General features: G+C 35.4%; 3 protein-coding genes and 2 pseudogenes across 7 annotated transcripts; 4 read left to right on the top strand and 1 right to left on the bottom strand.

Moving 5' to 3' along the window:
- Nucleotides 1–9,078: 9,078 nt before the first annotated feature.
- Nucleotides 9,079–102,119, top strand: LOC126732719 (patatin-like protein 2). Of its 4 annotated transcripts, none has more exons than XM_050435708.1 (6): nt 9,079–9,301; nt 9,918–10,099; nt 10,381–10,573; nt 10,685–10,846; nt 10,997–11,293; nt 11,383–11,670. In XM_050435708.1, the coding sequence occupies exons 1-6, from the start codon at nt 9,188–9,190 to the stop codon at nt 11,605–11,607; spliced, it is 1,173 nt and encodes a 390-aa protein (XP_050291665.1). In that variant the 5' UTR covers nt 9,079–9,187; the 3' UTR covers nt 11,608–11,670. The 4 variants fall into 4 exon arrangements, with proteins under 4 accessions (XP_050291665.1, XP_050291668.1, XP_050291667.1 ...); XM_050435711.1 differs by having other exon boundaries at nt 11,414–11,590; XM_050435710.1 differs by lacking the exons at nt 9,918–10,099; nt 10,381–10,573; nt 10,685–10,846; nt 10,997–11,293; nt 11,383–11,670 and adding exons at nt 100,310–100,491; nt 100,776–100,968; nt 101,079–101,240; nt 101,386–101,682; nt 101,772–102,119 and having other exon boundaries at nt 9,084–9,301.
- Nucleotides 38,720–43,501, bottom strand: LOC126732724 (phosphoglycerate mutase-like protein 4; annotated as a pseudogene).
- On the top strand, nt 50,436–53,077 carry LOC126732721 (uncharacterized). 2 transcript variants are annotated; one of them, XM_050435715.1, is made up of 4 exons: nt 50,440–50,670; nt 51,761–51,940; nt 52,017–52,408; nt 52,502–53,071. In XM_050435715.1, the coding sequence occupies exons 3-4, from the start codon at nt 52,019–52,021 to the stop codon at nt 53,012–53,014; spliced, it is 903 nt and encodes a 300-aa protein (XP_050291672.1). In that variant the 5' UTR covers nt 50,440–50,670; nt 51,761–51,940; nt 52,017–52,018; the 3' UTR covers nt 53,015–53,071. The 2 variants fall into 2 exon arrangements, with proteins under 2 accessions (XP_050291673.1, XP_050291672.1); XM_050435716.1 differs by having other exon boundaries at nt 50,436–50,670; nt 51,761–52,408; nt 52,502–53,077.
- On the top strand, nt 93,217–95,663 carry LOC126732714 (patatin-like protein 1). The gene is made up of 6 exons (XM_050435704.1): nt 93,217–93,386; nt 93,462–93,643; nt 93,768–93,960; nt 94,620–94,781; nt 94,918–95,223; nt 95,318–95,663. Exons 1-6 carry the CDS (start codon nt 93,273–93,275, stop codon nt 95,570–95,572), a joined length of 1,212 nt encoding a protein of 403 aa, XP_050291661.1. The 5' UTR covers nt 93,217–93,272; the 3' UTR covers nt 95,573–95,663.
- A 17,488-nt stretch (nt 102,120–119,607) lies between the features above and the next one.
- LOC126732715 (patatin-like protein 2) lies at nt 119,608–122,284 on the top strand (annotated as a pseudogene).
- The last annotated feature ends 1,771 nt before the right edge of the window (nt 122,285–124,055 follow it).

Below are 124,055 nucleotides of genomic sequence, written 5' to 3'. Positions count from 1 at the left end.
GATAATTGTTATTTAGTAGTTACATTATAAGGAGAGTTGTGCTAACATTATTGTAGCATCTCCAGTACCACTTATTAATGTGTCAGTTTACATATTGCAATGAATTGGTACTGATGTTTTGGTTTTTGTAGGGTATAGGGTAGAATGGTTTCCCTCAATAATCTTTTTTGGCAATTTGATTTTGACGATGCTTACTTCCACTCTAACGATGATGACATGGACATTTCGGGATGTGGTGATGATATGGATGTCAGTGACTGTGATGATGACATGGATATTGGTGCAGACACAGATTTAGACTATGACAGTGAGGAAAAAGAGTTTTGGTTTGTATTTCCACTTGTTGGCGAGATGGTGGCTTATTTCCAGCGGCATTACGACAAGCACCCAATGCGTACTAGCATTTTGAGTGGGAAAGATTACATGGCTGAAGTGAGGGATGGCAATCCTACTAATTGTCATGACATGTTCCGCATGACATTGGATTTGTTCTATCACTTGGTTGATGAGCTGAAACAACATGGGTACTTGAAGGAAGGGAAGGGGCGTGTGGACATGCAAGAATCCGTTGCCATATTCTTGTACTTTGTCGGCCATAATACTCAGATGCGACCTGTGGCAGACAGATTCCAACCTTCCATTGAAACTGTTGACCGCTAGTTTCGTAAGGTGTTGCAGGCTGTCCACACCTATGGCCAACATTTAATCAAGTCTGATCCGGATGTGGTAGGCCTTCCAGAGCATATGCAGTTGAACAACAAATACTACCTTTGGTTTAAGGTAAATAGTGGATGCAGTTAACATCAAATATCTTAGCATAGATTTTGTTCTAGAGAAGATTTTATTCTATTGTGGATGTTTTAACTGGATTAGGTCTCATGGTTTTTCCCTCATTAGTTTTCCATGTAGGTGTTTTTGATTATGGGTTGTTGCTGAATTTTCTCTTCCTATTTAATATTGGAATATATATTCAGTAATTTATCTGGAATATCCATTCAATTTGCACAAATAGGGAAAAGAAAATAATTTTGTTGTGTGTTGTATTAATTGGTTATTTTCCCCAACAAGCACAACATCAACCCAACTTCATTGGGTCTCCATTGAGAGTCCATTGAAAAGCCACCTAGCTGGACCAATTTCCTTGCGAAGACCTACAACCAATTTGACCTCTCTTTTCTAACTTCTGGTGTTAAACTTTAGGTAGCACCTTTGGATGCAAACCTTGTAACCCCACATAAGCGCATGGTTAATGCAAGCGTTAGTATGGATTGTCTCTATGATGGTGAGAATCTAAAACAAATTGCATGGTGTTTGATGTCATAATAGCATGTTGCCCAACTGTCTTAACTAATTTAGATTGGGTTTGTGCATCCAAAAATGTAGTGACTGTATTGTGTTCCTATTGTCCTGGGAACTTGGACCGTCAATAGATTTAATATATACTCTGAAACTTTATTTTTTCATTTTTTTTAGGGGAAAAATTTTACAGGAATAAACTACTTGATTTCTCTGATGACAAGCTTACCAATGTTTAGCATATTAATGGGATGCAGAGCTTCAATTTTTCCAAACATACTACTTAATCAACTCTTAAGTTGATTCTAAATCAGATCCAAACAAAGCAAGGGAGACAGAGAGACGGAGCAAAGGCCCTAATTTGAGAAAAATACCTTAAACGGTCCCTGACCACGAGCGTTTCAACAGGTGTCAACGACGAGGTGAGTGAACTCTTGATTTGTGCTCACTGGCCCTTGACCATGATCCGAGTTCAGCGGAGAGAAAGGTAGAACATGGGTTTCCTAGAAAGAGAAGTGTAAAATGGGTATTGCAAATGAAAGAAGATGAAAAAGAAGAAGAGAACCTGGTTATGGAGTCGAGATGTGGGCTGCGTCGATGTGGGAAGCGAGAGGCGAGATGTGAGTGAATATTTGACAGGGTAACTCAGTGGGAGAAATAAAGAAGATGATGGGAAGATTTTTTGTTATGGAGACGCAGATAGCAACAGTAGACACATTGGGTATTGTTAATGGCTGGGGTCCACAATTTTAGAAAAAATTTGAGTTATTTCAATGAGATATGTGACTGAGTTTTTAAACCAAACAAATGTTTTGCAGTTTTTGATTGAAGGTGAGGTTTGAGTTATGAGTTTTGAAAACTGAGTTATGAAAACTAAGGCCTTGTTTGGATTTTTTTTTCATCACTCATCACTCCTAACTCAATTTCTGTCATTCATCACTCATCACTTAAAATACCCAACTCCTTACACCCCACCCTGTTTGGCACCATCACTCACTTGTCATCACTCAATATTTTTCAATTGTTTGTGGGCTCCATACCTGTCACTTGGTCAGACCAAAGCTGTTTTGTTACCCGCCTGATCTTGTTCATCCCCATCTGTTCTCTCTTCTCATTCCTTTTCCCCCTTTAGCCCTGTCACTCTCCTAAAGCACAAACACGAACCCATAAAAATTTCTCAAGCTCCCTCGTCTCGTCAAGACTGTCACTAGTGAACACCCATCTCTCCGATGTGTATAGTGGCGTGATCTCCTCCGTCGTGACCCAGCGGCGTCGACGAGCATAAAGAAACGTGACCCATTTCCCCATTTTGTCATGGATGATCTCCTCCGACCCAAAACGGTGCTACCTCATCCCTTTCTGTACTCTCTCACCTTGTTTATTTATCTAATTTGTGTGTTTCGCATTTGGGTTTTGAGAAAACTATTAGGTTTTAGCTTGAATTCTATTTGCCTTTGTTTTTCCCTGTTGTTTGTTTGGTGAGAAAATAATAAAGTAGAAGTTCTTTTGGTTTTTTTTTTTTTGTTTATATGATATTATTGTGCTTACCCATTGCTGGTTTGCTTCAATGGTTTGAAGTATATTATACATGCAGAATAAGACCCTTCTTGTGCTCTTGTTTATGATGGAAGCTTGTCCTGGTTTTTTTTTTTTTTTTTTTTTTTTTTTTCATTTAGTTCATTTTAATGACCTCAATGAACAAAATTCTGACAAAAACATCATTTAAACCACCACAATATAAAGGATAGCATACAAAATTGAAATTAGCCATACAACAAATGCAAATTGGTTGCAGTCTCCATTTTAGTTTCCTCGTTGCATTCTGGTTTCCCGTTTATACTTCCTCCATTAAGATTTTTTTCCCTTTAGTGCCAAATTGATAAAACCATTAAAGATTGTGCTAAACAATATGATAAATTGTAAACTTTATATGCAAAAAAAGGAAAGAGCTTTTCATACCACCTAAACACTACAAAAGATTTTACTCAATTGAGATATATCAATATTGAACTAAGTGGAGTAGAGGCAGGTTTCAATTATTCCAAAAAAGTCTTGGCATTTATCACACATTTCTTACACTGTGAAGACCTTAGTTCAGTAAATTATTAAAAAAAAAAAAAACCCATAACCACAGGAATCCAGTAGATTAAATCAAATGCTTACCCAAACATCAAACAAAGAAAAAAAAGAAAAAACAAAAACAAAGAAGCACAGGTTCACCACGGGTTGAAAACCCATAACCACGGGTTTCAATAGATCAAATCAAATGCTTACCCAAACATCAAACAAAGAAAAAAAAGCAGAGAAGCAAACTTTCATAACCACGGGTTGATAGAGTTAAATCAGATGCGAAAACCCAAACATCAAACAAAGAAAAAAAAGGAAAAAACATAGAAGCAAACTTCTCATCACCAATCCTTGTTTCAAAGTAAAAGATGTGAAATACCTTGCTATTACCAACAAATCAGATATATAAACAGCTTAAATGTAAAGAATACCTTCGGATTTTTGTGAAAAAAGTTGAGAAAGAGGTCGGTGGTTGGCGCATGAAACATTGCGTTATCGTGACACGGCGGCGCGGGTTGGCTGAGCTCGGATCAGTGAAATAGTGCGTGAGGAGGTGAGGGCAGTGAGAGCTTCTTTTAGCTTGTGGTGGTACTGGAATGGAGATGAGAGAAATCTAAGATGAAAGAGCTCTGCTTTACTGAAGAGAGAAGTTTGAGATGAGAGAGTTGAAGAGAGCCATTGAAGAGAGCATTAAAAGGCGCGCCTCACGTGTATTACTCTGACTGTTGGACCAGGTATGTAGTGTTATTTACGGAAATACCATTGAAAACAGAGTTATGGAAACTGAAAACACCTAAAATGTGTTTTCAGTTTCCATAACTCATTACTCAAAAATCAGAGAATTAAGCGATGGAAATAGAAACTAGAAACAGAGTTATGAAAATCCAAACGGACTTCTCAGTCATGGATTCCACCATTTTTGATTTATGAGTTATGGAAACAGTAAATCCAAACAACCCCTAAACTATTTCTAAACCAAACGAGCCCTAACCTAACTCATTACAATAGTAACTTCTAAGATGGATAAATCCAACTGGCGTAGCTGCTACACGCTTCAAGCTGCAATCGTCTTGTACTTATAGCTGCTGCTTACTTATACTGCCTTGTTCCAAGACTATACTGCCCTTGCTAGCAGCTACTTGAATCCATGCTACACATGTTATTAGCTAATTAAAGAGGCTGCTGCATCACAATCAAACAAAGCAAGTGGTATTTCAAACTTTTTAGAAATTTTAATAATGGAATTTTGGTCGGAGAAAATTAAAGCCTCCTTTCATTTAAAAAGTTCAAAAAATTTTGAATTAATAGAATCTGAAAGAATACAATGATAAAAAGATGGGATGTAAATGCTAATGCATATGTTGAATATCTTGTTGCATAAGTACAATATACCTATAGGCTATAGCCTATATGGCTATATCGCACAACTACATGGGATGTTGCCATGTTGGACACTTAATTTTTTAAGTTTTTTTTTTTTAGAAACCTTAATTTTTTAAGTTGATTGGCATATGGAGTTTATCTTGAAAAAATATTGAAACATTATTAGGGGCCTTCGGTGTTTGGGCCTAGATGAGCAAAACATGCAAATCACTTATTTAATGAAAAGAGCAAATAACTAATCCAAAATCATTGAAACTTCATTAAAAATAAATGGTCCATATGAGCTTCACATTCAAGCTCAAACCAACAACCCAATTTGATCACTGATAAAAAAAACTAATCATCACTTGCAGATTGATTTGGTTTGGTTGTTTTCATAGTTTGATAATGCATGCAAAATCGTTATTAAAAACTTCAATTGAGGCGATCTTTGTTGTTCTGAAAATTTGAATGGTTTGCCTTGCAATTATTTTAGTGGAAAAAAAAAAAGTTTTAAGCCTTTTTTTATTTTCTGAGAGAGAAAACTGTTTTAACTCTTATGCCTTAACTAAGGAGAGAGACCATTTTTTATATATTTAAATTCCTATATGCTTATAAGATCTACTTTGATTATCAGTCGATAATGGTTTGTGTCGAGAATTTCAAACCCCGCTGTTACAAATTAACCAATTTTATCCAATCCAATTACTTAGCAAATTATGCTTTCACATTCAGTATATTGTTAATCACAACACACAAATACTATTATCAAAATAAATAAAATGTGAAAAGTAAAAGAGACAACAGTATATTTACGAAGTGAAAATCCTAGCTAACAAGACAAACGCTTTGAGAGTTTACCACCAACCTTTAGGAAACATATTCACTAATAAAATTGAAGTTTTTACCATTGTAAAATTTGACGAACAAACTACAATCTTACTTGAACAATGGTAAAATACTCAATTTTTTCAAAGTCCTCACTCTTGATTCAATATCTTGTTTTGCTCTTAACCCAACATTAGGTAATTTGATAGAAATCTTTCCTTCCAAGACTTTCAAATATCTGGGCTTAAACTTATTCTCAGGGTTACCTTCCCTTTCATGGTGATATTCTACCAAAGCTTCCACTGGTTTCAAATCTTCAATAGGAGTCCACTTTCGTTTAGAAGGACCTTGAGAATTAAGAGTATTTGATTCCATATCTAAAAAAACAAGACAAATCATAATGCAGCTAAAATACTAACAAAGAAAATTGGAAGTTGATAAATAAAATGTAAAAAATATGCAAAAGCTCAGACACAATTTTAATAATTGAACAAAAAGATAATTTAAAGAAAGAATAAATATTAACAATAAGAATTGGGATGATTTTATTTTTTCTCAATCTCAATTTTTCCCCAATATGGACGATAAGAATCTCAAATTTTCCCCAAAGAGAGAAGAATGAAAAGCAGCGCATAAACAAGCTATATGAAAATATTTGAGAAACTTTAGTTTGTCAATCGTACTAGAGTGATTTTCATTTAATGTATAAATAGCACTTTACAATTTACAATAAGTCTATAATTTAAATAAATTTACAAGTGATAAATAGGCATATTTAAATACGAGTTTGAATCTTATACATATCGTCTATAATCTTTTTTTTTTTTTTTTTTTTTTTGAGGAACATATCGTCTATCATCTATCTTCTAATGTTTATCTTCTTAGCAGACTTTGAATTATTTCCAACTCTATCCGCTTTATTTGCTTGTGGCTGTCTTTCAAACTCTGTCTTATCAACTCCTTTATTTTTTAATTTGCTTGTGACTGCTTGTGTAATCCATACACGACAGGTTGGTTAACACTTATAAAAATCCTATTTTATTGTTTTTGAAATCGCAAATATAAAACAAAGTTTCAGAACAAAAAAAATATAATTTCAGAACAGCCTATTGAATTGCAAATAAAGTTTCTTGTTTGTTCTGTCCTTCTAAGCTTGTTTTTGAAAGCGCATAAATGACACCAATAAGTTTTTGAAAACGCAAAAAATAGTAGAGAGAAAGAAAAAGGGGGGCAGTACCTATGGAATCGTAGAGATCTAGTAGGGGAGAAAAAAATTCTTAAGAAGAGAGAGCAGCAACTGAGAGGAAAGAAAGGCCGTACCTGTAGAAATAGGAAATATCTAGTAGTAGGAGATTAAAAGTTTTGAGAGAAGGGACATAAAATATTTCAAAAGGGAGGGAGATAGAAAATTTTTGAGAGGGAGATGAAAATTTTGGAGAAGCGGGAAAGAGAGGATATTTTAGGAATTTTTTTAATTGAGCATGTTATTAAGTGAAGGAATAGGAATTCAGACCTTTTAAAAAAGAATGACCATTCCTCATTTTAAGGAATAACTATTCATAAGGAATAATTATTTCTTGTAAAAAAAAACTTTACCAAACAACTGTACAGCTAAACCATAAGATTAGCTATTACATTACCGTGTCTATTACAATCTACCAAACGTGCCCTTATTAATATGATCACACGTAGCTCCAATCCTGTTGGACTCTACTACAGCAAAACCAATCAATCAATCACAACTTTCATTATGAAGTAGAAGTCTGCTATGAAATTAGGAACCCTAGAAAGAGAGAAAATAGAATTAGGGAATGGAGAAGATACCTGCGAGAGAGCTCTAAACAAAGAGTAATGATGAGTGAGAGAGAGAAAGAGCTTACCAATTTGTGAGAGAGAGAGAGAGAGAGAGAGAGAGATTAAAATTATCTCATCACCAACGATACTTAAATCTTAATATTGGGTGACGAGATTAAAATTTTGTCATCTTTAGTAAATATTTGGTGACACGAATATTTTGTCTCCCTAGATCTTTTATTTTTTATTTTTTGGGCGACTCTATTATGTAAATCTCTTTAACTTAGGGGAATTGTATTGTCAATTAAATCTCAATGGATTTGCCCATTGAAATTCGTCACCATAAAGTAATGGTGGGAGATTTCATCCTCAAACCAATTTAAAAGCTATTGCTTTTTGCGTAGCGGCTCTCATTGGCCTTTTACATGTATTGCTCTCTTTGGTAAAATATAACTAGGAAATATAATTTTGTACTCATGCTCTCTTAGATCTTATCTTGAATTAAAGGCCTGTAATTTATTTTATTTGAGCATTCCATGTACTTTGGATCATTCATCACTTAATTTAATTTTATTAGGTTTTCTTAATTTTCTTTGTAATAATTTAGTTTTGTACTCATGCTCTCTTAGATCTTATCTTGAATTAAAGGCCTGTAATTTATTTTATTTGAGCATTCCATGTACTTTGGATCATTCATCACTTAATTTAATTTTGTTAGGTTTTCTTAATTTTCTTTGTAATAATTTATTAATTTTAGTGACATCTCTATTATTGTAAGTACTTTTAAATTAATGGAAACCTTGAAATTCGTAATTGGGGAACTCATTCTCTTTATCTATTAATGAAGAGATTTTTTTTTGATAAACATATCAATCATGAACCTAACTATCAAACGCTCAAAGTAACCTATCAAAGACGCAAACGACATGTCTTTTTTGTCGCTGTTGGCTGCCAAATTTGAAACTGCTAGAAGTAACTCTGTCCAGTACTAAACAGCCTAAATAAAACCTTTCAAAAAAAAAAAAATAAATAAATAAAGAAATACGAACTTCTACAAATATATAAAGAAGATCATGGTTGCCATACCATTATCAAGTCATCAAGACCTGGTACTTTATTAATAATTATCCAATTAAATTATAAGTACTACAGTCCAAAACGGATATGGTTGAAGATTTAAACCTAATAAAATACACAGATCTTTATGGCATGTGCTCGATATGATTATGATACCATAAACTAAGACCTAACTATAGATAAGGTCTTTTCCTATTCTTAATGCTCTAGCTCTAGGGGAAGCATATTTAATATTCTTCAACAAATGGCACCAAAGCAGCTTTGCAATTTACATAGTAATTTTTTTTTTAGAAGACATAGTAACTTTTTTTTTTTTTTTTTTTTGATTAACAGCTTTGGATAGTGACAAACTAAACAAAAGTATGAACCATTATGGTTTATCGAGTTTCACGTGGCATGGGAGACTGAATCTTCGCTGAAGACTTGATGCATGAGATAGCAATTTGAAACAGTGAAGGTGGTCCTAACTTTAAATTCTAATTAATTAAACCACGCTCCTCGCGCTGAGCAAAAATTAATAATACAGTTCCATAATACAACAAAGATATAATTAAACTAATTAAAAAAAAGTCGCATGTTTACAGTTTTCACATGCGTGGGCCATAAATTGATGCTGTCAACTCTTCCATAAATTCTTGTCATAAATATCAAAAGTTGAAGTACGTTGGTTTATTTTGGTGTATGCTTGATTATACACAACATATAGTAATTTGCTAGCCTAGTGAACAGTACGTACAATATCAAGAAGCTCATTTGATTCAAAATGTGTCCTGCTTTTGCAAAGGCAAAGATGGTGACTGTGTTGACCCTTGACGGAGGTGGCATTAGAGGGATAATTCCCAGTGTCATCCTTGGATTTCTTGAATCTAAGCTTCAGGTACGTATTTTACCGTCCACAGCCACCTCCTTTTTGTTTTGTTTCGTAAATATAAGGATAATTATTAACTATTGTTTCATATTCTCATGTGAAATGTTTCACAAAATATTCTAATATTTCCATTAAAGGTGTGTTTGGATACCACTTATTTTGCTGACATTGAAAAATTATTGCTGAAAATACTGTAAATAAAGGCAAAAGTTAGTTGAAATAATACAGTGAGATTCATGAATAGTGCTAAAAAGTGCAGTAGAGCCCATAAATAGTAGCAAAAATAAGCTGAATAGTGAAATAACTTTCATTTTTCATCCTAACTCAAACGCATACTAAATATCCACATTTTATACATATATGAAAGATTGTGAACATAATATGAAAGAGTGTAAATATTGTTAGAGTAGAATAATCAAAGCTCTAAATATATTTTTTTTAGAGAGTTTCAAAGTTCCTAATAATAGTTTTTTATCATCAAATCAAGACACCGATTGGTTTTTGGTGTAGGTAAGGATTAAACCCTAGATATCTTATTCAATCATCAGAAACTTTACTAGTTGAGCTACCTAGAATCCTCAAAACTCTAAATATAATTAAGTCTATGCGTCTATGGTTTGTGTAGGAACTGGATGGACCCAATGCGAGAATTGCAGATTATTTTGACATAATTGCAGGAACAAGTACAGGTGGGCTAGTCACAACCATGCTTACAGCCCCCAATCGAGACAACAGACCCCTGTATGCTGCAAAGGACATCACCAACTTCTACTTAGAGGAATCTCCCAAGATTTTTCCCCAGAGCAGGTAAATTTAAATGAAACCATATCAAGTTGAAATGCCTTCATTAAACTTCAGAAAATTATCAGAAAATCATCCTACATTTCCAATGGATGAAATAATTTATATTAAATATTATCAATTTAAAAGTTTATCTAATACTACGCGCGTTATTAAATAATGTAACACTCAAAATGAAGAAAATAAAATTCAAACCTTGAATGAACTGTTTAAGTTTTACCTATTTTTAGAGAACTTAACAAATGATAAATAAGTGCCATCTACTAAAGATGATTCTATGGAAGCAGGCACACCAAATTTGTTAGTGCAATGACAAGCTTGTTCGGTTCCGTGATGGGGCCCAAGTACGACGGGAAGTATTTGCACTCAAGGATAAACAATCTGCTTGGTGATCTAACACTGAAACAGACCCTAACTCATGTGATCATACCAACCTTTGATATCAAGCTCCTTCAACCAGTGATCTTTATGACCAACGATGTATGAGTAATGATAATAACAAGTAGACTGAAAATTTCAGCGATTTGTTGGAATATCTGTGGCAATTACATGGTCTCAACTGGTCTAATTTTTTTTTTTTTTTTTGTGCAGGGAAAAAAGAATGAATTGAAAAACGCTAGGCTTGCAGATATTTGCCTCGGCACCTCTGCAGCACCCACTTATCTTCCAGCACACTACTTTGAGACAACAGATTCAAAAGGAAACACTAGAAGTTATGATCTCATTGATGGCGGAGTTGCTGCTAATAATCCTGTGAGTACCAAATAATCATTGAGGCACATTTGGCGTTGAAACTTTGGAAAATTGGTCATTCTTTGTATCATTTTCTTGAATCCTTGATATATATTTTGGACCATATATATGTTAGCAAATTCTCTTATTTATTTTTGACTGCATCCACAGACAATGTTAGCCATAAGCCAGATTAGGAAAGAACTATTGATGGCAGAAATAGAGTTTGGTAATTCTAGTGAAAACAAGAAAATGCTAGTTCTGTCATTGGGCACAGGTGGGGCAAAGTATGCACAGAGGTATACAGCACCCGCGGCCTCAAAGTGGGGTGTGCTTAATTGGCTATATACCAATGGTGGAACTCCATTGCTCGACTCATATGACCACGCCAGTGCTGATGTGGTTGACTTTCATGTGTCCACCCTCTTCCAAGCCCTTCGTTGCAAGGACAATTACCTTCGTATTCAGGTATCAAATGACCTATATATATCATCTATTTGTGACATAATTTAAGACCATATGCTATTGACATTTTCTTGGTAACATATGAACCATAGTATGACTCATTAACTGGAGATGCCTCGTCAGTTGATGTTGCCACCACGGAGAACTTGCAAAGCCTTGTGGAGATTGGGAAGGAGCTATTGAAGAAGCCAGTGTCAAGAGTCAATTTGGATACTGGCAAGTTTGAGGAAATTGAGGGCGAGGGTACTAATGAAGAAGTTCTTGCCAACTTTGCCAAACTGCTTGTGGAGGAAAGGAGGTTCCGGCTAAACCAATGAAAATTGTAAAGGAATGCTCCTTCTATCTCAATTATTGTTGGTATTGTTTAAAATATTTAACCTTTTAAGGAATCATCATTTGATGTATTATATTTTAAATAAAAAGATATATGTTTCCAAAAATACCATTTTTTTTATTGGAAGATGAATATTCTTTTTTCAATAAAGTTAAAGGGTAAGTTATTAATATTTTTTTCATTAACTTTTCAAAGAGAACTATGTCTTGGGACGATCAAAAATAAAGTAGAGAATTAATAATATGAGACAAACGAAGCATTCTTTTAGCATGAGAACTTTGTGAAGAGTCATGCATTCAAAGGTGTGGACTTTGATATGAATTTATGTACTAATTATATGTCTCCACTTAATCTTAAATTTTTGGATTGGATGCTTTGATATATTATTAAAATCTGGATTGTTTGTATATTAATCTATCTACTTGCCAAGTCCATTTAAATACTCGAGGGTTGAACATGCATGAGAGAAAGATTTGAAAAGAAATGGATAAATTTCATAATTCAGGTGAAATATTACAAATTTAAAAGTGTATCTTAAGTGATCATTTTATTTAAAATTTTAAATTTCGTGGATTGTTATTAAAATCTGGATTGTTTGTATATTAATCTATCTACTTGCCAAGTCTATTTAAATACTTGAGGGTTGAACGTGCATGAGAGAAAGATTTGAAAAGAAATGGATAAATTTCATAATTTAGTTGAAATATTACAAATTTAAAAATGTATCTTAAATCATGTTATTTTAAATTTTAAATTTCGTGGCATCATGTACATTGTTAAATGAAAACAATATAATCTTAAATGGAGAAGATCTTATTCTCATATGTTATGCCATGGGTTTTGATATGGGATAATGTTCTAGTTGAATCTCTGCCCCTAATAATTTAGGGTTTGGACTTTGGAGTATGATGTTTTAACAAAATTATCTCTCATATGGACTTGCATTTGGGACTTTGATAATAAGAGGGGGAAAATGAGAGATAAATGGACCGGTCATGGTTTTTATTTTTATTTTTAAAGCTTATTAAATGCTTTTGTGCTTCTTAAATCATGGAGGGACTTCCCATTGTCATTTAATAACTTATAAAATATTATATGATTAATAGAAAATTTATGTTCCTATCTCAAGCATTTAAAGATTCTCTTCATTTTAAATGTATTCATGCTGTATCCAATACCATGTTATTTAAAATTTAAATAACATGATACTTTGTACTCAATTAAAAATTTAAATAACGTGGTACTTTGTACTCAATTAAAAATTTAAATAACGTGGTACTTTGTACCCAATTAAATCCATAAGGTATAATTTAACCTTAAAATAAACTCTTTCCATTTCAAGCAAAATGAAGAGATCCCATTGTTCAACAGAATAGTGAGAGTATAATAAAACTACTACAAGAAGATTTCATCACTAACAACCAAGTTGCAAAACTCTAGCAAGAAATTGTAGAAGCCATCTAAAAACCTACCTCTTTTTGTGTTGAAGTACAACATTTTGAGAGCCTTGAAAATAATTTACCATATTTTTGTGGCATTGAGAATAGCTACTTTAAAACTCACAAAGAGTTTCAGTAGGCAATCTAATTGTGGTTGTGGTGGCGCGATGATGGGGCCAAGAGGAGTTACGGGGAAGGGAAGTGTGGTGACAATATCGGAGAGAAATAAGGGGGGAGTTAGTGTAGCAGTGGCTTATTATTTTAAGTTATTTTATTTCAGTTTGTAGGTATGTGTTTTTTTTGGTGGATCATTCTAACTATAGTGTTGTTCTGATTTTTGTAAAGTGTCTGTTTGATGTTTTTATGAGCAATGCTGCTGTTTGTTGTACTTGGTTTGTATAAGCTAGCCTTTTCCAATGAAAATGGCTACCTCTTATGCAAAGGCAAAGATGGTGACAGAGCTGGCTCTATAATATAGACAAATGAGGTGGTTGCTTAAGGTCTCCAAATAGAAAAAGACTCCAAATTTTAACCATTTATTTCATTGTAATAGTATTAAGTAAGCCCAAATATTAGCCTATAAATAAAATAAAAATTTTATCAAATGAAAAACAATAAAAAAAAAAGTTATGTCCACAATATTTTTCACAACAGATCCTAAGTGATAGGTTGTTACTGATTATTATTGGTGAGTAAAAAATTAATTTCAGTAGCGAGTTTAAATTAGAATTAGTAAGAAAATATTGTGAATGTAGTATTTCTTAAAAAAAAAAAAAGAGTAATACACAAAAAATTTCACAACATTTTTCGCAATAGTGGAATTGACAAACTTTTACTAGTTTTCATTTAAATCCACCATTAACATCACCTTTTTATTTATTACTATCAAGTTGCTACATTAACAGGTGTTAAAATTTTTGTCAAATTTTTTATGTATATAGACTTCCTAAAAAAAAAAAAATTACATAATTCATGTTAATTAGTAATTTTACATTTAAAACAAAAGAATAGAGTTTAAGTAGTTTTTAAATTAGTTTTTTTTTTTTTTTTTTTAATTTTAAAAAATCATATTAAAACATATAAAATGTTTCAATTTAGTTTTTGCCTTAGGCCTCCAAATGCATCAAATCACCCTTAAATGATGACTGTGCTAAGCATTGACGGAGGTGGCCTTGGGGGGATAATTCCCAACACTCTCCTCCATTTTCTTGAATAAAAGCTTTAGGTGCTTTACCTATCATTGCCTGATAAATTGTTAAATATGTCAAAAGTTAAAGTGGTTAGGAAATGATAAAGGGAATTATCATATTTATAGGCATCAGTTGAGTTATTTGAGTTATATATGGATTGCATTATTAACGGAGCAATGCTACAACCATAAATTTTTTATAATATTTTACAAACTGTTGAGGTGATAAATTCCACTACAACAAACTTGGCCTATGGTGATGAAATCTAGTGAGGAAAAAAAATTTCATCACCAAATAGCAATATTTAGGGTTCGTTTGGAATCAGTTTATTTTGCTGAAACTAAAATTTTTTTGCTGAAAATACTATAGATAAAGGTAAAAGTTAACTGAAATAATACAGTGAAACCCCATGAATAGTAGTAAAAATAAGCTAAATAGTAAAATAAGTTGGCAAAAATCATTTTTGCCAAATAGACACTTAATGAGGAAATAAAAAATTTGTCACCAAATATTAAAAAATACATAAAAATAGTGGCAAAATCATATTTTCGTCACTGAAAATATTACAATTGGTGACGAAACTTCCTTTCATCACTGTAGGCCATGGAAAAAACTAGCACCAATGAATAAACTAGCACCAATGAAAAAACTTCCTTTTGTTACTGGTTCTTAATAGGGCTTACTATTATTATTATTTTTTTACTTACTAATAACCACTCACCAAATCAATAATTTGTAGTGTTAGCATTTCTTTATTAGCATTAGTAGTGTACGAGTTTCTAGGAATATAGTTACCGAGGCCGTAAATGGACAAAATTTGCTACAAATTGGTCATTGACCACAACTTTCATTAAAAAAATTAACATGATTATATATTTTGAAAATCTAATAATTAGATTACATGTTTTTTATATTCTTAATATTTATATCAAATTTCATGTCAACAGGATGTCATTTACTATTCAATCGATAAACTTATATTTATGCATAATTTTGGACTACGAAAACTTGAAATTTAAATGATGAATTTGTTAAAATTCACAATCAATAAAAATATATTGAGTAGAGTTATAGTCATTGACTACAATTAAGTTTGTAGTCAAATTTTGTCTGGCATAAATTTAGGACAAGAAGTGGGACAATATTCTACATTGCATTATGTGTATATAAATTCTAGAGAAATAGTAAAAAATCTAGAGAATTATCAATAAAATATTATTTTCACATGTAGAATGTCGGACTCTCTTGAAAATGTCTATTTTATTGAATTTTGAAACATTAGTTCCTGATTCTTGAAGCAACCAAAATTCTATTTCTCTATGTTCTAACTTCTAAGTGTTTATTTTTCTCTAAAAATATTTCATTCAGCCACCTCTTCTTCCTTCTTATTTTGTTTCATAACTTTTTTGTGTCTATGATTTGTGTAGGAACTGGATAGACACAATGCAAGAAAGCTACGTAAAAAAAAAAATGTTCATAAGGGATGTGTTACGCTACCTTTTAATTTTTGCATAAAATTCAGAAGTCCTGCAAATTAAGGAAGCCACGAATAAAATATTCATGCAGTGGACATTGAAGTCTCCTTCATGCATCACAATCAAACATGAAGCCAAATCTTAAAATGGGGCATTTGTAAACATCAAATTTTTTTATGATTTATTTACAGCCATTTGATTCAGTTTGATTAGCATTTTTAAGCATGTAAATTTTCAAGCGGTGATGTTTCGACATTAGCTAGTCAACAAGCTTTGACCCAATGGGATTGAGTCGTGTCAAGTGTTCAGATGAAGATGCTTATATGGAAAATTTTAATTAAATTCAAATTCAAAAAAATGTCATAATTAAAATTCATTAAATGTGAGGGGAAATTCCAAACCAAGCACCCTTTAATGGTCTACAAGACTACAAATAGACTTCTCATAGGATCGAGAAGCAAACAAATATCTAGAGACTACAGCTGACACTCTAGTAAAAAAAGTCCAAAAGAACTTTCTTGCTCATTTAAAATTGAGACCTATTCCTACTTTTCCAACTCAAAAGTAAGAATTATCCTCCAACTTCCTTTTGATTTAGTTAAAGATCAAGCAGGGGCGTAGTCAGGAATGAATACTTGGGGGGTCGGGTTGTAACAGAAATATACTAAACATAATTCTTAAGTCTATTGGATACAAAATTATCAACTTTCATATATTATCATATACTTGAACATGTTGGGAATTCAACCGAAATTCACATATTTGTTGATAGGAAATTCACATATTTGTTTACGTGATCCTGGATCACGATCTATCTCTTCAAATTGAAGTTTTGGACATTTGGAGGGATGTTCATCAGGCATTGAAGTATTAACATTTGTTTCTACAGCCATAGGTGTCCTAATTTCTGAATTGCTAACATCTTTTTTCTTAAAGAATGTATCAATTGTTTTTCGTTTGCTCATAATTCTTTTAGCTTTAAGAATATGACTAAAAAATTAACCTGAAAAAAATTTTAAAAAATAAAATTTTAATTAGAAATTTTTACTTAATTATATGAATGTTATTCATACTCAAGAAAAAAACAAAATTTCCACTATAATTTAAACAGTCAACCCATTTTTAATACAACTTTAATTAATAATAACCCCTCAAACAAAAACAAAAATAATTTAATTAATTTGTCTTTTATAATGTATTGGTTAATTTAATTATATAGCTTTAATTATTCTTGTTTAGTGTAACAATAAACTATATTGCTTTAATTTATTTGTCATTAATTATACAATTAACTAATTATAGTATAATAGTGATACTGTAACTAATTAGCTATCTATTGTATCCATTAGCTAATGGACCGCAACTAAAATAATATTAATCAATAAAAGTTGGATGGTGAAGTCCTTTAAAAAAAAAAAAAAAAAAAAAAAACCAATATTATTTATATTATATGATTTTCAAAATTTTTTTAAATTGTTTTTTTCCAAGTTTCAATTCCAAAATTGAAACTTGGGTAATATGTGAAGCTCAAGCCCAAGTACTGCAGTGAATAACTTCAAAATCCATTCAAAGTTTCTGAGCCTTAAAGAAGTCCAAACCAAATAGGATACAACAAGCCCAACCAAACACACAAACACACCAACCAAAAACAAAAACACTTATAACACACAAACACACAACACACAACACACAAACATTGTTGTGGTTGTACAACAGGACCTAAAAAAAAAAAATTGTTATGAGTGCAGGCGTGTAAGACGCAAGGGAGCACAGTGTGTGGATAGCCAAATTAAAAAAAAAAAAAAAAAAAAAAAAAAAAAAAAAAAAAAAAAAAGTGAAAGTCAGCCAAATTGGCCAATCAGATTCTCACAGTTCCACATCAAAAAAAAAAAAAGATGCTGAGTTTCATTTATAAGTTTCATTTCATTCTTTATTCAGCCATTCAGTGAGATAAAGAGAGAGAGACTGAGAGTCTGAGAGAGAGTCTGAGAGAAAAACCTTGAGGGAGGGCCGGACTACCGGAGGAAGCAACGAGCACCGCTCACCGGAGCAGAGGTAGAGGCGCAAAGCGATGAGCCGATGACCTATCTACCGTCTACGATGTCGATCTGCAATTCATTTCCTTTTTAATTTTAGTGAGATAAAGAGCGAGAGACTGAGAGAGAGAGTCAGAGAGAAAAAAGAGCGAAATACCTTGAGGGAGGGCCGGAGGGAGCACCAAGCGGCGAGCACCGTGCACCGGAGTAGAGGCAGAGTGATCTGCGTTCTCCGATCTCCGATTTGCGATGACGGGCGACCAGGCGAGCGACGACGACGACGATGAGCTCGCTGTGGCGACAACGATGGCGACGTGACCGTCCGTAGGTTACTGGGTTTGGTTTTGGTTTGTGTATTGGGGATTTTTTTTTTTTTGATAAACACCTCTGTGCTTTGTGTTTGGTTTGCTTTTGTATTGGAGTTTGATCTCTCTGCCAGTGACGACACGACGTGATGGGATTCTGCCAGGCGCCAGCGACGTGATGGGTTCAATTTCTGATTCTCTGTATTTTTTTTTTTTTTTGGTTGAGAATCCGTGGGCTTGCCGTGAGCGAGCTACCTGTAATGGGCTCACTGTGGGCTTGGCTTGCCGTGGGCTTGGTTTTGTTATATATATATATATATATTTTTTTTTTTTTTTTTTTTCAGATTTTAGTTCAAATTTTTTTTGGGTTTTTTTTTTTTTTTTTTGCTTGAAAATAGAATATATAATTTTTTTTTTTTATTTTTTATAATTTGATGGTGTTCCTAATTTTTGATTGAGGACTGGGAGAATGGGTGAGAAATGGGTGGGGGGGCCGGCTGTGTAATGTTGGGGGGCCTATTTATTTTTTCTTCATAGTTTAATGGAAAAAAAAAAAAATTTGCAGGGGCCACGGCCCCTCCAAGCCACTATATGGCTCCGCCCTTGAGATCAAGCCAACTACCATCCGCATTGAATCAAACACTCACCATATTCACATCCAGTTTGAAGATATAATCTTCAAGAAACAATTTAAGATTAATTAGTTTCATAGCTCTTGGGTTGTAAAGTGTATTTGAGATCAAATTAGGGGTGGCAAAATAAGGCCAAATCCATTTGCCCACCCAAACCCGCCCATTCTAATTGAACTCAAACCCACCCAATTATTAGTTGGATTAAATGGGTATCAACCCAATCAGACCCAATAATTATTGGGTTTTAACTAAAAACCCATCGAGCCCCATTTAACCCAAATTCAACCTAGCCCTTTCCAAAAAAAAAAAAAAACTCCAAACGTTGTTTTCATTTTCTTTGATTTTCTTGGCTTCCAAACACTTCTCTCTCAAACCCATTCAAACCAGAACCCTCTCTTTCTCTCTTTGCTCCTACATTTATGTTGTCCTTTGAACCCCAGCTACCAAAACCACAACCAGAAGAAGAAGAAGAAGAAGAAGATGAATCCTCCGAACCTCAGAGCAAGAAAGACGCTGCGAAGCTTGAGAAGCTAAAGCACCGCTAGGAAGCCGCCGTGGCCTCCGGCGTTCAGTTGCTTTCGATGGAGGATCCGCTTGCCAACAATTACGGCGACGTTCCAATTTTGGACCTCCAGTCGAAGGTCGCTCCTGGTACCAGGGTCTGGACCGAGATTTGTAAGTTGGCTGAGCCGTTGAATGAACAACAGCTTCTTCGTTTTCCGATCAACGTCAAAATCAAACAACTTCTTTAATAGGGTTTGCGATTTTTTTTCTTTTTCTTTTTTTTTTTCCTCTTAAAAGCAATCTCTCTCTCTCTCTCTCTCTCTCTCTCTCTCTCTCTCTCTCTTAATTCTTTACTTTAGCTATGGATTTTGGTGTGGTTTCAAAATCGGAAGCTGAGGTTGGTGAGGTTGTGGAGAAAGATCCGATTGGACGATACGTTTGGGTATGAGATTTACAATCTCTTTTTGCTGTTTGTTTGCCAAGAAAATTAGGTGCAAAAGATTTTTTTTTTTTTTTTTTTTTTTTGAGAAACAGGTGCAAAAGATTGAACGTAGAAATTTGAGTTTTTCACTTTAGGGCATTTTGGTAATTTTGATAATTGGGTAATTAGGTGGGTTGGGGTTTACCCATAATAATTGGGTTGGGTTGAGTTTGGATTAGAAGTAATTAGATAAATGGGTTTTAATTGGGTAAATGAGTTTTAAATACCCAACCCAATTATGCCCACCCTAAGCCCACCCATTTGACACCCCTGGATCAAATCAAAGCAATTCACTGTATTTTTTATTTTTATTTATAAAGAATTATATTGAGAGTTATATTCACTTTCATATAAATCTGTTATTTGTTACACCTTTTCATGACTCTGTGATTTATTACAATGATATTTGTGTGCATGTATATGTGATATCGACAATAATCTTAGAAATATGTTCATGTGTCATTTATAGTTCACATCGAGGGTTTTTGTGGTTACATTGTCACATGCTCATGTAGGGGCAGAGCTATGTTGAAGGGTGGGGGCCATGACCCCCACAAAATTTTGAAAATTTTGAATATATATATATATATATATGTGTGTGTGTGTGTGTGTATTATTTTAATATTTTCAAAATTTTGTCTACAAAAATAAGAGCCCCCAAGTATTTGAATTAGTCCAATGATACTCTTAAAAAAAAATTGGTCTAATAGTTATAGAGATATGACTTTATTTTTTGCAATTCTATTTTTTATTGTAAAATGTGCTCTTATATCTGTTAAATATTTGATAAAGTTTGACACCAAATATGTTTGAATTTGTCTTTTTTAACCCGTTATGTGGCGATTTATAAGTCATTGACTCATTAAAAAAATCTTGTTACTAGAACTACATATGAAATATCTCTTTAATTGCCACATAATGGGTTAAAGCAAAATAGCTTCAAATATGTTTGGAGCTTAACTTGTTCCTCCAAGTTTTGGGTCATTCATATTTTTGAAAATTTCATTAGTTCAATTGAATGATTTTTTACTTACATTAATATAAAATTTGACAATTTGTATAGAAAATGAATTTTTTTTTTAAAGAATTTCACTATTTAAATGGTAAAAATGAATTTTATTAATTTTATGAAAGATCACCATCAAATATAATTTTGATTGAAATAATAAACTCTTTTTTTTGTTGGTTGTGTGTACATATATAACTTATCAAATAAAAAAAGCGTGTGTATATATGTGTATGTGTGTGAGGGGTTGTCTTGATAAATATATTAGTGTTGCAACTTGGCCTCCCAAACAAAAATTCATGGCTCCACCCCTGTGCTCATGCATTTCCACATGATTTCATGAATGACTATGTATCTTAGATTAGAGGCCATTTATAACTCACATCTAGGGTTTTTGTGGTTACATTTTCACATGCTCATGCATTTCCATATATGATTTCATGAATGACTATGCATCTTTGTGTTTGGGTTATTAAAAATTGTTTTCTAATCACATTTGTGAATCATATGCACATCAAATTATTTTTTATTATTAATTTTCAGATATTTTTTGTCATTTTAAAACAATTGTATGAAGAAGGTGAACTAGTTGATAATCTATGTAATACTCAAGAAAGTTTTAATATACTATAAATTTTTTCTCTCCCTTTTTGAAAAATAAATATAAAAATTGATAATTATAATTGTTATCAATAGGCTCTATAATGATTATGTTTGTAAATGAAACTAAATATTCTACAATTAAGTATTTATTATGATTGTGTTTGTATATAAAATAATATTTTCTATCATTAAAAGAAAATTTGATGTAATTCTAATGGAGTGTTTAAATTAGAATGAAATTTAAATTCAATTAAGAAATATATAATGTGGGTGCCCGAGGATCGAGGATGGATCTGAAGAGTTGCAGTATAACTGTGGGGATGTCACAGTCCACGGGCCCGAGGAGGAAAGCCACCCGAGGAAAGGAGGAGATGAGTCAAAGTACTTTAAGGCATTCCAAGTGGGAGGGAGAATCTGAAGAGAGAGAAAGAGAGAGACAGAGAGAGAGAAAGAGACAGAGAGTCAATGGTTATAGGGGAAGCTTCTAGTTTGGAGTAGCTTGTCACCTCCACATTAAATGGTGGGCAATAGCTTTGTCAGCTGCATTGATAAGGAAGTGACTTGAACAGTGCAAGTCACAGCCAAGCAAACTCCTTCCACCACCTTCTTCAGATGTAGAAATAGACAAGTGTCATGGGAGGAAGCTAGTTAGGTAGGGATGGATGGTTGAGATATAAAGAAAGGAGAGGTATATAAGAAAAAGGGGGGTTTACAGAAAAAGGGGGATCTAAACACAAGTATCTAAAGAAAAAGAAAGAAACAAGAAGAACATTAAGAGAAGAGAGTGAATAGTGCAACTTTTTGTATAATCATAGCCTTCTCGGGCAAGCTTGGGGAGGGATACATGCTCATCTATTCTATCAAATTATCCTTTTCTTCTCTACCTTCATCCTCGGGCAGAGCCCCTTCTTGTTGTTCGTTTCCCTCTCTTACAAATTTTATTGATTTGGGCCAAGATTGAACTGTACAACTCATTGTCCTAAGTGGGCTTGGGTTGCGAGATCTTTTGGTCTTTACAATTGGTGCTGTCTGTGGGAACAACAAGGTATGGTGGACAAATATACGTAGAAGTGCTCCTCGCTACTGGCTATCTGGGGAGTAGAAGTTATACAAGTGTTCTTACTCAGGGCCGTATTTGTTGTGCGTACACCCAGAGGCAGTGGAGCCTTTGTTGGAAGAGCTACATGAAGGCATATGTGGGAGTCATACAGAGGGCAAGTTGTTGGCGCATAGAGCCCTCACCCAGGGATACTGGTGGCCTAGCATGCAAAGAACCTCCTAGGATTATGCGAAGAAGTGTGACCAATGTCAGAGGTATGCCCCAAATATTCATCAACTAAGAGGAGTCTTGAATTCATTATCTAGCCCTTGGCTGTTCACTCAATGGGGCTTGGATGTAATGGGACCATTTTCCCAAGCTATGGGGAACTGAAGATAGCTCATTGTTGGCACGGACTAATTTACTAAGTCGGTGGAAGCTGAACCACTTGCTAATATCTAAGATGTGGATGCTAAAAAGTTCATCTAGAGGAATATTGTCACAAGGTTTGGAGTTCCTCACACACTAATCTCAAATAATGGTTTTCAATTTGATAGCAAAGCCTTCTGAAGATATTGTAGGGAGTTAGGAATTAGGAACAAGTATTCTAGGCTTGCCTATCCTTAAGGGAATGGACAGGCTGAGGCCACTAACAAGGTTATAGTGTTTGGGTTGAAGAAAATGCTGGACAACGCCAAAGGGAAATGGGTGGATGAACTTCCCCACGTGTTGTGGACCTATCGTACCACACCCTGAAGATCAACAAAGGAGACTCATTTTTCAATGACTTATGGGGCAGAGGCAGTAATCCCCCTTGAGTCCGGATTCCCAACTTTGAGAACTGATCAGTTCAATGTTGAAGAGAATAACTGTTTACTCCTAGACAGTCTAGATGTGGCCGAGGAAAAAAGAGAAGTGGCAATAGTAAAGATGGTGTATTACCAACAAAAACTCAAGCAAAGGTATGATAAAGGGGTAACTCCTAGGCCTTGTCTGACTCCTCAGGTCATGAGCCTAGGGTAAACTAACATTGCAGAAAATATTCTAAGTGTTAAACAGAACCTAAGCCTTGTCTGAATCTTCGAGTCACAAGAAAAGGGTAAATTAATATTGCAGAAAATATTCTAAGTGTTGAACAAAATCTAGGCCTTGTCTGACTCCTCAGGTCACAAGCCTAGGGTAAATTAACATTTTTGAGAAATCCTAAGTGTTGATTGGAATATAGGCCTGATGTGCCACCTCGAATCACAGATAGGGAATGAAGTGATCCTTGTAATAAATTACTTGAAGATACAGTAAAGTAAACCATCTTAAGTATCTCCTTGGGTCTTAGGATCATTGCTAATGGTTTTACTGTGAGATTCCAAGTCCAAATTAAGGTAAGTAGTGGTTGAGGTTTTTATACGTTCTGTGGATCGGTCTATTAATTATTGTTCAAATCATTCCAGATTAGATAGAGTGATAGGGAAATTCCATGAATAAGTTATAGGTTAGTATGATAAAATTGTTACAAAGAGAAGGCGGGAATGTAAGATATAAATTGACAAGTACGAACTAAATAGTTAAAAGAAGCAGTAAATAAATTCTAAGTCCTTTTCATTAATTTGTAAAAAGTTAAGTACAAAATGGGAGGTGCCAGATACACTCGGCCCTAGTTACAAAATTGGCTTTTTTCTCTTAAGTCCTAGGTGGAGCTAAGTTGAAGTCTCCTTCCCTTTCCCTCCCTTCTTCTCCTACTCTTTCTCATTCTTCTTCCTTTTTAGCTGAGCCACCTCCATTATCTTCTCTGTCTCTACATCCACCACGTCGGCTAGAAGGGGCTGTTCTGGCTCCTTGTTTTTGTTAAGGGCAGCAGAGGGAGTAGGGGCAAGTTGGTTTGAATAGGAGGGGGGAGCAGTGCTAGGATTTGTTGGAGGCTGAGGTAGGGTGGGTGCCAAACGCAACGCAGGGGGGTAGTGCACCTTATCAGGAGCTCAGAGCTTTGATTCGGTGCTAACCCCAGCAGCATTCAGGGCCTAGCCTCACACTTCCAAGCAGAAGGCCTGAATGACATCCCTGAGTTGGGTAGTAAGGCTTTCAGCTGCCTTGGTCATGCTCGCATCATAGGTTGCCTGCTCGACCTGGGATTTCTTGGCCTCCTTAGCCTCCAGCTGCTTCTTTGCTTGCTTTAACTCCACCACAGTCAAAACCATTTTATTTTTGGCCTTCTTCTAGGCCTCCAAGGTTTCAGCTGGTCATTTATTGTGACTCCCAGGTTGTCACCAACCAAGTAAACAGGGATTACGAATGTAAGGGTGAAAGGATGAAGAAGTACCTAGAGGAAGCAAAGAGAAGGGTAGACGACCTACAGGCCTAGATTGTTCAAATTCCCATAGGGGAAAATGAGCAAGCTAACCGCCTTGTCAAAGCTACTTCAGCAGAACATATGATCATCCCTGGTAATATATTCTCCTTTGTTCAGCTCTTTCCACTAATAGATTCCGTCGATGTGTAGGAGATTGGTTCTGAAAATAATTGGACCACACTATTAGTCTTCTACTTGAAAAATGGTGTGTTACTAAACGAGAAGGAAGCCACAAGAAAGCTGAAGGTTCAAGCAGCACGATTTGTTCTAATAAAGGACGTCTTGTACAAGAGGGGCTTCTCTGCCCATACCTAAGGTGTTTGGGCACTAAAAAAGCAGACTACGTCATGAGAGAAGTCCACGAAGGGATTTGCAAAAACCACTCAGGGTCACGATCGTTGGTACACAAACTGATTCGAGCAGGGTATTACTGGCCCACCATGCAGAAGGATGCCCAGACTTATGTCAAAACCTGTGACAAGCTATCTTGAGGGAAACTTCGGAGGGAACCAGCTACTAAACAGTTCGATTAGTCTTTCGCCCCTATACCCAAGTCAGACGAACAATTTGCACGTCAGTATCGCTACGGGCCTCCACCAGAGTTTCCTCTGGCTTCGCCCCACTCAGGCATAGTTCACCATATTTCGGGTCCCAACAGGTATGCTCTCACTCAAACCCTTCTTAGAAGATCAAGGTTGGTCGGCGGTGCAACCCTCAAGGGGATCCCGCCAATCAGCTTCCTTGCGCTTTACAGGTTTACTGGCTTGTTGACTCACACACATGTCAGACTCCTTGGTCTGTGTTTCAAGACGGGTCGAATGGGGAGCCCGCAGGCCAATGCCAGGAGCGCGCAGATGTCGAGGCACGCCGTGAGGCACGCACTGCCGACCACGATCGCGGCAACGACGTCTCCACGGGCATAACTACAGCCCGGGCTTGGGCCGCCGCTGCAATCCGCATCGATCCATGTCCCGAGTCGATCATCAGACAGCCATTTGAAGAGTTGACCTCGATGATAGCCCTATGGCCATTTGCTTAGTGAGGATTAGATATCATGGGACCATTCCCGATAGCGGTGCGACAATTGAAGTTCCTTATAGTAGGCATAGACTATTTCACCAAGTGGGTGAAAGCTGAAGCCCTGGCAACCATTACAGAGAAGAACATGTGAAACTTCGTCTGGAGGTACATCATCTGCAGGAATGGGATCCCTAGGGTCCTGGTCTCAGACGACGGGAAACAATTCGACAACGACTCTTTCCGGGATTTTTGCTCACAGTTGGGGATCAAAAACTACTACTTCTCTCCTACCCACCCTCAAGCCAATGGACAAGTTGAAGTCACAAACCAATCCTTACTTAAAATTATCAAGACTCAGCTCAAGGGGGTAAAGGGTATATGGCTTGAAGAACTGCCAAGCATACTATGGGCGTACAAGACAACAACAAGAACACCTACCGGAGAGGCACCATTTCAACTAACATACGGGAGCAAGGCGATCATTTTAGCTGAGGTCGGGCTCACAAGCTATAGGGTGGACAACCACGATGAAAGCAAAAATGACGAGACTATGAGTCTATAGCTCGATCTACTGGACGAAGTTAGGGCGACAACCGAACAAAGACTCACATGATACCAAGACCTCATGGCCAAGCATTACAACTCTTGGGTCAAACATAGAGACTTTCAGGTCAGAGATCTCGTTTTAAGAAAGGTAATGGGAGCCGCTAAAGAACCTACCTAAGGGAAACTCGGCCTCAACTAGGAGGGGCCTTATAGGATTACTTCATGGCAGAGGAAAGGCACCTACCACCTAGAGACACTAGACGGACGAAAATTGCATCATTCGTGGAGCACCGATCATCTACGGAAGTACTACCAGTAAAACTGATAGCGTAGAAAGCAACACTCTTCATTTTCCAGTTTACTTTAGTTAATTTTTGCTACACTCCTCAATTTTTCAGTTTACCCTTATTAATTTTTGCTACAATACTTTTTAAGCCCAAAGGGAAGGTCTATTCCTTTAGAGAACAATTTTTCTACGAATGCATGGTTTATCATAATAAGAGGAGTTTATTCAGATATGACTAATGTGTTTTTCTACAAAATATTATCAAGTTTACAAGTGGACGAGTTTATTAGTAAGTTCGTAAAGTGGACAAGTTTATTAGTAAGTCCATAAAGTGGACGAGTTAATTCCAGGAGAATGAATATTGTCCATAAAGTGGATGAGTTCATTCCAGGAGGATGAATTATTGTCCATAAAGTGGACGAGTTTATTAATAAGTCCATAGAGTGGACGAGTTCATTCTAGGAGGATGAATTATTCTTAGTCCATAAAGTGGACAAGTTTACTAGTAAGTCTATAGAGTGGATAAGTTCATCCCATAAAAGATAAGTTATTCGAGTCCACAAGTATATGAATTCATAGGTTCATAGAAAGGACGAGTTCACCCCACAAGTGGACAGGTCCATTATTTGGCCCACAAACGAACAGACCCATAATTAATGTGGACGGACTTATAAAGTCCATGAAGTAGACGAGCTCATTCCACAAAGATGACTTAATCCATGATTAAGGTGGACAGGTTCACAAGAAGAAGGGTTCATAACTTAGTCAATGAAGTTGACGAGTTCATCCCATAAAATTGACGAGTTTGTCTCGTAAATTTGACGAGTTCAATAAAGTGGACGGGTCTATGATTAAGCCCACAAAGTGGACGAGTCCATTATAAAGTTTTAAAAGTCCACAAGTGGACAAATTCATCACGTGAAGAGATTACAATCCACAAAGGAACAAGCTTCTTAGCCCACAAAGTGGACGAGTCCATCATGAAGTTTATTAGCCCATCCATGGACAAAATTATGAAGTTACAAAGATGACGGATTCACAAGAGCAATAAGCAACACACATATTGAAAATGACGAATATGAAATACCAGAAATAAAGTGAAGTTTTTACAAACAGAGCCCAAAAAACAAAGGGGCCTTAAACATTGTCCGAAAATTAAATTAAATTTACAATAAAGAGGAGAGAAAAAGGCTAAGTTTAGGAGGCTGAGGGTCTTGAGGGATCTCGTCACCCTTAGGAGGAGGGTCCTAGACATCCTGAGTTTAAGGATAATCAGCATTTGAAGGGTTGACCGACGGGGTCAGAGGAATGATGGGCTGGTCCACAACAGGTTGGGCAAGAACGACACTATTATCCTTTGGTTCCACCTCGGACTTGGTGAAGTCGTCACTCTCTTCAAGGATAGTGTCGCCTGTAGGTGTTGACGGCAAAGGGTCATCCATGGAAGCCTTTGACAAATCTAGGTGAAGGTAGATGGATTTAACCTGTTTAAGGCAATCCTCAAACCCATCACCAGAGTATTCAGCACAGGCATCAATGAATGTCTGTGACGCCCTGAATTCCTTCACGGCGTCAGCCTTGGCCGTCTCCACTTGACCTAAAAGGGCCGTCAGCTCCTTTTCCGCCACCTCCTTAGCCTCTTGCTCTTTTTTCTTCTGAAGACCTTCCTCCTCTAGTTTCTCTCTCAACTCCTTCACCTCCTAGTTAAGGGTATGAAGGGCACCCTTGTATTGCTCTTGCCCGTCGGTCAGGTTCTTAATATGCTTATGTAGACGGGTGATCACTCTTTCCTTGGCGACGCCCCTATCTTGCAAAGCTTTCATACGAACCATCACCTGCAAGACAGGATGACCGTCAGCTATTAATCATAAGAATAAATAAATGGAGAAACAATGGAAGGTACGTACCCAATCAAGTTCAAAAAGACCTAACGCCTCTAGCTCCTCCGTGGCTTGCTCAGCACAAGGGTCCACGAACTTGTCCCTAATAATGGACTCCATCATCTTCAAGGCATAGTCCTTGTGAGTGAGAAGACGATGCTCAGGATCCTGGGTGATGGGGTCGGACGTCGTCATCAGCCCTTTGCTTGCCCCATGCTTCGGCTTGGGAGGTGATGGCTTCTTAGGGGGCTTTTCTCCAAGTATGACAGACACCTTTTTGGACGGGCGGTCGTTCTTTCCGTCACCCTTCCTCTTAGTCGCCCCCTTACTGACGGCCTTGGGGGCTGACGAAGGCCCCCCCTTCTTTCCCTTGGCATTCTCCTCTTTCTTGCGCGTAGTAGTTGCCCTTACCTGTGCCCTCAGCCTAGCTGCCTCCATTTCTGCAAAAGGGTAAATAATGAATATGGGAATAAGTGACGACTTTATACAAGCCGACAGAAAAAGAAAAAAGAAGGGTTAAAGTGGATAAACTTACGAGGACAGGAATAAGTGTTAAGACGACGGGCTTCTGGTGTTAGCTCAAGACCCCCACAATACGCGTGTAAAGTGTCGAGTGTAATGAGATCCTGACACTTTTCCAATGGAATTTCTATTACCCGACGAATAAAATCTTCTTGCTCGCCTGTGATACGTGGACGAACACTAGCTAAAAAAACAAGAAAAGTAGATGATGTTAGAAATTCAAAACAAATAAACTAAAAGAAACATATGGGATTAACCTGAATCCTTGACATAAGCCCAAGTGTTGTCAAAGCCATGAGGCATTGTCTCTCACTCCTTTTCATGACACACCCAGTTCGTCCATTTGATAAAGAAATACCAGCCCTTCCAATTCCTATTGGAATTAGGCATATCAGATACCAACCGTAGCCCCTTCTTCCTTGCAGTAAAGTGGTATATTCTCTGGGACGAGACAATGTGTTGAGGACGGTGTTGAGGGCCATTTGTGAGAATCCAGGTAGAAAGAAGAAAAGCCCAATAATAAGGGCAGCAAAGAATTGGCAAGCAGATAGCAAAACCATTAGGCCTAAGCGGCAGGAATAATGGATCACAGGCCTATGAAATAAACAAATGGGCCTCAAAGAGGCAAGTGGGCTTAAAGAAGCTCGGAAAGAGAGAAATAGCATTCCATGGGCAGTGTATGATGTAGAAAAGTGAGAAAGGGCCGCCGCAGGCCCAAAGCAATGCAAATTAAGAAAGTAAGGGGTTTATGGCAAACTCATGAACCCCAAGGATGAGAATAAGGTAATTGGGCCAGGGAAGCCCAATGAAGTTAGTAAAAGCCTGTAGGAATGCAGAATTAGTAAAAGGGTCAAGGAAGCCCAAAGAAAGCAAGTGGGCCAAGGATGCCTAAGAGAAAGACAAAAGGGACATAGGAGCCTATAAGTAAGAAAAACCAGTGGCCATACCAAGCCATTGGGGGAAAAAGTAAACAGCTGGCCTAAAGAGGCTCAACAGGATTGAGTCATTACAGTAGGAATAACAAAATAATATGTCAGGAAATGAGGGAAATCAAGAAGTGGGCCAAAGAAATATAAGGTCCATCATCAAATAAGGCCCAGCTCCTAAGAGGAGTGGAAATCAAAAAGCAACCCACATAAAAGGTCAAAGAAAACGGACAGCAAGCTATACAGGCAAGCTTCCAGACCACGGCAGACGAATGGGCAGCAGGCAGATTTTGGACACATATGGAAGGAGGGCACGTGCAAGGCCCAGGCACCACTAGCCTGTACCCAGCCAATACAGAGTATGGTGAGGTCGGTGGTTGGAGATTCAGAGGGCATGGTTTGGTGGTGGGGAGAGGGGAAAAATATATTTTGGAGGTTCCAGCTCAGGCTCTTTCGGGGAGGTGTCCTGTTGGGATGACTTATTACCCAAAAGAAGCAAGCTGAGTTGGAACCATTAGGTGCATGCCATGAGGGATAGGGAGAGAAAAAGAACCCAGACCGTAGCAGGAAAGGATGCCACGACAGACAAGCAAATAAAATACCCTTCTTTGTCTAGTGATGGGGGGTGGCACACAGACGGAACAGTGATGGTCAGCCAGTACACCCAGACCAGACAAAGGAGGTTAAGGGCTAAAACAGTAAAATCCGATCACGGCAGGCACTATAAAAAGAGGATCTTGCCGTGAACAGGAAAAACAGAGTAACAACGGGAACCTTGACTAAGAAATAGGAATTTGAAAAGAGAAACCAAGAAATAGAAAAAGAAACGAGTGGGAAAGAAAGAAAGAAAGAAAAACAATCAGAAAGAAAACAAAGTGAGAATTGGAACGGTAGGCATGCACCGGTAGATTGATTCCCTTTCTCCCTCATGAAGTCTTGCTCTCTGTGAAAACCATAAGGAGCCTCTGTGCATAAACCACTCAGGTCCGTTTCCCTCAGGGCAGTTAATCTCCACAGTAGGACTTTTCTTGAGAGATTAATTGCGTTGAGAAGGAACGTTCTTTCCTTTTTGGCTTTGCTCCTGCGGATCGAACTTTAGTTGATTTCTTAACATTTTGATTAACCCATACATATTAATACTTGTTCACTTCTATTTTGTTCTTTTCCTTCAGTAAAAATGATTATTATTGCTACTGTAATTGTGTTCGAGGGTTGTTTGGTTATTTCCCACTGAGCGGCCAGATATTTTATTTATTTTATTATTATTATGTCTGTCTGCCACAACTTGTCTGAAACAGTTCTGCCTGCCGTAAGCACGTTCCTGGCAAACCTGGCCTAGTTTGCACACAAGCCGGACCAACTTGAGTTGCAGCTGGACCGGTCCCAACTCCTTTATCCAAAAAACTTGGGCCTAGTGCTGCAGGAAGCAGCCCAACGCCACTAGTACAGCCCACCACTTTATAGATGGTAGCACCAAAAGAACTCGTCAAGAGTTAGTTGATGGTTCCCTCCATTTAGATGGCCCCACAAAATCTCAGCCCCAATGAATATCCTTTAAGTGTTGGGGGCAATTTGGCTAATGGACAACCCCAAAAAATTGGTCAACTGACGGTGAAGTGCCGTCAGAGGCAGTCTTAATCCTGCTACGAACATGACATCATACATGTTGACGTCCACGGTCTTCCCTGAATAGCACCTCTCAAACTTCCCAAGGAGACGGATTGGGATGTTGTTCGGAATTTGGTAACAACCACGTAAAGTCTTGAAAACCTTGTCCGACATCGTCGGTAGAAAGTCATTAACTGTCCATTTTTTAGGAAGGATGAAAGGACGGTCGTCTCTTGGGATACCTGAAGTACTCTCTAATACCTCCTCCTCACCATCATTTTCATCCATGTCACTCCCTCTCCCACCTTCTCCCTCGTCATCCTCATCTTCGCCTTCACTTACTACCTCATCTTCTCCTCCACGACTTTCCACTTCCTCGTCAGAAGATTGGACTGACGTTTCCCTCTTTGACGACCAGGAGAAGCCCTCCTTGGGCTCATGACCTGATGGGAAGACCTCGTCATAGCTCGCTCCCTTGCGGACTAACGACTGTTCACTCGTCACTTCTCTAGACATCTAACTACCTACAAGCGATGGAGGTATTTTAAGAACCTAAGTTGACGACCTTTCTAAAAAATATATATTTTCACAATCAAAAAGGATAAAAGTAAAAGACAGGAGGTAATGAGAGCAAGGGTGACTTACCAAGTAAAACATATGGATTCTTGAATGATGACGATCTTAGCTAAAGCAAGATGACATGGGCGAAGTCCTTGAAGTGACAGGTTCGTTCTGATAATCAGTAGTAGTAAAATAGAAGAGAATGAGGACGGAGGCGAGGTATATATAAGGGAGAATATGCACGAAAGACGAAGCGACGCCCTCGTCTAGAAGCGGAGCCAATTGAGTTGTGCCACGTGTCCAAGCATTTAATAAAGGCTGCTCGAGGAATCGCCCATAAATGATTTTCCCTCTCTCCTGAGCAAAAGAAAATTAACAATAAAGTTCAACTCCATAACCCGTCAGCTTAAGCTGATGAGGTTATAGAGTAAGGGGCAGCTAATAAGGATAAAATTGTAATATGATCACTCACTAATGGAAAGGCATAAGGTGATGTTCCAAACAAACCCGTCGGTCTTACTTGTGTCCATTGACAAGTGACGACAGTAGGGAGTCTACGGCTCCATCTCGAAGCTGACGGGAGCACCTTGGGCGAAGAAGATAGAAAGCTGACGCCACTAAGCTAAAGGGAGTATGCGAGATTGAGTTCTGATGTGGCCTACACTTGGTCTCCACACATGCGTGTTTAAGGAAATATCTTGTGCCCCACGCTCAGTGCTAATCAAAAGGACTCCTATAAGGAAATGGTTCCGCAAAATATGCTCATGGGGACTCTTATAAGGAAAAAACTTCTAAACCAAGGAAGAGATGTCAACCCTCTATTACTATAAAAACCCCAAAACCCTCACAAACCAAGATACGCATAATCTACCTCAGCTCTGGCACTCTAGAGTTGTGAAAAGTTCTAACTTAACTTTCGGAGGGTATTTGGCCGACACTACACCGGTGCCCTCTATTAGGTCTTCTCTTTTTGTTGTGCAGGTACGGTTGCGAGCATGCAAGGACTGTGTGGCTCACTGGGGATTTTTTCGGCATCATCATATATAAACTTAACCAGCACAATACCCATATCTTTCAGACTTCTTCTTTATAGGTGTATCTGTGTATATATTATTCACATTAGTCATACGATCAAATTAATTCATCACTATTAATTTACTAATAAAAATTATCCTATCATCCTTAAAAATTATTGCTAAACTCCTCTAAAATTTGTTATTGTTTTAGAGTCTGTTTATATATATAATGCTTAATTATTGTCTCTATATATGTTTGGACTTTGGACTTTGGACTTTGGAATTCAAAACCCCGGGTTGTGCTTGGTACACAAGAAAAGCATAGATTTTTTTTTTTTTTTTTTTTTTTTTTTTTTTTTTTGGCGCCCTTACATATTTTTATCCACTTTGAACGGTTGATTTGGATGTTCATGACTTCTCAAAAGAAGGAAAAAGAAAAAAAGAAAAGCTTTGGAAATTCATGCAATGCCGTCCTTTTTTATTTTAATATTAGATGCTGACATTTTAACTTTGGCACACTTGAGCTATGGTTTTGACTTTTGTATTATAATGATGACAGTGATGATGCACTGACGTGCTAGCTGCTTGTTAGTTTGTCATGCCCAAAGCAAGGGAAAGGTTCGGTCTTGAGGATGCCCTTGAAAAAGTTTTTCCACATTCTCTGCATCTCTCACTCCTTTCTAAAAGGAGGAGAATAATATTCTTTTGAAATGGGCTTAAGATATATTTAATTTAATGTGAGTCTCATTCATTCATTTCTTTCTTAAATTAAATTAAATTACTTAATAAAACATAAGGAAGAAAAAGGACAAATCTCTCTTTCTCTCCCTTTTTCATTTAGACAAAAATATAAATTACACCCTTTAATTTGGTTAATTATCATTTTTTGTCTTTTAAATTTCATCTTTGTTAGTTTCTGTAAAGTTGTAATTTACAACTATTTGTTTTGTTAGCTTTAATTCCGTGCCAAATTTGATTGTAATTTTATTCAATCTTTTGTACCCTGTATTTATTGTGGGATTTAATTTTAAGGATTGTGTGTGAGAGAGAGAGAGAGTGTGAAGACTCAAGCAAATTGAAGACTGAAGAGTTTTCGCGGGTAGCTCGCGACTAAGCATTCCGCGAAATGATGCATGTGTCCTGCACATGACTGGAATGCGAATAGTTAGGATAGGATGGAGACAACTGTGTTTCGCGAGTAGCTCGCGGGTAAGGCCTTCCCGTGAGACACTAGCGAAACATTCCGTTTTGTTAGATTGTCCTATTTGATACACACTTTCTGTACCTACACTATATATACCCACATTACCGACAAATGTTAAGGAGTACTTTTGAGAGAAAACCCTAGCCACAAACCTTGAGAGTTAGAGATTGTTATACCCACATATTTCTACACAATTGCTTGTGGATATTCCTCAACTCCTACCTCTCCATTTCCATACCATTGAGAGGTTGATAGCCCAAACACTTATTACCACACCTTTTCAGAATATCAAGTGAGGATTTGATGCTACTGGGAAGTATTGGAAGAAGCCAGGCTTTGGCGAATGCAATCGGGCGTATTGCGGAATCTGGAGAGCTAGACAAGACACGATTTCGATAAACCTTATTGGAGTAGGAGTTTGGAGGGTTTAGGTACAGCGGGTAGATTAGGCTTGGAGGGTCTTTTGCTAACCCATGTATCCCAATTGATTGTTTAGTGGATCGATTACCGCTTAGAGGGCGGCAGAGAGGTTTTTTGCCGAGTTCTTCGGTTTCCTCTTCAATAACATATTGGCATGTTATCTTGTGTTTGCATCTTTCTTCCCTACTCTTTTACCTTTCATTTTACTACTGTATTATTATGAATATAGGTTAGAGTAGCTTGTTTGTTTATATGCCTGCATTTACTCTTTTCCGCACTTAGTATAAGTTAGAGTAAAATCTATCGAGCCATAATTTTAATTTGGAGGTCTAAATAGCTCTTGTGTTTTTACACATCTATAAAGTTTTAGTTTTAGTTTTTTTTTTTTTTTTTTTTTTTTTCCTATCCAAAAAATTTTACTTTCATTTTTAATGAATAAAAAAATCTATTTAAAAAAGGAAATTTCTTATTTCTTCAGAGAGAGAGATAGAGAGAGACTTTGTGTTTGTGATTGGGTGGTAATTTTTTGAAGTTGTGGCAATGAATGGAGGTTTAGATGGAGGTTGTGGGGGTCGAAGGTGGCAAAATTGTCTTGGTTTTGGGAGTTTGACGGTAGAGTGTGGTGGGGGTATGGCTCACATTGCCTTGGAGGAAGAGTTTTGTTGGTGTTTTCAGGTTGATGAGGGTTTTAGGTATTGGATTTGGTTATTAGGTGGCCTTTTGAATCATAGATTTATCATTTAAGAGGGTTTCAAATGGGTCTTTGTTTAGATTTTGAATGGTGGGGGGTTGTGTCGATGCTGTGTTGGCTTTGATTTTACATGTGCAGTGAGTATATTATTTGATTTGATTTGGTAGAGTTTGATTTTTTCAAATTCTATGTTGGCAAATATTACGCGGGCAAATATTGCGCGAGTGGTAGAGTTTGGTTGTGTTTACTATTCTTTTGGATTACCAATTCATCATGGAACATCAAGTTTGACCACCTAAAATGATCATCAAAGACATAATCAAAATGTCTGTATAATTATATCTTCTCCAAGTCAAAAGGGGCCCTTGAGCTAAAGTCAAAAAGGTCTCTATCCGAGAAAAGTTAGAAGAAAAACTGGCGCAGCTTCAACATCAATAGCACCAACTAGATGAAAAGTTGTCCACATCTCGATAATTGCCTCTGCACCATATAAAAAAAATAATCAGACCCACACATGACGCGCGTGCTTACCTTGAATTGAGAATAAATTTGAGTGCGCCTATAGCAGCATAGCAAGTACTGTAGGGATGGATGGCCATACCCAATGGGTAATGGATATCCAACCCTATCCAATCCAAATGTTCCGAGTAATACCCGGTTCTTCATGGGTAAAACTTAATCGGGTAGGGTATGGATATTATCCGAATTGTTCGAGTAGGGTATGGATATTATCCAAACCCGACCCGTATAAAATAAATAAAAATAAAAAACCTAAACCTCTCTCACTCACCTATGTTGTGCATAGTGCCGAAAATGCTGAAGAAGTAAACGGAAACCGAGCCGGCGAGCCAGAGCTTCGGATTGTGCAACAAGCCTTTCACGATCTTCTTGATCGCGAAGGAGATCCAAATCAGGGTTACGACCACGATGAAGCCCAATTGCCTGGTGGAGAGGAACAGAGGTCGATGAATTAGACCGATGATAAGCTTGGTTTTGGCCTGGACGAAATCGGCTATCGATTGGGCGAGTCGCGAGAAATCGCCTTGGTCCATCTGCTCTGATTGCTTGGGAGACTGGTACGGAGCGACGAGGCGGATGTGAAGGAGGGCATTGACGCTGAAGAGAGCGAAGCTCTACTGAGACTCTTTGAACAACTACGACTACAACTACAATACTCTCGATGTTGCAAAAGAAGAGGTTATGTAAAATTATTTTATTTTATTTTTTTAATTTTTTATCTAATAAAATTTCAATCTCTAACTCAAAAAAAAAAAAAAAAAAAAAAGAAAGAAAGAGAAAAGCACATACAAACTAATCAATAATTTTTTTTAAAAAAAAATTATTGATTAGTTTTTTTCTTTTTTAAGATAAAGCTATTGGTTAGTTTTTAAGTTAAAATGTTTTGGATTAAAAAAAAAAAAAATTAAATGGGTTTTGGGTAGGGTATGGATATCCATGGATAATAAATCCAGGTAAGATTCGGGTATGGATACTAATGGGTATTGATATTCGGGTATCCATGGGCAAACTTTTCGGGTAGGGTATGGGTATACCCAATCCATACCCTACCCATGGCCATCCCTTGCCAAGTAGCAACACGGTCCTTTGCGAATAATGAACATAGTTATGAAGAACATTTTTCATTTTTTATTTTTATGATTTAATAATTGGGGGAGAAGGGGATTTGTATCTAGGGGTTCGTTTGGTTGGAGGTGGAATAAGGAGGATAGAAAGTGTGTGTCTGTATGAGCGCTTGAAAAACTATGTTTAAAATGAGCATTTGTAAAAAAAATTATGAGGAATTATGGATGTAAAATAGAGTTTTGAGTTTTAAAAAACGATCTTTTAAATTCCTAAAACACCTAACCAAACGGACCCAAAAGGAAAGGAGGGAAAACTAAAAATGAGTGTGTTTAGTTGAAAAGGGAGAGGGGGGTGAAAATGGTGGGGCCCAGTAGTTTTCTCTTTGGGCAAAATGGAGAGAAAATGGGAGAGAGGGGGGGGGGGGGGTTGATGAAATTATCCAATAATAGAATGTGCTAATTGAGTTATAAGACTTTTGACAAAAAACTTACATTTTTATAGCTCAACGAAAATGAAAAATTCTTTTTAGCATGGACCCACCATTACATCTTAACCATTCACAACTTGCCATGTGGACGAGTTGTGGTACAAGTTTTGTTATTTTATGTGACACTAGCATTACTCTCATATATATATATATATATATATCACGCATACCTTATTTCTTGGTTTCTTTTCTTTCTAAAGTGTTTTAGGACCTTTTTAGCTCTTGGTTTGACTAATCTTTGGGTGGATCAAGTAGGGATCATAACTTGTTAAGATGTCAAGTCGTGATTTATGCAACATTAATTTTACATGGACCTGCCACTAGTACTCTTTTTAAGGTGCATCAATTACAACATGTCATTTTAGCAAGTATTTGAAGATTTGTTTCTCGGGAGTATCACAATTGAGCATGACATCATTATGAACATAAAAATGTTGCAAAAGAGTTGTATCACTCGATTTATTAAAAATGCATAGAATAAAATGAGCTAATTGAGTTATAAGATTCTTGATGAAAAACTTACATTATTATAGCGAAAATGAAAAATTCTTTTTTACGTGGACCTGCCATTACACCTTTACTACTCACAACTCATCATGTAGGCAAGTTGTAGTACAAGTTGTGTTATTTTATGTGGCACTGCATTATTCATATATATATATATATATATATATTGCACTACCTATTCATCATAGAACATCAAATTTGTTAACCTAAAATGATCCTTGAAGACATAACTAAAATGTTTGCATAATTATATCTTCCCTCTAGTTTTATTTATTTATTTTTAAATTTCATATTTCAATTCTACTAGTGGAAAGTGATTCTAAGCAACATTGGAAATTGGCCAAACAGTTTGAAGAAAGAAAAAAAGAAAAAGAAAAGGAATTTGCAAGCTTGGTAAGGGGAAATTTGTTTTCGCAATTATGATTATGACTGTTCACTCAACTTTTTATTTGGTAAATCCCGAAAGAATAAAGTTTCTCTCCAGACTAGTTTGGAGAGAAACTTTTCAAACTTCTTATATATAAATATATATATATATATATATATTTTGGTGTGAATTTTAAAAATCTAATCGTTGAATTTCATATTTCTTATGTTCTTAACATACATATCAAATTTTGTTCAAATTGGATATTATTTACTATTTGATCAATAAACTTATTTTTTATACACAATTTTAGATCATAAAAATTTGAAATTTTAACATTTGTTTGATGAGATAGCAATTGATCTTTGATCTCCTTGAAATTTTACATGCATGAAAAATATAATAAGAGCACGCAATTTAACGGTTAAATTTTCAAAATTCACACTCAATATAGAGATATATGATGAGTTTGTAGAGTTTCTCTCCAAACTAGTTTGAAGATAAACTTTGTTCATCCCGAAAATGGTGAACAATACAAGGCTCCATAGTGTGTTGTGAAACTGACCCATGATTTTATGGTCCACTCATCCCCATCTGACAAGTGAAATATGTTGATGGATGTATTCAGTACCTTCCCTCCAGCTCGTCCGTTTGGACAAGCTCGCTTGTAAAATGTTCTGATAACACCCCCATGAGTGACCACAACCACTCGCTCTCCAGCATTAGGCAAATGCAGTTTTCAACTGGTTATTCTCCAAGTGCAATGTATTATACTAGTTAAAATATTTAATAGGTCTCGCACCAACAATATTGAAACTTTAATGTTGTCCCCCAACCAAACTCAGGGTGGTTGGGAATCCAAGTCAAGCCTCTGCTGTCATATCCCCATAGAGGTAGAACTTCTGTGTACTGCAATTTACGAAGTAATAATACAAACCATAAAACAAAATGGCTAGCACACATACATTTCATGAATTGTAACACTTAGTAAAATTTCTTCACTCCCAAATTGAAAAGGTTTTTGGAGTATGTAAAATTAACTTTTTAAAATGTTCCAGATGGAAAAGTTATAAAAGAGACGAGCCAAATGACGTCATACCTTTATGCTTTCTACCAATTCAGGCAATTCTCTCCAATGAAGACGTGCAACGTTCATAAAGTTGATCAAGACTTTCTCCACCACCCTGCATGTAATGAAAGAGATTGATCCAACAATTTTTCTGCTTATTTCCAAACTAAAATTTCATGCACATTCAATATTATAGTACTTGTTGTTTTAATCATATATTTCGAACTATTTTGCTTTTTTATTTTTTTCAAAAAAAAAAAAAAAAAAAAAAAAAGGCACATAGCAGAATCAATCACATGGAACGGGTTTAACTCATCTCAATTAAATTGGGGCAGATACAAATTCTTATCAACTAGTTCAGATCAACCCTAAGTATTCTTTCCCCTTTTTATCCAATCTAGAATAATAGATTGTTATCTCCTTTTTGATAATTCGATAATTGGGGGTGGAGGGATTTTGAACAGTGGACATTTCTGTTGGAAATACCATGAGGTGCCAATTGAATTACAAGACTCTACAAGATTCATGACCGTAGACTGTCATCTCCTTATCTAACATATCCTTTATTATTCCTACCAATGTTATTCTAGACCTCTTTCTGCCTCTTTGCACTCTATCAATTAGAATTATATTACTCTTTCTTAACAGTGCATTAAGCATTAATTAGCATCCATTGCATGTTATATTTTCCTCTATAAGAGTCACTTCTAGCTTTTAACAATGATTCCATTTCTTATCTTTCTTAGTATTTTCATTCCTAGAAGCTTAAACTATTAGAAAATTATGAATTTAATCATCTAACCATTATTCTAATATTCCTCCTCATGAGTGGCCCAAAATCTCTCTTAAGAAGTGGAACCCTACATGAAGGATTTTTAATTTTTTTTAAATGAGAGGTAGAGTAGAGATAGGGTTCAAATTCAAGACCACCTAGAATGGCAGTAAAGAAGAGTTCGAGGAAAAACAAGATTAAATTAAAAAAGATTCAAGATTTGTGGTCTATTTTTTATGTGGGACTATCTTGGCACCTTTTATAGACTACTTCAGTTATTATTGAGTTTGTGTTAAGTTTTTTCGGTTAGAAAGCTGTTGGTTAAGTTTTACTAGAAAGAGAACGAAACATCTAGATTACTGGAGTGGGCTTTCCTTAGCTGTACTAAAGGCCCATGAGTCTATTTGGAGTTTAGAGTCCTTTTGTTTAGAAGTTCTTGAGTACCTTTTAATTTATTATTAGTGATCCTGGTCTTAACACAAAACCTCTAGATACTAAAGTATCCCTCTTCAAACTTCCAACTTATTTATTTATTTCCTTTTATAAGTGAGTTCTCACCCAAGGGGAGGGATAAAGAGGAACTAGTGACCTCCACTCCATCAGGCGTAGTCCCCATAATCAATCTAGTAAGCTCACCCCTAAAAAAGAGTTATCAAATATCCAGCTTGAGATCTACCAGCACCTACTCAACCAACATTACTTGGCCATACATTTATAGAACAAACTTCAAGCTTCACAGGCCATAAGATTCTCCAATAGGGTATTGCAACTCTAAAGTAAAGAGTACTTACCGGGATTTCTTGATCTGTGCTGTGGGATAAAAAAGCCTGGTAAGCCTTAGTACTAACTTTGGCTGCTTCGCGCAGTACAAGGCCTTGAAGATCCCCCAAATTTTCTTTCCCGTAGGTCAGGTTCTTTACTTACCTGATATTAAAATCCAACTACAATAATGCTCCAGATTCCAAATTACAGATGAGAAACAGAATTTTTTTTTTTTTTTGTTGGTAAGTCCAAATTACAGATGAGAAACAGATTACTTTTGGCTTCATAATATACTGGAACCCAATATTGTCAAAGACTTAATCATTATTTGTCTAAAGATGCACCATTTATGGTATCTATCTTGAGAATTTCCAAACATGTCCTTGTTATCATCCCAATTACCTAATAGGTTTCAACAATTACAAAGGGGAGAGAGACGGAGGTGTAATACCATAAAAATTATATTGTATGGATAATCATTATAAGTTCAAAGAACCAAATGTTTCCCTTGTAATCAGGAATGAGTATTAACATATAGCAATAACAAAGCCTTTTTCTTTTGGGAGCAAGAGAAAGAGGGGAGGAGGGGGGGGGGGGGGGGTGGTGGATTCCATTGGAGACTGCTCACATTATAGGATACATAACCTTTTCATGCCTTAACTCTATAAAGATGAGATTTGAATCTAGGTCATGCTTCTAATAAAAGAGACTTCATTGGCCAAGCTAGTTGGCACCTTTATCAATACAAAATTGATTGTTCAAGCTTAAAAAGATTAGTGTTCCATTTCACATAACACTCTCATGACAACTTAACCACCATTTCATCTTCAATTTGTTACATTTAGTGCTCAAGGCCAAAGGTCAGATAATGGAGTCAAGGTTGAGATGAAAAAATTCTTATAATTTAGCAAAAGACATGGCCCCACATATGGTAGAACATGAGAAAAAGATTCAAATGGTCAATGCCAAATAGTTTATGAAAGTTTCTCATATGGGTTAATAATCCAAATCCAGGACTCCATGTGTGAATAGTTCTGCTTAAGTTGATCACCAAAACACAGTCAATTAATTTCATGCTGCTTTCATTGCCAAAATAAAATCAATTACATCAAAGAAAAAAATGACTTCAATGTAAGTAATATACATGCAATTATTATTGCAATGCAAACCACCACCATCATCTCCTTATATCTATTTTAGTATTTAAATGAAATCCAACTTCAAAAATGTTGCTTCTGGATTCATACCTCTAGTCCACCACAGCTAGTTGTAATTATCTGTGCAGTTTCAAAAGCTCATTTCAAGTCAGAAGAGTATACAGCAGAGATGTTAGGTTCCTTGGATAGCCTATCAGCCACCTTACAAGAAAAGAAGAATAAGTAGAAAGGTTAAGGCAAATGACATATTTCATCGGGTTTTCACAGCCAAAGTGAAGCATGTAATATACAAGTCATAACTTACTGCAGCTGCTTGTTGTCTCCCAGCTTCATTTAATTCAACATCCAGATGTCCCTGTTTAAAGATGAATTAATTTATAAAACTAAAATCATTGACACTTCAAGGCAAAAATGATAGCCACAAAAAAGGTTTGAGCTTGGCTTTTTATATATAGAGCGATCTCAAGCAAACTTTTTATTAAGCTGACCTAAGGGTAATTTTTTTATTCAGAAGATTATCAGCTACTTATTGACTTAAAAAAAAAAAAAATGAAATCAATTCATTAAAAAGGGAAAACCACAATATAGAGGCACAACACTAGTACGCGGTAAGTATATGAGAGAAACATCCAAAAAGAAAAATCTCATGAACTCCTCAATGAAATAATTCTAGGATGAGCTTGGTAGCCTAGTTCATTTTACTGTCCAAGTGCATGAAAATGCCACATCTAATAACTACCCATATAAGCACATATGTCCCAAAGTCTTCATACAAAGATAAACTCAATAGTTGTTGTAAGATCACCTTAAACATAGTTATCAATTCTCTCTATGTTGAATTTTACAGTAAAGGTTATTAGTGACATTATTTCAATGCTAATATAAGCAAACTTCAAAAGCATAAGCATCCCACATATTACACGTTGAGAGTTGATGTTAGAGAAAAAAGGCAGTACCTGAATTCTTCCATCATGATTCCACTCCGTTTCACCGTGACGCACCACAATTATCTCAGCGTAATTTGGATTTACCAAGCTGTGTTGTTAAAAGTTCGAACCCCAAATATAAATAAAATAAAAAGTTTCCATTTTTAGACTATAAATAAATAGTTAAAAAAGAAATGAGAAACGGGGATCGAACCTAGAATCGGAGTTGGACTCGGAGTGGGACTCGGCCATGTACGATTTGATTAGGTGAGTAATTGTGTGGCGAGTGAAGTTAAGCGTTGTGCTGCGTTGGTTTTAGCTCCAGAAAATGTGAATTGTGAAGGTGGACGAAGATGATTAACTGGTTTTGAGCGATTACGCGAACACAAAGATGCTGGATTTATAGAGAGCCAGGTGCGCAGCGTGCTCATAATCTTTCACCAATTGGAATTTGGAAACCAGAATCTATTCTACCACTACTACCGCGTCTTCCGATTGGCACAAGTGGGGCTGAAAATGGGCTGTGGGCTTTTATGGCATGTTTGGGTGTTTAAAAAATGAGAAGTTTCTACCACTACTACCGCGTCTTCCGATTGGCACAAGTGGGGCTGAAAATGGGCTGTAGGCTTTTATGGCATGTTTGGGGGGAGCGAGAGTAATTTAATTACTTTGTTTGGAAGTTTTTTAAAGAAGGATGGAGAGGGATTTGAAGGGGTTTCAACTACCTCCAACCCCTCATTTTTAATTCCTCCAAATTGGAGAGATTTGGAGGGAGAGTAGAACACAAAAATTATTGAATATATAAATTGCCTAATTTACCCTTATTATATTAAAAAAATTACAAGGTTTTTTAACGTCAAAAAAAAAAAAAAATGATTATGTAAATAATATTTGTTTGTTTCCTAAGAAAATTAAGGTGAATGAAAAGAAAAATTGAATCAAACTAGCTAGGGCAAAAGCAACGGTATCAGAGCCTATGAATTCGATTGCCAACACGAAGCTCTTTGAAAAGCCTTCCAAAGCCAAAGAAGAAGCCGAGCTATCTTCCTACAATGTCGATGACGACGGCGATGACAACAACAACAACGTATTGCTCTCCAAAACCCTAGCTCATATTTAAACTTTCAGCTAGTTTTATTGTATTTTTGGTTTCATCGAGTTCAATGCTTGATTTTTGTGTTTACGGGCCATTTCTCATCATTACTTGGCCTCTGTTTCGTTGCTGAGAAAACAAAGGAAACTGCATTTTTTTTTTTTGTTCTTCTTCAGTTTTGTCGTATTGCTCTCCAAAACCCTAGCTCATATTCAAACTTTCAGCTAGTTTTATTGTATTTTTGGTTTCATCGAGTTCAATGCTTGATTTTTGTGTTTACATGCCATTTCTCATCATTACTTGGCCTCTGTTTCGTTGTTGAGAAAATAGAGGAAACTGCATTTTTTTTTTTTGTTCTTCAGTTTTGTCGTATTGCTCTCCAAAACCCTAGCTCATATTCAAACTTTCGGCTAGTTTTATTGTATTTTTGGTTTCATTGAGTTCAATGCTTGATTTTTGTGTTTACGTGCCGTTTCTCATTACTTGGCCTCTGTTTCAATGCTAAGAAAACAGAGGAAAATAGAGGAAACTGCATTTTTTTTTTGTTCTTCTTCAGTTTTGTCCACTAATAAGGAGCTTTCACTTAGAAAAAGATACATAGTTGTATTAGGTCAAGTAGTCACAAATGATAATGAATCTGAGATTTAGAAGCTCCAATTTAATTTTCTTTTTGTACAATTTTAGCTACCACAAGGCCTTTCCAAAAATTTTATTTGAATTTATTAGTTAGTTATTTTTTAGTTTATATAAGCTTTAATGGTTTGCAATTTGTTGATTTTTATATTTAGCGTGAATAATTTTTAAGGTTCTTAACATTTTGAAATTGTAATGAAAAAAATTCACTAATAACATATTCTATGATTGAAAAAAAATCTTAGAATAAATTAATCATAGACCAATATTACAAGTTCATTTTCAAATTGGAGTAAATTTGTCTATTTTAATCATTTCCTCTCCTCTCCATCCTAATTTTTAAAACATCCAAATAAGGGGAATGACTAATTACTCCCTTCCCCCTTATTAATTTTAAAAACATCCAAACATGGTGGAGGGGAATCATTCCACTCTACTCTCCTCCCCACTACACTACTCTCCTCTCCTCTCCTCTACTCCCCTCTACTATCATCCCTCTCTAAACTTCCAAACAGGCCATTAGTTCTTTCTCCAATGTATAGGGCCTCCTTAGGAAGTCAAAGAAGGACTCCATTTTTTTTTAGCTAGCTTCAGCCCTGATAACAGAAACAAAATAAGGAGGGCCACAACCTAAAATCAAAATTACAAAATATATTGTTTTTCAAGGAACACTTGGCCAGAGCATTTGCTGCACAATTCGCTTCTCTAGCAATCCAGCGAATAGAGATATTAGGATTTGAACCATAAGGACTCCGTTAGACTATATAGGCCCTTTGATTTAAACCATAAATCTCTTGGAAACATGAGGTGACCTTGATAGACATTTTGAGAGCTCTATGATTTAGTGTGCGTTTCAGCAGGCCTTTTTTTTTTTTTTTTTTTCCAGTGCTTATGAACGTTAACAAGTATTGTTCATGCACTGTGCGGAGACAGATTTTATTGTTTATGCACTGTTTACGTATTGTTCATGGGACCCACAACCACTTTATTCAGAAAAAAAAAATATTAAAAATGGGTCCCACTGTACTATTTACACATTTAAAAATTATTTTATTATAGTGTTTTTCAGTTTTCAGTTTTCAGCTGTATCCAAACGGATCATTAGAATTCATCAATGAACCAACTCTAATTTAAAAAAGAAGAAGAAAAGAATGGGTATTTGGGTGGATGCTACTTAGTGGGCCTCCAACATTGGGCCATTGATTAAAATCTAGTTGCTAAATAGTTGATACAGTTGAACTAATTAGGTAGTAATATTTGAAATAATTTTTTATATGACAAGCATGTGTCCATGGGTTCCTGAGTGTCTCATAGACTAAGAATGGAATAATCTAGTTAAAGGTTGGAACACTACTTTCTTATATATTAAAAAGAAAAAAAAAACATACACAACATCATTTTATTTAAACATTTTCAATTAAGGACTTCGTTATAAATGAGTTTATAGTTTAAATAATTTTTTTTAAAGCATATGGTTTATTTTAATAATTTTGATAAACGTGGAGTTCAATTTTAGACCACTTTTAAATTCTGAAGTCTAACATATAATTAACCCTTACTTCTATTTCATTTTACGGTCGAACACCGTGAAGGTTTCCAAGCTCCACCTCTGCCCCACTTCATTTTTGTATTTGTCCTACAAGTCCCAATCTAGAAGTTGGTTCTCTTTTGTTAAGGTTTGGATTTATGGGTACTGTATAAGTACTGGTCTAGCCACCCGATTAGTCCAGCTAAAATATGCCTACAAGCCCAATAAAATGGCTCACATTGGACTAGTAACTTTTTTTTTTGGGTGGGGGAAGGACTATTATCCTATTATATCCTACTATGATGCTATACCAAAAATACATGACAGAAATTTTTTTCACTACTAGTTAGGGCAGGACCTACAGGGAAATTGCTTGCCATGGAAAAAAAGTATATAATTTTTTTTTTTCAATTCTAGATTTTATTTGTATTACAAAACAAAGATATGAATCATTTGATTTTTAAAGTATATAAAAATTTACATTAATCAAAAGAGACATTAATTTTAAGAATTTTGATAATTATGTCGTAAAAAGTTAATCTCATTCAAGTAAAAATTTTGAACAACCACAAAGTTAGGGTAGCTATTTAACATATAAATATTTATTTAACTATAATAGTTTTTAGTACCTACTTGCTAAAGACAATATATCTATTCTCTAAAAACTTCTAAGAATGATAACGAATATTATCATCTTTCAACAATAAACAATTGAGTTTTGCTAAGAAATTAAAAAAAAAAGATAACAAAAGGCTTGTGTCATCGAATATCATCATTCTACTTTCTAAGAATTTTTATCATTTAAAACTCAAAATACGTAAAGAAAATTTTTAGGATGTTAAAATTTAGCAGGAGTAATTTAGATATTACACAATAAAATATTTTAAGAATCATAAGCTTTCATTAAGGTTTAACTGAGAGAATAACAATATGACATATTTGTTCTTTTCCAAAATATTAAGGGAAAAATTGCTTGATTTTAAAGTTTAAGGAAGAATTGTAAACTAACCCAAACATAGAGGATGGAAAATGTTTTTTTTTCTAAATTTTTGTTTTTGTGTGCAAAACTATGTGTTTTTACTTAAAATAGTGTGTAAAGAAAAAATATATACAAAAAGTCAACCCAAGAAAATTGTATGTAGAATTAATAGTGAATTTTGGCTTAACAAAGTTGATTAAACCAACAAAAAATTTCTAAAAACACAACAGAATGACGCAACATTTTCATAATACCTTTATAATTTTGTTATATTTTATTTTAACTTGTAAAGAATTGACAACTCAGCAATTTTGAAAATATTGTGACAACATCAAGATGTCTTAACATTTTTCACACAAAAAAATACTATGTCTATGACATTTTCACAACAAATCATAAGTAGTAGGTTACTACAAGTTATTATTGGTGGGCAAAAAAGTAGTTTCATTGGTAGTTTAAATTAGAACCAATAACAATTTACCATATTTGATTTGTTATGAAAGTGTTGTGAAAATTATTGTGGACTAACTAAAAATAATATAACAAATATACTACAACTTTATGCATTCACCAAAAAAAAAAAAAAAAAAAAAAAAAAAAAAAAAAAAAAAAAAAAAACGGCCAACAAAACAATGAAGGTTAAACAAACCAAAACTACTGTAGTGAAATTACTGTAACTTTTCTCATTCACTCTTTATATATATATATATATATATATATATATAGAAATATACATTGCATTTACAATGTAAATTTATATTGTAAACACATAAGAATTGGTAAATGTTGTACACATTTGCAAAATTTGTACAATTTTTTTTGCAAATGTATATAATATTTGCTACTTTTTGTGTGTATGGGTGAGTTTGGTTCAGCTTTTTGTAAAAGTGCATAATGAAAAAGTGGAATTTTCAAAAAGTGCATAATGAAAAAGTGGAGTTTTAAAAAGCTGAGTGTTTGGTAAAAGCTGTTAAAAAGTACTTTTTGAAAAAGCTGAGTGTTTGGCTAACAATTATAAAAGTTGCAGTTTGAGGGATAAATTACCAAAAAGGACAATGTATATATAAGGGAGTTTATTTCATACTTAAATCAATTACTTCATATACTTACTAAAAAAATAATAATAATAATATATTATTGGTATTATTTTAATAAAGTTTGGACAATTTTTCTTTTTTAGTGTCATAATTATTTGTTATTACCATTAATGACTTCTTATCAATATTAATTAAATCTAAATAATTTTCATCATCATGAAGCATAAAATGAAAATGTAAAAAGATGATAAAATATACACCAATAATCCAAGTTTAAATTGTACTACATAAAAATGTAAAAAGATAATAAAATACATATCTTTTTTTTTTGGTAGAAAGGAACTTCATTAACAAAAAGAACTAAGGGGAACAAGGCAGATCAGAAGAGTATCTGCTATGGTACATACCAGCTCTATCAGAGCTTAACAAATCCAACATACCCACAGGTGGGTCATGAAATAAAACAAAAGATCTATCCTGTTGAGATCCTAACTGAGCCAAAAAATCAGCACAAGTATTAGCCTCACGAAAACAATGTCTGATTCGGACTTGGCCAATCTGAGATATCAAATGTTTGCAGTCATCAAGGAGAGGCAATGCACAACGGTTAGCACTTGAAGAATTTGAGAAAAGCTGAACAACGGCCTTTGCATCAAGCTGAACATCCATGACACTCAACTGCATTTCATAACAAAGATTGAGACCATCTCTAAGCCCCCAAAGCTTTGCCATAAAGCTGTTAGAAGATCCAATACTCCTAGAAAAACCACCCAGCCATTCCCCGTGATCGTTCCTGATAAGGCCGCCACTCCCAGCCCGGCCTGGATTTCCCATAGCTGCCCCATCAGTATTCAGACAAGCCCACCCGGCTTGAGGTCTCTCCCACCTGACTTGCACCAATTTCTTGTTGCCTGTCTTCTTGGCATTGAGGCCACAATGTTGAAATTCCAAAGCACGGAAAAGAGCCTCCCTTGTGGACATAAGGTTGAGCATGAAGGTTCCTGAATATAGCTGCATTTCTGTACTTCCACAGCAGCCAAATGGTGAAAGGGAAAATGATTCTCCAAGGAGGTTGCACTCCTAACCTGCAAGAGTTATTAGTACAATTGATTTTCAGCCAATCAACCAGATTTCCCTTATAAAAATTGTTTATAAAAATTACTAAGTGCATAAAAACTACTCTTAATAACTCAACATTCAATCCCATAAAGCATAGATGGTCTTATAATGGTTTTATAAATGGTCATACAAGGTTATTAACCTTAATCCAAATCAACTGCAGTATCCAAGGTTATTAACCTTGAGAACAAATCATACAAATACCAAAATAACAATTTACGAGTCAACTAGATTCAACTTTACATTAAATTCCAATTCTAAATGAAGCAAAACACTTCCACTCCTCATTACTAAAGACCAAAAAAATCACATAAACGATAAAATTTGCAAAAAAATCTACCATTCAGTACCAAAAAAAAAAAAAAAAAAAAAAAAAAATTGTATAGCTTAAACCTCAATTCTTAAACTAAGCAATAAATTCTTACACCAAAGCATTCAAAACCCAGAAAATCACATAACTAATTGATGGAACACAAATCCGTCAGTGAATGTGCAGATGGAATCACCCGTGAGGCGTGAAGGTTTGCTCGTCGAGAGACACCGGTGTGGCGCCTGCCACAAAGTCTCCGATGCCAAAGTTAGGATCACAGTTAAACACAATAAAGAAAAGAATAGATAGTTTCAGAGTATTTTTGCATATATCCCCTTCTGTTGGTTGTGTGAGAGTTTTATACCTGAGCCCATCAGGGCTAGCCGTTGAGGCTGTTAATGCTTTCTTTTGTAACGCACCTGGCCAGTAATGAGACTTTTAATAGGCCCTCCAACGGTCTTCTTGGTTGATTTGGTAACTGCTCGGATCATTGATTGATCGTATTGAATAACTCTTTGCCTCGTCGGTGATGATAGCTTCCTTCGCTGTTTCTGCTCACTTCGTCATGGATGGTTCTCTCGTCAGTAATGTTATCTTCGTCAGCGGTATGTAGAGTTGTCATTCCCGTCAGTTGCCCCCCAGGTTCTGGGGTCGTCGGTGACCTGTCATGACGATCACAGAAGCTGAAAAGTTTTTCTTGTGACTCTTGGGGTTCTGTTTCGCCTTTAATGTTTAGTGGCGGCGTTACACGCAATCATGGCCACGTGGCGCTTGATGGTCTGTGGAATTAATGGCATGACCCTTGGGTTTCCCGCTGGTTTTTCAATCGTTTTTTGGCCCACATTTAAAACTTCTCCTTTTCAACTTTTCGTTTATTTCTCAGAGAGCAAAAGCAAACCAGTTTTTTAGAGATACTCTGAATATTGTGGCTTCCTTCTTCTCCGATCTGCCTTGTGCTGCTTCTGCCGTTCCGCCATTGGAGGTATGTTCTTCTTTCCTTTTTCTTTCTTCTTTTTCTTCTTTTACTGTATAATTTCTGATTTGCTATTCCCTTTTCGCTTCTATTCTGGTGTTGGCTTTTGCTTTTCTTTTGGGGTTTCAGTTTCGTGCTTTGTTTTCCTTTTGGTTTCTGTATTTTCCATGGTTGATAGCTTAGAGGTTAGGACAGCTTGCCCGTCGATCTCCTTCCTTTTTGCGCGTCTAGGGGGATCTTTGGGTACTTACCCTTTTTTGGAAAATTTTGTGTACGAAGGCAATAGTCTGAGTGTCGTTTTGAGTGAGTTGTTACCGTTGCTCCGTCAATCGCTAAATTGGTTTGAGGGTTTAGGAGGGAGAAGATTAATGTCTGAGGTTAGGTCTAGTGACCTCGAGACTGGGCTATCGTCCAGTGGTGGCCCGGCTGAAGGAGATACCGCCGTTTCTGGTTCTCGAGAGGTTAGGGCTTTTTATGCCCTTAGGGAGATTTGTGGTCTGGATGACGAGACCGTGAATAGATTTAAGGATAGGTTTCAATTTCCGTCTAGGGTTCGTGTTCGTCGTCCCAGGGAAGAAGACAGGGCTTGTCACTTCTTTCCAGGCGAAATATGTTTTTATGAGTCAGCCTTCACCTGTGGGCTTAGGTTCCCCGTCCACCCGTTCCTGATGGAACTTTTAAATCATTTTGGTATAGCCCCTGGACAGCTCATGCCAAACTCGTGGAGGATCGTCATTAACTGTATGCAAATATGGTTGGCCTCCAACGGGGATATGATCAGGATAGGTGAGCTCACCTACCTGTATCGTTTGAAAGAGTCTAAAGAGTGGGGATATTACGAATTAGTCCCTTGGGAGAGAAAGATTAGAATCGTCAAGGGATTGCCTTCGTCATTCAGGTATTGGAAGTCGCGCTTTTTCTTTGTGTCTGGGGACGACTTCGAGACCCAATCTAGCAGTGATTGGGGTGATATCCCGAGGTTACTCCGTCGGTGGGGAACCCCGACCTTAGGTGCGTCAGTATTTCTCCCCGTTGTTTCAATCTTGCCAATTTTCAAGTTCTGATCTTGCTGACTTCTTTGTTTCTTTGTTTGGTATAGTTAAGAGACGGCCTGGGCTGAAGAGACGATATAAGGAACGTATAGAGACCGCCATCGGGTACGCTGAGACGATTGAGAGCTGGGACGAGCTGGTTGACCCTCGATCTCTTGCGTTTTACAACCTTGGTCCTGACCCATCTCCTTTCGTTCTTCGTCAGCTTGGCATTGAAGGAAAAAAGAGTAAGTTTTAACTTCGTCAATGCTGATTCATCTTCTGTACACTTAAGCACTTCTTTGACACACTTTCTTCTTGCAGAGATGACGACCAAGTTTAACAAGGACATGTATGCAAAGATGAGGTCAAAGAAGGACGAACCCCTGTCCAATTTGGGGAAGAAGACCGTGCGAGTTACCGGGAAGGGTTCTGCCTCCATCCCGCTCAGCATTGTTCCTTCCATAGCCTCTGAAACGACGAGGACTGCCTCCCCGACCGCTTCAATAGAAGAGATTCCTACTCCTGGCTCTAAAAGGCCGCGTGTGGTTGGCAAAGGAAAGGAGAAGACTGATACTCGTCCGTCCACCATATGGGATGACGAGTCTTTGGCTGTGGAAAGAGCTCACGAGGTCGTTACTTCAGCGGACTTGAAGGCTCTATCTGACTTGTCCTTAAACGATGTGGCTTCCCGTCACGTCCACAAACTGGTCCAGGTTCGGGTTCTTCCCTCTTCATCATTTCTCTTTTTTTTTTTTTTTTTTTTTTTTTTTTTTTTTTTTTATAGACGACTTCATAATTTCCTCCAGGTGTTGGGAGAGAGTATCCATATCACTGCTGAGTACCTCACTCAAGGGGCCAAGGTGGCGTCTCTGGCGACCCGGATGGAGGCTCAGGAGAGGGAGAACTCTGACCTGAGGACGAATCTGATTACTTCTATGGACGAGGCCACGACACTGAAGGAGAAGGTCAAGGTGCTGGAGGACGACCTCAGAGTTGAGCGCGGGTTGACTCAGGAGAAGGACGAGCAACTTCAGGCAGCCAAGGAGAAGCTAGTGAACATCGCCGCTCGATCCGTGGAGGCTTTCCAGACCACTGATGAGTACAACACCGTGCTCTTCAGCTGGTATTTTAAGGGATTTGAGCTTCTCCGGAGGTACATGATCAAGCATCCTTCCGGAGTCAACCTGGAGAGCCTGGATTTGGAGGAGGTGGACAAGGAAATGGCCCTGGAGGAGGCAGCTTCGTCTTCTGCCCCCGGTGATGATGTTCCTGAACCCGTTGCTGACGTGCCGGCCAGTGAAGGCACAACTGATGCTTGACTCTACTTACTTAGAAAAATATTATTGTGGGTGCCCGTCTTGTTTTTGGGCTTTTCTTTTTTTTTTTTTTTTTTTTTTTTTTGTAAATCTAATTTCAAAACAATTTGCTTTATTTTGAAAACAATGATATCGACCCAGTGTTTATGGGCTGGAATGAAGCGTACTTACTTTTCTTCTGGCTGGTTTACATCCGTCCGTACTTTTTGTGCTTTGTTAATTAGTTGTTGATTTAATGCACTGTGCTCTTCTGTGAACTGACTCCTGCCATTCGACTTACGTCCGTCTAGACGGACTCTTGTCCCTTGTTCTTTTAACGTCAGTAATTTACATCCGTCAAGGCGGAATTTTATTACTTAGTATTTTAACCATAGTATTATGGTCTTCAGTAATTTACATCCGTCAAGGCGGAATTTTATTACTTAGTATTTTAACCATAGTATTATGGTCTTCAGTAATTTACATCCGTCAAGGCGGAATCTTATTACTTAGTCTTTTAACCATAGTATTATGGTCGTCGGTAACTTACATCCGTCAAGGCGGAATCTTGTTACTTAAGTCTTTCAACCAGTGTTATGGCCGTCGGTAACCTACATCCGTCAAGGCGGAATCTTGTTACTTAAGTCTTTTAACCATAGTATTATGGTCGTCGGTAACTTACATCCGTCAAGGCGGAATCTTGTTACTTAGTGATTTATAGGCCTCATGGTTGACCTGTACTGCCTGCGCAAAAACATTGAATGAATAATACTTTTATTAACTTCAATAACGAGTGCATTCGTGTGTTACATTTACTCATGGTATTTCTTTAAATGCTCAATGTTCCAAGGACGAGGGAGTTTTCGTCCGTCCATAGTTTCCAGATGGTAACTCCCTTGCCTAGAGTAATGAACGACGCGATATGGCCCTTCCCATGTAGGGCCCAGCTTCCCTTGAGTCTGGTCTTTAGTAGCTATAGTGACTTTGCGAAGGACGAGGTCCCCTATGGCCAGCCGCCTGAGTTTGACCCTCTTATTGTAATACTCGGCCATTTTCTTTTGATACTTTGTCATTCGACTGGACGCATTGTCTCTTATTTCATCCAAGCAATCCAGGTTGAACCGCAGTCCCTCGTCATTGAGTCCCTCTCTGAAAGCTCCTCGCCTGATGCTTGTTACTCCAACTTCTACTGGGATCACTGCTTCTGAGCCGTAGGTGAGCCTGAAGGGTGTCTCTCCTGTCGGGGTTCTGGCTGTAGTCCTGTATGCCCACAAGACATTAGGCAGTTCTTCGGGCCAGGCACCTTTTGCTTCGTCCAGCTTGGTTTTGATTATCTTGAGCAACGTCCTGTTTGTTACTTCCGTCTGTCCATTTGCCTGGGGGTGTCCCGGGGATGAGAATTGATTCTTGATCCCGAGGTTCGAGCAGAACTCTCTGAAGCCTTGGCTATCGAACTGCTTCCCATTATCGGATATGATCGTCAAAGGGATCCCGAACCTGCAGATAATGTTTTTCCATACGAAGCTCCGGATCCGAGCCTCAGTGATGGTTGCTAGAGCCTCTGCTTCAACCCATTTTGTGAAATAGTCAATAGCAACTAGAAGGAATTTTACCTGACCTTTACCTTGGGGCAGAGGACCGACGATGTCGATTCCCCATTGCACGAATGGCCATGGGGAGGATATGGTCGTCATCTTCTCTGCTGGAAGCCGTTGTACATTCCCGTACCGCTGGCATCTGTTGCATCTCCTGACGAGGTTAGCAGCATCCCCCTGCATGGTTGGCCAAAAGTACCCCGCTCTTATCACTTTGTTTACTAGGGATCTGGGGCCGGCATGGTCGCCACAGACTCCTCCGTGTACCTCTTCTAGGATGTATTTGGCCTCGTCCTCGTCGACGCACTTCAGGTAGGGCATAGAGAAGCCTCTCTTGTACAAGACGTCATTTAGGATCGTGAACCTAGCCGCTCTCTTTCTGACCTTTCTGGCTTCGTCAGTATTCTGAGGTAAGTGTCCGTCTTGGAGGTAGGATATCAAGGGCGTCATCCAGGTGTTTGTGCTCTGGGTGGTGAGCACTGCCACCTCCTCAATACTTGGGCATTTCTGAATTTCTATTGCCATGTCTGCGCTTGTCATTCCTGCTTCTGACGATGCTAGTTTCGACACTTCGTCAGCTTCAATATTCTGGTTTCTTGGTATCTGGGCGAAATCCACTGTGTCGAACTCCTGAGTTAGCTGCCTTGTCAGTTTAAGGTATTTCTGCATCCTTTCCTCCTTTGCCTCGTACTCTCCACTGATCTGTCCGATTACCAGCTTTGAATCACTCTGGATAAGCAAGTTTTTGGCACCAAGAGCTTTTCCAAGCCTCAAGCCCGTCAGTATTCCTTCATATTCGGCTTCGTTATTGGTGGCTGGGAACTCCAGTTGAACTCCATATTTCATCACTTCTCCGTCGGGGGTGGTTATGACGACCCCTACTCCCCCCCTCTTTTGGGCTGACGAACCATCTGTCTGTATTATCCATTTTCCAACTACGTCGGTAGTTCCTGCTTCGTCTGGAAGAGTGAATTCAGCGATGAAGTCAGCCAGGGCTTGTGCCTTGATGGCTGCTCTTGGATGGTACTCGATGTCAAATTGACTGAGTTCGATTGCCCATTGGACCATTCTCCCTGCTGCTTCCGGTTTGTTCATTGACTTCTTGATTGGCTGGTCCGTCATTACGAGGATAGGATTTGACTGGAAATACGGTCTGAGCTTGCGCGAAGCTACTATAAGTGCGAACGCAATCTTTTCAATTCTTGGGTACCTGAACTCAGCTCCTTGAAAGGCCTGGCTGACGTAGTACACCGGGAGTTGCTTCTTGCCTTCTTCTCTAATCAAGGCTGCGCTGACTGCCGACGCTGATACTGCCAGGTACAAATATAGGTTCTCCCCTCCTTTAGACGGGCTCAGGAGAGGTGGACTGCTCAGATATCGTTTCAACTCTTGGAACGCTGCTTCGCATTCGTCAGTCCAAGCAAAGGCCTGCTTGAGGGTTTTGAAAAAGGGCAAGCATTTGTCTGTGGCCCTGGAGACGAACCTGTTTAGAGCTGCTATCCTTCCCGTAAGTTTTTGTACATCCTTGACGGTTTTGGGTGAAGCCATGTCAATGATAGCTTGTACCTTCTCTGGATTGGCTTCTATTCCTCTCTGGGACACCATGAATCCCAGGAATTTTCCCGAGGCTACCCCAAAAACACATTTGCTAGGATTTAACTTCATCTGGTGTTTTCTCAGGGTTGCAAAAGTCTCCTCCAGGTCGTCCAGATGGGCGAGCTCTTCCTTACTCTTGACGAGCATATCGTCTACGTATACTTCCATGTTCCTGCCAATTTGTTGATTGAACATTTTGTTTACCAACCTCTGGTATGTAGCTCCAGCGTTTTTCAACCCAAAAGGCATCACCTTGTAACAATAGAGTCCCTGGCTGGTGATGAAGGCGGTCTTCTCCTGGTCTTCTTCAGCCATCTTTATCTGGTTGTACCCTGAGAAGGCATCCATGAACGTCAACAACTTGTGTCCAGCGGTAGAATCCACGAGTTGGTCTATCCTTGGTAGAGGGAAGCTGTCCTTTGGGCATGCTTTATTCAGATCAGTGAAGTCTACACACATTCTCCACTTTCCATTTGGTTTCTTTACCAGGACGATGTTGGCGAGCCATTCTGGGTAGTATACCTCTCGGATGAACCCTGCTGTCAATAGTTTTGGTTACCTCTTCTGCTACTGCCTGATCTCGCTCTGGAGCGAAAGTTCTTCGTCGTTGCTGAACGGGCTTCTTGTTGGCGTCCACATTTAGTCTATGCTGGATGATCCCTGGAGATATGCCTGGCATGTCCTCGTGACTCCATGCGAAGACATCAAGATTCCCTTTAAGGAACTTTATGAGTTTCACTCTCATCTCAGGGCTTAGCGTCGTCCCTATCCTGGTTGTCCTGTCCGCATTTCCTTCTACCAACTCTACTGTTTCCAGGATCTCCATTCTGTCTTCCTCTTTTTCTTCTATCGTCCACGTGTGGTTCTCCTTTCTTGCCAGTACGGCCTGGTAGCACTCCCTCGCCAGGACCTGATCTCCCTTTACTTCACCTACACCGTCGTCTGTTGGGAATTTCACCTTCAAACAGTATGTGGACGTTGCTGCCTTCCATTTGTTTAGGGTAGGCCTCCCAATGATGACATTGTAGGACGAGGGGCAATCTACAACCAGGAAATCTACTTGTTTGGTCAGCTGCAACGGATAGGTCCCTGCTGTTACCGTCAGAGTCACTATACCCCTGGGGTAGACCCTGTCTCCACTGAAACTGACAAGCGGAGAGTCAAAAGGACGGAGCCTTTTTGGATCTAACTTCAACTGCTGGAAGGCTGGGAGGTAGATGATGTCCGCCGAGCTTCCGTTATCAACAAGGATCCTTCTGGTATTGAACCCTTCTATATTCAGCACTATGACCAGGGGATCGTTGTGAGGCTGTTTCACTCCCCTGGCGTCTCCTTCATTAAAGGACATATCTTGGTATGTTCGTCGGTACTTGGACGGAGGAACAGCGTGGACGCTGTTTACCTGTCTGTGGTATGCCTTTCTAAGCGACCTGAATGACCCTCCTGAGACTGGTCCTCCCGTGATCGTGTTTATCTCCCCGATCACTTTGCGTGGAGGTTGGGACGTATGGTCGTCATCCCGAATGAAGGATTCATTTTGGGTCCTGTTGTCGTCTCTGAACTTGTTATGTTCTCCTTTCTTTACAAATTTCTGCAATTTTCCTTTCCGTATTAACTCCTCTATTTGTTCCTTCAGGTCTCTGCAATCTTCCGTGTTGTGGCCGTGGTCTCTGTGGAACCGGCAATACTTGTTCTTGTCACGTACGTTGGGGGACGAGTGTAATGGCCTGGGCCATTTGAGATGATGCTCGTCCTTGATCTGCGTGAAAATCTTGTCAACAGGCATAACCAATGGAGTAAATTTTACCTGACGAGGATTTCTTTCATCCCTCCTTCTATTCCCGTCATTGTTCCGACGTTCTGGTCTGTCTCTCTTTTGCCCTCTGCGGTCGTCTTCCCGCTTGGGCTTGTCTCCCAGCCTCTCGGTATCTTTTATGGCAGCTAGAGCGTCTTCCGCGTTCATGTATTTTTGGGCCTTCAGGAGCATTTCAGCCATTGTCTTCGGGGGGTTTTTGGCAAGAGAGGCTACAAGATCTCTGGATTTCAACCCTGCCTTGAAGGTCGTCAATTGCACCTTGTCATCAGCTTCGTCCACCTCCAGAGTTTCCCGGGTGAATCGCTTGACATATGACCTCAGAGTCTCCTTCTCTCCCTGTCTTATGGTGAGTAAGTAATCTACTGGTCTCCTTGGGCGTTGTCCCCCTATGAAGTGACGCAGGAAAGCGCTGCTTAGCTGGTCGAAGTTGTCTATGGACGAGTTTGGCAACTTAGTAAACCATTCTCTTGCTGCTCCTTTGAGAGTTGTAGGGAAGGAACGGCATAATATCTCGTCAGGTGGTTGTTGAAGGCCCAGAGTCGTCTTAAAGGTATTAAGATGATCCTGAGGGTCCTTGAGTCCGTCAAATGGTTCTAACTGAGGCAGGCGAAACTTTGACGGCACGGGGCAATCAAGTACTGCTGCAGTGAAGGGTGAATCTGTAGCCCTTACCATCTTGTCTACACTCCGGTCTGTCTTTTCCTTGATGGCGCTCCTTAGTTCGTCCATCTCTTTCCTCATTTCCCGAAGAAGATCTGAGTTTTGTTCGTCCGGAGTAGTTGGTCTTCGGGGGGTTTCCCTCTGTTGGCTATCCCCCTCTCCCTCCGTGTTACCCTTGGACCGGTTTTCTTCCTGTTGAGCTTGTTGAACCTGCTGGAGTCGCAGCTTCATTTCCTGGTTCTGCCTGGTGAGTTCCTCAATGGTGGCTGCCAGGGCTTGAACTTGCTGGGCCAAGGCCGTTGAATCTGGGTTGGATTCCATCTGGATATGGTGAATTGATGGAAACTACGTTTTCGACTATAAATCTGAAAACTCGTCCCCACAGACGGCGCCAAACTGATGGAACACAAATCCGTCAGTGAATGTGCAGATGGAATCACCCGTGAGGCGTGAAGGTTTGCTCGTCGAGAGACACCGGTGTGGCGCCTGCCACAAAGTCTCCGATGCCAAAGTTAGGATCACAGTTAAACACAATAAAGAAAAGAATAGATAGTTTCAGAGTATTTTTGCATATATCCCCTTCTGTTGGTTGTGTGAGAGTTTTATACCTGAGCCCATCAGGGCTAGCCGTTGAGGCTGTTAATGCTTTCTTTTGTAACGCACCTGGCCAGTAATGAGACTTTTAATAGGCCCTCCAACGGTCTTCTTGGTTGATTTGGTAACTGCTCGGATCATTGATTGATCGTATTGAATAACTCTTTGCCTCGTCGGTGATGATAGCTTCCTTCGCTGTTTCTGCTCACTTCGTCATGGATGGTTCTCTCGTCAGTAATGTTATCTTCGTCAGCGGTATGTAGAGTTGTCATTCCCGTCACTAATAATCAACAAAAACCACAAAAACCAACCCAAAAAACTCAAGCTACCACTCAGTACTAGAAAACATAAAAATAAATATAACCCCATAACATAACTACAACTTGAAAATTCATATCAAGCAAAAGACTTTCTACCACAACCTTAAAAACTCAGATAATTAAATAACTAATAATCAACATTGAAACACAAAAACTTGTGTGGGGTGTTGATGGGGTGTGCGTCTGCTGCTGATGGGGCATGCGTGTGTAGGGGTGCATCTGCTGCTAATGGGGCATGCGTGTGCTGCACACGCATGCCCCATCAGCAGCAGACGCACCCCACATCAGCAGCCCATGCACACCCTGTAGCATCTCACCATGCAGCAACACACGCACTTCTCATTTCTTAATCTCAGTAATTAAATTTCATCTGTTATAGAGCAAAATTATATCATATGTAAACTATTCAGTCACTGGTGACTATATCTGGGCTGCATTACAATCATATGGTATTTTTTTTGGTGTTTGGTACACTGGAAAATGTAATTCAACAGAAAACAAGCCCAATATTCCACAATGTCACATACTCAACAAACCACGACAAATAAATTCTGCCTATTTTCAAGGTCACAACCAAACACCCAAAAAAAATAGGCCAATTTTCTGGAAAACATTTTCTGTTGAAACAACAACAAAAGAGCATAATTGATGATTGAGAAATGAGAATGAAAACGTTATGTATGACCTGAACAAGCTCTGCCATAATCAAGTTAAAGTCAAGTAGAAAAATTCTTCTATTCTTCTGTGACAACCAGCATGAAAAATATTTATATTTCTTCTGAAAATTCTTCTTTCTTTCTCATTCTTTATATTTCTAAAATACCCAAATAATGCTAAAATACCCAAATCAGATATCGCATAACTTAAGACAGAGCATCCACAAAATAAAAAAGAAATTACGAAGCATGTACAGAACAAAATTTTTTTCAGTACCCGGCAAGAAAACAAATAGATCTTTAGCAAGAACAAAGCATGCAAGATCTGAAATTTTTTTTTGATAGGTTAAAAAAAAAAAAATTCAGATCAGTGTTGGTACCTGGTGGTTTTTGGTAGCAGATCGGTGTTGCTTGGTGTTTTGTTGATCAAAACTCTACCTTCAAAATGTATTTCTCAGATCAGATTAGACAAATAAAATAAAAAATAAAAATTACAGAGGAAGGCCTGTTGAAGAAGACGAAGAAAGAAGAAGAAGAGGAAGAAGATTTTCAACGGGTGACAAAAGAAAAGAGAGACTTACGGGCAAGGAGAGGCAGAGCTGAGAGAAGAGATGAGAGGCGTGGAGCTGTGGCTTGCACAGAGCAGAGAGATGAGATGAGAGGAATGAGTGCCTGAAGACTAAAGACACCTTGCCCTTTATTGAAGGGAAATTACGTAATTGCAAACTCAACCCTCAACGGATACATTAAATGCGCACCAGCTTTTAACAAAATGGACCGATACACCTCCATAAACTCAAACGCGCATTCCTTCACAAATATAAAACGCAACTTTTATCAAAAAGTTGCATTTTATACTTACCAAACACTGTTTTTGAGCTGGCGTTTTTGAAAAAGCTCTTTTTGGGCTTTAAATGCTGAACCAAACGGGTACTATACAATGTAAGCTTACATTACAAGTAGAAAGTAAACATCTAAAGTTCCTTTAAAAGTAAAAAACAAGCTCAAACCAAGTTGGTGAACTTGAAGGAAAAAAAAGAGGGAATAAGGCAAGTCACTAAACCAAAAATACTGTTCATAACACTATTCATGAACCTATTTGCTCTTTTTATATATAGAAAAAAAGAGCACAAATTGATAATTGAAAAAAATAATAATAAAAATAAATAATGATGAACAGTACATATTGAACAAATCAAAAGTACTATAGCTTTTACACATTCACCCAACAAGTGTCACAACATTTTCACAAAACATTTATTTTCAGTTATGGTTGGTCACAGTTTCATATTTTATTATTTTATTTTGACTTATAAGAAATTGACACCTCAATAATTGTGAAAATATTGTGAAATTTGTTATGTCAATATAAAAATATATATGCGGGTTCTTATAAATATTTAAAAGAAAAAAAAAAGTACAAACGGAAGATTGGAAAAAAAAAAATGTTGTAGCTACTATAGCTATAGTGCCACTTGAACAAACCAAAGTGGCACTATAGCAACTGTTCAAAACTTGGGAAAAATAAATGGCTCATTACACCAAAAGGGGCATTGTAGAGGCATTGCCTTTTTTTTTTTTATATAGTTAGTAGAAAAAAGAGCACAAATTGATGACTGGAAAAAAGAAGAAAAAAAAGTACATATTGAACAAACCAAAAGTACTGTAGTTTTTACACATTCACCTAATAAATGTGTAAGGTTGAATTTATTCAACCATCTAATTGGCTTTATTCTGTGCCAAATTTGCTTGTAATTCAGCATTTAGTAACCCTGTATTTAGGTGGGATTGTTGTAAGGGTAGTGAGTGAGATAGTGTGAAGATTGCTCAAGAGTGTGCAAGAAAACAGAGTGTCGCGGCTGGGACTCGCGGCTGGACTCGCGGCTTCAACCCGCCAGAAGATGCACACGTGCCAAGCATGCTGGAAGATGAACAGTCATGCTAGCTGGAGCACTACAGGACAAAACAGGACAACTGGCCATACGGTTAACTCGCGACTGGAACTCGCGACTTAGTCAAGTCGCGAGGTCAAGCCGCGAGCCACCCCTGTTTTGGAAAAACCTGACGTTTCGCATTCCACTCCACTTCAGTATAAATACCCTTTTAACCCACGATTGAAAGAGAGCTTCCAGAGAGAATTTTGAGAGAGAAACCCTAAAGAAAAACCAGATTGTTTTACCCACAATCTCTACCTTAGAGTCTCATCAAATTCCCTCACTCTCTTCCTCTCCATTGTCAAATCCTTGAGAGGCCATTATACCAAACCTGGTTCTCACCATTATCATCCCTGTGAGACAGACGTTTGGAGTTCTGGGAAGCAGTTAGGAAGGAGCCAATATTCATTGGTTGATGCTACGGTGTAGTAGCGGAATCCGGAAAGCTAGAAAAGAAAAAGGTTCGGCGCAACCTCGTTGGAGCAAGAAGCTTGGAGGGCTTAGGTGCATTGGGTAGATTAGGCTTGGAGGGTCTATTGCTGTCCTTGTATCCCAACTGTATTTTCTAGTGGATTGATTACCGCTTGGAGGGCGGCGGAGAGGTTTTTCGCCGAGGTCTTCGGTTTCCTCTTCGATAACATATCTGGTGTTATCGCCGTGTTTGCATCTTCCTTCCTCTCTATCTCTGCCTTTACATTATCTGCTGTGGTTTATTTTGTTGTGGCTTAGATAGTTGTTTAATCAATTCCATGTTATAGCATATGTTAAGTTTCCGCACACTAGTTGTTTAACATATTGCGTGTGTTGATTAAATTGGTTTTTGGGGGTCTAAACGTTCAAAAGTGTATTTGTACACGTTTTTGAACTTTCAAAATGTTACAACATTTTTACAAAATATTTATTTTTAGTTATGGTTAGTCACAGTTTCATATATATATATTTTTTGACTTATAAGAAATTGATACCTCAATAATTGTGAAAATATTATGAAATTTGTTGTGTCAGTAAAACAATATATATAAAATAAAGGAAAAAAAAGTTAAAAAAAAAAATGTAGCTACAGTGCCGCTTGGTACTGTAGCTACTGTTAAAAAAAAAAAAAAAGACAAAGTGGCTCATTAAACCTAAATGGCACTGTATAGACATTGCCTCTTTTTATATAGTTAATAGAAATGGATATAACAAAAATAGTATCAATAATACAAAATTCATGTTAAAATAATATTGCTAAAATTACAACTCTACAATCTTGGTTAATTGTAAAAACTAGTTTAATTTGTTCTTGAACTTGCACATAAAAGTTACTGAACCCTTCTTGGGAGGGCTGCCATTTTCATGTCATACTGATACAGTCATATTCATCCAATCAGATTTATAAATTATTGTTTTAAGTGATTTCATTGAAAGCTAAAATAGGCAGCCCTTATGGAATGTGCTCCATTATAATACCATAATCTAAGACCTAACGAAGTCTCAATAAAAAAAATTATGGTCAAGAAAAAGTTAGCCAGTTCGAGCAGCTTTCTAGAAGAAGAGGATGCATTCTACCTATTCTCTAACAACCCATACCAAACCAGTTTGCATATTCACCAGAGTATGATGCATCTTTTAATTATGTTCCTCTGGCATCAACTTGACATGATTATGGAAAAATTGAAATTTTGGAAGGTCTTCGTTGACGACTGTTGAGTTTTGATACATGAATAATCATGCTTATAATTTAAAAAGACGTAGTTTGGCTACAATGATTGTAGCCAATAATTACAAATCGAGGCAAAGTCATAATTTTTTTTAAAAGGGACCCGAGCTTAATATTAAATATTCTTAAGTTAAAAAAAAAAAAAAAAATTACCGCTCTGTTTGTTTTGATGAAAAACCTTATGTAAAAATAGTTTTTGTGTTTTCTAATGTTTAGTAGCGTAAGAAAAAATGAGTTAAATGAAAACTATATTTAGTCAACATAAAAAGTATACACTACAACAAAATGTATTTTTAGTGACGAAAATTAGTGAGGAAATATTTTTCGTTGCTAAAAATACAGCTTTAGTGACAAAATATGAATTTCGTCACTAATAGTGAAAAAAATTATAACATTTAGCGAGGAAAAATAAATTTCATCGCTATTGTGATCTAAAAAATAGGCGCCAGTGGAGGGAAATTTCAGCGCGAGTGTAATTAATCTATAGCAATGAAATATTTCGTCACTGTAGGTATTATTGTAGTTAGTGTTAGTGACAAAAACCCTTTTGTCGCTAAAAGGAAGAATTAGCGACGAAAAATATTCGTCACTATAAATAATAATAGTTTTGCACTTATATGTTTTTAGTGACGAAATAACAATTCATCACTAAAAGTATGCTACAGCGACGAAATTTGAATTTCGTCGCTAAAAATCTTAACAAAATATGGTTTCTTTAGTGATGAAAATATAATTCGTCACTAAAAGTGTAAGAAATTCTGGGTCCTTTTGTGACGAAACAGAAATTCGTCACTAAAAATGGGCAATAGTGATGAAAACGTTTTCGTCGCTAAAAGACCACTTTGTGACGAAACAAAAATTCGTCACTAGAAGTGGGAAATAGCGACGAAAATAAAATTTGTCATTAAAAGTGTAAGAAATTCTAGGCCTTTTGTGACGAAACATAAATTTGTCACTAGAAGTGGGCATTAGCGACGAAAATGTTTTCATCGCTAAAGACCACTTCTAGTGACGAAACAAAAATTCGTCACTAGAAGTTGGCAATAGCGACGAAAATATTTCGTCTCTAAATACCACTATATATACTCCCAAACAAAAAATAGTCACCCACTCAGCAAAACAAAAAACATTCACCTAGGAGTTTTCAGTCAAAAAAAGAGAGAAACCCAAACAAAAAAGGAGAAACCCATTCGCCGTTGAAGCGTTGCCGTTGAAGCATCGCCGATAAGCCACTCACCGTCGCCGATAAGCCCACTCTCCATCTCCAAATTGCCGGCGACGCTTCGCCTTGTTTGCACCGGCGACACTTCGCCTTGTTTGCACCGGCGACACTTCGCCTTCCTCCGCATCGGCGACGCTTTGAAGTGTTATTTCAGCTCCCATTCGTTGCCAATGAACCGTTGCCAATAAGCCACTCACCGTCACTGATTCTTGACGATTCCCATTCGTTGCCGATTCTTCACTGCTGATTTGGACCATTCGCGACGATCTGGAATCGGTAAGGTTTTTATTTTTTTATTTTTTTTCTTTCATTCCCTTCAGCTTATGTTTGTTGAGAATGGGTATTTTTATTTTTGTTGAGAATGACTCAAATACTCTCATATGTTGTCATTGTTGTGATTGAGTTTTTTTATATGTAATTGTTACTTATTTTAAAGACCTTACTGTGCTGAATTTGTGAATTGTTCTATGGAATTCGAAATAGAGGGATATGCTTTTTGTATATTAAACAATTAACTTAAGGTTTTGATGTACTTGGAGAATAATAGACATTGTTGTTAACCTATTAACAGAGTTGTATGGATAAATAAAGAGTGCATTTAGCTCTATGAGAAATAAGTGTTTGTGATGTGGCTTAAAACTCTACGTTTGTGTTGTGCCTTTGGTGCTGAAGATGGTTTAGCTAGTAGTTTTTCTTTTTTCTTGAAAAGTGTTTTATTTTATTAATGCAATGTGAGAATAATTTATAGTGTAGTGCTAAGTGATATTGAGCTCTCCTAGCTCCCAATATTACCCATATTGGAATGTCAAAATAATTTTAAGTGTGATATCTTTTTATTATATACGTGTGTAGGGCTGTTTCCTTAGTCTAGAATCTTTTTGTATCTTTATTTTGTTTGTGTTTATTGTTTAATTTTGGATTGGAGGTTAATAATATGTTGATGTTTGCTCAAGCATGAAGTTTATTTTGTTTCAAGTTTGGGATCATGAAAATTGGCAGTGTTTTATGATACTGCTTCATTGGATAAGTATTTGTTCTTTGGTTCATTGGATTGCATGATAAAAGTTTGGTCTTCTATAGTGAAGAATAGGTAAGTTATTGAACCACAATTAGTTTCATTTACTTTCTTATCTTTCCCCCTTAAGTAATTGAGGTGTGCTATAGTCGTTGAGCAGTGTTATTAATTGGTCTGGTAATGGCAAAATTGTACTGTTATGTTAAAAACTCAATAGTTGTAGTATTTTATTGCAATGCCATGTTGTGGATACTGTAGCTTTAGTTTTTTTAGTACATTTTCCAATGTATAGTATTTTGAGTTTAGAAATTCATGTTATTTTGAACATTGAGGATAAAACAATGTAGTGTTATTATTACATAATGAAAATAAAAGTGGGTTAGTACAGTTTCTTTGGTGGATGAAACCAGCGGGCTCTTTCATAAGGATTCCATAAGAGCTATTTGTTATAAAGACTGAAGTACTTATAAATTTAACTTTTCTTTTGCAGGCTAAATACACATTGTTTGCAATAACTTTGGATTTTTTCTAAAAGTTGTAAACTTAGCTTGAGCAAAGTAAGAAAATTTTAGTTGAAAACCTTATAAAACTCTATACTTGTGATGTTGAAAATTGGATTTGTGGTGGTATGTTGTGTTGGAGCAAGTGGGTGGCTTGCATGATGTTATAAGATGGTTTAAATACATATTGAGAGTGTTTTTTAATTCTTGCAAATGTGAATGAGTATTATTGATTAGATGTGATGAATATTACTTTATTCGATTTCAATACTTGTAAGCACTCTATACTTGTGATGTTTGTGATTGGTTTTGTGGTGGGTTGTTGTGTTGGAGCAAGCGGGTGGTTTGCATGGTGTTATAAGGTGGTTTAAATTCATATTGGGAGTGTTTTTAGTTTCTTGCAAATGTGAATGGAACTTGTTAATTAGATATGATGAATATTACTTTATTCGATTTCAATATTTGTAAACACTCTATACTTGTGATATTTATGATTGGTTTTGTAGTGGGTTGTTGTATTGGAGCAAGCGGATGACTTGCATGGTATTATAAGGTGGTTTAAATTCATATTGAGAGTGTTTTTAATTTCTTGCAAATGTGAATAGAACTTGTTAATTAGATATGATGAATATTACTTTACTCGATTTCAATACTTGTAAACACTCTATACTTGTGATATTTGTGATTGGTTTTGTGGTGGGTTGTTGTATTGGAGCAAACGAGTGGCTTGCATGGTGTTATAAGGTGGTTTAAATTCATATTGGGAGTGTTTTTAGTTTCTTGAAAATGTGAATGGAACTTGTTAATTAGATATGATGAATATTACTTTATTCGATTTCAATACTTGTAAACACTCTATACTTGTGATGTTTGTGATTGGTTTTGTGGTGGGTTGTTGTGTTGGAGCAAGCAGGTGGCTTGCATGGTGTTATAAGGTGGTTTAAATTCATATTGGGAGTGTATATTTGTGTGTGCAACGTATATTTGTTTAAGTATTTATATAGACTTGTGCATTCATGAATGTGATAGAACTTTATCTAAGTAGCTTATAAACTTAGATGTAAGAATACATTATGCATGAGTTGTCCTTATTTTACTAAAGTAGGATTCATCTTATAATTGTAGTAAAACATGGATAAAAGTTGGATAATAATGGGTAAGACACCCGATGACAGATTAAGTCATCCATATATTGAAGGGGTCAATGCATTTATTAATTATGCAAAAGCAGTTGTGGGCTTGAGTGATAATATTCTGTGCCCATGTATTCATTGTGTGAATTGCTATCGACAATCTCCTTAAACTGTGCGTATCCATTTGCTTCACGTGGAATTATGCAATCTTACATTAATTGGTATAATCATGGAGAATCTCGTGTATTGAACGAGAACATTCATGATAATGAAATGTCGGATGGTAATCATATGGATGGCATCAATGTCTTGGTAGGTGACCGAATTAGAAGGAAACCAAGAAATGCAACCGAAGATGAGGAGGTGCGTTATTTTGACAAACTTGAGGAAGATGCAAAACGTGAGTTGTATCCAGGTTGCACTGATTATAGTATTTTGAAATTTGTTATTGAGATGTTGAATGTAAAGGTAATGACCAACTTGAGTAATAAGGGACTTGATATGATGCTAGAATTGCTGATAAAGATTTTACCGAAAGGTAACTTGGTTCCAAGGTCAACTTATGAAGTAAAGAAGACATTACACGACTAGGGCATGTCATACGAGCATATAGATGCATGCAAAAATGATTGTGCACTATTTTGGAAGGAAAATGAAAACCTTGATAAATGTCCGGTGTGTGAGGTGCCTAGGTACAAAGATACACGTACCCAAGGTAAGAAAATTCCTCATAAAGTATTGCGTTACTTTCCGTTGACACCGAGACTGAAGAGATTGTACATGTCAGGCCGAAGAGCTAAGGATATGAGATGGTATATAGACAAACGTGTGGACGATGGGATAATGAGGCATCCGACTGATAGTGAGGAGTGGAAGGAATTTGATTTGCAACATCCTGATTTTGCCCTCGAACTTCGGAATGTAAGGTTGGGGTTGGCTATAGATGGATTTAATCCTTTTGGGAATATGAACAATAACTATAGTATGTGGTCTGTCATACTTATCCCCTATAATCTACCGCCTTGGTTGGTTATGAAGGAGCCATATTTTATGTTGTCCTTGCTTATTCTCGGTCCCCATCAACTGGGGAATGAGATTGATATTTACTTGAAACCATTAGTTGATGAGTTGAAGGAGTTGTGGGAAAAAGGTGTAGAAACTTATGATGCTTATAGTAAAGAGCATTTTCAGATGCGTGCAACTTTGTTGTGGACAATACATGACTATCCTGTATTTGGTAACATGTCCGGGTGGAGGACAAAGGGTTATCATTCTTGTTACACTTGCAACGATCAACCATATTCAGAAGTTTTGGAAAGTAAAATTGGATTCATTAACCATCGAGCTTATTTACCTATGGAACATCGTTGGAGACATAGTCGGTTGCATAATGGTTTACCAGAGAAACGGAAGAGATCTTTAGAGTTACAAGTGGGAAAGATACAAGAGCAGCTAGATAGAATGTCAAATATAATTTTAGGAAAACATCCAAGTAACAAGAAGAGACAACTCATTGGGGAGCCAAATTGGTCAAAGGTAAGTATTTTGTACAAGCTTCCATACTGGAAAAATAAGAAGCTTAAGCATAACATTGATGTCATGCATGTGGAGAAGAACATTAGTGAGAGTACTTATGGTACTTTGTTGGGCATTGAGGGGAAAAACAAGGACACTGACAAGGCATGGATAGACTTGCAAAATATGAACTTCAGGCACACGTTGCATTTGAAACAACGTTTTGATGGATCATATGACAAGCCTCGGGCTTTCTTTTCATTAAGCCCCAAGGAAAGAGATGGTTTTTATGACTTTTTGAAATCAGTCAAGTATCAAGATGGCTATGTAGCCAACATATCAAGGTCAGTGAATGCAAAAAATGGAAGATTATCTGGTTTGAAAAGCCACGACTATCATGTGCTACTACAACGAATTCTTCCAATTAGGTTGCGAGGGTTTGCAGATAAAGATATTAGTATTTTATTGTTTGAGTTGGGCAACTTCTTCCAAGACTTATGCTCAAGGACCCTAAAGCGAAGTGAATTGGAGAAACTAGAAGAATGTATAGTTCTTATACCATGCAAGCTTGAGAGGTTCTTGCCTCCAGCATTCTTTGATGTTATGGTTCACCTTGCTGTTCACTTGCCTCGAGAAGCAATTCTAGGAGGCCCGGTACAATATTGGTGGATGTATCCAATTGAAAGGCAATTAGATCCTTTGATGCATTCATCAATTGCATATTTCCCACGTGGTATAAAATCACATTCTGTGCGTATTTTTTCCTCGTAGGTACCTTTGAAAATTGAAAAGATACGTTTCCAATTGAGCTTAACCAGAAGGTTCGATTACAGAGGCTTACATTCTTAAAGAATGTATTAACAACTGGTCTTTGTATATTGATGGGATCGAAACTATACATAACCGAAGAGAAAGAAATGAAGATTTTGGTGAATCTAGTGAAGGATTGATAGTTTTTTCATAGACTGCCCGTCCTACAAGTGGTAGGCGAAATGATGGTGACTTGTCTCGTGCATTGCTTGATACTGCTCATTGGTATTTGTTATACAATAGTCCTGAGGTAGAGCCTTATTTATAGTATGTGATTTCATATGCATATATTGTTTAATCAAGTTTTGAATATTATCTGCAATGCTTAGTTGAAAATAAATCATCTTATTTTTAAAAGCAAACACACACTACAACAAAATGTATTTTCAGTGATGAAAAAATTCGTCACTAAAAGTCCAGTTTTTCGTCACTAAGGAACTTTAGTGACGAAATTGGACTTTTAGTGACGAAACTCATTTCGTCACTGTAGCCCCGTCACTAAAAGTCTTATTTGATTTTTATAAAAAAAAACTTTTAGTGACGAAAACGTTTCTTCACTAAATGTTTTCCTTACTAAAAACACTATTCAGTGACAAAAATATTTCCTCACTAAAAACACTTTAGTTTACTAATTATTCGTCACTAAAACTATGTTCAGGTACATATAGTGACGAATTGTTTCATCACTAAAACTATTTTTAGAAAATTCAGGCACATATAGTGACGAAAATTTTCGTCACTAAAACCATTTCTTACAAAATTTTGCTATATTTAGTGACGAAATTTTCGTCACTAAAACAATTTATTGTTGCTATATTTGTGACAAAAATTCGTCACTAAAACTTATTTTCTGTTTTTATTTTTTTCATGGCTTTGATATTAACCTGTAACCTGTCATTACATTATTAAAACCTCACATTTGAATAACACATTTATTTCAACAACAAATTTATAAAAAAAGATCCATACATTCCACAAGTAAAAAATAAATCAAGTATCCAATTCAAACTCCTTCCATACAATAATTGTTTGCATTACATACAATAACTCTACCTAAACCCTATTTTAGAACTAACGGAAAATATCCTCATATGTCTTCAAGTAATACCAAAAGCCACCAATAAGAAATCTGCACAAATATAAAAACAATACTTCGTTAAAATCATAAAGTAAAAACATTAACTATGTTATAAGAAACATTTCTAACAATGCATTAAGAGTAACCACACCAATAAATTAAAATCACAACTCCTAATGTATAAGTTGTAGAAAGCAAATAAAGTACAAACCAAAAAATGTTTTAACTTGAAGTTGAACCACCCCCATAAGTAAGAGCATCATCATAACCCTTGCTCCTCAAAAAGTTAAGAATATTCTTTTGGACCTCATCTTGCTTAGTTTCTGCATCTTGGTCCTTAGCTTGCTCCTCTTGATCTCTAGATAGGGGGTGAAGATTTTCTAATCAACGCCCTACTTCGAGATTGAGTTATGATGTACATAATAACATATTAGTATAACTATCTATTCCAAAGTACAGGGACGCTTGCATTATGCACTACAGACTAAAAAAATTTGCAATGAATATCCTAGTTAGAGATTAATGTATCTACTAGTTTATTAATTTGTAATAATATATATGTATGTCGTAAATTAATCTGAAATTTAGCTGTTAGTTACAAAATTTTATATACAGTATATATTGCAAATTCCTCCGTAATTTAGAATGAATATTTGATCAGTTGTTAGTATCCCTATTTCAAGCACATGTGAAGACTTTGGGCTACCTCGTCAAGCTTTGCTAGTTTTGATGCCTGTGACGATCGGTGGCAAGTTATGCTCTTTGAAAAATGACTTTTTCCTCTCGTGAATCTGACATACTCAAACCATTCAACAATGAACTCAAAGGGCCATCTATTTCGAGCTAAAGAGAATGGACTGGTGGAGATCTCTACATCTCCTCTAGTTGCCATAACACAGTCATTCTACTTCTCATCATTGTACTTCAGCCACGAAAATACCAAAAAATAAATCTTATTCGACTGCTTAATAGAGGCATTGGTGACTGAAGTTTGAACACCCAAAATGTTGATGATTGACAATAGGTTAGCTCTTTCTAAACTCATATCCTTTGGATCGAATGGTAAGTAAAATAAAATCCCTCATAAACGTGACACTTGAATACCAAACAAAAGGTGATAAGAGTGCATTTAGCCTAAGGTCAAGCAAACCTCTCTCTCTTTTTATAACAAAACTACAAATCTTTTTTTTCCCCTTAAAACTCTAGGGGCACATTAACAAGTATAATGCTTACAAACATTGAAATTGAATAAAGAAATACAATTTCTACTAATCAACAAGTTTCATTCACATTTGCAAGAAATTAAAAACACTCCCAATATGAATTTAAATCACCTTATAACACCATGCAAGCCACCTGCTTGCTCCAACACAACAACCCACCACAAAACAAATTTCCAACATCACAAGTATAATGCTTACAAATATTGAAATTGAATAAAGAAACACAATTGCTACTAATCAACAAGTTTCATTCACATTTGTAAAAAAATTAAAAACACTCCCAATATGAATTTAAATCACCTTATAACACCATGCAAGTCACCTGTTTGCTCCAACACAACAACCCACCACAAAACAAATTTCCAACATCACAAGTATATATAGAGTTTTATAAGTTTTTAACTAGAATATACTTACTTTGCTCAAGCTAAGTTTACAACTTTCAGAAAAAATTCAAAGCTAATTTGTGTTCTTCACCTTGTTCCTTACAATTTCTTCAGTCACCAAAGAGAAAGAGAGCTGGAGATAAAAGAAAGATAACTTTTAGTGAACCAAATTTAAAATACATATTCTTTATTCTTTTTCCTGTTTCTAAACTGTAGTATAACCAGACCCAATCATTAGAGAAAATATGCACCAATTACAAAAATTTCAATTTTCATATCTATCTATATATAGGCATTTAAAGGACAACTACAAAGACATCCTTTTTCTCAGTTAATAAACTTGGTAGTTCACGAAATTGCAAGCTACTACTTCTCTTAATTGCAATCAAACAGAGCCCAACTGTCAATACCTTATATATATCCTTCTACAATTACCATAAGCAATGCATTTTATTCTCAAATTGATACATGTCATCTTACTTTTCATGCCAGCATATGGATTAAAATAGGTCATAAATCGAAAAGTCATATTAGACCAATTTCCCTCATCCATCCAAACAAATAAACAAATAAAAATTAGCAGGAACTTCTGGCTCAATCTCTCCCTCAGGAACAATCAATCTAAAATAAAAATAAAATAATATTCTCTCACAGCATGTGGGACTTATAGCAGTGGGACCCACACATACTACGAGAACGAGGTCTCCCCCAACCCACCAAAAAGTGGTTGGTAAGAAACAAAGACAAAACTACAATAATCCATTCACCCGATACCCTCAACCTTTTATTTTCAAATTGGAAGAAGGATTCCAGCTGCATATCATGAATTAAATTCAAGATTAAAATCAAAAGTTGTAAAATCAGAAACCCAAAAATGTAAGATTATCTAAAGAAGAGTAAAGGCCAGATTCTAACCAAAGAATTTCAATAGTAACTCAAAATATTTTTAACAAAAATGGCCTAAACATAAAACCATCAAATGTTATGATCCTAGATTCTTCAAGAGCATTGCCAATGCACCCACGTAGTTTGGCAATCACCATATACTATGCTTTTATATTAATGACAATAAATACAAGCCAATACAAGAAAACTAGGTTAAAATTCCTATTCCTTAATCACAATTCCCAATCTTCTTGCAATCAACAAGGCAAGTTAATTTGTATAAAAGTAATGATACGGTTGCTCATTGCATAATATTCACCCCTAATTTTTTTTTTTTGACTAAAAAAAAACAAGGGAATTGGACGAGAATTTAATCCCTAATGCTTCAAAAAATCACATTCTCTGCTCTACACGACTACTCAGCTCTGAATAGCTAACTAGTGTTAGTAACAATACACAAATCACATAATTGCAACAACTCAAGGCACTATTCTATTTTTCAGTTTCCCACACTTTCTGAGCAACCAAACAGAGAAGTAAGAAAATTACACAAATTGGATTGGCTAAAAAAAAAAAAAAAAGTAAAATTTCAGAGAGAGAGAGAAAGAGAGAAAGAAACAGACCTGTGAATAGCATCAGAGAAGCAGGAGCGAGTGTAAGCGAGAAAGAAACAAAAAAAATTAACATTAAGCAGAAAAATTAACATCAAGCGTTTAGAAACAAAAATTAACAAAAAGAAAAACTCAAAAGGAAAAAAAAAATACCCAGAAGCGTCGCGAACTAAAGCGTCGCCGGAAGCGTTGCGAACGATAAAGCGTCGCTGAAGGATGAAACGTTGCCGAAAGCGTCACGAAGGAGGAAGCGTTGCTATTGCATCTGAATCGTCACAAAGGAAGGCGACGGTGACGACGAGCTGAGGCTACGGCGCGACGGAAGGCGAAGCGTTGCCGAGGCTAAGGAAGGTGAAGCGTCGCGATTGCGTTTGAATCGTTGCGAAGGAAGGCGACGGCGACGACGAGCTGAGGCTACGGCGCGACGGAAGGCGAAGCGTTGCCGGGGCTAAGGAAGGTGAAGCGTCGTAATTGCGTCTGAATCGTCGCGAAGGAAGGCGATGGTGACAGCGAGCTGAGGCTAGGCGGCGACGGAAGGCGAAGCGTCGCTGGCGACTTGGAGTAGTTTCGTCGAATGTGTGGGTGAGGGAAAAAATGATTAGTTTCGTCGAATGAGGGGTTTGTCGAATTTATATATAAAAGAACCTATAGTGACGACTTCAGCTTCGTCTCTAAAGGTTCTATTTTTTTGTGACGAAACAGTTTCGTCACTAAAGGTGCGGCTAGTCATGCCTTTAGTGACAAAATGCAGATTCGTCACTAAAGGTATGACTGGCAGCACCTTTAGTGACGAAACTGTTTCGTCACAAAAAAATAGAACCTTTAGCGATGAAAGAATTCGTCGCTGTAGATCCATTTGTTTCCTGCCTATCCTTTTTGTTTAGCGCCCTGAATTTAGCATACCCTATAGTGACGAAATCTAAATTTCGTCACTAAAGGTTAATATTTTTTTTTTATATTTAGTGACGAAATATATATTTCGTCACTATATGGCACTTTTTTGTGACAAAAATATTTTCCTCACTAAAATTCGTCACTGTAGTTACATTTTGTTGTAGCAAAAGCACATTGCATAATCCTACTAGAGAAGCCATAACTCAAATCCAACGACAAGAGTTTCCCAAGTGGTTCAGAGAATGTGTAAGACATTTGAAATTTAATCACACACTAATAAATTTAAACATTTAAATGTATTCGTCATTGCTTATTACTAATTAATATCACTTGTTGTATGTCATTATTGATGAATAGATTGAAAGTTAACGAGTCATCAGAAGCTACTAAACAGTTATGGTCATTAGCAAATGGTCCTAAGCCGTATGTGAAGGAGTACACAGTTTGTATGGTCAATGGTGTAAAGTTCCATACAAGGGACCTAGACAATCGTTATGTAACCTAAAACAGTGGTGTATGTACTGAAGGAGACTATGAGGGAGAAATGCATGACTTCTATGATCATGTGTGCAAAATTTGGGAATTAAAGTATATGTTTTACCATAAAGTTGTTTTGTTTCAGTGTGAATGGTACAATACTGGTACCAATGGTCGAAGGAGAACGATACGAACCGATGCACACTGCACGAGCATTGATGTTACAAGTCGATGGTATCAAAATGACCCTTTTATACTTCCTAGTCAAGCGAAACAAGTTTTCTACCTTCAAGATACGAAACTGCATGACCGTTGGAAAATTGTGCAATGCATCCAACATAGGGGAGTGTTTGATGTCCTGGAAGTCGGGGGCGGAGAATCCAATGATAATACAGAAGATAGTGATGCATTCCAACAAGAAGCAATTGTTGATGTTGTCCCTATCAATGTTGAAGACAATATTATTGAGTATTGTATGGGTGATGTTGAAACTGAGGTTGTTCCTGAAGGTGGAACTTCAAGAGATGCTAATCAAAATGAAAAGCATGACATACCTGATGTTGATCTTGATATGGATTATGATATATAGAGTTCATAACAATTGTCTTAAATGTTATGTGCTTATCTTAAAGTTTTATGCTTGTCTACGTTGCAATTGTTATTGAGATGTTTTGTACTTATTTTAAACTTGATATGGATATTAATGTGGTCATTTATTGTGTTGAGTTAGTAGTAATTGTGTTCAAATTTTGCACTTGTGAATTGCTTGATATGGATAATGATGTGGACTATAATGTTAAGTTAGTAACAATTGTACTTATCTTTCATGTCAATACATAGTTTCAAAAAATGCCCAAAAAGGCCAAATACGCTCATAATATACCGAGGTATGAGATGGCAAGATTGGATAGAATGAGGCATAATCAAGAGATAATTGATGCTTTGGGATTAAAGCACATCTCAACTTCTCTAAAGGATTCCGCTCAGTCCAATTGTGCAAAAAGGAAAAGAAGTAGAGCTAGTGTTGTGGTAGATGATGATTATGTACCACCTATTGGTGACGATGAGAATGATGTTGAGTCATCTAACTCTTTAATCCATAAGGTACAATAGATGTTTCATAGGGTACAATAGATAATAACTGTGTCGTTCTATTATTTGTAATGACTTTGTTGTTCCATTATATATATGTTTGTTAGTTACAGATGGCACTAGGACAACTTACACGCTCGTGAGGTGAGGCATCTATCCTGGTGGTCCAATCTACGGTTCAATCTATGGAAACACCTCTTGAAGCAAATCTTCCCGCCCAAAGTTCTTATAGTGCGGAGGCTACCGATGCATTAACTAGCATGACTGGTAATTACATAAAACATACTTAATTACAACTGCACCTTGTCTTTACTATTGAGATTATATTTAATGTACATAGAATGTATAATTTTATAACATTGATAATTTTTAAATAGGATCTACTAGCAGAAATACTCATGGAACAACACGTGGTATAGCAGTACGGGCACTTGTTAAAAAAAGTGGTAAACTGCCAGTACGTATAGCTGCAGAGTATGATGCTCCTGTTGGGGAGAATGTGTGCAAGCTTGTCAATCAAATTGGCGTACAAGTGCGAAGTAATTTGTCCAATTACAACATAAAAAATTAGAAAAGTGTTGATGCTGCTACTAAAGATGTGGTGATTCAAAGTATCACGGTATAAATTTATATTGATAACGTCTAACTCGTCTTTGTTGTCACTAAGCATATTATATACATATAATAATATTTTTATAATACATATATACTTCAATTTGCAGGATCAGTTTGAGCTAGAAGGAGATTCCAACTTGGTAACGAAAACAATAAATACAAAATGTGGAAGATTATTGAGTAGCAGCTCTAACAAGTTGTATCAGACTTGTAAAAAGCTCGTACAATCTCATGGTGCTGACTATGCAAAAAGCCACCTGCCAAAGAATGCCACACTTGAGCAGTGGACTGGACTCATTGAAGGGAGATGGACCAATAAAGACTGGCTGGTAAATTATTTATGCGTATATTATTATTATCCAATATTTACTATATTATGTTGTCAAATGATTAGATTAATACTTAGATGAAGTAACTGTATATTGTTTTATTCATAATCTAATAAATATCTTGAATATTCTTTATTAGGAAAAATCAAGAATTAACTCTGAAAATAGGAGCAAAACTTTAGGCAAACATAGATGCAGGACAAAGGCACTTGTTGTTAGGGTTGATGAGGAGGTGTGTATTTTTTCATTTTCTTAAACCTTAGTGTATTACATGTTGTGATTAATTAACTATAAATAACTAACACTCAAATGTTAATTAATTAGACAAATAATAATGGCGGTCAAGTTCCTGAATTGGCAAAAATCTACAAAGATGTTTATTTCAATCCAAATACAAATAGGTGGATACACCATGAGGATGAAGCGACATATGTATGTGTATCATTCCATCCCTATTATTCCATCTTTATCATGTTTGTAAAGCTATAACATATGTATTATTAATGTTGTGATTGCTTGTTTTTTTTCTTTTTCAAATGGTAGGAAACTATTCTCAAAGTGCAAAAGGATCATTGTCAAGATCCTAATGCAATTCCCCTTACACAAGAGGAGATCTCAAACTTGGTTTTTAAGAAGAAATCCGGTATTGTAAAAGGACTTGGCATGAGACCTTCCTCTTCTCTAGTAACCACTGCCTCATCTAGTTCCTTGGTGGAGTATATTCATCGGTTAGAAAGTGAGATAATTGAGCTCAAAGAGGCAAAAGCTAGGGACGAAGAGGAGCGAGCTAAGGAGCAAGAGGCACGAGCTAAGCAAGATGAGGTCCAAAAGAATATTCTTAATTTTTTGAGGAGTAAGGGTTATGATGACGCTTTTACCTATGAAGGTGGTTCATCTTCAAGCTAAATCACTTATTGGTTAGTACTTTATCTTTAAGTTAAAACACTTCATTTTTTATGTATCATTTGAAACTAATATTTGTCACGTGATAGGTTATTCAATCTTTAGTTTATGATACTGAAGATATAAAAGTGAAATTTCTGTTGGCACTGTGTAGAATTATATGACTAAAGATTTATATTTGTGCAGATTTCTTATTGGTGGCTTTAGGGGATTTCCTTTAGGCATTATTTGAAGACATATGAGGACATCTTCCGTTGGTTCTAATTATATTATGCCACATTTTTTGTATTGTTATAAAACATTTTAAGTTATTGTATGTGTTGCAAACAATTATTGTATGGAAGGAGTTTGAATTGGATACTTATTTTAATTTTAACTTGTGAAATGTATGGATCGATTTTTTTATAAATGTGTTGTTAAAATAAATGTGTTAATCAAATGTGAGGTTTTAATAATGTAATGTCAGGTTACAAGTTAATATCAACGCCATGAAAATAATAAAAACAGAAAATAAGTTTTAGTAATGAATTTTTTCGTCACAAATATAGCAACAAAAAATTGTTTTAGTGATGAAATATTTCGTCACTAAATGCAGAGGAATTTTGTAAGAAATGGTTTTAGTGACGAAAATTTTCGTCCCTATATGTGTTTGGATTTTCTTAAAAATAGTTTTAGTGACGAATTTTTTCATCACTATATGTACCCGAAAATAGTTTTAGTGACGAAATTGTTCGTCACTAAATATGATTTAATAAATTGAAATGGTTTTAGTGACGAAATATTTTCGTCACTAAATACTGTTTTTAGCGAGAAAAACATTTAGCGACGAAACGTTTTCGTCGCTAAAAGTTTTTTTTTTTTAAAAACAAATTGGACTTTTAGTGACGAAATTTTTCATCGCCAGGACTTTTAGCGACAGGCCTACAGCGACGAAACGAATTTCGTCACTGAAAGTCCAATTTCATCATTAAAGGTTCTTAGTGACGAAAAACAGGACTTTTAGTGACGAATTTTTTCGTCACTAAAAATACATTTTCTTGTAGTGATAACTTATTTTTGGAATGTTAGAGATATATTAGCCCATTAGTATAGACCCAAGCCTAATTCTAATTTGTGTGCAAGTCAAGTCTCCTACTTGTACTAGAAGTCTATTAGTCTAGGGTTTAGTCTACTATATATACACATGTTATGATTCATTGTAACACATGATTTGTTCTATACTCAAATATATTATTGATGTAGTCCTTTATGGGTTTCCTCCGTGGGTGTAGGCCGTTAGGTTGAACCACGTAACTCTCGTGTGTTACTGTGTTCTATACTTTATGCTTTCGCTTTTGCATCCATACTAGCATATTCAACATGGTGTATCAATGCTAATATTTAACATGGTATCAAAGCCACCTTCCTGTGGCCATGGTTTTCTGTCCTTATGGTATATTTTAGAGCAATCTTTGTCTTCCTCGGTGTTTTTTTTTTTTCGCTACGTTTATCTTCTTTGGCTTCCTACTGCTGTCGTCAAAACTCTCTGGTATAGTCAAGCCACCATTAGAAGTCGCATTAACACTGCAAGACCATTGCCTTCCTCAAACTACCGTCATAAAGCCAAACTTCATTTAAGGGATCTTCTCAACCTTATCAAATCTCAAGATTACTCAAGCTTCCATCATGAGTTTGAGAAGGGGTGTTAGAGATATATTAGCCCATTAGTATAGGCCCAAGTCTAATTCTACTTTGTGTGCAAGCCAAGTCTCCTACTTGTACTAGAAGTCTATTAGTCTAGGGTTTAGTCTACTATATATACACATGTTATGATTTATTGTAATACAGGATTTGTACTACACTCTAATATATTATTGATATAGCCCTTTAGGGTTTCCTCCGTGGATGTAGGTCATTAGGCTAAACCACGTAACTCTTGTGTGTTACTGTGTTCTATACTTTATGCTTTTGCTTCCGCATCCATACTAGCATATTCAACATAGTGTATCAATACTAATATTTAACATAGAAATTGTATCGAGGAATGGATGAAAAATGATCTCAATCGAATTAATTAGAAAAAATGAGTACAAAAGTTTTATATATAGTGACTAAACCAAGCTAACCACCTAACTGCAAAACAGAAGAGAAAAACGAACTACACACATGTCCCTATAGTAATAACTAACTTCTCATGTGCTATTACTTAAAGAAATTGATTCATCTACTAAACTACAAGTCACATGTACAAAGAAATTCACTACAAGCTACTGTCGTTTTTGTGCTTTGTTTTGTTCTAACTACAGAGCTTGCTGCTCTTGTTGCTTAATGCTATACTCATTATTGTCTTCTCTCTGATACTCCCCCTCAATAGCAGCTGGTTTATGTATATTTATCATTCACATCTTGCAAGTAAGGTTAGAAAACTAATTGAAACTCAATGCTTTAGTAAGTACATTAGCTAATTGGCAATAAGTCCTAATATGATTTAGCTTGATAACCTTTTCCAAAACTTTATCCCTGACCACGTGACAATCAATTTCAATATCTTTGTCCTCTCATGGAAGACTAGATTAGAGCCAATGTGCAATGCTATCTAACTGTCACAAAATAGCAGAGCTTCTCTATCATGTTCTACCCCAATATCTTTGAGAAAGTACAAAATCCACACTATCTCACATGTTGCAACTGCCATGGACCTGTATTCAGCTTCTACTGAGACCTTGACACTGTAGACTGCTTCTTTGACTTCCAAGACACTAAAGAGTCCCTAATGAAAATGCTGTAACCTATCATAGACCTTTTAGTGTCAGGACATGAGGCCCAATCAACATCTGCAAACTCCTTCAAGTGCAATTCTGTGTTGGAAGAAAACAGAAGTCCCTTTCCTATTTCACTCTTCAGGTATTGCAAGATTCTATATGCTGCATCCAGATGTTGCCTTCTTGGTCTAGACATGTATTGGCTAAGCTTATGAACAACAAAGGTAATATTAGGTCTTGTAATTGTCAAATACAAAAGTTTACCTATCAACCTTCTATAACTACCTGGGTCTTTAAGTTCTTCTCCCTCAAACTTACTTAACTTGAGATTTTGCTCCATTGGTGTTTTAGCAGGCTTACACCTAAGCAAACTAGCATCATTAAGAACTTCAAGTGTGTACTTTCTTTGACAAAGAGCTATGCCTTTGTCTAATTTGGCAACCTCCAAACCAAGAAAGTACTTCAAATAACCTAAGTCCTTCAACTTGAACTTTTCATCTAACATAAACTTGAACTTGCCTATCTCATCTTTATCATTGCAAGCCACTAAAACATCACCCACATATACTAAAAGAACCATAAAAATATCCCCTTGCTTCCTATTGAATAAAGAATAATCGGCTTTGGATTGATTAAAGCCAAGCTAAATCAAAGTGCTGGAAAATTTGGCAAACCATTGCCTAGAAGCTTGCTTAAGGCCATATAGTGATTTATTGAGCTTACAAACTACCTCCCCCTAGCTATGAAACCCTTGTGGAAGAGCCATATACACTTCTTCATCCAAATCACCATGTAAAAAGGCATTGTTCACATCCAATTGACTAAGGAACCAACCCTTAACTGAAGCCACAACAAGAAGGACTTTGATAGATACCATCTTTGCCACCGGGGAAAATGTTAAAAAGTAGTCCACTCCTTCTTTTTGTGTAAACCCCTTAGCCACTAACCTTGCCTTGCATCTTTCAATTGAACCATCAGTTTTGTACTTAACTTTGTAAGCCCATTTGCACCCTATAGGCTTCTTACCAATAGGTAGTGGAGTTAGTGTCCATGTATTGTTAGCCTCAAGTGCTACTATCGTAGCAGCCATGGCCTTTTGTCATTTGGGATTAGAAACAACTTGATAGTAGAAAGTGAGCTCAACAATGGATGAAATAGAACAACAAAAGGTTTTGTAAGAGGGGGAGAGGTGCTGATAAGAAACATGAGAAGATAGAGGATGCAGGAAGTACCTGAATGAGTAGGACTGGCATCATTGACAAATGAGACCTGATTGCAATGATATGCTTGTAAGTAAGATGGTTGTTTGATTGGTCTAGATGACCTTCTAAGAGGGACAGGATCAATATCAAGTTCAGGTGGTTCTTTTGGTACTTCATCAAGAAAATCATCATCAAGTGTATGATGAACTTGAATGATTGAATCTTAAGGAATAGCAGAAGGAGGTTTTGTCATCAAAGATAGTAGGGATAGTAGGAACACAAGGTAAAGGCAATGAAGGATGAGGATCAGATTCACATGAGTTTGAAACAGAAAGGAAGATTAACTCAAGAAAAATGACATCCCTTGAGACAAAAACAGTATAAAACTCAAGATCAAAAAGCTTATATCCTTTTATATTGAAGGTATAACCAATAAAAACAAATTTTCTTGCTCTTGGAGAGAACTTGTTCTTAGTTTGAGCATATAGACACTCAATTTTGCACCCATAATTTAATCTTGGAAGATGACTAGAAGGACCATTCATATACCCAAAATTTAGAGTTACATTACACGCATTAATTCATTTATTGCATATCATAAAAATGATCTTGAGGTTCTAATGGTCGCGACGGTATGTCTGATTTCCAAATCGGACCTCAGATTGAAAGATATCACATGATCAAGTTTGCACGGTTTGTATGCATTTTATTTGGGTGGAACCAACCATGCATGATTACTTTAAATTAATTCTGATTGGTTAAACAATTAAAATTAATTAAATAATTTTGTGATTGGTTGTTAGTTGGTGTCAGAAATAGACTTGCTTGCACGGGAATAAAGTGGATAATTAGATAACAAAGAAGTTGTGGATAATCAAGACTTTTTGGGATATTTATCTATAAGATAATTATCACATTAAAGACCTAAATATCGAGAAAAATGGATTAATTTTTAGAAAATGGATTAAAAATGCGTCTAAGTGCAATTCTCGGCTAAAAAATCCTAAAAAAAGGAGTCCAAATTGGACCAAAATTCAAACGTGAACTCGGCATCCAAGAGAGCCATTCAGCATTCTTGGGGTGCCAATTGACACTTCTCACAAACTCAAGGCTCGGCCCAAGGACTCTTGGATTGAGATAAATCTTACCCTTTTCGATTTTTTAGAGATAAGGACGCGTCCCAATTCGTATCTGATAATTTAGCTAATTTTTCGAAACATTCCAACCTCTATAAATAGGGGATGCCTCTCAAAATTCAGCACACTTTTCTTATCCCCCCCTCTCTTGCTCTTCTCTTCTGAATTTTCAATTTCCCTTATGTTAAAGACATTCAGGAAGCTTTGGCTTTAAGAATTTCTCTTTTGTAAGTAAATTATTTTAGGCTTCAAAGAGGTGAACAAACTTCTTTAAATTCTAAAATATTCTTTCATTAGAAAAGCACGCTCATGCAAGAGGTATTCTATTTCTTCTTTCCTTTCTTTCATTTTTTTTTTTAATTTTTTATGGTTTGATACATGAATATGTGTAGCATGTTTTATTATTTTTTTGTTCTTGATATATAATTACCATGTTCTACTTGAATTTTTCTTTAACATGTTCTTAGATGATTGTTTATTGTGATTCTTTTTTAAAAATTTCAAAATCTGCTACTGACTATCAAGGATTTCTTTAAATTCAAAAACTTATCTAAATTTTTCATATTTGATTTTCTTTAAGCTCAAAAATTGATCTGAATTTTTCAAATCTATTTTTTTAATACAAAAATGATTTGAATTTTTCAGATCTGTTTTTTTAATACAAAAATGATTTGAATTTTTCAGATTTGATTTTTTAAACACAAAATTGATCTGTATTTTCTTAAATACAGATCTAATTTTTTTAACACACAAAACTGATCTGTATTTTCATTAATATAGATCTAATTTTTTTCAATACACAAAATTGATCTGTATTCTCATTAAATACAAATCTGATTTTTTTAACACACAAAACTGATCTGTATTTTCATTAAATACAAATCCGATTTTTTTTTACTCACAAAATTGATCTATATTTTCATTAAATACAAATCTGATTTTTTTGAACTCTCAAAACTGATATGTATTTTCATTAAATACAGATCTGATTTTTTTTAACTCTTAAAACAGATATGTATTTTCATTAAATTTAGATCTAATTTTTGTTACACAATTGCAGATTTTGAAATTTAAAAGAAAGAATTGAAAGTTAGGTTGAATTTTTTCTTAATATGTGATGCATGCATAATAAATTTATCTCATGAATTTGAATCCTCTTTCAAAAGTCTTTTTTATTTGTTTCCAACAATAGATTTGATTTTTCTTATAAACCAAAAATTATTTTTTACTTTTTAAAACAGATCTGGATCTTTTTAACAAAATCTCATTTTTTTTTTTAATCTAAAAAATAGATCTAATTTTTTTTTACAAACCAAGTCTTAGTATTTTTTTGTAATTCTCAAAACAGATCTGAATTTTCTTTAAAAAAGTGGACATATTCATGAGGCAAATTTATTTAGATTAATTTTTGTCAAGTGTTTGTCATATGAGTTCAACATATAATTCAACATCATGCAAAAAGGGTATATTGGTTATTAGAGTCTAGAAGACCAGACTCTGTCTGGATATAATGGGTACCTAACACCTTTCCATTCTGTAACCTAGCCCCCGAGCTTAGGATTTTAGGATAGGTAGATTAGTACTTTGTTTTTTTTTTTTTTTTTTTTTTTTTTTTTTTTTTTTTAAATTTTGGCAGATTGTTACTAGGACCAAAGTTTTGTATTCTTGTGTATAGATTGTAACTAAAACCCAAAGCCTTGTAAGGTTTAATTTACCAAAATTGTACTTTTCTTTATTCAATCAATGATAGTCAAAGTATTCTGAGCATGTAATTTGTATTTATTTTTTCTTATTTTTTTGTATAAAAAATAAGTGGCGACTTCACACCACTTATCCAAAGAAAGAGGTGCCCTTAAAAGCACACAAATCTCTTTTTTGAGAGCACCTATGTTTACGGTCTCTCACAGAGCAATAGTGAAAGCAAAACACAAACAACCAAACACCTTGAGATGATTATAATCCGGTGGCCTTTTAAAAAGAAGTTCAAAAGGTGTTTTATCATTCAATAAAGGAGAGGACAATCTATTGATTAGATAGGCTGCAATTAAAACACAGTCACCCCAAAATTGGATAGGAATTTGAGATTGAATTTGCAATGCTTTAGCTATGGAAAGGAGATGCTGATGTTTCCTCTCCACAACAGAATTTTGTTGTGGAGTGTAAACACAACTATGTTGGTGAATGATACAATGAGAATTAAGAAAATCTAGCATATCAAATTCCTTGGCATTATCAGTTCTTATAGCTTTGATTTTTTAGTTCAAACTGTGTAAAAACCATAGCATAAAAAGAATGAAACAACTGCCTAACTTCAGACTTTGACCTCATAAAAAACAACCATGTTGCTCTGGTTGCATCATCCATAACAGTTGTTAAAAAATATTTGAAGCCATCTAAAGTAGGAGTTGAATATGGTCCCCATACATCCATACGAACCAAATCAAAAGCACAACTACTGATTTTATTATTGAAAGGAAAAGACAATTGTTTAAGTTTTGCCATAGGACAAACTTGACAGTCTTTATTACAAGAAGATTGTAAAGAAGGGATAACATGACTCAAAACATTAAGTTTGATGTCAGAAGGGTGACCTAATCTTGCATGTCAAAGGAAAGAAGAGTTACAATGAGGATTTGTAGAAGTTGCTACAGAGAAAGGATGAAATGCAGCACTGATTTTGTGAGCATCTAAGAAGTCAGCCAGGGAAGAACTAGGAGTATGCTGAAGGCTTTCACACTGCAACAAGTACAATCCATCAATTGCCTTTCCTACCCCAATCGTTTTCCAAGATAAAAGGTCGTGGACAAAACAATAAGCAGAAAGGAAAACAAGGCAATATGGTTGAGATTGAGTAATTGTACTAACAGATAAAATGTTAAAGGTGAAAGATGCGACACAAAGGACATTTTTGAGAGTGAGAGAGGAAGATAGAACAACAGTTCCAATGTGAGTCACTTGTGCTGATTCCCCATTAGGCAATTGAACCAAAGACTGCATAGGCAGTAACAAGTCAACAGAACAAAAAAAATGGTCAGTAGCACTAGTGTCTAACACCCAAGTATGCCTACCATAAGCCCTTCTATTGACCACTTGTGCAGAAAAAACATTGTGAGAGAAATCAATACTTGCTATTGCAATGTTGGAAGAAGATGCCACATTGGCGATTGGAACTTCCTTTGCTTGAGATGTTGCTGCAAGGGGTGAGTTTGAAGCACCAATCACAGCTAGTAGTTGCTGATATTGATTAGGAGTGAAAGTAAGATGATTGTGCAATGGAGAAGCAAAAGGCAATGACTCTAAAATTTGACCTGAGGACAATTGATGTGCCATTGAGGGTTTGTTCTTGAACTTAAACCCTGTTGGAAACCCATGCAACTTATAGCACTTGTCAATAATATGACCCAATTTTCCACAATATGTACACAATGGCCTATTCTTCCCTTCATTCTTCTGATTGCTTGTTGATTCAGAAGATAATTTTTGACCTTTGGCTGCAAGCACAATAGACTCAACACGAGTACTTACACCATTGGTCATGGTCCTTTGCACTTCTTCTTGAATTAACAAGGCATACAACTTACAAGGGATCCATTAACAACACTTGAGTTCTTACTTGGGAAAAAGAGTCATTTACACCCATCAAGAACTTCATTACTAACTCTCTAACTTGCAATTCAGTCAATCTCTTATTAACATTATAGACACACTTGACACAAGTACAAGAAGGGAAAGGACTATAACTCTACAATTGATCCCATAACACTTTAAGCTGAGTAAAGAAATCAGTAATGGAAACTTCACCTTGATGCAATTCTACTATCTGCTTCTGCAAATTGAAGATTCTAGGTCCATTCTTCTGAGAAAATCTATCTCTCAAGTCTGTCCAGATCTTCAAGGGGTCTTCATACACAATGCTAGCCTAAATCTTGGGAGACACTGAGTTTGTCAACCATGTCCCAACCATGTTATCACACCTAATCCAGGCTTGAATGGCTAAAGGAGTTGACATTAATGGAGATGAAAGAGTCAAGGTTCCGTCAATGAAACCCAATTTGTTCTTTGTAAGCAAAGCCTTTCTCACAGATCAAGCCCCCAAGTTGGGTAATTCTCATTCCCTATTAATGACTAAGTCACAAGAATAATGCTGGTTCTTTCTCCATGATGAAGAAACAAAGGGTCATCCATTGAAGATTCTTGTGTTGAAGTGGTAGTCTTAGCAGTAGCAGCAAGAAGAGATGAGTTAGCGGAAGCCATTGTTGAAAAAGGAAAATTCTTTGAATGAAGAAAGGAAAATTTCAAGAAACGAAGTGTAATTGAAAGAAAAACTTCAAGAAACGAAGTGAAATTGAAGGAAATGTTGAGTTGGAGGAACCCTAGATTGAATGAAATTGGGGAAAATCTAGAGCTTCAGCTTTGATACCATATCAAGGAATGGATGAAAAATGATCTCAACCGAATTAATTAGAAAGAATGAGTACAAAAGTTTTATATACAGTGACTGAACCATGCTAACCACCTAATTGCAAAACAGAAGAGAAAAACTAACTACACACGTGTCCCTATAGTAACAACTAACTTTCTCACGTGCTATTACTTAAAAGAAATTAATTCATCTACTAAACTACAAGTCACATGTACAAAGAAATTCACTACAAGCTACTGTTGTTTTTGTGCTCTATTTTGTTCTAACCACAGAGCTTGCTGCTTTTTGTTGCTTATTGCTATGCTCATTGCTGTCTTCCCAATGATAAATTGTTTTCCTCTAATTTTTTTTTTGGAAAACAACTCTATCTCACAACAAGTTAACTAAGGGAAGTTATGAGATTGTTTTTAAAGTCATTTAAAATTGCTACCAAACATAAGAAAATGAGATACTTTTATAGAAAATACTTTTTAAAAAAATAACTCATTTTTTAGAAAACATCGTTGTTGAAAAAATAGAGCATGCAAATAAACAAAACCCTTCTTCTTCTAAACAAGAAAGAAAAAAAAAACCGTTTAATTATATATTATAATATATTGTTTAAAAATTATAATCAGTTCAGTGCACACATAATTGGGTTTCAAGTTCCAATGCAAGTTAGAAGTCAACCAAAGGTAAAAGTTAAGTAGTGGTGGCCGTCTTGATTTGGATCATGACCTTGGAGCCAAGTGGACAACGTCATGGCCGGATTCATGGCAATAGATTGGCGATAAGAGGAGGCAGCATGGGGTAGGTGTACACATAGTAACCTTATAGGAATTTGGATTTTCTTGTTTTGTTTTGTTTAATTTGTTTGTTTTAAATATTGGTGATTTGAGATTGTTAGAACATTGGCATTAGCATTGGGGGTGTAAAAATCCCCCCACTTGCTAGTTTACCAAACAAGACACTAAACAAGGGCTTTAGCTGGGTATAAATACCTAAAAGTTTTTGCCAACTATGAACACTAAGAAGTTTTTGCCAACTATGAACACTAAGGTTGTATATATACAACCTTACTGTTCATGAGTTGTAAAAATAAAAATACATTTTAATATGGTGAGAGAGAAAGAGAGGAAAAGAGGGAAGAAAGAGAATTGGAGGGTCACGTGCAAAGGAATGGGTTGGGTATTTTTAGTTTTGGGCAATTTTAATTTCTGGGTTTTATTTTATTTTTATAACAAGTTCAATTAATTATGTTCTTCTTAAAAGAGTTCAATTTTATTTGGGTTTTTTGGGACAAGTTCAAAAGTTGAGAGCCAACTATAAATGTTTTAAGTGTAAATTCTGCATTGTGAGAGGCCAAATTCTAAAATTTAGGGGGTGCCGGGGGGGGGGGGGGGGGGGAGGGGGGGAGCAAGTATATTGTGATTGAAATTAAGGAAATTAGTTGTTGTAAATGAAAATTTTCAAAAGCTAGGGTGGGCCATGGCTCCCTGGCCCCCCTAGCTTCACCAGTGGTTACAAGTTTCACTAAAAAAATTAACATAACTACAAATTTTGAAAATTTAATCGTTGGATTGAATGTTCTTTATATTTTTAATACATATGTCATATTTTGTGTCAATCGGATGTTATTTACTATTCAATTTATAAACTTATTTTTTATGCATGATTTTAGATTGCAAAAACTTGAGAAATTTACATATTTGATTGATGATAAAATTATTGATTTTTGATTTTCTGAAAAATTTTCAAGAATGGAAGGTATGAGAAAAAAAATATAATTTAATGATAAATTTATCAAAATTCATATTCAATAAAAAAAATATTAAATAAATTTGTAACCATCGGTTACAACTAAGGTTGTAACCAAACTATCTACAGTTAAAAACATCTTTAATTTTCTATTCTACTCAACGGAAAATTATTGAATATTCCAGGAGTATCATAAATACGTACTCCCTATCTCTTGAGAAATTATTATTTACACTGGGAGGACTGTTGATGTTGTCATCTCTAACCAATGAGATGATACAATCTATGTAAATGTATGTGTGAGCTTCCTAATCAACACAAAAAATAAAAAATAAAAAATATCAAATGATATCATATTTGCATAAATAACAGTATTTTATTGACTGAGAGGTCAAGAAGAATCACCTCAACAGTTATCCTAATGGACTTAATAATTTCTTTCATTTTACATGAATGGTAAGTTATATTATAAATTTAATTAATAAGAGCTATAATTATATAAGCGGAAGAAATTCACTGAAAAGTCCTCAATAATTACCTGAGCACAATAAAAGCAGTAAACTTGTTCAACAAAGGTGTGCCGACAGGACTGACAAGGATGTGATAATTAATATGGTCGTATTCACACATGGGTGGGCAAGAAAACGTCCAGCCCAAACGCCCTCAATGAGGGCGTTTGGGCTGGACGTTTTCTTGCTGATGCGCGTTTGCGTTTTCCGCGTGGGACCCATGCTACAGTAACACAGCAAACACCTTCTTTTTTTTTTTTTTTTTTTTTTCTCACGTTTCAAGAGTGAACAGTTACTGTGCAGCCGTATATGGGGACTTTTTCAGTGTGAACAGTGCATTTGTGTACTGTTCACGGACCCATAAATTCCACTTTTCACAATTTTTTTATTAAAAATGGGTCCCACGGTACTATTCACATATTTAAAAAATATTTCGCTACAGTGTTTTCAGTTTCAATTTTCAGTTTCAGCAAAAATAAGCTCAATCCAAATGGACCCAATTGTATAAGACAAAATTTAGGTAGGTGTTGTTAATTAGATTTTTTTTTAAGATTTAGTTATGTGGTTCTTCTTGAGAAATTATTATTTACACTAGGAGAATTGTTGATGTTGTCATCTCTAACCAATGAGATGATACAATCTATGTAAATGTATGTGTGAGCTTCCTAATCAACATAAAAAATAAAAAATAAAAATTACTAAATGATATCATATTTGCATAAATAACAGTATTTTATTGACTGAGAGGTCAAGAAGAATCACCTCAACAGTTATCCTAATGGACTTAATAATTTCTTTCATTTTACATGAATGGTAAGTTATACAATAAATTTAATTAATAAGAGTTATAATTATATAAGCGGAAGAAATTCACTGAAAAGTCCTCAATAATTACCTGAGCACAATAAAAGCAATAAACTTGTTCAACAAAGGTGTGCCGACAGGACTGACAAGGATGTGATAATTAATATGGTCGTATTCACACATGGGTGGGCCATTGAATTGGTTTTTCTTTGTTTTGATTATAATGGCGCCTTGGAATGCTTTTAAAGTCTTCTTTTGAGTCCACGTAAAATATATTACCTTCAAGTTAATCGGACTATTGATATATTCAGGGGCGGCTTGATGCATTTGGGGTCTAAGGTGAAAATTGATCATCTTATTTAAATGCAAAATTACTACTAATTAACATGAACTAAATAGAATTTTTTTTTTTGAATTTTTAAGACAAAAAAAATTTGACAAAATTTTTCATATTTGTTGATGTGGTAGATTGATAGTGGTAAGTAAAACAGTGGTGTTAGTGGTAGATTTAGATGAAAATTAGTAAAAGTTTGCTAATTAAACTCTTATTATTATTCTTTTTTTTTAGAAGTGCAACATTCACAATATTTTTTACAACAAATCCTAGATTTTAAACTGTTTTTTGTTTTTTATTTGAAAATATCACTATAATTATTTTTTTGCCATCAACAATAGGCTGTAATAACTTGCTACTTAGCATTAGTTGTACAAGTGTTGTGAAAAATATTGTGGACAACGTTGCATTTTTCTCTATTTTTTTTATTTTTTTTTCATTTAATAAAAAAATTTATTTTATTTATTGATTATAAATAATCCTATTGGTTAAAATTTAGGGGCCTTTTTTTTACTTGGGGCCTTAGGCGGTTGCATTTTTTGCTCCACCATAGAGCCGGCCCTGGATATATTATATAAGACAAAATTTAGGTAGGTGTTGTTAATTAGATTATTCTTTTAAGGTTTAGTTATGTGGTTCCTTAATTAAAAAATATATTTTTATTTATGAGAAAAAATTCACATAGCAGAATATTAAAAGAAAATCTAAGAAACAACATCTAAATATAGTACTTATCTTGCTCTATTATATATATATATATATATATTGTTAGGATATATGTGTTTCACTTGTTAGGAATATATGTCACTATTTTATGTAATTGGCTTATCCTTGGACAAAATGCACTTTACTTGTATTTGGGTAGATCTAGGATGTGTTTAATACTTCAAGAAACTGTGTTTCAATATCAAGTGTTGAAGACATGCAAGTCTGTCCAAGATTTAAGTTGAAAAAATGCTGTTCATTAAAACTCGACAGCTGCTCGACAACACCTCGACAGACAGCTATCTGTCGAGTTTTATGAAAACCAGAATTTCAGTTCTGTTTTGACTCTAATCTGGTTTTATGTATTTGGGTTTTCTTTTCTTCTAACCCTAGACATATATAATGATTATTTTAAGGGTCATCAAAGTGTACACAAGTTTTGAAAATTGTTTGTTCAAGCAAATTGTGATCGAAGACAAAGTTTTGCCCTTGTTCATCTTTTCTGAAGAAGTTGCTGTGTATATGCACCTTAGGGTTTTGTGACCAAGCATCTTCTTGATCTTCATCGTGTGGATGAACTGAAGAATTTTGCAGCTAACAACCTTCTCTAGTTGGTGATTGAAGTCGCGTACTGGGATCCGCGCAATTGGTTAGTTACGTACTTGGGAGCTGTGTATCGAAAAGGGAAATTGTCACTACAGAATAAGTTCAATTGGGTATTGGAGTAAGGGTTCAATTGTAGATTGGTATAAGGTACTGAGATTCCTTTACTTGAAACCGCTTGTTTTAATAATAGTGGAATTTCGCGAGTGGTGACCTAAAAATCACCCGGTGGGGTTTTTGTTGTTAGGTTTTCCTCATTCGTAAATAAATCACCGTGTTATTTATTTTCCGCTGCATAATTAATTTATTGGTGATTTGTTTGTGCTACCACGCGTTTGTATGTTAATTTGATTAATTAATAAACTTGATTAATTAATCAATTAATTTATCGCAAGGGGTCAATTCGCTTTTGGCCTATCATATTTATATATATATATATATATATATATATGCGCTATGCGCGTGATACCCAACAATAATTGACTTTAATTTGCTATTACAATACCAAAAGCTCTCTTGAATGTATAGAGATGGCGACTGGTTTTGCAAAGGGAAAGATGGTGACTGTGTTGAGCATTGATGGTGGTGGCATTAGAGGCATTATTCCTGGAACCCTCTTAAGCTTTCTTGAATCCAAGCTTCAGGTATACTTCACTAACCATAGCCATGAACCTCTTCTTCTTTGTTATAATTTCTGTGTACCTCTATATTATGTTTAGGAATTCGACGGGCCCAATGCAAGAATTGCAGATTATTTCGACGTAGTTGCAGGAACAAGTACAGGTGGGCTAGTAACAGCCATGCTTACAGCTCCAGACAAAGACAAACAGCCCATGTATGCTGCAAAGGACATCATCAACTTCTATTTGGAGAACTGTCCCAAGATTTTTCCCCAGAGCAGGTAAATCTCAATGAAATCACAATACCCAAAAAACAAGCCTTTAATTTCTTTCAGTTTTTACAATTTTTATGGGAATTCAAGAAAAGGTATATATTTTCCATTAAAGTTGATTCCATGGTAGCAGGCAGAAAAATTTTGTGAGTTCAGTGACAAGCTGGTTTGGTGCGGTGATGCGGCCCAAGTATGATGGGAAATACCTGCGGTCATTGACAAACGGGCTACTTGGCAACCTAACTGTGAAACAGACTCTAACAGATGTGATCATTCCAACCTTTAATATCAAACTCCTTCAGCCAGTGATCTTTTCGACCAATGATGTATGAGTATGGCAAAAATAAGTATACTTGAAAGTGTTGTACATATGCTTGTGAGTGGAAGTCGAGTAATACTATATATATATATATATATATATATGCGTACAATATCTTTTACAAACTATTGTAATTATAATAATATTACTTTTACCGATGTTATCGATAACACCATTTTTATTATGTATTAATTAGAATATGTCATTTTAACAATAATAAAAAATGTTCAAATAATGTTTAGACTTATCGGTGGGAACAAAGTTTTACTCCGATTATTTCTTTTTATTTTTTTTGAGAAACCATACGTACAAAAAAAAAAAAAGTAATGGTTCGGCTTCAAACTAATTTGAAATTATCTTTTTTAACTCGTTATGTGACAATTTATAAAATTATTTATGTATATTATATTTAAACAAGTCGTATAATTCATTAAAAAAGTTATTTGATTAAAATTACATATAAATGGTCTTTAATAGTTGGACATGAAACTTGGAGAAAAACCATTTTCTATTGGTTGAAGTCTTGCATGCAAGAAAAAACATTAGAGATATTGGTATTACATAACTGAACATAAACTAACCTGTTAAAACTTTTAAATAAAGTGGTGTTGGAATTATGGCCAATTGGCCATTACATAGTCTCAACCGTTATAATCATTTGTACAGGCAAAGCTAAATGAATTGAAGAACGCTAGGCTAGCAGATATTTGCATCGGCACCTCTGCAGCACCCACTTTTCTTCCAGCACACTATTTCGAGACAAAAAATGCAGAGGGAAAAACTCGCAGTTTTGATCTCATTGATGGTGCGGTTGCTGCAAATAATCCTGTGAGTAACTAATTTGATAATTTAAGGTGCATTTGGTGACGAAGCTATGGAAATTTGGTTGTTCTATTAGATATTTCTTGATTTATTTTGGATCAAGTTGGAAATTTCTCTAATCCATTTTAAACTAAATCCACAGACGATGATGGCCATAACCCAAATTAGGAAAGAAATGTTGATGCAAAGCTTTGAGTTACCTGACATAAAACCAACGGATTACAGTAAGAGAATGCTAGTTCTATCATTGGGCACAGGTGAGGCCAAGCGTGAAGAGAAGTATACAGCAGCCAAAGTCTCAAAATGGGGATGGTTTAGATGGTTTAGATACAATGGTGCAAATCCATTGATCAACGTATATGCAGAGGCAAGTTCTGATATGGTCGACATTCATGTGTCCACACTCTTCCAAGCCATTGGTTGCAAGAAAAACTACCTCCGTATTCAGGTACATACCAAATGACCACATTTACTATATCTATTTGTGACATTATGCATGACCATTTGCTATTAACATCTTTTTGGTAAAATATAAACCATAGGATGATACATTAACTGGAGATGCCTCCTCTGTTGATATTGCTACCACGGAGAATCTGCAAAGGCTTGTGGAGATTGGAAAGGAGCTATTGAAGAGGCCAGTGTCAAGAGTCAATTTGGAAACTGGCAGGTTTGAGAAAATTGAGGGCGAGGGTACTAATGAAGAAGCTCTTACCTACTTTGCCAAACTACTTGCCGAGGAAAGGAAGCTTCGGCAAGACAAATGGGAGTTATCGAGGAATATTATTTCTGTATGATAAATTATTTAAACGCTAAGTTTTCAAAATATGAATTTGTATTGGTTGAAATAATACCTTTCATCAAAGGAAAAAGCATTGTAATAATTCACATTTATGTGGCAATGTTTCAATCTGATGCAAGGAATAATGTAACATGGTCTAGAACTAAGTAGGATGTGAGTAGTTTAGAAGTTAGAACAGAAAAGCTAAGTCACCATGCTTTAGGCATTGAGTCCTATCACACTCATAAATCTATAGTATAGAAATGTGTGAGGGTGAGTTCGTTGCCTTCCCTATTGGGTTGCCTTTGATTTCATATACCATTCTCCAGCTTGTGTTTCAATGACGAGTAAGGCGGTCAAGCTACCTGCCAAAGGCCATGACACTAGCTAACTAGCTGATAGAGATGCCACAGCTACTTCTTTTGGAAGAGCTGCGAAAACGAATACCACTGCATTAGCTGCCTCTCCCATACAAAACTGGTTACAAAATGCTTAATAGTTAATACTCATTGTTTAGCATTGGTAACCTTTTAGATGGTTGACAATTGTCTAAGTTCTATTGGCCAATGTTTAAATGATTAGCTAACTAATTAACTAACTAATCAGTTACAAGGGGATTCGGATGGCTGTTGGCATTGTAAGTTGTAACTACCTGTAGCCCCTTGTTTAATTACAAGGATATCTCTAACTAACTAACTAACTCATTACAACAGTAAATTCTAAGACGGATAAGTCCTTTCGTTTGCCTCCAATCAACTTGAAAACACTTTAGGATCATTGATAAAATCCTTAAGCATAACATAGGTGGCTGCACCAAGGTTTGGAAACCAATTGGCCTAGCTCCTACAACTTTCATGCTGCAATCGTCTTGTACTTATAGCTGCTGCTTACTTATACTGCCTTGTTCCAAGACTATACTGCCCTTGCTAGCAGCTAGCTACTTGAATCCATGCTACACATGTTATTAGCTAATTAAAGAGGCTGCTGCATCACAATCAAATTAAATAAAGCAAGTGGTATTTCAAACATTTTAGAAATTTTAATAATGGAATTTCGGTCGGAGAAAATTAAAGCCTCCTTTCATTTAAAAAGTTCAAAAAAAAATTTCAATTAATAGAGTCTGAAAAAAAAAAAAAAACAATGATACAAAGATGGGATGTAAATGCTAATGCATATGTTGAATATCTTGTTGCATAAGTACAATATACCTATAGGCTATAGCCTATATCGCACAACTACATGGGATGTTGCCATGTTGGACACTTAATTTTTTAAGTTGATTGGCATATGGAGTTTATCTTGAAAAAATATTGAAATATTATTAGGGGCCTTTCGGTGTTCGGGCCTAGACGAGCAAAACATGCAAATCACTTATTAAATGAAAAGAGCAAATAACTAATCCAAAATCATTGAAACTTCATTAAAAATAAATGGTCCATATGAGCTTCACATTCAAGCTCAAACCAACAACCCAATTTGATCACTAATAAAAAATTAATCACTTGCAGATTGATTTGGTTTGGTTATTTTCATAGTTTGATAATGCATGCAAAATCGTTATTAAAAACTTCAATTTGTTGTCCTGAAAATTTGAATGGTTTGCCTTGCAATTATTTTAGTGGAAAAAATTTTTTTAAGCCTTTTTTATTTTTTGAGAGAGAAAACTGTTTTAACTCTTATGCCTGAACAAAGGAGAGAAACCCTTTTTTATATATTTAAATTCCTATATGCTTATAAGATCTACTTTGATTGTCAGTCGATAATGGTTTGTGTTGAGAATTTCAAACCCCGCTGTTACAAATTAACCAATTTTATGCCAATCCAATTACTTAGCAAATTATGCTTTCACATTCAGTATATTTTTAATCACAACACACAAATACTATTATCAAAATAAATAAAATGTGAAAAGTAAAAGAGACAACAGTATATTTACGAAGTGAAAATCCTAGCTAACAAGACAAACGCGCTTTGAGAGTTTACCACCAACCTTTAGGAAACATATTCATTAATAAAATTGAAGTTTTTACAGAATAATTAACCCTAATTCTAATCCTACCTCCAACAAATACTTATTAATATGACTACATGCAGCTCTAATTCTGTTGGACTCTACTATAGCGAAAACAATCAATCAATTACAGCTTTCATTATGAAGCAGAAACTGATGCTAAGAAATTAGGAACTCTAGAAAGAGAGAAAATAGAATTAGGGAATGGAGAAGATACCTGCGAGAGAGCTCTAAACAAAGAGTAACGATGAGAGAGAGAAAGAGAAAGAGCTTACCAATTTGTGAAAGGTTGAGAGAGAGAGAGAGAGAGAGAGAGAGAGGATATTTAGATTTTTTTACATACAAAAAATAATGAAAAAAATTGGGAGCTAAAAAATATTTCAGTATGCACCCAAAAATTGGCGCCGTAAGCTAGTATTTGTACCAAATAGGTGACAAAAAATTATTTCGTCACCAACGATACTTAAATCTTAATATTGGGTGATGAGATTAAAATTTTGTCATCTTTAATAAGTATTTGGTGACACGAATATTTTGTTTCCTTAGATTTTTATTTTTTTATTTTTTTTACAACTCTATTATGTAAAATCTCTTTAACTTAGGGGGGATTGTATTGTCAATTAAATCTCAATGGATCTCCCCATTGAGATTCGTCACCATAAAGCAATGGTGGGAGATTTCATCCTCAAACCAATTTAAAAGGTATTGCTTTTTGCGTAGCGGCTCTCATTGGCATTTTACATGTATTGCTCTCTTTGGTAAAATATAACTAGGAAATATAGTTTTGTACTCATGCTCTCTTAGATCTTATCTTGAATTAAAGGCCTGGAATTTATTTTATTTGAGCATTCCATGTACTTTGGATCATTCATCACTTAATTTAATTTTGTTAGGTTTTCTTAATTTTCTTTGTAATAATTTATTAATTTTAGTGACATCTCTATTATTGTAAGTACTTTTAAATTAAGGAAAACCTTGAAATTCGTAATTGGGGAACTCATTCTCTTTATCTATTAATGAAGAGATTTTTTTTTTTTTTTTTTTTTTTTTTAATAAACATATCAATCAAGAACCTAACTATCAAACGCTCAAAGTAACCTATCAAAGACGCAAACGACATGTCTTTTTTGTTGCTGTTGGCTGCCAAATTTGAAACTGCTAGAAGTAACTCTGTCCAGTACTAAACAGCCTAAATAAAGCCTTTCAAAAAAAAAAATATATATATATATATATATATAAATAAATAAAGAAATACGAACTTCTACAAATATATAAAGAAGATCAAGTTTCCATACCATTATCAAGTCATCAAGACCTGGTACTTAATTAATAATTATCCAATTAAATTATTAGTACTACAGTCCAAAACGGATATGGTTGAAGATTTAAACCTAATAAAATACACAGATCTTTATGGCATGTGCTCGATATGATTATGATACCATAATCAAAGACCTAACTATAGATAAGGTCTTTTCTTATTCTTTTTTTTTTTTTTTTTTTTGATTGTCAACTTGTACCATGGCTTTCATTAATAAGGACAAACGTCCAAAGCAATTACATCATTCAATAATTGATTCTCAATACAGGGTGGGGATAGTGACAAACTAAATAAAAGTATGAACATTTATGGTTTATCGAGTTTCACGTGGCATGGGAGATTGGAATCTTCGCTGAAGACTTGATGCATGAGATAGCAACTTGAAACAGTGAAGGTGGTCCTACCTTTAAATTCTAATTAATTAAAACATGCTCCTCACGCTGAGCAAAAATTAATAATAGAGTTCCATAATACAATAAAGATATAATTAAACTAATTAAAAAAAAAGTCGCATGTTTACAGTTTTCACATGCGTGGGCCATAAATTAATGCTGTCAAGTCTTCCATAAATTCGTGTCATAAATATCAAGAGTTGAAGTACGTTGGTGTATGCTTGATTATACACAACATATAGTAATTTGCTAGCCTAGTGAACAGTACGTACAATATCAAGAAGCTCATTTGATTCAAAATGTGTCCTGCTTTTGCAAAGGCAAAGATGGTGACTGTGTTGGCCCTTGACGGAGGTGGCATTAGAGGGATAATTCCCAGTGTCATCCTTGGATTTCTTGAATCTAAGCTTCAGGTACGTATTTTACCATCCACAGCCACCTCCTTTTTGTTTTGTTTCGTAAATATAAGGATAATTATTAACTATTGTTTCATATTCTCATGTCAAATGTTTCACAAAATATCCACATTTTTCTACTAAAGGCGTGTTTGAATACCGTTTATTTTGTTGAAACTGAAAAATTATTGCTGAAAATATTATAAATAAATGTAAAAGTTAGTTGAAATAGTACAGTGGAACTCATGAATATTGCTAAAAAGTGCAATGTGGTCCATAAATAATAGCAAAAATAAGCTGAATAGTAAAATAATTTTAATTTTTCATCCTAACTCAAACGCACGCTAAATATCCACATTTTATACATATATGAAAGATTGTGAACATAATATGAAAGAGTGTAAATATTGTTAGAGTGGAATAATCAAAGCTCTAAATATTTTTTTTTTAGAGAGTTTCAAAGATACTGATAATAGTTATTTATTATCAAATCAAGACGCCGATTGGTTTTTGGTGTAGATGGAGATTGAACTCCAAATATTTTATTCAATCATCAGAAACTTTACTAGTTGACCTAACTAGAACTCTCAAAGCTTTAAATATAATTAAGTCTATGCGTCTATGGTTTGTGTAGGAATTGGATGGACCCAATGCGAGAATTGCAGATTATTTCGACATAATTGCAGGAACAAGTACAGGTGGGCTAGTCACAACCATGCTTACAGCCCCCAATCAAGACAACAGACCCCTGTATGCTGCAAAGGACATCACCAACTTCTACTTAGAGGAATCTCCCAAGATTTTTCCCCAGAGCAGGTAAATTTAAATGAAACCATATCAAGTTGAAATGCCTTCATTTAACTTCAGAGAAAATTATCAGAAAATCATCCTCCATTTCAAATGGATGAAATAATTTATATTAAATATTATCAACTTAAAAGTGTAACTAATACTACGTGCATTATTAAATAATGTAACACTCAAAATGAAGAAAATAAAATTCAAACCCTGAAATGAACTGTTTAAGTTTTACCTATTTTTAGAGAACTTAACAAATGATAAATAAGTGCCATCTACTAAAGATGATTCTATGGAAGCAGGCACACCAAATTTGTTAGTGCAATGACAAGCTTGTTCGGTTCCGTGATGGGGCCCAAGTACGACGGGAAGTATTTGCACTCAAGGATAAACAATCTGCTTGGTGACCTAACACTGAAACAGACCCTAACTCATGTGATCATACCAACCTTTGATATCAAGCTCCTTCAACCAGTGATCTTTATGACCAACGATGTATGAGTAATGACAATAACAAGTAGACTGAAAATTTCAGCGATTTGTTGGAATATCTGTGGCAATTAGCCAATTACATGGTCTCAACTGGTCTAATTTTTTTTGTGCAGGGAAAAAAGAATGAATTGAAAAACGCTAGGCTTGCAGATATTTGCCTCGGCACCTCTGCAGCACCCACTTATCTTCCAGCACGCTACTTTGAGACAACAGATTCAAAAGGAAACACTAGAAGTTATGATCTCATTGATGGCGGAGTTGCTGCTAATAATCCTGTGAGTACCAAATTTGATAATTTGAGGAACATTTGGCGTTGAAACTTTGGAAAATTGGTCATTCTTTGTATCATTTTCTTGATATATATTTTGGACCATATATATGTTAGCAAATTCTCTTATTTATTTTTGACTGCATCCACAGACAATGTTAGCCATAAGCCAGATTAGGAAAGAACTATTGATGGCAGAAATAGAGTTTGGTAATTCTAGTGAAAACAAGAAAATGCTAGTTCTGTCATTGGGCACAGGTGGGGCAAAGTTTGCACAGAGGTATACAGCACCCGCAGCCTCAAAGTGGGGTGTGCTTAATTGGCTATATACCAATGGTGGAACTCCATTGCTCGACTCATATGACCACGCCAGTACTGATGTGGTTGACTTTCATGTGTCCACCCTCTTCCAAGCCCTTCGTTGCAAGGACAATTACCTTCGTATTCAGGTATCAAATGACCTATAAATATCATCTATTTGTGACATAATTTAAGACCATATGCTATTGACATTTTCTTGGTAACATATGAACCACAGTATGACTCATTGACCGGAGATGCCTCGTCAGTTGATGTTGCCACCACGGAGAACTTGCAAAGCCTTGTGGAGATTGGGAAGGAGCTATTGAAGAAGCCAGTGTCAAGAGTCAATTTGGATACTGGCAAGTTTGAGGAAATTGAGGGCGAGGGTACTAATGAAGAAGTTCTTGCCAACTTTGCCAAACTGCTTGCGGAGGAAAGGAAGTTCCGGCTAAACCAATGAAAATTGTTAAGGAATGCTCTTTCTATCTCAATAATTGTTGGTATTGTTTAAAATATTTAACCTTTTAAGGAATCATCATTTGATGTATTATATTTTAAATAAAAAGATATATGTTTCCAAAAATACCATTCTTTTATTGGAAGATGAATATTCATTTTTCAATAAAGTTAAAGGGTAAGTTATTAATATTTTTTTCATTAACTTCTCAAAGAGAACCATGTTTTGGGACATCCAAAAATAAAGTAGAGAACTAATAATATGAGACAAATGAAGCATTCTTTTAGCATGAGAACTTTGTGAAGAGTCATGCATTCGTAGGTGTGGACTTTGATATGAATTTATGTACTAATTATGTGTCTCCACTTAATCTTAAATTTTTGGATTGGATGCTTTGATATATTATTAAAATCTGGATTGTTTGTATAATAATCTATCTACTTGCCAAGTCCGTTTAAATACTCGAGGGTTGAACGTGCATGAGAGAAAGATTTGAAAAGAAATGGATAAATTTCATAATTTAGATGAAATATTACAAATTTAAAAGTGTATCTTAAGTCATTTTATTTAAAATTTAAAATTTAATGGATTGTTATTAAAGTCTGGATTGTTTGTATATTAATCTATCTACTTGCTAAGTCTGTTTAAATACTGGAGGGTTGAACGTGCATGAGAGAAAGATTTGAAAAGAAATGGATAAATTTCATAATTTAGATGAAATATTACAAATTTAAAAGTGTATCTTAAGTCATGTTATTTTAAATTTTAAATTTCGTGGCATCATGTACATTGTTAAATGAAAACAATATAATCTTAAATGGAGAAGATCTTATTATTCTCATATGTTATGCCATGGATTTTGATATGGGATAATGTTCTAGTTGAATCTCTGCCCCTAATAATTTAGGGTTTGGAGTATGATGTTTTAACAAAATTATCTCTCAGATGGACTTGCATTTGGGACTTTGATAATAAGAGGGGGGAAATGAGAGATAAATGGACCGGTCATGGTTTTTTTTTTTTTTAAAGCTTATTAAATGCTTTTGTGCTTCTTAAATCATGGAGGGACTTCCCATTGTCATTTAATAACTTAAAAAAATATTATATGATTATTAGAAAATTTATGTTCCTATCTCAAGCATTTAAAGATTCTCTTCATTTTATATGTATTCATGTTGTATCCAATACCATGTTATTTAAAATTTAAATAACATGATACTTTGTACTCAATTAAAAATTTAAATAACGTGGTACTTTGTACCCAATTAAATTCATAAAGTATAATTTAACCTTAAAATAAACTCTTTCCATTTCAAGCAAAATGAAGAGATCCCATTGTTCAACAGAATAGCTAGTGAGAGTATAATAAAACTACAACAAGATTCATCACTAGCAACCAAGTTGCAAAACTCTAGCAAGAAATTGTAGAAGCCATCTAAAAACCTACAGCACACACAATACCATTGTTAAAAAAACAAATTACTTAAAGCTCTTTTTGCGTTGAAGTAAAACATTTTGAGAGCCTTGAAAATAATTTACCATATTTTTGTGGCATTGAGAATAGCTACTTTAAAACTCACAAAGAGTTGTTCAGTAGGCAATATAATTGTGGTTGTGGTGCCAATGGTGGGGCCAAGAGGAGTTACGGGGAAGGGAAGTGGTGGTGACAATGTCGGAGAGAAATAAGGGGGGAGTTAGTGTAGCAGTAGCTTATTATTTTAAGTTATTTTATGAGCAATGATGCTGTTTGTTGTACTTGTTTGTATAAGCTAGCCTTTTCCAATGAAAATGGCTACCTCTTATGCAAAGGCAAAGACGGTGACAGAGCTGGCTCTATAATATAGATAAATGAGGTGGTTGCCTAATGTCCTCAAATAGAAAAAGGCTTTAAATTTTAACCATTTATTTCATTGTAATAGTATTAAGTAAGCCCAAATATTAGCCAATAAATAAAATAATAATTTTATCAAATGAAAAATGAAAATTCAAATAGTGTATAAAACACTTTGAATGTTTAGATCCCCAATTTACAAATTACCAATTCAAGCTTAATGACAAACAATTAATATGCGGAATATGAACATAAGCTAAAAACAGAATTGATATACAATCTAAACCAAATAAAATCACACCCACAGCAGAAATTAAATAGAAAAGATTAAGGGAAGAGAGATGCAAACACAAGGACAACATACGATGTGTTATCGAAGAGAAAACCGAAGCCCTCGGCGTAAAACCTCTCTGTCGCCCTCTAAGCAGTACACAATCCACTAAAGAATGTAGTTGGGATACATGAACAGCAAAAGACCCTCCAAGCCTAATCTACCCAATGTACCTAATCCCTCCAAGTTCCTACTCCAAAGAGGTTACGCCGAACTTATTTCTTCTTTAACTTACCGGATTTCGCTATTTGACCATAGCATCAACCAATATAAAATTGGTCCATTCTTAACTGCTTCCCAAACACCAAATGGCCTTTTCACATATATGGGTATGGTGAGAAAAGATTTTGGTAATGTACCTCTCAAGGATTTGACAATGGAGAGAAAGAGAGTAGAGGAATTTGAAGAGTCTCTATGTGAAGATTGTGGAAGAATCAATCTTGTTTTTTTCTAGGGTTTCTCTCTCAAAATTCTCTCTGGAAGCTCTCTATATTTCGTGGGTATAAGGGTCTATATATAGTAGGGTGAGAAATGAATGCGAAGATTTAGTTTTTCCCAAACAAAGTGGTCTCGCGACTTGGTCTCGCAACTGGGCTGAGTCGCGAGTTCAAGCCGCGAGTTAACGGCCTGGCCAGCCTGAGACTTTTGTCCTATAGTGCAACAGCTGGCATGACTCTTCAGCTCCCCTACATGCTTCATACGTGTGCCAACTTTGGCGGCTTGCCAGTCGCAAGTCACCCGCGAGTTCCAACCGCGAGTCTCTACATCCTTGCACAATTTTGAGCATTTCTTCATATTCTTTCACTCACCACCCTCACATGATTCTCACCTAAATACAGGGTTACTAATTGCTAAAATACAAGCAAATTTGGCACGGAATAAAGCCAACAAGATGGTTGATAAAATTCAACCTTACAATCTCCTCATTTGGCTATTCCATGACAAAACCCTAAAACAAACTCTAGACTTAATATGTGAGTTGGGAACAGTTGAACAAAACTCACTCACACCTAACTCTAGAATCTGATAAGCTCTTGAATCATATGAACAAGTAACTCTTGAAACACAACAACACAATTTGATTATTGTATGCAGAAAACTTGTAAGGCATATGAGGCAAGCACAATGCGATCAAACAAAATGGAATGAGAAATAAACCATGGCTTGACCAAACAGGCAATCACTATAAAATAGTGACCACAATGCTCATTCACACTTGGAATGAACATCCGGACATACAAGCCAATAAGCTCAATGCAAATCACTTGCATGCCCAACACTCAACCAATGCACAATACATAAAATATATGCATCTAGGAATAGAATCCTACAAGGGCACAAGAGTGAGAATACTTAAAGAAAATACATAACATTTAGCTAGAAGTATTAGACAACATAACATAAAGGCTGCAAAGCATGGTACAAACCATAAAAGCCTACAAACACTTATGGAAACAAACCCTAAAAGCTTACAAAAGCAACATGGGCATAAATATACCATAAACAAGTTCCATAAAATACTAAAATAGCATAAGCTAATATGAAGCAAAATATTAAATAGAAATATTGAACATAGGCTTGCTTGCTGAAATCTCCCCCTTTGATCAAGCTATTTATCCCCCTTTCATTGTATTCCCCCTATGAACATCATCTTCCCCTCTTTGTCATGGAATAGCTAGGCCATATCCTCTTCTAGCTTCCTCTAAATCTGATCCAATTGAGCTTGTAGGGAGGTGAATTGCATATCCCACCGAATGCTATGATGATGTAAGATAGATGTGAGTCCGGACATCTTGGTTCTCAACTCGTGGACAGATGTCACAATGTTGTTGAGTTGTCATCAAAGGAGAATGAGCTGGAGTGTGAACCACTGGGAGATGCGCAAGTTTCTGATTTGACTTTCTTCCGACTATGACCAATGCTAGCGTTGAATGTACACATGGTGATTGGACTCGGTTTTGTGCAGGAAGAGTCATCATCTGTTGGACGAATCCCTTTGAGCTTCAAAATCCTAGAAATGAGACAGCAAAAAGGAACGCATATCCTTGACTCAGTTCGTAGAACCGTTTTGCACAGAATGTGAAAGATATGAGCATAGATGTCAATCTCTACATCAGAGATTGGGTCATGAAGAAACAAGGCATGTTCAAGGTTCATATACCCTGTGCTGGATAAGGGGTACAGGTTGTGAAACATGACTGTTGTCAGCACTCTCAATTTTGGAGGAAGAGAGGAAACGCTGATGGAGTTTCCATTTGATGAGAATTCCGAGTCTTGTCCAAGACCATCTCGAAGAAGTTCCTCATCTGGACATAAATCATCATAAACCGGTGAGTTCTTGAGCATTGGCCTGTTTATGTGAAGAATCTCTGCCAAATATGCGGGAGAGACTGAGAAACTTTTTCTTCTAACCCAGCACTTGAGTTCTCTGCCTTCCACAATTGCATTGGCATAAAATTCTTTTACCAAATTCTCATAAGCGTCATCAATGTCGGAGAGAAGGTAATTCCAATCCTTGTGGGCAAACCATTTTGGGATGTCGGTGTCAAAAAGTGACGATTGATCAACAACCCTCTCAAGTAATGGTGTCTCTGAAGTAATTCTCATGAGTCTGAAAGGCAACATAGGATCTGAACTTGTTGGGATCGAACACTCCTGATGATGAACGAGTCCTTTTTGTTCTAGGTGAGAGGTCATAAACATCAATGACAGGTTCCTTCCCTTTGCTCTACCTCCTTTCACAACTGCTCTTTCAAATGGAGACATTTTCACTCTGCATCATATTTCATCAAAAAAGAATAAAAGAAACCCCACAATACCACAAACATTATTAGCAATGGGTCAGTTCAAAAACAAGGATAATGATGAAAACCCTAAAAACTTGAGATAAAGTTCCTAAACAAGACAATGAGTGTGTGTGTGTGTGTGTCACTAATGACCTAATATTAACTCAAGATAGAGTAGATCAGTAAATAACCACCAAAAATCACACAATGATTTCACCAGAATATTAGATACCCATATACAATCAAGAGATATACAAATATCAGTAGAAAAACACAATCTAAGAGGAATATGCAGTAAAGAGTAAGAGACAAAAACCCAAACCTTTCCTTGAAGATTGAGAAAGTGGTGACAAAGTAGTTGAAAATGATGTGTGTGAGCACGATGGTGTTGAAGAAGAACAGTCACTGGATGCGAGGGAAAGAAATGAAAACCCTTTTTGAAACCAGTATAGAAAAAGAACCTTTTTGTGCAGCACACGCGTTTTTCGCGACTGAATCAAGTCGCATGCCAGTCGCCAGGGCTAGCCGCCAGAACACTTGAAAGAAAACCTTTAAAAAAAATTTCTAAGTGTTTTTCCCGATTGGAAGTTCCACTCGCGAGAGAGTCGTGAACTGAGCCACGAAAATCTCTGTGTACCCCTTGCGACTAGACCTCAAAAATCTTTTTGTGATTGATCAAGAAAGATTGAGCATGTGAAAATACATTTAATCAAGTACAATCATATGAATGAATATAGCATTCATTGAACATAGACATGTGTGTTGTGTGTGAATATAAAAAATGAGATAGTCCTTAGTCTAATGTGAAGCTTCAATGGTCAATTCAATCAAGGCATACACAACTAGTACTAGATAATGTGACGCATCTCAATTATAGAAGTATGCATATATAACCTCTCACATAGGCTTGAATACAATATCTTTGAAACTTTTCATTTGGCTCCATTTTTTACATATCATTTGATTTTTTTTTTTAATCAACACATCTCATTGTGAGATTGATGCCTGAAATTTTTTATATTTCACTTTGATGAGTTAGCCTTTGACTTTTTGGGCATCATACAATTTTTTAATTTTTGGTCACTTTCCCTTTTTCCTAGTCAAATACTAGTATGTGCGACAGACTTTTGCAGCTCAATATCTCTTTTCATTTGGAGATTTACATTTGATGAGCTCTTTTAGCTAAAAACAATAAAATAAAAAGTGGAAAGATATATAGACACAAGTTTATGCATGTCTCAAGATCAACAAAATCATTCACTAATCATTCATGACAAGGTTGAAGATCTATTTACAACAGTCACAAAGATTTCAAGATTTCTCCCACAATGATATGAGTGCATAGGGAACAAGCTATGCTCGTAGATGCACAAAGCCATTTGCACAAAGGTACAAGGAAAAACATATTTTGAGACAAAACTCAACAATGTTGATCAATCTTTTTAGATTTTTTACTTTTTATATGGTTTTTGGATTTTTGACACACAAGAAGGAAAAGATTGATAAAAAACAATTAAGGGAAGACAACAAAAACAGATAAAGCAATAAACAATAAAAGATCATGCTATACAGATAGCCAACAAAGAAGTGTGTGCCTATCAAACAAATTAACTCAATATAAAGAGGTGAAGCACATAGCACACAAGAGATTCAAGGAATTGTACCAACACCAATGGTCTTACGGAGGGATTCAAACCGTGGACCATCGAGAGGCTTGGTGAAGATATTCGCCTTTTGATTATCTGTGTGTATGAATTCAAGACACACAACATTTTCTTCCACTAGATCCCGAATGAAATGGTAATGTATCTCAATGTGTTTAGACTTTGAATGCTGAACTGGGTTCTTAGAGAGATTAATGGCACTGTTGTTATCACAGAAAACACAGATTGTATCTTGAGGAATTCTATAGTCATGAAGTAGCTTCTTCATCCAAAGGAGTTGTGTGCAGCAACTTCTAGCAGCTATGTACTCTACTTCAGCTGTAGAGAGAGACACAGAATTTTGTTTCTTGCTCATCCAAGAGACAAGATTGTTACCTAGGTAGAAGCATCCTTCTAAAATACTTTTTCGATCATCCACACTACCAGCCCAGTTTGCCTCTGAATAACCGGCAAGGCATGCATTTGAGTCCTTTGAATACCACAACCCATAGTCTGGAGTTCCATTAATGTATCGTATAATTCGCTTCACTGCAGTCAGATGTGATTCCTTTGGAGCAGCTTGATATCTAGCACAAACACCAACGCTGAATACAACATCCGGTTTACTAGCTGTAAGATATAGTAGACTCCCAATGATACTCCTATACAAGGTTGGACTCACTTCCACTCCGGAAGAGTCAACATTCAGTTTTGTTGACGAACTCATGGGAGTGGAGGCATGCTTTTTGGAATCTAGTCCAAACTTCTAGACAATGTTTCTAGCATACTTTTCTTGTGACATGAATATGCCTTCCTTCTTTTGATTGACTTGAAGGCCCAAGAAAAATGTAAGTTCCCCCACTATACTCATCTCAAATTCTTTCTTCATCTCTTTAGAGAATTCTATAGCCTAATCATCAATGGTAGCTCCAAATACTATGTCATCTACATATACTTGAGCCACGAGAAGGTAATTTTCATCATTCTTGACAAACAAAGTCCGGCCGGTGTACCCCTTTTTGAATCCTCTTTCCAGGAGGTAATGAGTAAGCCGATCATACCAAGCTCTAGGAGTTTGTTTTAAGCCATAAACGGCTTTCTTCAATCTCAACACATGATTAGGGAAGTGAGGATCCTCAAAGCCTTTGGGTTGTTCAACAAACACTTCTTCATTTAGGTATCCATTTAGAAAAGCACATTTTACATCAATTTGGTAGAGTTTGAAGTTCATAGTGAATGCAATGGACATAAGAATTTGAATAGACTCAAGTTTGGCCACAGGAGCAAGGGATTCATCAAAGTCTACTCCTTCTACTTGAGTGTATCCTTGAGCTACTAACCGAGATTTATTCCGGATTATCTTCCCATCTTTATCGGTCTTGTTTTTGAATATCCATTTTGTGCCAATGACATGAACATTTTCAGGCCTTGGAGCAAATTCCCATACATCATTTCTCACAAATTGATTCAGTTCTTCATGCATTGACTCAACCCAATTTTCATCTTGGAGAGCTTCTTCTACCCTCTTTGGTTCAAATTGAGCAAGGTAGCAATGGTATGTTACATGATTGGCCAAAAGTATGTTTCCTTTTCTAAGGCAAAGACCTTCATCTAAAGACCCTATAATGTTGCTATCCGGATGGTTCTTAATCACTCTTGATGATGGCTTCTTTGATGTGGAGACTTCATCATTCCGAGAGATGGGAGGATGAACTTTCGGAGGAGTGAAAGGACTTGATGTTCTAGATATTGATCTTGTTTCCATTCTTGGGTTCATGGGAGTTGATTCTTCTTCCGGTGTAGGTCCTTCAACTTTTATATCAAGAGCTTCGATCTCAACAGTGGGTTCTTTGGTGCTCGGTCTTTCTCCATCATCAACCATCTCTACCTTTGCTATGGCATCATCAATTTTTACATTGATAGACTCCATTACTATCTTAGTTCTCTTGTTGAAAACCCTATATGCCCGGCTAGTAGTAGAATATCCAAGAAAAATGCCTTCATCATTTTTTGCATCAAATTTCCCAAGGTTCTCCTAATCATTTAGAATGTAGCACTTGCTTCCAAACACTTGGAAGTACTTTACTTTCGGCTTCTTTCCATTCCAAATCTCATAAGTGGTCTTCTTTGTTCCCACTCGAAAGAATATTCTATTACCAATGTGACATGAGGTGTTCACGGCTTCTCCCCAAAACTTTTGAGGAATTTGCTTGTTTAGTAACATAACTCTTGCCATCTCTTGAATCACCCGATTCTTCCTCTCTACCACTCCATTTTGCTGAGGAGTTTTGGGGGCTGAAAATTCCCTTTGAATTCCATTCTTTTCACAAAACGACTCAAATCTTGCATTCTCAAATTCCTTGCTATGATCACTTCTTATCTTGACAATAGGAACCCCTTTCTCATTTTGTAGTCTCTTGCAAAGAGTTTCCAATTTCTCACATGCTTCTGATTTTTCTGTAAGAAATTCAACCCAAGTGTATCTTGAGAAATCATCAACAATGACCATAATGTACCTCTTTCCTCCTAGACTTTCAGTTCTTGTAGGCCCCATTAGATCAACGTGAAGAAGCTCTAAACATCGTGAAGTAGCAATCACGTTCACCTTGTGATGGCTTGTCTTTGTTTGCTTTCCCATTTGGCATGCACCACAAATAGTCTTCTTCACCTTTCCAAACTTTGGAAGTCCCTCAACTGCTTCAAGTTTAGATACTTTAGCTACTTGTTTGAAATTTGCACGCCCAAATCTGTGATGCCAAAGTTCCAACATGTCAACATGAGCACTTCTACACAAAATGGGTGCCGTAGGAACTACTCAATAGCAATTATCAGTAGTCCTATTTCCCTTCAAGACTTGAATCTCTTCTTCATTAATGATTACGCATCCCTTTTTTGAGAATTGGACAAGGAAATCCTCATCACATATTTGAGTGATGCTTAAGAGATTTTCCTTCAGCCCTTTGATGTATAAGACATCTTTCAATAGAGGTAATCCCGGTATCTCAATAGTCCCTTTGCCAAGAACTTGAGCATGACTCTCATCACCAAACGTTACATATTCACCAACCTTCTCTTTGAGTGTCTTAAAAAGTGATTTATCTCCTGTCATATGACGAGAACAGCCACTATCAAGATACCATAAACATGAATTAAATACCTTCAATGAGGTGTGCACAAATAGACAAGCATGAGACAAACATTCTTGACCTTCAAACAGAAATTTATCTTCAATTTTCATGCTTCTGTTAGACTGAATTTTCTTTTTCAGATTATCAACCTTCTTACACAATATTCTATTTTTTCTTTTGTACTTTTTAATCAAAGAGTTAGATTCAAATAGGCTATTGTGTAAGATGTGATTCTTATTCTCAAAATATTTCAGCATGTGAACAAACATCCTAGTATGTTTCTTTGTTTTTAATAACTCTAAGAGTTCATTGATAGGACACCCTTCAAACACACTCATAGAGTCATTATCACAAACATTTAAACCACAATTCAGCATGGCCTTTTCCATAGCTGCATCCATAGCAATGGGGTCTAGGATCGCACTTAGGTAATTAAACCCCAGCAAGTGCACCCGCTCTGATACCAATTGAAAGTTCAAATAGTGTATAAAACACTTTAAACGTTTAAACCCCCAATTTATAAATTATCAATTCAAGTTTAATGACAAATAATTAATGTGCGGAATATGAACATAAGCTAAAAACAGAATTGATAAACAATCTAAACCAAATAAAATCACAACCACAGCAGAAATTAAATGGAAAAGATTAAGTGAGGAGAGATGCAAACACAAGGACAACACACGATGTGTTATCGAAGAGGAAACCGAAACCCTCGGCATAAAACCTCTCTGCCGCCCTCCAAGCGGTAAATAATCCACTAAAGAATGTAGTTGGGATACATGAACAGCAAAAGACTCTCCAAGCCTAATCTACCCAATATACCTAAGCCCTCCAAACTCCTACTCCAACAAGGTTACGCCGAACCTATTTCTTCTTTAGCTTACCGGATTCCGTTATTTGACCATAACATCAACCAATATGAAATTGGTCCCTTCTTAACTGCTTCCTAAATACCAAATGGTCTTCTCACAGATATGGGTATGGTGAGAAAAAGCTTTTGGTAATATACCTCTCAATGATTTGATAATGGAGAGGAAGAGAGTAGAGGAATTTGAAGAGTCTTTATGTGAAAATTGTGGATGAATCAATCTTATTTTTCTCTAGGGTTTCACTCTCAAAATTCTCTCTAGAAGCTCTCTACATTTCGTAGGTATAAGGGTCTATATATAGTAGGGTGAGAAAGGAATGCGAAGAGTTAGTTTTTCCCAAACAGGGTGGTCTGGCGACTTGGTCTCACAACTTGACTGAGTCGCGAGTTCAAGTTGCGAGCTAACGGCCTGGCCAGCCTGAGACTTTTGTCTTGTAGTGCAACAGCTGGCATGACTCTTCAGCTCCCCTGCATGCTTCACACGTGTGCCAACTTTGGCGGCTTGCCAGTCGCGAGTCACCTACGAGTCTCTGCATCCTTGCACAATCTTGAGCATTTCTTCACACTCTTTCATTCACTACCCTTACATGATTCCCACCTAAATACAAGGTTACTAATTGCTAAAATACAAGCAAATTTGGCACGGAATAAAGCCAACAAGATGGTTGATAAAATTTAACCTGACAAAAAAAAAAAAAAAAGTTATGTCTACAATATTTTGCACAACAAATCCTAAGTGATAGGTTGTTACTGACTGTTATTGGTGAGTAAAAAATTAATTTCAATAGTGAGTTTAAATTAGAACTAGTAATAATTTAATACTTAGGATTTGTTATGAAAATATTGTGAATGTAGCACTTCTTAAAAAAAAGAAGAGCAATACACAAAAAATTTCACAACACTTTACACAATAGTGGAATTGACAAACTTTTACTAGTTTTCATCTAAATCCACTATTAATATCACCTTTTTATTTATCACTATCAAGTTGCTACATTAACAGATATTAAAATTTTTTTATGTATATAGACTTCCTAAATTTATTTTACATAATTCATGTTAATTAGTAATTTTACATTTAAAACAAAGGAATAGAGTTTAAGTAGTATTTAAATTAGTTTTTTTTTTTAATTTAAAAAAATCATATTTAAACATATAAAAGGTTTCAATTCAGTTTTCATCTTAGGCCTCCAAATGCATCAAATCACCCTTAAATGGTGATTGTGTTAAGCATTGACAAAGGTGGCCTTAGGGGGATGATTCCCAGCACTCTCCTCTATTTTCTTGAATAAAAGCTTTAGGTACCTTACCTATTAGAGCCTAATAAATTGTTAAATATGTCAAAAGTTAAAGTGGTTAGGAAATGATAAATTTAATTAATTAACCATGATTCTAACACAATCATTGTTATGTATATTAAATTATTAATTACTTTTTAAGAAAAAAATTATTATTGATTATCTATTAATTAATTCAAATTTGTAGGGAATTATCATATTTATAGGCATCAATTGAGTTATTGGAGTTGTATATGGATTGCATTATTAATGGAGCAATGCTACAACCATAAATTTTTTATAATATTTTACAAAGTGTTAAGGTGATAAATTCCACTACAACAAACTTGGCCTATGGTGATGAAATTTAGTGAGGAAAAAAAAAAATTCTTCACCAAATAGCAACATTCAGGGTTCGTTTGGAATCAGCTTATTTTGCTTAAACTAAATTTTTTTGCTGAAAGTACTATAGATAAAGGTAAAAGTTAGCTGAAATAGTACTGTGAGATCCCATGAATAGTGGCAAAAATAAATTGAATAGTAAAATAAGTTGACAAAAATTATTTTTGCCAAATAGACACTCAATGAGGCAATTAAAAATTCGTCACCAAATATTAAAAAATACATAAAAATGGTGGCAAAATCATATTTTCGTCATTGAAAATATTACAATTGGTGACAAAACTTCCTTTCGTCATTGTAGGCCATGGAAAAAACTAGCACCAATGAATAAACTAGCGCCAATGAAAAAACTTCATTTCGTTACTGGTTCTTATTTGGGCTTACTATTAATATCATTTTTTTTTATTTACCAATAACCACTCACCAAATCAATAGTTAATAGTTTTAGCATTTCTTTATTAACATTAGTGGTGTACTAATTTCTAAGAATATAGTTACTGAGGCCATAAATGGACAAAATTTGCTACAAATTAGTCATTAACTACAACTTTCACTAAAAAAAATTAACATGATTATATATTTTGAAAATCTAATAATTAGATTGCATGTTTTTTATATTCTTAATATGTATATCAAATTTCATGTCAACAGGATGTCATTTACTATTCAATCGATAAACTTATATTTTATGCATAATTTTGGATTACGAAAACTTGAAATTTAAATGATGAATTTTTTAAAATTCACAATCAATAAAAATATATTGAGTAGAGTTATAGTCATTGATTACAATTAAATTTGTAGTCAAATTTTGTCTGGCATAAATTTAGGACAAGAAGTGGGACAATATTCTACATTGCATTATGTGTATATAAATTCTAGAGAAATAGTATCTGAAAAAAAAAACAAATCTAGAGAATTATCAATAAAATATCATTAAATATTATTTTCACATGTAGAATGTCGGACTCTCTTGAAAATGTCTATTTTATTGAATTTTGAAACATTAGTTCCTGATTCTTGAAGCAACCAAAATTCTATTTTTCTATGTTCTAAGTGTTTATTTTTCTCTAAAAATATTTCATTCAGCCACCTCTTCTTCCTTCTTATTTTGTTTCATAAGTTTTGTGTGTCCATGATTTGTGTAGGAACTGGATAGACATAATGCAAGAAAGCCACGTAAAAAAAAAAATATTCATAAGGGATGTGTTACGCTACCTTTTAATTTTTGCATAAAATTCAGAAGTCCTGCAAATTAAGGAAGCCACGAATAAAATATTCATGCAGTGGACATTGAAGTCTCCTTCATGCATCAGAATCAAACATGAAGCCAAATCTTAAAATGGGGGCATTTGTAAACATCAAAAATTTTTTATGATTTATTTATAGCCATTTGATTGATTTTGATTAGTATTTTTAAGCATGTAAATTTTCAAGCGGTGATGTGTCGACATTAGCTAGTCAACAAGCTTTGACCCAATGGGATTGAGTCGTGTCAAGTGTTCAGATGAAGATGCTTACATGGAAAATTTTAATTGAATTCAAATTCAAAAAAAATGTCATAATTAAAATTCATTAAAAGTTGAGGGGAAATTCCAAACCAAGCACCCTTTAATGGTCTACAAATAGACTTCTCATAGGATCGAGAAGCAAACAAATATCTAGAGACTACTGACACTCTGGTAAAAAAAAGTCCAAAAGAACTTTCTTGCTCATTTAAAATTGAGACCTATTCCTACTTTTCCAACTCAAAGCAAGAATTATCCTCCAACTTCCTTTTGATTTAGTTAAAGATCAAGCCAACAACTATCCGCATTGAATCAAACACTCTCCATATTCAAAACCAGTTTGAAGATATAATCTTCAAGAAACAATTTAAGATTAATTAGTTTCATAGCTCTTGGGTTGTAAAGTGTATCTGAGATCAAATCAAAGAAATTCACTGTATTCTTTTTTTATAAAGAATTATGTTGAGAGTTATATTCACTTTCATACAAATCTGTTATTTGTTACACCTTTTCATGACTGTGTGATTTATTACGATGATATTTGTGTGCACATATACTTTAGAAATATGTTCATGCATCATTTAAGTTCACATCTAGGGTTTTTGTGGTTACATTTTCACATGCTCATGTAGGGGCGGAGCTATGTTGAAGGGTGGAGGCCATGACCCCCACAAAATTTTGAAAATTTTGAATATATATATTATTTTAATGTTTTCAAAATTTTGTCTACAAAAATAAGTGTTCCCCCCCCCCCCCTCCAAGTATTTGAATTAGTCCAATGATGCTTTTAAAAAAAAAAAATTTGGTCTAATAGTTATAGAGACATAACTTTATTTTTTGCAATTCTATTTTTTATTGTAAAGTGTGCTCTTATATCTGTTAAATATTTGATAAAGTTTGACCCCAAATATGTTTGAATTTATCTTTTTCAACTCGTCATGTGGCGATTAACAAGTCATTGACTCATTAAAAAAATCTTGTTACTAAAACTACATATGAAATGTCTCTTTAGTTGTCACATAATGGGTTAAAGCAAAATAGTTTCAATATGTTTAGAGCTTAACTTATTCTTCCAAGTTTTGGATCATTCATATTTTTGAAAATTTCATTAGTTCAATTGAATGATTTTATACTTACATTAGTATGAAATTTGATAATTTGTATAGAAAATGAATTTTTTTAAAGAATTTCACTATTTAAATGGTAAAAATGAATTTTGTTAATTTTATGAAAGATCACCATAAAATATAATTTTGATTGAAATAATAAACTCTTTTTTTTGTTGGTTGTGTGTACATATATAACTTATCAAATAAAAAAAGCGTGTGTATATGTGTGTGTGGGAGGTTGTCTTGATAAATATATTAGTGCTACAACTTGGCCCTCCAAACAAAAACTCATGGCTCCACCCCTGTGCTCATGCATTTCCATATGATTTCATGAATGACTATGCATCTTAGATTAGAGGCCATTTATAACTCACATCTAGGGTTTTTGTGGTTACATTTTCACATGCACATGCATTTCCATATATGATTTCATGAATGACTATGCATCTTTGTGTTTGGGTTATTAAAAATTGTTTTCTAATTATATTTGTGAATCTTATGCACATCAAATTATTTTTTATTATTAATTTTCAGATATTTTTTGTCATTTTAAAACAATTGTATGAAGTAGGTGAACTAGTTGATAATCTATGTAATACTCAAGAAAGTTTTAATATAATATAAATTTTTTCTCTCCTTTTTTTGAAAAATAAAAATAAAAATTGATAATTATAATTGTTATCAATAGGCTCTATAATGATTATGTTTGTACATGAAACTAAATATTCTACAATTAAGTATTTATTATGATTGTGTTTGTATATAAAACAATATTTTTCTACCATTAAAAGAAAATACGATGTAATTCTAATGGAGTGTTTAAATTAGAATGAAATTTAAATTCAATTAAGAAATATATAATATAATAATGATGTGTTAAATTTTGAGGGCTCAATAACTTATGTGCCAAAATAAATATTTTGAGTTCATTCAAAATTCAAACGATTTCAGTTATATTTATTTATTTATGTATATGTCTTTCTTGGGTAAAATGTAACTAGGAAACATAGTTTTATAATATAATTTTTCTTAGAATTTTTTTTTTTTTTTTTTGGAGAAGATTTTTCTTAGAGTGAATCTTGGATAAAAGTCATATAATTTATTTGAGAAAAGTATATATAAAAAAATCCTATAGTTTTACGGGCAAAGTTTAGCTACAAAGTTGGTTGTAACCTTACTCAATATATTTTTTATTGGTGGTAAATTTTGACAAATCTATCATTGGATCACATTTTTTTTCTTATATCCTTCATGCTTTCAAAATTTCTAAAAATTTAAAAATCAATAATTATGTCATCAATAAAAATTTAAAATTATAAGTTATTATATTTTAAAATTATGCATAAAATATATATTAAGAGGGTAAAGAACATGCAATTTAATGGTTAAATTTTCAAAAAATTATAGTAATGTTTATTTTGTTGAGTAAGATTGTAGTTTAAAGCTACAACCAATCTTGTAACTAAACTTTATCCTTGTTATATTTTTGGATACATTAACCCCCCCCAAAACACACACATATACATATATATATATATATATATATAAATCAATCTAGGTTTTAAATTTTCCTATTTATGAAAGTGTAGAATTTAAAATGCTTGATTTAAAAGTGTGGAATTTAATGTGTCCCATGTATAATATTGTGGGTTTTTTTTTTTTTTTTTTTTTACATAGTTTCCCCAATTTATTTTATTCGAGCATTTAATGTATTTAGATCATTTATCAACAAAATTATTTTTGAGGTTTTCTTAATTTTCTTAATAACAAATTAAGCGACAACTCCACAATAATTAAGCTTTTTATGTAAGGGAAGAAGCAATTATTGAGTATTGACTATAAAGTCTTCCCCCTCAAAAAAGAAAAGGAAAAAAAAAAGACTAAAGTCTTTTTTTATTTTATTTTATTTTATTTTATGAGGGGGAAGACTATAAAGTCTTCATATTGAAATTCACACCTGAGGTTCCGTCTCTCTATCTACTAAAGAGGAAAAATATAAAAATATTACCTTGGACCGAGGTTCTCACACTTGTAAATTATGAATCTAACTATCAAAGTTCAAACATTCAAACCACATGTCTTGTTGCCGGTGGCAGCCAAATTTTAAGTAGCTGGAAGTAAGTCTGTCCAGTCTTAAACAACCTAAGTAAAGCCTTCAAGAAACAAAGAAAAATATACTTCAAAATAATAAAGAAGATCAACTTGCCATACCATATATTATCAAGTCAAGACGCATCGTTATCCAATTAAATTATCAATGGAGTGCTTACACGGATATGGAATTGATGATTTGAAGCAAATAAAATAGACGGTCTTTATGGGCATATGCTCGATTATGATACCATAATCTAAGGACTAAGGTATTTAGCCTATAGGAAGTATTTAGCCCATTCTTCAAGAAATGGCACCAATTAAAGCAGCGTTGCATAGTGACAACTTACAAAAGTATGAACCCTTTTTATATTTTCGAGTCTCACATGGCATGGGAGACTGGAATGTCTTCGCTAACAATTTGATTATGAGCCATGAAGTAGCAACTTGCATAGAAATGTCCTCACGCAGAGACAAAAATATAGTTCCATATATAAGACAAAGGTATACTGTGATTAAAAAAAGTCGCATTCACAGTTCACACAAGCGTGGGCCATGGATTAATGCTGCCAAGTCTTCCTTAAATTCTTTTAATAAATATCCAAAGTTGAAGTACGTTGGGGATATGCATGCTTGATATACACAATATATAGCAGTAATTGCTAGTGAACACTTAAATATCAAGAAGCCCTATTGATTCAAAATGGCTCCTGATCTTGCAAAGGCAAAGATGTTGACTGTGTTGACCATTGACGGAGGAGGCATTAGAGGGATAATTCCCAGTGTCCTCCTCGGCTTTCTTGAATCTAAGCTTCAGGTACGTACCTCACCAGTCACCACCATAGTCACCTTTTATTCCTTTTTATTCTGTTTCATAACTAAAGTCTGTGTGTCAATGATGTTCTGTTTAGGAATTGGATGGGCCCAAAGCAAGAATTGCAAATTATTTCGACATAATTGGAGGAACAAGTACAGGTGGGCTAGTCACCACCATGCTTACAGCCCCCAATCAGGACAACCGACCCCTCTTTGCTGCAAAGGACATCACCAAATTCTATTTAGATGAATCTCCCAAGATTTTTCCCCAAAGCAGGTATATTTTAATGAAAAAACCAAACCCAATAGCATTTCCCCCAAGTTTAGAAAAATGATCAATCTCCATTTGAAATAAATAAAATAATTCAGAATAAATATTATAAATAGGAAGGTGTATTATTTAGTACTACATTATTACTAAGGGAACATAAAATCTTAAGTTTTAAGTTTTACCCATTTTTAGAAAAACTTAAAAGAAAAAACTAAATAAGTGCCATTATTTAGAGTATGTTTAGTAACTGTTTTTTCTTTTTATTTTCTACTTCCAAAAACAATTTTCTATTTTTGAAACTAAAAAACTTGTTTGGCAACCCAAAATGAATAGAAAATAAAAACAGTTCTCAAAACTCAATTTGTAAAGAAAAGTGAAAACATGCAAAAGGCTTTTTTCAGTTTCTAATTTTTAAAAGTCAATGAAAACACACATTTAATTTAATGAATCTGTTTTATTTAATGAGTTAGCATTAGAGTTCAAATCCTAATAACAACATATTTTAGTATTTTCTATTTTTTTCTTCGAAAAACTATCTTTTTAATTTTAACTAACCAAACATGTTTTTAATTTTAAAAATACAAGAAAATTATTATTTTTTTTTTATATTCTCAAAAACAAGTTTTTCGAAATAGAAAATAAAAACTATTACCAAACATAATCTTAGTTTCTTCTAAAGTTGATTCTATGTAAGCAGGAAACCCAGGTGTGCGAGTTTAATAATGGCACGCATGCTCAGTTACCTCGGTATGAAGACGGGGCCCACGTACGACGGGAAGTACTTGCAGTCGAGGACAAACGAACTACTTGGTGACCTAACACTGAAACAGACTCTAACACGTGTGATCATACCAACCTTCGATGTCAAGCTCCTTCAACCAGTGATCTTTTCGACCAACGATGTATGAGTATGATAATAATAAGTAGGGTGGAAATTTCAGGAATTCGTTGGAAAATTTGTGGCCATTGCATGGTCTCAACTGGCCTTAATTTTGTGTGCAGGCAATACTGAACGATTTGAAGAACGCTAGGCTAGCAGATATTTGCATCGGCACCACTGCAGCCCCCACTTATCTTCCAGCACACTACTTTGAGACAGGAAATGCTGAAGGAAACACTAAAATTTACCATCTCATTGATGGCGGGATTGCTGCTATCAATCCTGTGAGTACTTAATTTGATAATTTCGGGCACGTGTGGCGTTGAAGCTTTGGAAAATTGGTTATTGATTTATTTATTACTATGTTTGGAAGTTTTGTTATTTAATTTATTTATAAGTAAATTTAAGTTAGCTCAACTAGTAAAGTATTTTATTGTTAAATAACAGATAGAGATTCGATCCCCGCCTAGACTAAAAATTAATTATTGTTTTGATCTAATAATAAAATGATGCAATAGATTAAAAACTCTCAAAAAAAAAAAAAATTATCTGTTTTAAACTAAATCCGCAGACGTTGCTGGCCATAAGCGAGATTATGAAAGAATTATTGATGCAAGAGAATGCTGGTTATTCTATTGAAAACAAGAGAATGCTGGTTGTGTCATTGGGCACGGGGGGGGGCAAAGTATGCAGTGAAGTATACAGCACCAGCAGTCTCAAAGTGGAGTAAGTTAGATTGGGTACTCTCCAGAGGTGGAAGTCCATTATACGACATATATAGCGACGCAGGTGCTGATATGATCGACATTCATGTGTCCACCCTCTTCCAAGCCCTTCGTAATTGCGAGGACAAATACCTTCGTATTCAGGTATTTACCAAATTATTTTATCTATTCGTGACATAATTTTTGACCATATGCTATTAACATTTTTCTTGGTAACATATTAACATATAGGATGACACATTAACTGGAGATGCCTCATTAGTTGATAAAGCTACCGAGAAGAATTTGTTTAGACTTGAGGATATTGGGAAGGAGCTATTGAAGAAGCCAGTGTCAAGAGTGAATTTGGAAACTGGCAGGTTTGAGAAAATTGAGGGCGAGGGTACTAATGAAGAAGCACTTGCCAACTTTGCCAAACTGCTTGTGGAGGAAAGGAAGTTCCGGCAAAACCAGTGATAATCGTTAAGAAGGAATATTATTTTAGCATGAAAACCTTATGCAGAGTTCCACATTCGTAGATGTGTACTTTAGCATGACTTTATGTACTAGTTATGTGTCTCCTCTTGACCTTAAATTTTTAGACTTGATGCTTTGATAAATTATTAGAATCTTGTTTGTTTCATTGTTTGTTTATAAATCCACGCCAAGTCCATTTGCATAGTCGAGGATCAGTCATGAGAGAAGCATTTGAAAGGAAATGAATTAATTTTTATGGTTCAAATTAAATATTTGATAAATCTAAAAGTGTATCTAGTTTCATGTTATTTATAATTTTTAATAACATGGAATCATGAACACTATTAGATACCAAAAAAAGAATCTTAAATTGAGAGGATCTTATTCCCATTCATTGCTCCATGGACTTCGATAAGGTATTTTAGTTGAATTTCTGCCCCTAATAATTTAAGGTTTCGAGTATTATTTTTTAACAAAATTATCATCTCTAATGGATTTGAGACTTTGATAATAAGAGGAAAAAACAATGAGAGAAATGTAAGTGGTTTTCTCCATTTTGTACTTCTTGTCCTTGTATGCAGGCTTTTCTCCATTTTGTATAAAGCACATGCTTGTTTGAAAGTTATGGTTGTTAATAGTTATAAACAAAGAAATTGCATGCAAATTCTATTTTATAATAACATTAATAATAGTTAAAGAAAAAATATAATTAGTTTCTTCTTCTTCTTTTTTTCCAGTTTTAATTGGGTATGATTTTAAAAACCGGAACAGTAAAAAAACTGTTTTTGCACCTGATTTCCAGTTCAACATGATTTTTGACCGATCTGGTCCGATTTTTAAAACAATACTTTTGGGTCAAAAGAAGTTAGGAATTTACAAGAATTTACCAAATAATCATTATTTTTTTTAATTACACAATCTATATATAATATTCATTTTTTGCTGGATAAAAATGATATTTATTTATATGGGGTAAATGGGTTTTAGTTGAAATAGTTCAATACGTCTTTTCTATATATAAATTATCAATTGTCTCAAATTATATGTTGTTAATTAGAAAATGATGAATTTAATTATTTAATCTAAAATACCAAAAAAAAAATGAATTAGATCGTCTCAACTTGATTGTAGGTTAACAAAAAACTAACCAATATATTAATTGTGTTAAACCAAATCCTCTAGTTTTGACATAAATCTATTTACTCTAGAAATTAACTTGCAAAAATCTTATTATGATAAATTGCCACCCTTACTTGCATATGTGTACTCAGTGCATTAGGAAGAAAAAAAATGTTGGAGTAATTTTTTTATTAAAAAAAATTCATTTTGATTTTATATATGTTTTTAAAGATTTTAATAGTTTTTTACTTAAATTATTTTTTTAAAATTTCCTAAAAATAAATAAATGAATATACCTAAAGATATATACTGATTAATTAAATAATTATTGTATTTCCGACCTCTTGTATCTTAATTTGCAAGAATTATAGTATGCGTGCCCATTTCAATGTGTGTGCTCTAGGTTAAAACTATATGGTAACTTTTTCAATGGCAATAGTAGCTTGAATAAATTTGTTTTCTTAGTAATTTAGTAGTTTGGGATAAGGATTTGAACTCTAAATGTTTTGTTGAAAACATTTAAATATGCAAGTTAAGCTATAAAATCTTTACAAAACCTCTGGACTAACTAATATATATATATATATATATATAATAGTAGAAGCCTTTCCCTGCAATTAAGGAGGTGCTGACACGTTACACTTTAAAAAAGCGATACATTACATTGTTTAGTAACGCTACAACACCTTTTAAAAGCGATAAATTATAATCTTTGGCTACGTTAAAATACTGTTTGGGAGCCCTTAGTATAAAAGGAAACTAACCGCTTAAAATAAAATATAAATAAATAAAACAAAAAGATTGCTACGAAGAAAGGA

This window comes from Quercus robur, chromosome 6 (assembly GCF_932294415.1).
Source record: "Quercus robur chromosome 6, dhQueRobu3.1, whole genome shotgun sequence".
Lineage (NCBI taxonomy): Eukaryota > Viridiplantae > Streptophyta > Magnoliopsida > Fagales > Fagaceae > Quercus > Quercus robur.
Note: the sequence above shows the minus strand (reverse complement) of the source record. Positions and strands in the feature narration are given on the sequence as shown.

What these genes read in the sequence shown, in the direction of transcription:
- LOC126732719 (XM_050435710.1), top strand. Translation starts at nt 9,188, where the DNA reads ATGTGTCCTGCTTTTGCAAAGGCAAAGATGGTGACTGTGTTGACCCTT. An exon ending in TTCTTGAATCTAAGCTTCAG is followed by an intron (nt 9,302 to 100,309) that starts GTACGTATTTTA and finishes TGGTTTGTGTAG; the next exon opens with GAATTGGATGGACCCAATGC. An exon ending in ACAATTACCTTCGTATTCAG is followed by an intron (nt 101,683 to 101,771) that starts GTATCAAATGAC and finishes TATGAACCACAG; the next exon opens with TATGACTCATTGACCGGAGA.
- LOC126732721 (XM_050435716.1), top strand. Translation starts at nt 52,019, where the DNA reads ATGACGACCAAGTTTAACAAGGACATGTATGCAAAGATGAGGTCAAAG. An exon ending in ACGTCCACAAACTGGTCCAG is followed by an intron (nt 52,409 to 52,501) that starts GTTCGGGTTCTT and finishes AATTTCCTCCAG; the next exon opens with GTGTTGGGAGAGAGTATCCA.
- LOC126732714 (XM_050435704.1), top strand. Translation starts at nt 93,273, where the DNA reads ATGGCGACTGGTTTTGCAAAGGGAAAGATGGTGACTGTGTTGAGCATT. An exon ending in TTCTTGAATCCAAGCTTCAG is followed by an intron (nt 93,387 to 93,461) that starts GTATACTTCACT and finishes TATTATGTTTAG; the next exon opens with GAATTCGACGGGCCCAATGC. An exon ending in CGGTTGCTGCAAATAATCCT is followed by an intron (nt 94,782 to 94,917) that starts GTGAGTAACTAA and finishes CTAAATCCACAG; the next exon opens with ACGATGATGGCCATAACCCA.